The 120,973-nt window shown below is 47.3% G+C and overlaps 2 protein-coding genes and 1 long non-coding RNA gene across 7 annotated transcripts; 2 read left to right on the top strand and 1 right to left on the bottom strand.

Moving 5' to 3' along the window:
• Positions 1-1,109: 1,109 nt before the first annotated feature.
• LOC142363157 (uncharacterized) lies at positions 1,110-7,509 on the bottom strand. Of its 4 annotated transcripts, XR_012765543.1 has the most exons (4): positions 7,176-7,509; positions 7,004-7,032; positions 2,360-2,549; positions 1,110-1,329 (listed from the first exon to the last, which is right to left on the bottom strand). It is a non-coding gene; the product is annotated as an uncharacterized LOC142363157 (long non-coding RNA). The 4 variants fall into 4 exon arrangements; XR_012765541.1 differs by having other exon boundaries at positions 7,004-7,509; XR_012765542.1 differs by lacking the exon at positions 7,004-7,032.
• On the top strand, positions 6,712-68,231 carry BRWD3 (bromodomain and WD repeat domain containing 3). 2 transcript variants are annotated; one of them, XM_075435899.1, is made up of 40 exons: positions 6,712-6,908; positions 6,993-7,051; positions 7,235-7,264; positions 7,439-7,498; positions 15,910-16,060; positions 18,538-18,636; positions 25,388-25,548; positions 27,374-27,595; positions 29,417-29,517; positions 30,225-30,295; positions 31,448-31,548; positions 33,241-33,281; positions 37,436-37,540; positions 38,645-38,798; positions 39,333-39,467; positions 40,305-40,433; positions 40,844-41,069; positions 41,762-41,932; positions 43,741-43,924; positions 44,430-44,523; positions 45,166-45,315; positions 46,132-46,208; positions 47,204-47,381; positions 47,976-48,092; positions 48,537-48,644; positions 50,169-50,293; positions 50,527-50,609; positions 51,041-51,152; positions 51,496-51,557; positions 51,649-51,804; positions 52,497-52,617; positions 53,303-53,428; positions 53,518-53,596; positions 55,115-55,171; positions 55,685-55,825; positions 56,088-56,240; positions 58,947-59,110; positions 59,672-59,769; positions 60,299-60,451; positions 61,648-68,231. In XM_075435899.1, the coding sequence occupies exons 1-40, from the start codon at positions 6,875-6,877 to the stop codon at positions 62,427-62,429; spliced, it is 5,370 nt and encodes a 1,789-aa protein (XP_075292014.1). In that variant the 5' UTR covers positions 6,712-6,874; the 3' UTR covers positions 62,430-68,231. The 2 variants fall into 2 exon arrangements, with proteins under 2 accessions (XP_075292014.1, XP_075292013.1); XM_075435898.1 differs by having other exon boundaries at positions 60,293-60,451.
• Positions 68,232-70,480: 2,249 nt separating this feature from the next.
• On the top strand, positions 70,481-71,362 carry LOC142363089 (syntaxin-1B-like). The gene has a single exon (XM_075435263.1). It carries the CDS (start codon positions 70,481-70,483, stop codon positions 71,360-71,362), a length of 882 nt encoding a protein of 293 aa, XP_075291378.1.
• Positions 71,363-120,973: the final 49,611 nt, after the last annotated feature.

Genomic DNA, 120,973 nt, shown 5'->3' with positions numbered 1-120,973 from the left:
CTCAGCCACTTCCCTGGGCAGCCTGTTCCAGTGCTTTACAACCCTTTCAGTGAAGAAATTTTTCCTAATATCCAATGTAAACCTCCTCTGGTGCAGCTTGAGGCCATTTCCCCTTGTCCTATTGCCTGTTACTTGGGAGAAGGACAGATGTTATGGACCTATTGCCTGTTACTTGGGAGAAGGACAGATGTTATGGACCTATTGCCTGTTACTTGGGAGAAGGACAGATGTTATGGACATCAACAAATATAAAAAATATCTCACACCATTATTAAACTTTTTTATTTCAATAAAAGCAGCACTTTAAAAAAACTCTTGTGAACGCTGTGCGCTCCTTCACAAAAATAGCTAATATTTTTGTAAAACTGACAAACAGAATTAAAACATAGAGAAATCCTCACAACTTAACAGAGCAAGGGTATGGGATACACGGGGACACAATCCTATTTAAACGATATACTCAGCTGAGGGAGTTCCAGTAAAGCCCGCATGCCCAGCTATGCGGGCAGAGAGGTGATGAATTCCCAGTTGCAGTCAGGCACCGTCTGGGCGCTTCCAGAAGTCAAAAACGCAGGATCGGGCCCTAAAAAAACCCCCAATCATAAACCAAACATCACAGGATTATTTAAAAAAAATTCGCAAGCTTTGAAGTTGCTGCATTAGCCCCCCCCGACGCACCGGGCGGTATTTCTGGGGCGAGCCCCAGCCCGGCAGCAGCCGCGTCTCCCCGAAGGGCTGCGTTAGGCAGCTGGGCCAGGCTGGGGACAGGGGCTCAGTCCCAACCCGGCGGCTCCCAGCGACGCAGGCTCAGAATCAGGCCCTTAGGCAGCGATTGCAGTGCCAACAATAACAAAAACTACCTTGTTTCTTACAACTAGTAGTCATTTTGCTGCTTATAAAACCTTCAGGGCTGTAAGCCATCCAAGTATCATGCTGAAACCCAGTGATGCTGACTATATTTACTGGAATACGGACGTTATTCACCTGGTCCTTCTGCCTACAGAGCTATGAGCACACAGGTACACAGATCACCGTTGCCCATTTTCATATGCGTTTCATCCATATTGGAAATTTTGCATTTCTATGTAAAACAGAGACACGGATAAATGTTTACACAATACTCAGAGAGAATGAATTTATTCGAAAACCAGGCAAATAACGAGTTCCCACAACTGCGGCGGCGCTGTGCACACCGTCCAGCCCATCAGCAGCGAACACCGGCTAATGGCTGCCGTAAGAAATACGAGATATGGATCGCTCCACGGAGGAACAGCTGACACTGTTCCAGGCAGGTGGCATTTCAGGCTCTAGTGAATGGATTTTAAGATTCTGAAAAGGAAGAAACACCATATTTGCATCACACAGAACAAGTAATCTAGCAACTTTGACGAACTATTATGAGATAGAATTTAGAAACAAAGGAGAGTGGCGTCCTGACTATTTCTCAACAGCCTTTCCTACGGGATAGTGTTACACGCAGCTCCCGGGTATCGGGCACCATCTAGAGGGAAGACTGGTATGATGCAGCAGAGAAATTAATTAATCATTTTTTAAAAACAGCAAAAAACCTAGAGCAGATCTTGTATAATACCTAACAGCTATTTAATCATTCTTTAGTAGCTCTTATCAAGGGAGAAAACCGTATGAAGGAGCGGAAATTTGGAGCTCTGTCCCGCAAGACAGGATGCTGATTTGCACACGGGAGCTCTGCACGCAAGCAAACCCCGCGACTGTAATTATTGCTAATTATTTTGCACTTCCTATTTTTCTTTTTAGAATGAATAAGCTATGATACCAAAATTTAATTTTGAGGTTGCTGCATTTGGAGATCATCTTACCTTCACTTTTCAGCATCCATATTTGCTTACAACTGCACAGTACAAGGCACCAATTCCTAAACTCTTCCAAACAGCACTTATTTTTGTATCAGTTAAACCTTGGATTTAATTTCTGCAACAATTACTACCCTTGTTTACCACTTAGCTGCATATGAAAGGCCCAAGCTGAGCAGGATACACATAGAAACGTGCATGGAAAATACTAAAAAAAAAAGCTGAAAATACTTAACCTGCTCTGCTGTTTAAATCCAAATGGATTCAGACATGCGCATTCCCACCTACGCTTACGGAAAAGGACAGGTACAGTCCAGGCACAGCCCAGCACACCTGCACAATTCCACTCGAAACTTTCTTTTTTTTTTGATTTGCAATTGTACCTTTCTGTTCTTTTGATTTGCAACTGTACCTTTCTGTCTGGCTGTGAAAAACCGCAATCATGTTTTCATGCCGTGTTAAAGCACAAGTCAGAACTTGGCTCATCAGGAGAGCGTAATGATAAATAAAATGAGGGAGGCGTTTACCTGGTGTTACAAGCTGACTATGGGGAAGTTCATTTAATTTTGTAGTTGAACTAAACAGGAGTAAACTCTGCTGGCTTGTGTTTACTCTCAGCTACAGCGACAGGACGCGATGGACCATTTCGCAGAGGAGGTACAGGCTGCCGGCGGCCAAGGTACGAAAAGTGCCCCGAGTGCAGGCCCTGGTGCAGCCCTGCGTGAACCAGAAAGAGGGAAAAAGTTGAAAAATGGCTTATTGTTAAGTGCTGAGAGCTTTCTACGACGCCAAACAGGTGGAAGCAATGGGTATTCAAATACTACCACGAGAGCTGTCAGAACGGGGCTCTTCAGAGGGATAAAGCGCATCAGGTTAATCACATTTCCTTATTCTTAAAAGTGGTCTGGGTGTGCTAATGGTGTAAGGGCAGAAGAATGAGGCAGTTTTTCCGAGGGCTTTTTTCCACACAGATTTTTGCTCAGACTAACACGTGTACACAAAGGTGCTGTGCTGAGGAACCAGGGACTCAGCAGTAACCAGAGGTAGCAGCAAGAAGGTAGAAAGGCAGAACGAAGTGAGCCTATGGAAGTATGAAAAATGCATCCACACGCCTGAAACGAAAACCTCACGAACCAGCCTGGCCTGTGACCCGCCTCTATAACCTCAGCGAGACCTCTTTCAGGGCGGTATTTTCCAAGATGTTCTCCCGGTACGCGTCCAGCCCCTGTTCTCCCCCCTCTCGGGCTCTCTGCGGATCAGACGGGTTTCCACGCTCTGCACCCTGCCGTGCCGGGCGGGTTTCCACGCTCTGCACCCTGCCGTGCCGGGTGGCGTGGGGGAGAGGCGGGTAACCCGGCAAGGTCTGACAGGTTTGGCCACGGCACAACGGGATCAGTTCCACTCTGCGGGGCGGTCTGTGAGCACGCATTTATCTACAGGCTTCTACTCCCAGAATCCTTTAAAGGCTTTCATTTTTTGTATTTTTTTTTTTTAAAGAGCAGTATGGAAAGAAACTGTCACAGTCCAGCATCTCCCTTAAAGCGTCTCTGCTGCTGAATACCGCTGTTGTTCATCAGCGAAGATTACCACGCCAGTCAGCACCTTCTTCTTCGCTACTAAATGCTTACAAATATCTGAAGGGTGGGTGTCAGGAGGATGGGGCCAAGCTCTTTCCAGTGGTGCCCAGTGACAGGACAAGGGGCAACGGGCACAAACTGAAGCAGAGGAAGTTCCGTCTGAACATGAGGAAGAACTTCTTCCCTCTGAGGGCGATGGAGCCCTGGCCCAGGCTGCCCAGGGAGGCTGTGGAGTCTCCTTCTCTGGAGATATTCCAGACCCGCCTGGACAAGGTCCTCTACAGCCTACCGTAGGTGACCCTGCTTGGGCAGGGGGCTGGACTAGATGACCCACAGAGGGCCCTGCCAACCCCTACCATTCTGTGATTCTGTGACACTCAGTGCCACTGTTGCTGTTGGCATAACAGGGTTCTGATTTGGAGAAAGATGAATAAGCACAACCACAGAACCTTGCTTTCACTGGGAGATTTACTACCACCCCCAGCACGCTGCTTCTTGGATCAGAGGATCCTGGAAGAGATGAGTCACGGCTGCGTGTGGCTGCAGCTCGCCTGGAAACGGAGCTCCCGGGGAACGCCAGCGACGCTCCGGGACGGGCATTACTCACCGGGCAGATGACTCCTCAAGGGGAAAACCCGGGAGGAGCAGGAAGAGGTATCGATTGCAGTCCTTACAGCAGCCTTGGGGAGTCACTAAACGACAGGAAGCTGAGGTGCCAGGGCACCAGCAGCACGGGAAGAGGCTCGGGAGCCACCGCAGAGCAGCCAACCACAGCCGTGACCGCGCTGAAGGACTCTGGCCAAGCCACGCAGCGGCGGCGGCGGGCGCGACTCACGCTCCGCTCGTACCCGAGCTGGGCGCCGGATGCCGCAGTCTGCGTACCCGCACCCCGCAACGGGCGCAGAACGAATGGCCGGGTGCTGACGAACGCAATCCTCTCTCGGGGAGGCACGGATCCATCTGCGCTGCGCCGAGGGCGCGGTGGGGTCGTGTGTTTATAAGCGCTCAGGCAAACAGCCCGGGGCGAGGGTCCCTGTCGGAATGGCGCAGGAAGGACACATGCAGAGGGCAGATGAGTTTACTCTGGGAGCATTTTCCACCCAAGGCTTTCCACCTGAGCGCCTGTTCAGTTACTGCGGAACTTCCCATCGGCTCTAGATAGGCCCTAAGAAAATAACCCTGCCGTGGCGGCGCGGCTTCATGCGTTGCCACCCCCCCAAGCTCAAATACAAGCACACCGTGAGTAGAGAGGTTCACTCAGGCACCGACCAAAAGGCACCGAGGAAGGACACCATGCTCACAAAGAAATAAATCCGGTAGCTGTTAGCACCGCAACGCACCAGGACGCGGTGCTGCACAGTATTTATGGTGCCGTGTCTTCTCTTGACGCAGAATCCTATCTAGCTCAGAAAGACTGGCATGTACTTTCAGGGCATACTATAAAACATCACCCGTGTGTTTTTCTTTCCATTCCTGTCACGCATAAACAGACGAGCTTGCTGTTCTCCGTTCTGAAGACATGTGGGAGAAAGATTACCTCTAAAGGCAGTGACTATCAGCAAGCTCTCTTCCTAGCTGGTAATTTATCTCGAGAACTGCAGTTTCACGCTGTGCCTCTCATGGGAAGGACCCGTGCTGCAGCTGCAGAGGCTCCAGCGCAACGCCAGAAAAGTGGGAGAGTTGTTATTATCGGAAAGCCGCTAGAACTGCGGTCTGCAGCTTGGTGAGGCAGCACCTCGTGTCTCTGCCAGCGACGAGGTGATCAACGAACCTGCCTTAAAAAAGATTCCAAGAGCTGCACCTGGGAGAGACTTTTTTTTTTGTTAATATTTAAACTCTCATTAGCAGCTTGAGGACTTCAGAGAATGAAGACGAAACGAGGTCTATGCATTAATCCAAGTTCCTGGCACAAAATGAACAACTTCCACGGCTGTATTAAGGCGGATATAGGTGAATTATGCGGAGCAGCCGAACGTCAAGCGCCCGACTCCTTCTCCGGAGAGCTTCTGGCACTTGGTCACTGAGGGAGAAGAGGCTGCCAGCGGGAAGGACTGCATCCCGACAGTAACGGCAGGGACAACTCTGAGACAGCACTTCACAGAAAGCCTAGTCATGAGCAGATGCTGCAAACGCATGCAAAAATGAATTTATTCTTAATGTTTCAGCGGCATCGATTTACCATGATTCAGCTCGTGGTATTCAAAGCATGAAGATGAGTTGCCTTTTATCTTCCAGTTGTGACAGCGATTGTTACACTGCCAAGACTCGGGGAGTTCTAACACCAAATGCCAGGTATTTATGGTGGCAAAACACAATTTTACAGTGAAGAACACTGTCAATCCACTTCGTAAGTTTTAGCAGCTTATTGCTAAACTGAAATAAATCTCTGGAGCTGTGACAGGATGCTTCCCATGGAAAAAGATCTTTGTTTCCCTTCAGAGTATCTACCGGGCTTGATGCCGAAACCTTTTACCTTTGAAGGTGCCACATCAATCATATTTTAATTTCCTGGACGCTGAGAGCAAGTAATTTTAGCTTGGCTCCCGAAGGCCCCCCACTCCGTGCCCACGGCAGGGCAATGCCCCTCGGAGCATGGCACCGACCGTACCCACCAAGGCGAGGCCGTGCTGGCCACAGATCCTCTGAACACCCAGGCGCTTTTCCAGCCGCCCAGCACCCTGCAGCCACCGCTCAACACCTTCTCTTGGGCACCTCTGTCTGAGTTTACAGTGGATTAAACAACTTCATGGACGCAGCCAGAGAAAACGTTATTTTTCTGTGCCTCCAGCACATCACCACGCCCCTGCCCCACGTCCAGGGCCTCTCCCTACAGCCAGGCCTTCCCCAAGGCGAGCCGGTGAGGGCTGTCAGCTCCCCACCTCCCCACCCGCCCGACCAGAAACTCAAGATTCCCGAGTCCCTGTGTTTTGTTGTTTTGGTTGTTTTTTTTTTTGAAACCTAATTATTTTCCGGGTCTCCATTTCCCAGCCGCTACCGGGCAGAGGCCGCCTCGAGGCCCTGCAGCTCCGACGGCGGCCAAGCCGCGCTCTCCCCGCGGGACAGCGGGCCCGACCGGGGCTCTCCCCGCTCCCATCCCGCCGGGGATACCACCAGGCCCGAGCGCCGCCCAGCCCCCTCCGCCATCTCCTCACCCCGCCGCCGGCCGGAAGCCCCGCCCCCGCCCTTCCGGTCCCGGCGCTCCTTCCTCCGCCTCGCTGGGCGCCGCGCAGCGCCCCCGCGCGGCGGGAGGAGCGCCCCGCCCCGCGCTCGGCGGCCGCCTCCCGGGCCGGGCTGCCGGTGGGGCGAGCGGCGATGCCATGAGCCCGGGCGGGAGCCGGAGCGGGGCCAGCGCCGCGCACGGGCAGCGGGGCTGCTCCCTGGGGGCTCGGCCGCAGTGAGAGGCGGCCTCTCCCCGGGGGGCGCCACCCCGCCACCTCCCCTCCCCCTCGGGGCCTCCTGAGGAGGATGGCGGCGGCCGCCCCGACCCAGCTGGAAGCCGGTGGGTAGCGCTGGCGGCGGGGGCTGCCCTCCGCTCCCTCCCCGCCTTGTAACCGTGTCCCCTTCTCCCCCCGCCCCTCCGCAGAGCTCTACTACCTGATCGCCCGGTTCCTGCAGTCCGGACCCTGCAAGAAATCCGCCCAGGTGAGCGGGGAGCCGGGCCGGGCCGGGCCGGGCCGAGGGGGGGGGGGACGGGACGGGACGGACGCGGCCGGGGCCGGGAGGGCGGCGGGCGGGGGAGCCGCTGCGCTGCGGGCGCCGGACTCACGTCCTTTGTCTGTCTGTCTGTCTGTCCGTCCGTCCGTCCGTGTGTCCGCCTCGCCCCAGGTGCTGGTGGAGGAGCTGGAGGAGCACCAGGTAGGGAAGCCCTCGGGACGGGGACTGGGGGGAAGGGGGGCCCTTGCCCCGTCTCCCCCAGCCCGTCTCCTCACGGCTGGGGGGGGGCTGGCAGCGGCTTCCCGGGGCCGGCCGCGGTCTGACGGCCGCCTCCGTCCCCGTCCCCCCTCCCCTTCGCCCGTCTCCCTCCCGCAGCTGATCCCCCGGCGCCTGGACTGGCAGGGCAAGGAGCACCGCCGCAGCTTCGACGACCTGGTGAGCCGAGTTTCCCTCGCCGCTTCCCCAAGTTCCCCCCCCCCCCCCCCCCCTTCCGCCGCCGGGAGCCGCTCCCCGTCCCTGTGTCGTCCCCCCCCCCCCGGGCTCGTTCTCCTCGCCCCGCCGAGGCCGCGGGGAGCGCGGGAAGGGGAGGCCGGGCCGGGGGTCGCGGAGTTGGGGGAAAGGGGGGGGGGGGTGCTTGGTGCTGACCGCCTGCGCCGCGCTATTGTGGGGCCGGGAGGGTTATCTGAGGGCACGTACCCGGGGGCCGGCCCGGCCAATGGCGCCGCGCCTTACAAGCCGCGGAACGGGTGGTGGCGATGGTAGGCGGCGGCTGATTGGCTGCGGCGCGGCGGAGGAACTGGCGGGGAGGGCGGGATGGGGCGGGGGGCGCCGGTCCGTTCCCCCCCCGCCCGCCGCCGTCCTCACCCGGGGGGAAGGGGGGGGCGGCTTCCCTGCGGCCGTCAGGCCCGGCTTCTGCCAGCCCGGCGGCATCCCCCCCGGTGCCCCCGCCGCTGGGTGAGGCGGAGGTTTGACAGCCCCCCGGGGGGGGTTGGGGCGGCGGGCAGGCCCCGGCGGGGCGGGGGACGTGTGGCCGGGCAGAGCGGCGGGGCCGGCCCGGGGGGCCGCGGCCTGCGGCGGCGGCTGGGCCGGCTGGGCCTGCTCCGGCACAAAACAACAAAAAAACAAACAAGAAGGGATTTTTTACAATTTATTTTAGAAAATATAAGGCCGAAAGGCTTAAACGGCTGAGAAATAAGACGGGGCGGCTGCTTTGGCTGGGTACGAACGGGAGGCTCTGTCACTGGGGAAGGTGGGGACGGCCGTTCCCGCTCCCGCGGGGAGAACCGGGCCGGCGGACGCGCCCAGCGAGACCTCAGAGTCCTCGTGGTTTGTTTCCGAAGGGGGCAGGTGGCCTGGTTTCCATTCCCGGGGGCTCGGGGTAGAGCGTGGCGCCGGCTGGCGCTTTGCGGTTGGGATGCTGTGAACTTGCTGATGGCTTGTGTGATATCGATAGTGCGGCGTGTGTGCGATCGTCGCCGTCTCCTCACCTGGAAGGAGCGGGAAGTACGTCCTTGCCTTTCCCTTGCCCTTCCCGTCTCGCACAGCGCAGCAGCGATGTGGGGTTTTGGCGTGAGTGTTGCTCAGACGGCTTGGTAGCTTGCTCAAGAGTTGGTTTTCCACTTTAGCGGTGTTGTAGAAGCTCAGGTGCAGACGGGAGAGCTCCTTCTGTCGAGATGAGACGTTGGTACCTGCTGGCTTTCCCTTTCCAGAGTGTATTAAAAATTTAAGAGTCATGTTATGCTTCATCATACCTCTTGTGGATAATTCCCGGACTGTGTATTGAGTGAGCAGATATGGAGTAAGTACTGCATTCAATAAATTTTAATGCTGTACGGTCTTCCTCGAGAACCTGAAGCCTGACTCTAGGCAGTTTCAGGTTTAGCCTGCGACCGCACCCGGTACCGGAGAGGAATATTGACAGTGGGAGCATGAAGTCAGATTTCAGACACGCTGATTCTGCTTAGTCAGTTACGTTGACGTATACGCTTTTTCCTGTCCTGTGGGGCATGAATAGAAAAGCCTTCAAACTTTTTTTCTTGTGTATATTAGAAACCATATACTTTTCTTTAAAATTTCAGAAGCAGGAGACAAAACGTTGTAAAGTGAGGTTTGGAGTTAATGCGAAGTTGCTTCTCGCTGTATAAAATTATCAAAATTAAGTGTAAGATTTTTTTTTTCCCTCTGTCTTAAACTAATCAACAGTAATCAATCCTTTTAGATTGCCTTTTTATCTGGCATTATTTAACTGTTTAACATGATTCACAGTAAGGAACAGGACTATAAACAGATCATTACAGCGAGACAGGCTGCTGCTAGGGAGGATGAACTGAGCTTCTCTCTACTAACCCTGAGGCTGAAGCTCTTGCTGCTGAGGATGTCGAGGAAAGGCCTTTTTAGCGCTCATTGCTTGGGGTCTGATGTATTTGGAATTTGGACCTTGGGTCGCGTGTGATTGCATATTAACCTGAGCTACTCGACTTCAGGGCTAGCTAGATGTCTGAATGTCATGTTTAGCACAAAGCCAGGGTTGTGAAGAACACAAATAACTCTGACCTTCATTTTAATGATCTCAGTCACATAATGAGCAAAAAAAAAAAATAATTAGAGATGCTAGCAATTGGAGTTAAAGTTTCTTCTACCCGTTTCTCCTTTTCAAACGCTTACAGACAGAAAACCAAATTCAGTTGCAATCTCTGCCTGGTGTTGCAGCTACGCTGGCCAGGCAGGCCTGAGATAATTGAACCCAGTGAGAGTTTACAAACCCAGGGAAGTCTGGTTTGTTTGTTTGTTTGCCCAGTATTCTGCTTTGGCAGATCTTGGTGTGTTTCTTGTTCTAACTGCTGATGTTTCAGCTTCGTTTTCCACTCTCAGTTTGACTGTTCAGGTTAGCACTGGTGTTTTTCAGAAAATACGCCGGTACTCGTGCCGTGGAGTGTGTTGTTATTGCTCTTAGGGCTTTTGGAAATGATAAAGACATAACAACCAAATCGCCTGCAAGGTGGCTTTTATCTAGGGGATATGTACTCCCGCTTCGCTTGAGCTTTTAGTCAAGGTCTGAAAACTCTCTGTTCAGGTTTCTTTTTCTTTTTTTTTTTATTTGAACTTGGTCTTTTACTTTAAATGTCAGGTACCACAAGGCAGAAGAGTAATTTAAGACACGCTGACAAGAATCGTACCTAGCGAGCGCAGCCACGCAGCGAGTACTAGCTTACCTGCGTTCGTGTTCCCTTCGTCTTTTCTGCTGATTTCCACTTTGGAGTACTTTTTATGTGCAATGTCTGGCTGCCTGTCTAGGTAACAGTCCAGGTGTACTCCAAAGCGGTTTTTACTTTGTTATTGACTGCTGGTGGTCTGGGGACATGAAACATGTTGTAGAGGGGAGGGTCCTTGCCCTCCTGAAGAAGGCCTGAAGCACGTCAAAATTCCACGCAGTTAGGACTCCTATTTTAAATTAACCATAGCAGTTCACCGTGGAGTCAGCTGTTGTACAGACGAGTCAAGCTGAACCGACTCAGAATATCAGAAGAGTCTCTGGCAGGTTGCTGTTAGAAACTATCTGTGTTTATTCCTGATAAAGATAACTGGCTCTGGTCTGGTTTTCTGGAACTTTTTGACAGGCCACCTCTTCTGGCTCAGCCCGTTTTGTCTTTGTGCTGAAGAGGTGTATAATTTCAGGAAAAACAGAAAATCAGCTGTCGTTGGACAGCGTATTCAAGTGGGGAATTTGCATCCGTGAACGGCTGTGCTGGTGTGGAGCAGCTTATGGGATTTGGCTTTGCGTTCCTGCCTTGCCCATCCGCGTTGATTTAAAACCAGCTGCGAGTCCGAGGTGCTGTTATTTATAGATATTGCCAATCCCGGCATTAGCAGCGGAGAGGTGTTACGGTTTGTCACCTCAGGAAAATGTCATCCGGTAGCGTGGTCGTTCCAGCCCGTTCTCTCTGGGGAAACCGAGCGGATAATGGCTTTTTAAATTCGTGTGTATTTGCATACCGTTGACGTCTTGTGCGAGTCCACTATCTGAGCTTCCTTTTGCTGAGATTCCTTATTTGAGGTCTTGAGCAATTTCCTGATTGCTCAGCTGCCTTGGTCCTCTTGGTCTCCTCTGCTGCTTTTTGATACAGTTATCAGCTGATTCTTAATTGATTGTTATTTCGGCAAATGAGAGAAGCCTCGTACGTCTGACTGCCTAGAGGTGAGAAATCTGCTGCCCCTGCTTCACCACTGCCCGCCCGCCCGCCCAGGGGGGACCGGTCTGAAGGAGCCTTCGCAGGTCTGCGCTGCTGCCGGCACCGCTCCCGGTGTGCAGCTCTCGCCTCAAATTCAGTCTGTGCTCTGAAGCAACGTTGCGGTGGGCTTCCTGAAAGAGGTGTTTCGGACCTACCTGGTTCCCATCCCTGGGAAGACAGACATCTTCTCTACGAGCAGTAATCACAACGAGTCATTTTTTTGCAGGTTTGTTTCCTGTTTATTGAAACCTTCCTTGGAGGAGAAGTTGCCAGCAGTCACGCTGGGGGATTTTGTTTGTTTGTTTCTGGGATCAACAAGCTTCTTGCCTGTCTTCTTAGCTGCCGAGCGAGGACCCTTTCCTCGGTAGTCTTTGAGATTATGTGGTAATGCTTCCAACATCAGGAGCATAAACAGGTTTAGGGGTATGACTCTCCTCGCCCCGATGTGACTTCGCTAATAGTTCTTTACTTGCAGCCGCTTATCGCTGTAGCGACGTATTTGCATACCGGTTCAGGCAGTCACGACGGTGCGACATCCACCCACGGTTGTTTATGTAGGTTTTTTTAAAAGGATGGATTCCCTTTACCCAGTTCTTGAAAGTTTTTAGCTCTGTAACACCCGTGTGGTTACGATGATGCAGAACTCTTCCGTGGTGCTGTGGCGTTCTTGTGCTCTCACATCTTAACCTTTACAGGGTCCTTCACATCGTAAGGCAACAAAACATTGTTCTCTTTCGAATTTATCCCAGGGGGCAGAACTTGCTCTCACGTAGCAAGTTTTCAGCTCTTCTGCATTATTTTAACATGTGCTTTTAGGAGCTCTTGTTAAGCAGGTTTTTGGCCTGTATTACTTGTCTCTAATTTTTTCTGATTTTCTAACTGTTTTCTAAAGTATTTTCTAATATTCTGAAAATACTTTCTAATATATTTGAGGACATGATAATATTCTTGCCATTGTTTAATTTTGCCGTATGGGGTTTGGACTAGTGTACACCAAGAGGTGTGGCTACAACTGATGCTAAGCTTTGCCTTTTTCCCTGCTGCTATTAATGAAAATCTGGCTTGGGACACTGTTTTTCTCAGCTGTATGTTTGCAGCTTGATGTTTTGGAAAGATACTTAAAATCCATTTACAGCTATCTCACGCAGAGGTGAAAGGAAGGATTTTTGTTTCAAGTTCTTTTGGGAACCTGAAAATAGAATTGCTTGTTTTGCTCTGGGCTGCGGCTTAAGCATTTTATCTGGAAGTTATTATGGAAAAAAATCTGCAGGAGAATTCGCTGCTATTGCTGCCTGCCTCCGTAGCTGTTTGGTAATAACAACAGTGATAATACTCAGATTAAAGGTCACTTATTTGGGCTGTTCTGGCTTGTAGAAACATGAAAATGCGCAGGGAAAGGCGTGTGATGCAGCCTTTTTTCTGTAGTGTGGCACGGTTCTGGGTGCAGGTGGCAAAACTGGTGCGCAGGGTGTGTTGATAAAGTGAGTGGTCACTTTGAGATGTGCCTGGTCTGTGCGACGTGCTCTGCATTAAATGTCGCTTAGAGAAGTTTGCAGTCTAATAAAACTCTGCACTGAAATCTAGATGCTTCAGCAGCTCCCTCGTGCCGATTTAACTCTGGCTCCGCGGTGGATTTACTGACTTTCCTGGTCTGGGCAGCCATCGGGCAGATGTGTGGTATCCTGAGCCGCTTAGCGTCTGGACGTCGCAGGCGAGTCACCGCATCCCTCTGTCGTCTCTGAACGCTGGCCGCTCCGCACACGTGTTGGTGTTCGCCCCTTTTGCTATTCTGCATGCAGCCCAGTCCCTTTATTCTTTACGGAACCGAGTCCCTTTCCGTTCCCGAGTAGGTGCACGGAGTTGATCGGGACTGCTTGCTGAATGACTTGTGCTGTGTCTCCGCAGTAGGATGTCTGCTGCCAGGCTGGATTCAGCTCCTCTCTCTAGACGTAGCGTAGCGGCGATACGTCAGCACCGGCGTGCCTCTGGGTGAAACGCGAGGCGTTTCGCTGCATTACGCTAGGAGAACGGTTTGGGCTTTCTGTGAAGTTCTGTATTTCCAGAGAGAGAGGTATGGGTCGTGGGGTTTTTTTTTCCCTACCCTAGAAGTAGAATGTAAAATTCCACAGCTTCTGGATTGGTTACTCTCTTTCTTTTTAAGCTTTTAATCTTAAGCTTGATAAATTGCTAGGATTGGCAATTGCTGACTGAGAAGCGTGTTGCTAATTATCAGAGATGTAGAAAGGAATTTCATACTCGGATTGTATTAGATTGCGGGTTCTCTCTTTAGAATTGTCTTTGTTTCAGATCCTTTCAGATCCCTTACATACTGAAGGGAGGCCAGCGCAGGATGATACAATACTTTGTAGCATTAACACATCTGTAATATTTGAGGAATGAGCCAGAATGATAGGTAAATACAAAAAGTTCAGATAATTCTTTTATCTCGTGTTGCCTTCTGTTATATCATGTAAGTTACAATGAAAGACAATTCATGCCTGTGCACTGAACGTCGCTGGCTGCACGACCGAGAAGGTACCAATGCAGTTTTGGAACTCTGCGATTTTTGGGGGAGGAAAGTGAGAATGGCTGGAGGAACCGATCAGCGCAAGAGAGCGTTCATGGGGTCATTCCTTGGTGCTCACAGTATGAAAAGTCATGGAACAGGACCGTGTTCATGCAGCTGTCAAGTTTATCTTTCCTGCAGAGGGGTGATTCTTCTGTTTCCATCAAAAGCCCAGAGCTTTGGAGGAGCTCAGCTTTAATGTGGGCTGCAGCTCTTTAACGTGCAGGGACTGAAAGGATGTGTGGAGAAGCCTGTTTCTCTTCTGTAAGAGTTTCCATTCAGACGGGAAGAGTTTGGGTTGGGTTGAGTTAAATGGTAATTTGTATCTGTCCTTGGAAAAGCCTTTGGGTTTTTTTTTTTTTGGTGAAAATCTTGTTTGTGGGTTGGTGTCAGTCCTGCTTGTGCTGCGGGTGGCTGCGTTACGCAGCACATGACTCACTGCGTTGAGCCCCGCAGCACCACCGCCGTTGCCCAATTGGCATGAACGATTTCCCAACAACATGTAGTAATAATCTGTTTGATGACATAGGTCAGTGAACAATGTTTTGGCAGCAGGTCTGAGTGAAGCACTCACCTTTTCCTCCTTCCCGACGCGTGCCGCTCCCTCTGGTGTGCTGGGGCAGGAGATGGGCATGTCCTTGGGGGCTGGCTGGGCAGGATAGCTGGGCCTGTCTGATAGTGCTCTGCTGTTGAAAGAAGTGGTCCCGTTCCTTGCTTTCCACCAGCTCTGACGCTTCCCTGAATCGCAGTCAGCTTTGCTAAACCCGGCAGAAAACCTTTTCCTCCCCTGGTCGGGTGAGCACTCCCAGCCAGGGCAGCTGGAACAGCTCCCTCGGCGGTAGGCGAGCACCGCGGCTGAAGCAGAGTGGAGCTTGGTCGTGGTTTTAGCCGGACTGGGGAATCATTCCGGCGCACTGCAGCTCCACAAAAACTTGTCCTACCCCGCTGGGGGGGAACTGCGTGGGTGGTGAGCGCTCGCAGCCCTGTCACCGCTCTCGGCCTGTGACTGGGCGTGTTGGAAGGGGTCACGTCAGGGGAGAGGGGTGTGCGCGGGCACATGCATGCTATTATTTCTTTACAATGAGCGCTCTTCTGGCCCTTTCAGGTCAGCTTTAACATTATTTGGCGTTAGTTGGTGGGTTGGTAAAGCAGAAAAATGGTTTATGACAATCTCTTTCTTTGTAATATTGCAACAGATTCAAAAGTTGTAAATAGTTCTAATACGACTGGTTTTTCCGTCGTCAATCACAGGTACTTGAGAGCCGAGTGACCTGTTACTGTTGGTCTTTAAAAAGGAGATGGATGTGGCTCTATGGCCTGTGTTGAAGGAGCTAAATAAGCTCTGAAGTTGAGTTTTTGCTGGCAGCTAGTAAATGTTGTAGAAGTCAGGCAAGCGCAGGACATTCTGGGTAACAAGGCACAATTTATTTGCTGTTTGAACAGACTGTCAGAAAAACTATTGTGTCTCCCTAGAAAACAGTCTCTGTCGAAAGGGGAAAAAAGAGGAATGGTTTCTCGACATGACAAATTAGGAGCCTACACTTGTGGGTCTTAAAGATACCTGCTCCCAGCAGCTAGAAACCAGAGACTGGGTATTGCTTTTAGGGTCGCGTTTAGGGTTTTTAGGCTTTAGTACGTGTGCTTCTTACGGTGACGTGGGTGTCTGGCGAGGGTGTTTCAGCTAAGCAAGAAATGTGAAAAGAGTGAACTGAAGGGTAAAAGAGGCTGAAAAAAAAGTCCCCAGGCAGTAGTTTTGTCTGATCAGAGTACTGTGCTGGGAACTCGGAGTTTCGGGGCTTTTTGTGTGGCGTTAAGGGATATCCTAAATCACAGCTGCAGCTGCCACCACCTGGAATTTCTGGGCTGACTTTTTCAGCACTCCGTGTCACGTGAAAAGAGACGCCTTTGGTATAATTAATTTTGAGGGGGTTTTCAGGGGTTTTAGACTTGATTTCAGTAACTTTAACACTTGAACATGAACCAAAGAAAGAAATGCCTGTAGGAGCAAGAATAAAACACTTTTCAAACGTCTGCGTTATTTGTATGTTTAGGTGGCTGTCAATGCACACATCCCTCCGGATTATCTTCTTAGGATCTGTGAGAGGCTCGGACCCCTTTTGGACAAGGAGATCCCACAGAGTGTCCTAGGTGTGCAGACCTTGCTAGGTGTCGGGCGCCAGTCTCTATTAAGGGCAGCAAAAGGTAAGATTATTCTCAATTTATGTGCGATTGAATTTCATTTTCATGATCAAAACCCCTTTTGTTGCGATTCATGTTGTGGTATCTGTGCGTGTTTGCATGAACCCTGGTTTGTCTCCTGTGCTTGCCAGCTTTCTTGATGCAGTCTTGCTCAAGTGCAGTTATTGCTGGTCCTGTTACATACCTGTCTCTTTGGTTGAAAATGCCATGTTAAGCATCTCTCACTTGCTACAGCTGCCTGATCTTGTTACTTGCCTCCTCTGCCTCCCCTCCCCAGCACGTTGGACTGGTGTTTGTGTGAATGATGTGATGCACTGGGTTGGAGACTTGATCCATCTGAAAACCAGCCATTTTTTTCATACACATATACACATGCCTGCGTCTAAAATAACCCAGCAGTCTCTGGACTGTGCTGGGCTATTCTTCAGGCTGCTTTATTCCATCACTGGCTTCCCAGGCTGTGCAGGAGAAAGGTGTGTCCGCCTGAAGGGCAGGGCGGCATTTGGGGCAGCGTTTAGAGGGTTGGAGAAGGTGAGGCTGATTCTTCAGTGATAATTCCTGCTTGTCCTTGCTTAAAGTTAATTTGAACGAAAGCCCCATTTTTTTCATGAATAGAGCACCAGTCCTGTTCCTTTTGAAAAACTGCTCTGCTTGAGACGATGATCCGGAGAGCACAGTTTTGTGTTAAAACCGAACAGATCTGAGAGCCATCTGCCACTGAGAAGAGTGGTTCCGCCCTTCCCTCCTCACTCCGTGCCCCGACCACTGCTTCCCTGTAGGAGCCAGAACTTACTTGATCCTGTGATGTGCTGATTCAGAGAGCAAAAACATTGCGAAATTTGTTACTGCTGTTGTAGTGAATTAAATTAGCTCACGGAAGGATCAGAGTGCTGGAGGTGACACGGGCGGCAGGAGCGTCATGCCGGGAGAGGAGGAGGAGGAGGGATGGGCGAGCAGGACCTTCCTGTTCCAGTGGCGGTTGAGCGCTTAATTTACCGCATCCTGTGAAGTCACACTCGGATGCTAACAAGGACCGTCGCCTTCTGCTGATGCACTGGAGGTCACCTGGAGGGACGGGCTGTTTGCAAACACGCTGCCTCACGCAGAGTTGTGGGGCTGAGCCTGGTTTGGCCTATGCTTGGCTATAACTGGGTGGAGAATTGCAGGTTTGCAGGGAGGCCTGCAGAAGGGGATTTCTTCGTTTCGCATTCAGTTTGCATCCTAGAAGAAAACAGCAACAAAAAATGTAAAGAGAAAATAAACAGCTTTGTGCGGGGAAACGGAAGCTTCGTAGGCGAGTTAGGGGACAGAGGCTGGGGGAATCACTGACAGAGGCCGTGCTTCCTAAGCCACGTGATAAATTTATTGCAAAGAGATTTCTGCTAGGTTGACGGTGGGGTTTTGTCCCCTTCAGAAAAAGGTGCTGTGACACTGTGCCAGTTGGTGTGTAAACCACACTCGCTAATATGAAACAGCGTAGCTTTTTCAAAGTTGACACACAGAGATTTCCGCTCCCCCTAGTTGTGTCTCAGTATGAAGTTTCCATTTATCGTTGGTATTTATAGCTATTTTGGTCTATTTTAGAAAGTATGAGTGCTGTTTTTAATGTGTATCGTTGTAATACTCTGTGGTGCGGTCTGGGGTTTAATCAGAGGGTGCTCTCGGGAGTCTCTCCGCGTCACGTAAGCTTGCGCACTGCAGATCCGGAGATCTGAAGGGTGATACACAGCTCCACCAATCTGTGGCACTGTCCTGCTGTTTCGGGCCTTGTTCACCGTGGAAGCTCATTTCTCTCCTTCCAGATGGCCAGAAATGGAAGAAGTCCAGGTCTAATTTCTGAGGCACTCTGAACAGTCTCAGAAAAATCACTATTGTTCTAGAGAAAAGGCTCTCTGAGGCCAGTTGGCAGCAGATAGCTGGAGAATCTTCAAAGAAAACAGCCTTCAATTTAAAAACAATGTTTTTTGGGGGGTGGGGTGCAGAGGAGAATCTGAAAGGAGGGCATATTGCCATCAATTGCAGGAAAACAGATTTATTGGAAAAAACCCCTCACTTCTCCCACTTTCAGGGAGCAAATGTGTGCGTGTATGTGCGTTCTCAAACGTACAGTTCGTAAGAAGAGGTTCTGTATGCGTTGGGATTGCAGCAGGACTAAAACCATACCTGAGTTCAGTCCTGCCTCAGTACAGAGTGCACCCACTCTTTCATTCTCTTTTTCTTTCCATCAGTGTAGACTCCCTGCTCCCCGAAACGAAGCTAAAAGAAGCCGAGACCGTTTGCAGTCATACTGCTGAGGAACTAGAAAGCAGAGTTGCAATCTTCTTGAAGTGTTAGATCTCTGACAGACCTTTTAAAAAGACAAGTCCTATTTGGGGATGCTGGGAGTGGTGCTTGGTGCTCTTGATTCTGAGAAGAGCAGCTCAGTTGGACGGGGTTTGGCTGATCGTTTCACTAACCAGCTGTTAATCTCACCGGTACAGACTTCAGACATACGCTATGGAAAGGATCTGCATTTGCAGCTCTGCACAGAGGTCGGCCTCCCGAACTACCTGTGAATTATGGGAAACCGCCAAACGTGGGTGAGTGCTGAAACACACGGAACGTGGTTTTTTCTTCTCTTTTTGTTTTGTTCCAGCTGAAAGTTACGGACTGAAACACCACCGTGGGTTTGCATTAATGTCTTTTTTTGACTTTTCACCGTGAATTAGTCTAAACATGCTTTCTCACTGACAATAGAATAACCCTTTTGGTATTATTCAGACTTGGATCTTCCGACATGTGTGTACACATGTCAAAACATTGTGGCCACATTGAACAGCTTTGCACGTCAGCTTCCTGTTTGGAGGGCAACGTGCTGGAGTATTTTGTTATGATACACCTACGTAATATGTACGTGTGCTTGTAAGATTGAGTAGGCGTGGTCCCAGGAGCGCGTAGGCAATCTTTTCATTCAGGAATCTTAGCCAGAGCAAAGCGCCTGCCTCCCAGAGCACTTTTATTGACTCAGGAATTCACGTTAGCTCGATTATGACAGAAAACAGACTGCTTGCAACATCCTTCCTCAAAAAGGAGATAATCGCCCAAGCAGCGTTTGTGTTACTTTCAGTTGGCAGCACAGTTAGCTAAAGAACTTTAATTAGCCAGGTTTATAGCAAACAGATTCGATTCTTGCAGGCAGAGATGTACGTCCTGTCGGTCGTGTGCCTGTGTGTTTGTGCAAAGGCGCAGGCTTTGCCTGGTTTGTTAGGAGATGCGTTCCTCCCGTCCCTGCGGAGACGCAGGGGTGATGATGGCGGTCTGCTGTTTCTGCCACGTCTGTTCCTCTGTTTGTACTTCTGCACTTTCTCTCTCATTACTAAAAATGAATCTTTGTCATACACGAAGGTGACAAAGCCTGGGCTGTTTGTGGTTGAAAGCGATAGCATATGGGTCTTCTGTATGAAAAAAAAAAAAGGATATTTGCCTGAAACTAGTGCATAGGGAACTATTACATTAGTGCTTTTCCTGCTTTTGTCAGATCATTTATGAGTCATACTGTGGACATTAAAAAAGAAAACTGTTTTCATATATTAATATGGTTACTTCTTTATAGATCCATGTATTTATTCTTTTAGGCTGATTCTGCAGTTACTTTTTCACTAGCATTTGGGCTGATGGATTGCTGATAGGCAATAGATTTATTGCATGTGCTCAACTTCTACAGTTGTATTTCTATAAAGGCTCCTGGATCAACTCTTTCATAAGAGAAGAATCAGACCTGTTGGACTGGAACATATCTTTGGAATATGCAGTATTATTAACAAACCGTACTGGCAGATTGGACTTCAGCATTTGCCATGCTTTCATGACAAGGGTTCGTGCTGCTTGCTTGGCGACTGTTTAGTGACTTGGAGAACAGGATGGTTTCTTGGTTTTGGTGTTTTCCTACAACCTGTTACTTAAGAAATGCAAAGTTGTTATATGGAAAAGGGTCTTTTATAGCCAGGAATTAATTTTTATAAGTACTGGTTCCTGGAAGAATACAGTCCTCCTTGGCGTAGGTACATAAATGACTAGTAAGAGAGGCAAATGTATGTAAAGATTAAAATAAGAAGTTGACTACACTTAAGCTGTAGAGGAGGGAGGAGTTTGGTTTTGGGATTTCCCATTGTTAATCCTGAAGTGGAAGTCACAAAATTCTGCTGTGTGTATTTTTGCAAAATGGGTAGGCTTTTTTTCTGGTGAGTAGTGACAGCCACAGATGCTGCAGTGTGTGTGCGTCTGGTTTTAAAACATGAAATGAAGAAGTCTGCCCAACCTCTTTAACATTTCAGCATAATTGTGAATTCCCGTACTGTGCTGGCTTAGTCAGGCTGTGTTTTCTGGAATTACTTGCTGAAGTAGTTGGGCTGAAGTAAGAGACACCCATAATAATCTGTGTTCGTGAGGGAGATGAAATGATTGTGTAACTGCCTGTGTAGACAGGTAAATAAGGTGTAGCACTAGCAACGAAAAGTATTCTTGTATCGTTTCCCTTCCAGTGATAAAGGTTTAAGCTTGCCCCAAATGTGTGTTTTTCCGCTGCGAGAACGGGTTGCTTGTGGTTGCCCTCCCAGCTGGAAGAGTCGTAGCTGCCGTGGCTTGCTGTTCCATCTGGATAGGGCTGGGCTGGGAGCTTGGGATCTGTCATCCAAAATGAAGGGTCACGCACGGTGGAACTGGAGCAAGAAATCGGTGCTGCCTTTTCCCAGCGTGCTTGTGCGGATCTGGGAATCTTCTGGCTGCGGGAGTCTCCGAGAAGGTGCTGAGCCGTGGAAGTCGTTCTCGGGAACGTGGTGTTTGTGGGTTGAGTCGTGGAGGTCTGCGGGGATCTGCTGGGGGAGGAGAGGATGGGAAAATGCTGCCGTGGCTTTCGGCTGCTGACAGGGTAACGTGGTGGATGCGGTGAGGATGTCTCTTGGACCGCTGCTCTGCGGGTTTTGCAGCAGGGTTGCGTTTAGGGCTCTAGGGCTGTGTTTAGGGCTCCCTTTGTGCTCTTCCAGTCAGAAGACGGAAAGCTGGGTCGTGCAGTACCTCAGCGATGGGAATTACTCGCGTGTGATCAGCCTGCTTCGGAATACTGCTTCGATTTTGTCAGAGACTTTTTTTTTCCTGCAGGCAACTCAAAGCAGATTAGGAAGCAGGTTGTTTTCCCTCCTTAGTTGATTACTGGAGCTGTTTTATCCCGAGTGTGAAAAGCTGTGCGCGGATAACTGTTGGTAGTGAAAGCAACACCAAATTTGGAACCAGAAAGTTGGTAGCGTCGTCTCAGTGAGCGAGCAGTTCAGCTGGATGGAAATTTACAGGCAAGGTGATGCAGCTACCTGAGGCCTGCCAAGCAGCAGCGCTCCAAGGAGGGCAGCAAATCAGTGCTGCTTCTCTGCTGTGAAGCAGCTCCATGAGGTCAGCAGCTATGAAAGCTGGAATGCTTTGTTCTTCTGGTGGTTTTCCTGGCTCTAGCTGTCCCTGTGGCCACACATCCACGCTCGGAGAAGATATTTTGCCTGTGTGAGCCAACCGTGTTTGTTTCCCAGTGTTCTTACGAAATCCAGACCTGTGTTTCTTCCGCAGACTGCGAGCAGTACCCAGTCTTCGTGCTTGGTCAGGCCCCACGGTGAGGTTACTGCTTGCTCACCGCGTGTCCTGGCTACATGAAATGTGATGTCCTCAGTACGAAGTTAGAGTGCCGGTTTCAAAAGGTGAAATACTATGATGAGAAGTTAGCACCCTTAATATCAGAGAAGCTGTTTTTAACACAAGCATTTGTGCCAGTATTCTGTTTTCTATTACGACTTGCAAAAGATGGAGTGAGGCAAGGGTTGATAGGGAGAGGAAGAATTGGTTTGAAAACTGCTGCAGCTAGGTGACCGTGTCCACACTGAAATGGTTTAATTCCTTCCGAAGTTGTGACTTAATTTTGAAATTTATGATGTCTGATGATTGTTTTTTAAATTTGGTGTTCACTGGTGGGTCATTGTGGCAGGGTTTTGGTTTTATCCTTGCTAGGTGAGATTTCTTGCAAGGGTTTTTACATTTGTGCTGTTCTCTCTAGCGGAATGAACTGTGATTTAAGAATTACTGTTGTACAGCGTGCGTGACTCCCCGCTGCCCCCTCCACCCGTGCCTGTCCTCGCACTAAGGGCTGTAATTTTCCTGAAGGTGTGATCTTCAACGGCGAAAACCTGTGAGAAAGAAACAGAAACACGCGTGCGTTTTGCCCCGTCTCCCTCGGTTCGTGCCACAGGCTGTGGCTGGAGCAGGCGCTGGCGTGCGTCCGTCAGCCGGGGCTGGCTCACCGCTCTGCACTAGGGGACTAGATACGCTCACTTCTGGTGTGAAATAGCAGCAATACAGGTTTAACAGTTTTTTTTATTGTTGGGAAATAGTGAAGGGGGGTAGACTTGGCGGCTGTTACGCCCAGTGCGGCAGGAGTACAGACCCTAGTTAGGTTGCTAAAAGTTTTTAGGGCTACTATGCTGCTAATTCTCTGTGTGGGAATCGGGGGTTTTTTCATGCTTTTGGGCTTTATGAGTACACTAAGTTTGTTGTACTGAAGAAAGCAAACTTCACAGGGCTTTTTGTCCTGCGTGGGTAATTCTGTGTTTAGATATTGTGTATTAATATTCTCCCAAAAAATATGAGAACTGGAGTTGGGGATATTTGTTTTGTTTTGGGGCCGGGGTTTACTTTGCAGTTCCTTGGAAGGCAGGGATAGTTTGTGAAGTGCGGGAGGGCAGAGAGCTCAGTGACAGCTTTGTGTGTGTGGCAGGAGTTTCTGGTAGCTGTACCCTGCGCGTTGTCAGTGAGGATCAGGCGCGTGGAGTGTTTGTGCTTTTGTTCAGAGCTGCTGCTGCTTTGATAAAGGTGGTGCCTCCTCATTGCACAACAGTAGTTCTGTGTCTCTCTGAAACGCCTGATTGAAGCATTTCATAAGCAGTGCTTTTTAATTTTTAATTCTCCGTGGGAGACTGAGGAGTCTTGTCCCCATTGCGCAAATGGGGAAATAGACACGGAAAAAAATGAAATTACTTTCACATCCTCTGAAGCCGGACTGATTGCAAGTCTGGGTATCGACTGGAGAAGTTAGGTGCCGAGTGCCAGATGGGAGGTGGTGTGAGCTGGGTGCCTGGCTCTTCGTTGTTCCTTGTAGCACTTCCTTCGTGGGATTTACAGCAAACAGCAGTGGGGAATTTGCAGAAGGATTGCGTGGGCACACGGTAGTACACAGAAAGTATTGTGATTATTGGGAATGTTTTTGAAACACTAGTATACTTTTTCGATTCACACAGTTCTTTGTGTCATTAAAAAAATGTTCTAAGGCATTTGACATCGTTTAAAGGTAGATACGTTGTCATTACGTATTTAAATGATTTCAGCACTGAAAGGCACAGCAGAATTACCGTGTTGCTAAATGACTGCATCTCTGTGTTGGCATAACATTGTCCACAGCGTCGGGGAAAGGGAGGTGTGACGTTTTTAAGAACTTGTTTTCTAAGCTGCCATACTTAAATAGTGAATTAAATAACGTGTAGGCAAACCTGACAGTACCTTTGCACAGCATTGGTCGCTTTGGGATCTCTGTGCCCTCCTGTAAAAGCTGGGAAAAGGGGTTAAAGATTACGTTTTTACTTTGCTAGGGGAGACAGTTTCCATTTAACAGTTCCTGTATTATGTCAGGTATCAACTGAATAGTAGGTAGACAGTAAATGAATTTGGTTTAGTGTGTTTTGCTTTTTTAGTATTGCTGAATTTGTGTGTTTACATGAAAAACAAATATTGCTGGAAGATAATGTCACGGTGAGAGCCTGATGGCTTTTGCAAGCACCTACACCTTTTGTACAACATTTTTTCCTAGTTTATAGTGCTTCAATTGCATTGGGTGATTAAAAATGGTCCAAATGGTCCAAAAATACTTTCCGTACATCTGGAAACAATTTCTTTTTTCCCATTTGTGTCTCTGCTTGTGTATAAATGCTTCAGTCTTATAAATGTACAGAAGTGCGTTACGGGTTAGTAACTCTTGGAAAAGATGCTTCTTGACTTCTTGACCCCCCTAGTTTTGGGGGGTTTTTTTGTAACATATTCCAGAGTTGTTTTTTTGTGTAGATAGGTAATGATGTGATCATACAATTAAGAAGATGGGTCAAGTTGTTCACTGTACTTTTAAACTAAAGGACTGAAAGGCACTACAGAGCTGCACGCCGCTCCTGTGACGCCCTGCCTACTTCAATGTGCAGGAGACAAGATAAGGGGTTTTTCTGCAGGGAGCCTGCAATCGCAAGGGCTTGACAGAACCCACCAACACAGCAGTGTTAGGTCTTGAAGTGGCGCTGGAAAGTCTCAAAACTTGAAAATCAAAAGTTCGAGTGGTAGAAGTTAGGATAGGTAAAATGAAATGCTCCAAATTATCTCAAATTAGGCATCAAATAAAAGATTAGATTTAGGATCCTTTTGTATTCTACAGCCACAGTGATCTTCGTTTGATGATGTGTCCCAGGAAAGGCACAGACCTGCCTTTTTTCTCCTTTCCTTGTCTAGTGGAAAGATTCGTCGTTATCGGTGGTCAGACTGCTAACGGGGCTTTTTTTACATGAGGTTTTTCTGCAGTTAGATTTCAGGCTGTTCTTTTAAGGGCTCCTAGGTTTAACAATATGAAATAATTTTGTTGTTGCTGCAGTTTTCTCTTGTGCCTGCCGTTCTTTTGACGAGGGCTTTTTCTGTCGGTGCCTTGTATTTCTTATTCTTCAGTCACACTGTCATAGAAATGCAATGCTGTTGCTGCTGCTGCTTACAATGAGAGGGGTTTTGTGGGGAGCGTATGGAAGACCACTGACTGTGAAATATGATCTGGAACCCATTCCAAAGAAGGATTTTTATCACAAAAAAGGCTTTTAAAAGAAACTATTATTATATCCCAAGAATACATTTGTTGTAACTGTTATAAGGAAATGATATGTTACTAATATCAAGTTTTCTGAATCCACATAGAAAAAATGTATCCGTTGCCTGTTCATGAAATGAACACTTGGAATAACTGCTGGTTGTGATGGGAACTCTTTATTTTGCTTTAATTTTTGTAGAAGAAAGCAGGTGCAGGGTGTGGCGTGGTAGGTGTTGAAAGACTTCGTCAGGAGTGGGCTCTCTGTTACAAGACTGTACAGAATGTTCTGATAAGGTAGAAGCAGCTCAGATTTATAGATTATAATAGTAAAGCTGTTACCAAACGTGAGATTTGATTTAATATTTATTTGCTGTGAGCTCTGGACAAAATCCATGTCTTAGTTTTCTTTTTCTTTTGTTTTTCTCTCCCAGTAAACATAATTTCTGCCAGGCAATTAACTGGATGTGGACGTTTCAGCCACTTGTTCCCAACATCCACCTACCAACACATGAAAATGCATAAGAGGATTTTGGGACATCTATCTTCAGTTTATTGTATAGCCTTTGATCGCAGTGGGAGAAGAATTTTTACAGTAAGTTTAAAAATTGTACTTTTCTTGGAAGATTGCTTTGCTTGGTTTGATTTCTTTCTTTCCTGAGTCACTCATTGCCTCTCAGTTACCGAATGAGATGCAGACAGGACTTGCAGAAAAAGAAAGGAACAAAATTCTTGAAATGTATGGAAACCCCGTCTCTTTCTATGCTAATTTTCACTTTTCACTTGACTTAGTATTTTGAAATTGCTCACAGCTCCGGTAGACTGAAACTTAGTCAGCTCTTTGCTTCCCCATGTAGAACCTTACAGCAGGGATGTTCCGGTCCGGAGCTTGCAGCTCCCGCTTGAGACACGTGCTCGTTTTTCTTTCTTTATCGTCTTTCTTGCTGAATGCCACCTGCAGTATTCTGGGATTTGGAATTAATTTACATGCTGCTTGCTGGGTTAAATCTTAACACTTTCATTAAAACTACACTTTACCTTTTGATAACGTTGGAAATGCTGGCAATCCTCTCCTTACACTTCAAAAAAACTTGATGATAAGTAGACCACCTCATTACCTCACCTGCAATTTACTGCTCTACTAAATTTTCTTTCTAGAATTTGTAGTGTATCAATGAATACGTGAATATTATTGTAAGTTTTTCTCCAGAATACGTTAACATACATTTCTGTGATACAGCCCTTGCTTTTTGTTGAACATATTAAAAAATCAACAGATTTTTCAAATTAATAAGGCAGCTTTTAACAGTTAATGTTAATCCCCGTCTCATCTTTGCCCTCGTCTATTTATCACTAGGCGTTTAGAAACAGATTACCTGGCAGGCTAATTGTTGTCTTTGTGTGCTTGCTAGCTTCTGCACTCATTATAAATTGGTTAAATGGAGATGTTGTTAAGGTAATTACTCTGGGTCACTGTGAGGGTCTTTCCATTTTTGTTTCCACCATAAAGAAATCTTTCTTATCTGCTGTTATGAAGAGCTGAAAGTGATTTGTGTTCCAATTCAGCTGCAATTAATTAAATATAATTTAAAGACAAATGATGTTGACATTGCAGTTAGTTTAATTGTGTTATGTTTCGGAATATATAGTGGCAATCCTAGCCACTAGTGTCAGCATTTTTTGTAGTATCTGAATAGTGGAAAGGTCTGAACTGTCTAAAAATTCCTGGCAATATTGGGATTGAGTATGAAATCATGTAGCTGTAACTATGGGTAAAAATATTTGACAGTGATCTGCGTTGGATATGCTTTTGAATTGTGTCCTGTCCTGAACTGAATTCCCACTGGCGTAGTATTCTTTCGGTTGCACGTGGTGTTGCACGGTTTCTCTCTTTGAGTGGTCCAACTTTCCTCCGTTGGCAAAAACCGAACCTCACGGTGCAGCTGCCTTTCCGCTCCAGGAGCACGGCAGAGGCTCCGAGATCCCTCGGATGCTGAAGTGCTTTTTTGCCTTAGAGCTGAAGTCTTAATGATCACTTTGATTTTACTACTGCTTTGATCTGGCTCACACAGATAAATATGACCGTTGGTGGTATATAATTAAACACTTTATCTTCTGAAATTTACCTTAATTATTACTGAACTGTATGGAGAGGAGTTAAGTTAGCAGCGGTGGTCATATCTTAGCGTGAAACATAGGACAGTGGCTTCTGTTTTATAAATATCTAAATCCTTGGCCCCACGAGATGATCCCCAAACTCAGATGGTTGTGCCTCTGTGGAACCCCACAGAAGTTGTTCTGCTGGCAGGTTCATGGTGCGGTGGTGTTGTAGATGCTTGTTCCTCTACAGTGTACGCGTGTGTTATGTACACAGAACATACCATCTCATATAATCTTTGGACATTTTTGTGTGGCATTAGGGGTCAGATGATTGTTTGGTCAAAATCTGGGCTACAGATGACGGGCGTCTGCTCTCGACATTGCGAGGACACTCGGCTGAAATTTCTGACATGGCCGTGAACTACGAGAACACGCTGCTTGCTGCGGGCAGTTGTGACAAAGTAGTGCGAGTCTGGTGTCTGCGAACCTGTGCCCCGGTCGCAGTGCTGCAGGGCCATTCAGCTTCCATTACTTCCATACAGGTGAGGAACGACCTTTTTTTCTTAAACCCTGGAATTAAAACAGTAAGAAGAGATGTGGATTAGCAATCAGGGATAAAAATTATCTTTTCATCTGTGTTTGGTGTAGATTTGCCCCAGCTTGAGGGTGGTGTTCCCTGTCCATAGAGAATGTTTATTTTTCACAGGAATACTAAAAATCAGCTAAAAATCCTTACTCCACCTTTCTTATTTGCTCGTTATCTTGGCCTGTGCTGTGAGGAGCTGTTCTGGGTGTTGTAGCATCCGTAGGCGCTGCAGCAGCCACAGTACAGCACAGAGCAGAGCCTGCAGAGCGTCTGTGCTTGTGCCGTGCGGCTTCAGCTGGTGGCAAGCGCCCAGCGAGCGACAGCGGAGCAGGACAAAAAATGACTCAACTGCCAGCACTCGGTTCTCTGGCGGTGGCACAGTCAGTAATGGCTAGTAATTTGCAGTTTATTTGCTTTAAAAAAACCCCGCAACAGCCAGGCAGAAACCTCCAGCAACCGAAAATTCCCGGATCAGAAAGACAATCCCTGCTATCTGGCAGGTTATGCACGTAGAGGGGAGAACGAGTGGGGATGTCTGGCTCCGAATCCCTCTCCTCTGGAGCCTTGCTGCCTTTGATTCATCACGGTCTGCTCCAGCGTGCCGGGAGTCCCTGGGAGCCTCATTTCTCCCCCTCGTGCCTATGCTTCCAATTTCGTCTCATTTTAACTATGCCGCAAGTTAGTTACCATAAGGTGATTGTTTTGGAGATGTAGTTTGCAGCTTGGTTTTGTGTTATTTGTTTGTGTTTATATACATCACAGAATCACAGAATGGTCGGGGTTGGAAGGGACCTCTGTGGGTCACCCAGCCCAACCCCCTGCCCAAGCAGGGTCACCCAGAGCAGGCTGCACAGCACCGCGTCCAGGCGGGGCTGGAATATCTCCAGAGAAGGAGACTCCACAGCCCCTCTGGGCAGCCTGGGCCAGGGCTCCGTCACCCTCAGAGGGAAGAAGTTCTTCCTCGTGTTCAGCTGGAACTTCCCAGGCTTCAGTTTGTGCCCGTTGCCCCTTGTCCTGTCACTGGGAATCACTGGAAAGAGTCTGGCCCCGTCCTCCTGACCCCCACCCTGCAGATATTTATGGGCATTTCTAAGGTCCCCTCTCAGCCTTCTCTTCTCCAGGCTGAACAAGCCCAGCTCCCTCAGCCTCTCCTCATAGGAGAGATGCTCCAGTCCACAAGCATTTTGTAAAACTCTGGTAATTTAGAAAATAGTCGCGATCGGTCGTGGCTTTTCGAGGAAACAGCGTTGGATCCCATCATCAAAAATCAGGTAGCCAGAGGACTGAAGTTATTGCTGCAGTTATGAAATTAAAGCAAGAGGCTTTGGGATGAAAAGCTATCCGACTCCTTCGAGAGGCAGAGGAGAGGTTCGGGGTGGGCAGGGGTCCTGCTGTGCTTCTCTTCTTCGTTTGGCCTGGATGCAGGGATCATTTTTGTCTTTGTTACCATGTTTGATCCAATTCTGTCCTGGAAGGAAGTATTTCCTCATCTGCTTGTCCCATCAAAAGGGTCTAGGCTTGTTTCGTTTCTCCAATTTACTAACTTTTGTGTGGTAGAAACAAAGGCTTGCTGGTCAGAACATAGGTATTTTCCGTTCCTCAGCTTTGTTTTTGCGGAAGTTCAGATCCTGTGCTCATGCCCGGTGCGGCTCGCTCTGCTCACGGGGAGAAAGGCAATACGTTCGGGAAAAAATTCGTGTCAATGGCTGTTTGCAAGTTTCCAGCGTGTAGGGGGAGAAAGAAATTAGCTGGTTTAACTGTTACGACTTTTTTTTAGTTCTCTCCAGCAAGGAAAGGAACAACGCGATACCTCACTTCTACTGGTGCTGACGGAACAATCTGTTTCTGGCAGTGGCATGCGAACACCATGAAATTTAAGTAAGCCTCTTTAGATAATTATAAATATCTGAAATAAGGAACGAATTTGTTTTAAGGTTTAGCGTGGAGAGGAGCGCTGGGATAATTAAGTAAGGGCGTGTTCTTTCTCGGTGAACAAGTTTCTTGGGAGGTGTTCTCCCGCAGACGTGCTGGTGGCCCACTGTGCCCACGCCAGCGCGTGGGGCTTGCTTACGCGTGTTGTGGGGTCTGTGGCACTACAGCCCGGGGGGAGGCAGCCAGCAGGGCTGTTGTTTCTGGATTTTGTGCTTTGCAAGCCAGTGTTGTGGAAGAACTTTCAGCTTTTATGTTTAGGACTAAATCCTTGTGCAAAATACCCAGGCAGAAGAATTTCTTTGCTTTTAATCCGAAGAACGTACGTATGTAGAAACTTAAACCCATACTTAACAGGCAGTAAATGCTATTAGAATAATGACTTGCCAGGTTCTGTTTTAAATAGATTTGAATTGATGAGTATCATTATAAACAAAGTCTTTTCAATACATAAAGTGATGGTTTTCTTACTAGAAGAAGGAAGAAAATTACTAAAATCAAAAGTAAATTCTAGCAAATTTTGGTGAGAATTCAGAAATTAAGAGATATAGGATGGGTGTATTGACCTCAACCTGCAGAGCTGCAGTACACTGTTCTTGTTGAATGGCATTGGAATAAAGTAATGAAAAATAAAAACGTTGTGTCGTTGCATATAGGGATCGCCCTGTAAAGTTTGCAGAGAGGTCCCGGCCCGGTGTCCAGATATCTTGTTCGTCTTTCAGTTCCGGTACGTATGCATTGTCTGTCGGGTAGCTGAAGGTATTGTGTGAACTAGAATTCCTTTCCTGTCGGGACTGTTACCTCTTTTTAAATACAAATGGTATTAAACCCTTTTTCAGTTAATTATAGCCCTGTCAAATTGTGATTGTTTGAAATCTTCCATGCTAAGCATCTGCCTCAAGCTGCTGCTTCTCTCTTTTTTTTTTTTGTAATTCAGGCTAAAATGTCTTGGCCACTTCCAAGGAAGACTATGCTTTCAGTCTCTTGTTTTGCACATTAGAGATTTTTCTTTGTAATGTGCTTTTAAGGTGTTACCCTGTAAAGTTTTGGAGTGAAAAGTTCTTGAAATCTGGCGGACAGGTGGCCCCCGTTCAGAGGTTACACTTTTGCTAATCCTTCAAATTTGACTAAGTTCTAGGAAGGGCAATGCAATGTGTTGGAAAAGATCAGCTTAACTGACATCCTTTGCTGCAGCTTCGAATTCTCAAAAATAGCGATGTTTACAAGCCAAATTATGTAATTTCTCATTCATTTTTGCAAGCTGAAATTGAGAGCTATTCTAGAGCCATGTGAGTCTTGCCCACGTTCCTTTTTTAAAACGAGAAATCCTGAAATTACTAAAGCCGTGAACGGCACAGTAGTGCCTTTTTTGTGCAAAATTGGCAGTAGAACAAACATTACAAGAAAGTAGCTTAATCACTGACTCCCAGTTCAGCTGTAATTTCTCTGATGTGCTTCAAATAGATGTTGAAGATGGATTTAAAGATTTTGTTTGATATTTGCCAGTGAGGATATTAAACTGTTCCCTGTCTAATTTTCCTGCGTCGGCTGGCGGAGAGCGCTGTGGTAATTTCTGAGGGAAAGCAGAGCAGTTTGTTGGATGAATGTTGTAACTTGCAATCTTCCCTTCCTTTGGTCGGAAGGGTTTGGAGCTGGAGAATGTTGTAGAGCTCATGGTTGTGGCGAAGCTGGTGCGGTCTGAGAAGGTACAGCTCAAAGTAGAAGTTGTCAGAGTTAATTTCTCTGTTCAGGACATTTGTTTTGATGACACTGAAATTTTCTGTTTAAAACTAGTTTGCTGCTTTGACCATAAAGCAGTAATTAAAATTAGTTGTTCCTTGGATGGCCTTTGTCTCACAGAGAACGCTGTCTCTCTTAGGTGGCATGTTCATTGCAACGGGTAGTACTGACCACGTGATAAGAATTTATTATTTGGGCTCGGAATCTCCGGAGAAAATGGCGGAGTTAGAGTCTCATACGGTAAGAGACAACTGGAAAGAAATCTTCTTTTTCCCCTCGCTTTACCTTATTTCAGGAACTTAGGTTTTGTACATCCTATTTGGCTTGTTCTCTGTCTTTCAAATTTAGTTGGCTCTCAACACTGGGGTATTTAAGTGCCTGGAAATTTGAGGTGCAGTTATTTTTAAATTCCTCTGAGGCAGGAGATGCGTGCAGAACATGCTTTATGGATTTCATTCCCCCAGGAAACTGAGGCACGAGGTGATTTTCCCATATTCTTAAAGAAAGTCTGTGTTGGAATGAGGAATTAAAGCAGTTTTCATGCACAATGTCATTTTTCCTATTAAATTTACTGTTGAGCATTTGACTTTATTTGTGGACACCAATCCACAGAACAAGAAAAAACAAAGTCATTCTGGTTTTAGGGTGTGCAGTCAAACTTTACATCGTGATGGCAATTTCATTTAGAAAAGAAAGCTTAAGAGCATCCTTTCTCAGGTAGTGCAGAAGGGTTCTCATAAAAATTCAAATGATTTTAAATATCTGTACCATGACTTTCAATGTTAGTTTTCAAGTTTGAGTCTTGAGAGCTTTTATTCAAACCATTGAGCGTCTCAGTTTTAATGAAAGCCCATAAAGAAGCGTCACTAAACCAGTATCAAATCTTTCTTCATTTCTTGGTCGTTACCGAGAGCAGGTGGTGATTGCATTATTTGCTATATGTATGGTAAACAATATATCAGAAGAGCAAGCTTATAGCAGTGCTGATAGGGCTGTCACTTGCGAGGAGTTGGGAGCATTTATCTTTGAGCCTTAATAGCCTGGCTCCCACCTTAACAAGATTTTATGGGTTAAGGCTGAGGTCTAAATTGATTCACTGAGCTTCAAGGGCAGTCGTGGGTCTCACATTTGAGTCTCAGAGCTCCAAGCCAACAAACCCAACAAGTATTTTGCTCACAAAAGCAAAACTGTTTTCTATATTCAGCAGTTCAGGTTTGGAGTAAATTGTCATTCCTTTAATTTTTTGGAGCGTGCTCTTCTGAATACAACTGACTGCTGTCAGCCTGCCCTTGAAACAGTCCCCAACTGGACACTTGGTTATCGGGAACTAGAGACGTCAGCGGGAGTGAAGATAACAAGTGCCCGTAGCCAACACAAGTATTTAGCAAAATAAAAAAAAGGGGCAAACCGTGTCTAAAAGCTAGCATTTGTTTCTCCACGACTTAAAAGTGGAAATGAAGCCAAGGTTTGCATTTTTTGGATGAAAGGTTTTGATGCGCTTTAATGCTAGGTCTACAAATTGCAAACCTGCTGTCATCCATTCTTCGGTTAAGGCGTTCTTTCTCCGCCTTGCCGAGTGCTGTAGCTACGAGGCCTCGTGAGCTCCCACCGTTCGTTATCGCTGTTAAGGCTGCGGCGTGTGAAGGGTGCAGGGTCTCCCCGAAAGCCGGCCCCAGCGTGCTCCGGCAGAGCTGAGCTGCTTCTGGAGCAACGCGAAGCCGTAGCCTCTCTGCAGTGTCTAACACAGTGTGTCTGGGGAAGTTTTAACCTCAAGTGGCACTGCTCCCTGCTTGAATTTGTCAGACAGTATGGTGTAGGAGATGTATGGGAAGGTGCAATTAGTTAAAGAGGAGCTCATCATTACGGTCTTTTCGGAGGAGTGTTTCAGCCTACAAATCACTTACTGCTGTTTTTTTCCTCCCTTCTGTTTAGGACAAAGTGGTTGCCGTCCAGTTCTGTAACAATGGTGACAGGTGAGTGGCTGTCCTGGGATTTTGACATGACAAGTGTGGTATTTAATTTTCCAAATCACTTTTCAGAGAAAATTTGGTGCGACAGGAAGACCGTTCATGGGCTCTTGTTAATCTTAGACCAATTGTTTGAAGTAGATTGCAAGGTGTGTGCCATATCCACAGACTTGGACCTGCTCTCCTCTGCCGTAACAACAGGAACGTTCTGTAGCTGTGCTTTTGTTTTGGGTGTTTTTAAACTGAGCAAATTGGAAACCAAATTTTGTATCCTTTCTGTGCAAGTGTCTTACTTCACAGGTAGCCTTGTTAAGTACAGAAAGGGTTACTTCTGGAGTAAGAGCATTAGAGTAAATGTAGTTCCAAGCAACAGTTAGAACTGTTACAGATACGCAGACAGTCAAGTAATTCTGCAAGGAGCTCTGGTCTGGTCTTCACTGAAGGAGCCTTTCTTGCAAGGTGCTTTTACATGGTAAAATGGCAATAACACCTGAGTGTATTTGTTGTTTATAATGGGATCAGGAATTTGGTTTCTCGATTTCTTTTCTTTGTTACTTTTTCTTAACTAGAATATCAGGTTACATATAGGGGGGAAAAAAAAAGCTTGTTGGCTTTATCATTTCAGTCCTGTTAGAGCAAGTTGAAAAATAGCTACATATACATAGTTACTTATCTGTGTGGTGCTTGTCTGAGTTGGTGACTTCTGGGCATCCTTTTTTCTGGAGCTGCAGGAAGCGGAGGGGTGGCACGGTGACCGTACCGCTCGTCTGCATGCCGGGGCTGATGGCCAAGGGGAGGCCGAGTGACAGTAGCACTGCAGGTAGCTGCTGCATTCAAAAGAGTTACGTTTCCCTTGTTTCTGTGCTGGGGCACAGAGGAGGAAGCTGCTTTACCTCTTGATCAACTGCTCTCGCTGTGTCCTCTCTGTAGTAAGCAGTACAGGGATGTGACACTGGCTTCCAAAGACGTATGCTCGTGGATGAGCATCTGAGCAGTGTCATCTGCCCCGACCGAAAGGGTGTACCAACTCAGTGCAGTCATTGTGAAAAGAAGATAAACATGAAAGGGGAAATAAAACTTGGTGTGTTGTCGGAAATGAGATGGGAGGAAATCAAGGAACTGATGGTGTCTAAATGCTGAGTGTCGTGCGTAAGGAAAACGAGGAGCTGTAGAGCTGCCTTGTACCTTGGAGGGGTTTTTTCCCATTACGTCACTGTGCTCTTATTTGTGATCCAAATGACGATCATGTTGAAGCCGATAGTGTTATTGATAGATTATGTATATGTTGGGGTTTTTTTTGTTAAAATTTACTTCTCTTGCATATGTTTTCTGTATCTTTTATACCAGCTGGGGACCAAGGAAGCAGCCAGTGATTAGCATATTTTGAAAACATTTTCTGAATAATATGACATTGCTGATATGTTGCTGAAACTTAAGGCCATCCACCCTGTACTGTCTGTCTGATTTAATTCTGTGGTGAATGATTTCTTCTGCAGGCCCTCTCTGGGCACACTGAATAAGCAAGTTGTCTCTTCTGGTGCTCAGAGTTCTGAAAAACATGGGAAGAGTGTTTGTTTTCATACACACGCTCACAGTTCCCAAGAGCTCAACTTCTGTCATGTTCTACAGTGATAAAAGTGGTACGATGAATAACCAAGCCCTCATCCCTCATCTTGTGGGGTTTTTTTTTTTTAACTCTTGAAGTAAGAGAAAACCCCACCCCAAAACCCCAATTTATTTCCCAGGGGGAATAAGCAAAGAACAGCTCTTCAGTGGGATGTAAAGGTGCGGTTGATCCTCACATCCCACATTTGGATCCAGTCTATTTAGTAGATAGAATTCCCTTGCTTAATTTGTCTGCATTTGAGGGTAAAACTTTCCTTTACATAGGTTCTTCTCATTGCAGTTGTTTGGCTTTTCACAAGGATTTCCATGGTTTGTGTAATACTTTGGTCGTGTCCTACCCTACTTTTGTGGTGTCTCCTTGCAAGCCCCTATCTTTAGCCTTCACCGAGTCACCGGTGTGTCGGGATAGCTGAACGTCACCAAGCGTGATATTCAAAGGGTGAATCTTAACATTTCCTGGAGCGAAGGCTGTGTGAGCCTGTGTTCGTTTGTGTGACTCTCGAGGAGCCACAGTACTTCCTGTCGCTGGTTTCTGGCCCTGAGGATACGGGACAGTTGCTCTACACGCCCGTCGCGTTCTCTCTGAGCTCGCACTCCTCGGCTGCTGCCACCTCTCCAGAACCGGTCACAGAGGCACAGTCTTAAAAACTGTGGGTCTCGATCAGTTCATTGGGCTGCTTTATTCTTCGTAATAGTTTACTTACCTCTGACGACGTACCTGGCAAATGCGTGAATTTCTAGGCAAACAGGTGAATGCCCAGTTAATTAGTTTAGATGATAACAGTAATCCCGTGGTCTTAAAACTTATGAAGTGAACCATTCCAACCTGCAGAGCCCTCTGTTTTTGAAACTCTGCAAAGTCAGGATGCCGTCTCTTACGTCGCAATTAAAGTCAGGATGCTCATGATAAAACACGTAAAGGTGCCTGCGTGTCGAACTTCTGCAGCACGGCTGTGGTGGGGAGCGGCCTGGCCAGCTTTGATCAGCGTCTCCACGTAAAAGCTTTTGGGCCCACTTTTGCTCATATTCCTTATTTCGCTTGGCAGGAGGGTTAAGGGATGTGGGCAAGAGGAGCCTGCCAAGCAAAGCTGTGGCTTTGCCAGTGGAACTGCACCTGCAGTCGGAGGTCTTGGTGGTGTAAATGTGTGTGGGAACGTACCGGTAGGATTGTACCGACGGTTCCTGCTGAGCAGCGTGAGAGCACGGCCTCCCGGGGGGTGTCGGGGCGCGGGGTCGCTGAGAACTCCGCTCGTGTGCTGCAGTGATGCTTCTGGTGGAAAAGCCATAGCTTCCTTTTTATTTCAATGTGAAGAAGTAAAAATAAAAATAAAATGAACGTCACAAGCATTTTTAAACCCTTTTTAATCATGATGAAAAAAATTAGATCAGGGAAACTGAAAAGGTGAAACAATGACTTATTAAAATAGAATTGAATAGGCTTGCCTTTTGACAGTAATTCAGTATATAAATGGAATCTGCTTTTAAAGGTGTTGGCCGTCCTGTGAAAAGGTATTACTTTTGAGGAGCTTTTTTTTTAAATTTCTCAAGAACAATGGTTTCTGTGACACTGGCAGCCAAAGCACGACGATGTAGTTCAGTGCATTTGCTGGATGCTTGAATTTTTTAAACAAGGGGGAGCTTAAAAATGAAAATACTCATGTTCAGGTTCACAGGCAGGGCTACCTACCTGCGTTCAGCTTGGGCATTTCTCTTCTCTGTCTTCACCCTCTCCCTGAGTTAATGTATTATAATTTATGCCAGACTCCTGGCATGCCATTTCTTTTTCTTTGCTGCCACTATGAACTGCTCAAGGGATTTGCTGATGTCATTAGAAAGGGAATGTGCAGCTTGTATGAATTACGACATTGAAGTCATTCCAAGGCCATCTGCTAGCTGTAGCCAAATGTAATTAATGTGGTGGAATACAGACTCTTTTGTGCCGTACAATATCTGATATGAAAATTGTAACCTCGCTGTCTTTTAATTACATTCCCTAGATCAGAGATACACAAACAATATAAAGAAGAAGTGCTGAAAAAAGATGAAATACCTCTCGCTTCTGTGCTGGTGTGAGCGGGCGTGCTCGTGGCTTGCCGGCGTTTTGTAGCTGCCGGTTTCCTGTGGCAGTGGTTCGTGGGTATTTTAGGAGCTGTTAAACAGGCCTATGTGTGGGCATATCTAGAGCAGGACAAGTGCATATAGACAAGGATACACTTCCAAATATATATATATACATATATGTATACTTGTGTACAGGTGCACACATGCATGGTGGTTGCAGAGCAACATAAAAGCAAGCGCTTGTCGCAACCTTTCCTAAGGTGGATGGCAGCCCTCTGCCGAGCTCCTGAATATTCTTGCCACAGGATTTAGCATGCCCACACTGTTGCTGAGGTTGGAAAACTCCGTAGCAGAGCTACTGAAGAGCAAGAAAATGCAGCCCTGTGATGGGCATGTGGGTATTAGACCAAAAGCAGCGGTAACTTATCCTTATTCGGAATTTCATGACTTTTTTTTTTCTTTTTTTTCCTCAGCTTAAGATTTGTCAGTGGAAGCAGAGATGGAACAGCAAGAATATGGCACTATCAGCAGCAAGACTGGAAGAGTGTGGTCCTGGATATGGCTACTAAAATGACAGGGTAAACCAAACCAAACCAGAACACACTGCATAGCCACATGCGTGCAAAACAAAATCTTCCATCATATTGAAAACTATTTATTTACTGCCATTCTGAGTTAATTTCAGTGCGTGTTCTTTGTCTGCTGAAAATGCCACGGCTCTAGCTGCTAAGTTACACAGTTAATTAGCCCCCAAAAGATAATATTAATACGTTAGTAGTTCCCTACTGTAATGGTTGGGAAATATTTTGTTTTTTACGTGTGAAGTAAGACTGTCAAATAGAGTTCATCTCATGGAAAGATACTATAGCAGAACCTCGTTGACCGTATGCTGACCTACAAGTTTCTTGAAAAATGTCTGAAACAACTGTTGGTTTCTGTCATCTCTCAGCCAAGTTCAGAGTAGCAGCTGCCACAATGAGTGTCCTCAGGTCGTTACTGTTTATTTTATGTTATATGCTCAGCTATGTAATACGTAATCTCCAGATGGCTTCTTAACATTGTATTTTTGCGTAAGTTTTCAAGTAAGAGATGAAATATGGTGATTTGGTTCTTGGGTTCAGTTAGGGTTTCCAGTTTTTCTTTCTGAGATCCTCAGGTGACTTCCTGAAGTGGCCTTGTAATAGAATATGCACAATACCAAAAAGCAGAAATGGAGAAATCCATTAGGCATTTTGCTTTGCAGAATTCTTTATATTTCATATGGTTACATTTTTAATAAGGTAGCTGTCAAAGTATGATTTGAATTTATTTAGCAGTTCTTGCTCAAGATAGAGTTTACTCGTGTTGATGACTGATAAGAATAATGCCTTGGAGCAAAAAACTTAATAGAACTGAATTGCTTGAAAGAAAGAATTGGGGTAGGCGAGGATCATCGCTTCAGAAGAACAGAAGTGAGACTTTTGCTTTTGAAGGAAATAAAACTCTTTAAATCTTAGTGGTACTGAATATTTCCTGCATCTGTTTTTCACTGCTGCGGAAGCCATCCTTCGTTCTCCTGTATTAGCCAGCAGTCACAGTGGTGGCAGCCATGCTCTCCCTAATTTCATACTTACTTATTGCTGTTTAGTGTTTCTGCATGTAGTTACTGGTTTATTTCTTCTTTAAATTATGAATTTCCTTAGAAACAATGTAGCATCTGGGGAGGACAAGGTGACTAAACTGAAGGTTACTATGGTGGCTTGGGACAGATACGATGCCACTGTCATCACCGCAGTCAACAATTTCCTTCTCAAAGTGTGGAACTCGTCCACGGGGCAGCTTCTGCATAGCTTATCTGTGAGTAAAATTCAAGTGGGTAATCCCAAATTGTTACGGTTCAACTCTGAAATTGATCTGAGGCTAAGCTGCATCATCGTTCCCCCTGACGAGGAGTGGTTTGCCCTGAAGCGTGCCACCCGTCCGACGCTTCTTGGGAGGGGTTGTGTGTCATGGGGAAAGGAGCTGGTGACCCCAGTGCTGCCAGGCCCTGGTGACCGCTGCCTGGCAAGGCAGCCCTTCGGAGGCCACCGTTCCTGCCCAGATCAGAGGGCTACAGCCATCCTCACTGCTGATTTCTCCTTCCTCCCCATCCCTCTTCATCTCAGCTGTGCTGAGCTACAGCCTGAGGCACTTACGAAGTGGGCAGTGACAATGCCAAGCCTCTGACAGAAATGGTGATGAAGTACAGACCCAGTTCTAGTCCAAGATCCAGTAAATTGAGCTGTCATGGGTGACTGCCTGAACTGAAAAGTCCTCACACGAAATACTGGCATGTTTGAAGGCATTACGTGGAGAAACATCTCTTGCTTTTCCACCCTGCTTTCATTGCAGGGTCACGATGATGAAGTTTTTGTTCTGGAGGCCCATCCGTTTGACCAAAGGATTGTGCTTTCGGCGGGTCACGATGGAAATATTTTTGTTTGGGATATAGACAAAGGAACAAAAATTCGCAATTATTTTAACATGGTAAGAATGATCAGGGAAGGGTTTGGGGGGGGGGTTTTGCAGGTTTGTGTAACACTGATCTTGAGGCAAAAGCAGATTTCATGATATACCTATTGTGACCAGTGTTACAAGAGGATTAGGGGAAAACTCCTACATATTAAACAGAAAACTCTGAACCCTTCAGTAAGCAACACCCAAGTATGTTTTTGCATATTGTAAGGGTAGCAGCAAGTCTTCCCTGGGATCTGCTACATCTGAATATTATTTGTGCAGATGGGTATGGCTATACCATGCAAAAGATCGCTCTACCTTGGGAGTCACTACAATGAAAACCAGTAAGCCTGACCATTCTGGCACAGTGCTGGGGTCTGGGAAACACCGTGCTTGGCGCTGCGCCGCATTTTGCTTAACGCGCCCGGTGCCAGGTCTGTTGGTTTGGTTCCAGCGCTGAGCGAACGCGGCTGTACTGCGTCAGGACCTGCGCTGGCCTCCTGGCACCTGGGGCTGTGAAACCTGCTTGGACGGAGCCAGGACGCGTCTCAGAGCTTTGGTGCAGGCTTGCCCTGTGTCTGCCGTTAACGTGAAGTGTAGACTTGTAGGTGGTTGTTTCACAACGTACATCAAAAGCTGCACTGAAGTTTCAGGACAAAGAGAAAATGCAAGGTGTTGACTTCATCATTCAGTGAAAGTTTAATTATTAAAGTGGAAAAAAAAAAAGGTGTAAATCCATCTTGAGTGAGGTGCAGATTTACACAGAATTAGGGTTAAATACTTGATGGAGCGCAGGTGAAATTTTTGTACAAACGCTCTTCTAGAGAAGGCGTGATTGTGAAGGGACTGCGCTGTGCTTGTGTGCAGATTGAGGGCCAAGGCCACGGAGCTGTTTTTGATTGCAAGTTCTCACCAGATGGACAGCATTTTGCCTGCACAGACTCTCACGGACATCTGCTACTATTTGGTTTTGGATGCAATAAATATTATGAAAAGGTGGGTTGAATGGATTTTAAACTCTTTTGCGTCTTGATCTGATTTTGTCTTAGAAGTATTTGTGTTACAGTTTATTCCCTCGCCCTGCCCCAAACAAAGTAGTAATTAGATCATGAAGCGGTTGCTGTTTACCTAAATCAAAAAGATTTAGACAAGAGAATCTCTATAGACAGGGGAACAAAGCATTAACTTCTGTCTCTTCGCCTCTGTTGGCATATTTTACCATTGAATTTTTGCATCAGGCCTTGATAATAAACCGCATTTGTGGTCGGAATCTGTTCTCTGTCATAACATTTCTTCTGCTGATCTGCAGTGTAGGAGTTGTGGTTTATGGGTATGGGAGCCATTCCAAAGCAGCAAGACAGCTGCAAATGATCGTTGATTTATTTACTAAATTGCTTTTCTTGCAGATTCCAGATCAGATGTTCTTTCATACGGATTACCGACCACTGATCCGTGATGCAAATAACTACGTGTTGGATGAACAGACTCAACAGGCTCCACATCTTATGCCTCCTCCGTTCCTGGTGGATGTTGATGGAAATCCTCATCCCACCAGATTCCAGCGGCTGGTACCAGGGAGGGAAAATTGCAAGGATGAACAACTTATTCCTCAGCTGGGATATGTAGCTAACGGTACGCTGTCTAAAACTCGTGCATAATACACGTATTGCACAGTAATGAGCACCAACTCGGTGGGGTGGTACTAGGAGGATTGATTTGTTTCAGTTGCCTTCTGTCATCAGTGATTTAAATTCAGTGTAGAGGTAGGAGAGGAGATGGGTTGGCTTTATGGTGTAAAGAAAGTGTAGGGAATCAGCTTGACTGGAGACAAGACAAGGAGACGGCAGTATTCCAAGATCTGTGGACTTCTACCAGGTGTATGGCAGCACGCTTGAAGAATTGTCCCATAAACCTCAGTGTAACTATGTGTATGAGTAAGGAAGCAGGAAGGTAAAGAAGACGTTGAAAAAATAGCTTTTGTTTCTTACAACACATTTCTTTTCATGTAGATAATAAATTTTTGCAAAACCCTGATCTCCACAAGAGGTCTTCCATTATTACCTACCAAAGCGTAGTTTCTTTTTCCTGTTTCTAAAGGTTTGGGTTTAGATTTTACGTGCAGTCTGTAATTTTAGGCTTTTGTTGTAACTTCTCTTTTAAACTTTACCTCCATTTATTACATGAGAGCAGAAGGCCAGCTGGTGATCAGATGTTTTGCAGAGCAGACAAATAATTGTGCAGTTTTGTATTTGAGTGTTTCTTTGGTGTTTAGTAAAACAGACATGAATAATTTTATAAGCAGTTGTGGCTTTGTTCTTGTCAAGGTGATGGTGAAGTGGTCGAACAAGTCATCGGACAGCAAACTAATGACCAGGATGAGAGCATCCTTGATGGAATGATCAGAGAACTACAGAGGGAGCAAGATCTGAGACTAATTAATGAAGGAGAAACTCTTCCAAACCCTCCACTCAACAGATCCCACTCTGTTAATGGAAGTACGTGTCCTTTGTTACCTCCGTCGTTTCTTTTCCTGAAGCACGGTGAGGTACTGCTCAGAGTGTGTTAGTGTGGGTTCCAGGACGGAGTCTTTGAGGACGCTTTTCTCTCTTGTTCTCATACACGTTGTTAACCTGTGTGGAGTAGCTGCATGTTCTGCTGATGCTAGCAGAGGAATTAAGTCTAAGGTGCAGCTGAGGGCACACAAGGGTCTAACCAGGCTGTACCTGATTACCTAGAACTATTAGGCTGTAAGTGTATCTGTTACAAACCTTTCCTAAAAAATGAAGTTCCCTGTATTGTCTTGATGTCACTTAGTGACTGCAGAGATGATACTTTGTAACTGCATAATGTCAAGATAACAGCATGTAATTAGCGAATGTCAATGACATGCAATGTTGTGACAGACTAATGGCTTCCTGTTGCAAGATAAATGCGAAGGCTGAGCATCAGTGTTTATAAAATAAACATGTCTGCTCTGTCTCAGTGTTTCCTTGGGAAGCCTGAGATTATTCTCCTGGTAAGTGTTCTGCTACTGTGATTCTTTTTTTTTTCATACACAAAGCGATTAAAAATTTAAACCAAACTCAATCAGACGTGGACAGCTGACTGTGAGGCAGCTGACGGAGTGCGGTTGGTCTAGCAGAGCAGGTGCTGCGGACTTGTGCTGCAAGTCGTCCTGAGCTTTTGAAGGATTTACACCCACTAATAAATTAGTTCTAGGTTAAATGACTGATTACACATTTGAATTAGATTTCCTGGCAAAGCTCATTAGGATTGCTAGATTTGGAATTGCTTGCCTTCAGATTGAAGAATGAATAGGAAAAATATTAGGGGAAAATGCTGAAAATACACTTTTGCTTTGGTCTGAGTTGATATTGTCAAGAAGGTGGCCTGGAAGCCAGCTTCAACTCACAAGAAGTCTTTTCTGCTGCTTCCGACAGGTTGATGTGTTGTGCAATCCCTGTTCTCAATTTTATTTGTATGTTCCCGTAGTTGTGTGAAAGGCAATTTCCAGATACGAGTAGTATGGAAAGTAAAGTAGTTACCTTACAGAACTTGCACTGAGCAGTGACTTTGCTCCATGAACTGCCCATTTGCGTGAGTTAACTGGAGTATGGTTAAAGTACCTGATATTTAAATAGCCAAATATTTTTGTATAGGTTTGCACAACTGTGAATGCAGTTTATTCATGCGTTAACCAGCTTTAAGCACGTGGAAATTGTGTTGGTGCATTCCCAAGCGATGAGAGAAGTTAAGGCAGTGGTGTAGGTGCTTCTGACATTTTCAGCCTATTTGTGTCACTTTGCTACCTAAAGTGTCTGTTTTCTCCCGGGTACGAAGCCGTGCGTTGTGGTGCCACCTGACGCAACGCCCAGAGCGGGAGCGGTGCCTGCGGCGCAGCAGAGACGCGTTCCAAACACAGCGCAAATGGAGCTGCCACAGAAACCTTACACCTGGCAGCAGGATTTAGGATGCGTGATCTCAGAGCCTTTGAACAGTTGACAAGATTTTGATTTGGTGGTCACTAAAGTGCCTTGGAAACTGTTCTCATAGATTATTTCCTTTGCTTGCCTCAGATGTCTCCAAGATGTAGGAAGCCACAATGATGTTACAGTAGCATGCGCATCTCCAGTAGTCGAAGGCCAAGACACAAAAATGTTCATCTGAAGCAAAAGGCAAAGCCACTTAACAGAGAATGTGTTGTTTATTGCCAAAAAAGAATCTCCATGCAGTCCTTCAGCTCTAAATTCTAGATTTTATTGATGGTTTATAGAAGTGAAGAAAAATCTTTTTTCTTCCTTAGCTCTTCGAAGTCCGGGTTTGGATGTTGCATCTCCACCAAACGTTGGTCTCCGGAGAAGCGGTCAGATTGAAGGGGTCCGGCAAATGCATCACAACGCTCCCCGAAGTCAGATGGCGACAGAGAGGGATCTCATGGCGTGGAGCAGGAGAGTAGTGGTGAACGAGCTTCCTCCAGGCATCAGCAAGTAAGGCGCGAAGTGAGACGGGAGAAAAAGATGAAATTGTATAATGTTTAACGATCCTTCCATATACCTGTTGCCAGTTTTAAAGAATGATTTTTCAGAAGTGTGTTGGCTTTTTTTTGTTTGTTTGCTTTGAAAGACAGGAATTAGGATTAGAGTGGTAGCCTCTGCTGGAGAGTTGAGAATAGTAATCCCTTCTCTTCGCAATTGAATCTTTCTTCGGTAGTTCACATATCGCTTTCTTCCTGAAGCTTTATTTAAAAAAACCATGAAAGTAATTTTAATACGTTTCAATTTTCTTGAAAATAATTATGCATGCTCAACTAATAAGTTTGCTTCCTTAACTTGTGATTCCAAGCGTGAAGTGTGTGTGGATGCTGCTAGGAGGACTTGTGCACAGATTTCTTATAGCAAGGGTACCAGAAGTATTTTAGTGTGTATATTAATGAGGCTGTCAAGTTACATGATGATGAATCGAATGAAATGGATGTTTCCTATGTGTAATTAGGGTCCAGGAAGAATGTCGAGCTGCCAAAGGTGAAATCGAAATCAATTTATACACTGTCGAAAAGAAGAGAAAGCCATCCCACACCTTACAACGGGTGAGTTAATTCACTGGAAGAGAGAACCCGGGTGTGAAGCAGGTCTGAGCACCGAGTGAAAAAAGACAAGCAAAAGACCAATTTTATTAAATGATTTAGGAGATCAATAGCACTAACAATTTCTCTGGCTCTCTGTCTTCCTGCTGTAACTGTGATGTAACTGTAATTTGCCTGTCCTTATAGTCTAGTGTGGAGATAGTGTCTATCCGTAAGGCTTCGGTAGGGGGAAGATGCTGGGAGAGGGAGAGAGCAGAGCCACAGTGGCTGTTCAGTTTGACTTGTGGAAACTAGGAGAAATATCAGAGGTGCCACACTTTTTTAAGTGGCTAGCTTTTATCTGATCTGGAGACTGCAGGTATTTCTTAGAAAAACTTCTGTTTCTCTATAACTTCCTTCCTAAAGACTGCTACTTTAAAAAGTGCAATGGATATTGAACCAAAAAACCCCACCTGCGTGTGAAATGAAATGAACAACTGCAAGTGTGGAAAAGATATCTTCCGAGTTCTAATTCTAGATTTCCTAGCTGTCATTTGTAAATGCGATACAATATGCAGTCACTTTTATGAGGCACCTCTTAACTATGTCATTCCATATTAAATCTCTAATCTTCTTCTTTTTCTCCCTCCTGTCCTGTGATAAAAGAACGATTACCAGCCAGGAAGCGGAAGGTCTTTGAGGAGAAACCAGCGCAAACGCCAGCACGCCTACCAAACGCGCTCCACCATAGAACACAGTCAGCAAGGAGCAAGTCAAAACGCGCGTGCACGGGAAGAATCAGACAGCTCCTCAGAGGTCCGGTGCATCAGGCGGTTCTTTCCATAGGTTCCCTGTTCCAGATAGCGTGGTTTGACAGCAGATGTGCTGAGAGCACTGTTACTGTTAGGGCTCTGAGTTTCTCCACCTAGGAAGAAACACTCCCCACTGAGTCATTTGGACTGGTGGTGTCAGTGTAGTTCGTTGAGCTTGGAGAGAGAAACATCGTTTACCTCCATGCCAGGACAGTATTCAAAACTAGCTTAAAACAGGTTGTGGGTTTGTGGAATACTGAAACATTTTCAAGTAAACTTAACTGGGTTGCGTTAAACCACTTGCTGTGTTGGGATTTCAGACTGCACAGGTATCCTGGGTCACAGAGCTTTGATTTCATGTGCGTCTGTAGAGTGCTGTTGAGAGAGATTGAGTATCGGTATTAATCATTGATGTTGGCAAGGGAAGAACTTAAAATATACCAGATTAAATATAACTTGTTCTCATTAAGGAAGCGTGCAAAGTAAGAAGAGACTGAGCATTGTCACTTTGTAAATGCATTGAACGTACAGAATAGCGACAGAGCTGGCTGCTTGACACTAAAATTTATTAATCCGACGCTTAAATAAGAACTCATTCTATGTTTCTGATACCATTAAAATTCACACCGCTTTCTATAGAAATTATATAAGCATAGAGTATAACATTGATTAAGATACAGAAAGAAATTGTGGACTGACTTTAAGCTAAAGCAGTCCTTAAAGCGTTCCTCGGGTCAGACCGGTCGTGCCACTTGCTTGCAGACACAAACGGTGCGCTTCAAACTTGGCCCCAAAGTGAAACCTTTTGTTTGCAACGCAGGAAGATGAGACCGTTGGCACAAGTGACGCATCTATGGATGATCCTGTGGCAGCGTGGCAAAGCGAAAGCAGTTCCAGGTAGCTTTACTGCTCTCTTCGTTGTTAACTCTAGTTAATTAGGTAATTGAAGTAAGACAGTTGGTATTGTGATGCTGTGACTACAGGCCAGTGCAGATTTCTTACACCTTGTGACAGATGGAAACAAAGTGTTTAGGACACCTCGATAGTTTACAGTGGTAACCAATAAAATTTGTGGAATCTGTGAACAGGCAAACATTTTTGTGTATTTCAGTGACTAAGTAATTGCAGAACTTTTTACAACAGTATTTAACAGAAAACCAGAGTGAAAAATTCTTAATTTTGAAGACTGACTTCCCGCCCCCAATTCTTCATGAAGGATTTTATTTTGTATTTTTTGTGGGCTTTTTTTTTCAAAGTGAAGAGCAATTTTGAAAGACCATTTGTAAGAAAGTGTTGTCTGTAATTAAGAACTGCTTGAAAAAATCAGTGCCAGTTAGTCATATGCAATAGAAATATCGATAGAAGTGTATACATATCTTCCGTCCACACTTCGGTCTTTCCTGTTTCTCCTGTGGTCAGTAGGTGTTTGTGTACAATTTCTACAGTCTCTTTTCTTTTTTTTAATGTCACGCTTTTATGGCTGGAAGGGCCATGAGCTCATATAAATACTGTATATGTTGGTTGGATATTAAAAGAAGTCTGAACTGTATTTTTAAAAGAATGCTCTGGCTTTCTAAATTTTTCAGGCATTTTGTGCAGTCAGTGCTTATGAAGTCAGTCCATGAATCAGTAGAGATAATTAGTATGAAAATGGTTTATCAGCCATAACTGTAGTTTTACTGTGGGTTTGCAGTTGATAAAATAATTTGCTGAGATACACAAACTAGATAGCATTTAGGTTTTCTTTAAATTCACATGGGAATGAACTTTTGTGGTAATCCTGATATCTGTTCCACATAGCCAGAAGAACAGGTTGAACGTTTGGACCTTTCACTCCATAGTGTGAAAACTGAAGTGCTGTTTTCTTTCTTACAACTTTTTATTACCTACAGTGATTCATCAAGTGAATACTCTGACTGGACGGCAGATGCCGGGATTAACCTCCAGCCTCCAAAGAGACAAACCAGGCAGGCAGCTCGGAAAATCTGTAGCAGTTCTGAAGATGAAAATATGAAGGGAACAAAAGGACTGGAGCCAAAACGAAGGAAACTTAAACAGCCTAGAAAAAAGGTCAGCAATTTTATTTTTTTGTGGGTCTTTTTGACTTCATGAATATGCATTTTTTTGCAGTGGTTGTTTTCAAAGTAAAATTTTTCACAAACAAATACACAGTAACAGAGAACCTGTAGCTAGCACGAGAATTGTAATACCAGAGTAATTTTGTTTTGGCCCTACGGTAACATAGATGTGCTCCCATTTTCATACAGGTAGTTCTCCATTACCGGTGGGATGTTTTCTCCTAGACTGATGCTCTTCATTGCAGTTAGATTTACTCCAAGTGGTTTGGGTGTAAAATTATAGGGCATCTGCATCGTATCTACATTGTCAGATTTCTTTTCCCTGGTCTTTTTTAAAGACGACATTTAGAATATTTCTAAGGAAAGAAATATATAATCTCTTTATTTATGAGCGTTTTAGTTTTCCACTATATTGATAACAAACGTGTCTGTTACTTAGCTGAGGTTTTTTGGAAAGTTGGCATCCCAGCGTTTGCGTTGCCCTTACATCTGGTTATCCCTAGTAAGTGCTGTGTGATAGTTCTGCTTGTATGCTCTGCCAGTGTAATTACAGCTTGTACTCTAATTTTAATGTAATATATTTAAGAAACCAAGTGGACTGCTTTCGATGGAAGGTGAACCCAGTGAAGAATGGCTTGCCCCGCAGTGGATCTTGGACACTATACCCCGCCGCTCGCCTTTTGTCCCACAAATGGGAGACGAGGTAACGAGCGTATTGATTCTGAAATTCCCACCTAGGCTGATGAACATGTCTTGGTCAGGGCTATTAAATCTAGCAATATTTGCAGTGAATCGTGCTCAAGATAGGATGAGTTGTGATAACTTTTTTTCCCCCAGAAACCAGTTGCTCACAGATAGCTGTCCTGTCTCTTTTCATGCACATGTAGGTTATATGTCGCAGGAAGGATTGGTCGTGTGCCTTCAGACAACCCTGCACACTTCTTAATGATCTCAAGTGTGAAAGCACCTAGCAGGTGCCACTTTGGGGGCTGATAGAAACATTTTTCAGGAGAAGGGTGCTTTATAATGAAATAAAGAAGTGTGCTGTATGTTCCAAAAAGGGTGATGCCGGACGTGTTTGTAGAAACAAACAGGAAGAGAACTATCAGTAAAATAAAATAATCTTTTCTTTTAATTTTCTTTTAAGATCATATACTTTAGGCAAGGCCATGAAGCTTATGTGCGGGCAGTAAGGAAGGCAAAAATTTACAGTATTAACATGCAAAAGCAACCATGGAACAAAATGGAACTCAGGGTAAGTTAAGCAATTACTTCAGAGAGCCGAATGCCTCTGTAACGTTAAATTGACATTAAAAACCAGTATGAAAAATATGAAGAAAGCATTACTTTAAATGTTAATATCAAAATTAAAATTGTAAATCTTAACATCAGTGTTTTCATTAACGCAAAGCCTTTACTTCTGTTCAGTTCCTGATAATAGGAAGCCAGGAGGATATTAAAGAAACTTTAGTGTGGGATTCTTGCCCGATAGGTTAAAAAATGTAGAATATTATATTAAAAAAAAGTCAGAGAGAGAGTAGTTAAGCACTGGAACAGGTTGTCTAGAGAGAGCATGGAACCTCCATCCCTGAAAACTTCTCAAAGCTTGTCAGGGCCAGCTCTGAGTGGTTTGATCTACCTTTGGTGTTAGCCCTGCCATAAGCAGGAGTTTGGACCTGGTGATTCTCAGGGATCACTTCCAACCCGAATTATTTGACAGCTCTGGTTTGTTGTTTTTTTTTTTTTTTAACACTAATCCATGCAGAACCCACCACTCAAAAGCTGCACTCCACACACTCTGCAGTGACCTGAACATCTAGGTTCTGCTGGTTGTTTGAAATGCTGTGGTAAGAAGACATCATGGCATAAAGACCTAACTGTATGCACAAGCTCTGTTAAGCAGTGGATCTAGCTAGGGATGTAATTGTATATGTCCTTAAATTCTTGGAAGGATAAGATGCTATCTTGCAACATATTTTTGCAAAGTAAAAGTATTATGGATTGCTTGGGTAGATTCTAGGTTTACATAATTCTGTTGATTTTTCTTACAATTTTTCTGTGAACCACTGAGTCCTGTAATACTTAATCCATAGTGTTGCCATATTTTTTTTTTGCTTTACTCGGATTTCATATCAAGAGAAGAGCGCATATATGTGTGAATATTCATATATATGCATGCCAGTCATTCAGTTAATGAAAATAATTGCTTTACTGGAAAAATACCCGGTTACTAGTCCAAAGTATGCAGTGATTCCAGCTGTAATCATCAAAGGCATCATCAGTCTGTAAGGCACAGGAAACAGCGTTTCACTTAGGATGGAGATCTTACCACTGGCTGAAGTCTGACAGGATGTGAACATAAAGACTATTGTTGAATTTCCACTTTAAGAGGAAGAATTTCCTTTTATTTCCCCTGAATGTTGCTGTGCAAGGGTGAGAGGCCCTGTGTTTGGTCAGGTGTAACCTTCGGTGCCGTCAGCGTGGTTAAAACCAGAGAGGGTATGTTCCTTAGAACCTCATTACAGAAGTTAAATAATTTGTGGGTATCCTGTTCACAAATCTACCAAGGAAATTAGCATGTTATATCTTTTTCGTTTCTTCTTTTTAAGATGACTGTGATTGATTTTCAGTATTTAGAAAAGAAAACTTTATGGGTGTAGTTACCTGGGCTGTAGAGTGGAAACAATTTGGTTTTTATTAATATATTTGATACTTTAACATAAATGTTTTTGTTTTTAGCAACTTAAAATAATACTGTTCCGTGCTTATTGATAAACAGGAACAAGAATTTGTGAAGACTGTAGGAATTAAATATGAAGTGGGGCCTCCTACGCTCTGCTGCTTGAAGCTTGCATTCCTAGATCCCATCACAGGCAAAATGACAGGAGAATCATTTTCCATAAAGTAAGTAACTGAAATGCTGATGACATTCTTCAAGAGATTTTCTTGCAGTCGAGAAGCTTCACCCCCCTCCTTTCTTTTTTCTCTTGCAAGGCATGATGATGGCATTAATTAATTAGTTATTACGCCAAACTTGAAAACAAAATGCATGAGATGTTGTGTTTGGAGACTGTCTGCATTGTACGTGTGGAACTATGTGGGTAATAGAAGCAATTTTTTTTGTCTGTTTTGTGAAGGTACCATGATATGCCAGATGTTATTGACTTCCTTGTGCTGCATCAGTTTTATAATGAAGCCAAAGAAAGGAACTGGCAAATAGGTGACTACTCTTTTTTACACTTTCATACTTGTTGCAACACTTCTCCAGCTGTTTAACAGAATACAGCGTCTGTGTTACATGAGGTAAAGGACTGTACCACACATGATATTGTAGCAATCATGGGGAACTTTATTTGATGTTTGCTACAATTCCTGCAGCAGAAAATAAAGAGGAATGAGAGAAACTGTTACAAGGCCTGTGATAACAGAGGAATGTCCTGTTGTAGTGTAATCTGAGGATTGAAGGCAGCTGTGACTAATTAACCAGAGATGTGAAAGCCTTTTCTTTAGGGGAAAGGCTTGAATTCCTGTAGTGCAAAGTGTAATAATTGAAGTAGTGCATTTTTGAAAGATGAAGCTGATTCTATAAAAAGAATTATTTAACAATTATTTACATTGTTCTTTTGCTGAATGCAATCTTTTTCTGTCTAGGGGATAGATTTCGCAGCATAATAGATGACGCTTGGTGGTTTGGAACTGTGGAGAGTCAGCAGCCTTTCCAGGCAGAATATCCTGATAGTTCCTTCCAGTGCTACTGTGTTCAGTGAGTATTTACATCGCTGTGAGGTGTCACACCTGTTCACAGGCTCTGGGTCTCCTAGATATTTGCACACAAATGTGTACATCAAGAACTAGGAACCTTTTTCCTATTTAAATAGGTAATCGGCCACTTTGTTTTTATTTATTTCGTTGTGAACTTATTCATAAATCAATGCATTTAGTGTAAACAGCAGTGCAGTGAATATATAGGAGACACGAGAAAAACAAGGAGTTGGAATGTAGCTAGTGACATGTCTTGTTTCTAAAAGGCATGACCTTTTGGTAGAGAAAAGGTTTGTCGTTGTATTCAGCTCTAACTTATGCATTTGAATGTATTTTTTTAATAGCTGGGACAACAACGAGAGAGAGAGGATGAGTCCGTGGGACATGGAACCAATTCCAGAAGGAAGTAAGTGTGTGTTCAGTTCATGTCTGTATACAAAGTAAAGAGTTTTTTTGCTACTGCTAGTACTTACTGTTGTTGAATTCTTCATATTTAGCTGCTTATCCAGAGGAGGTTGGTGCTGGAGTGCCTGTGACTCCAGACGAGCTGACAGCTCTTCTGTACAAACCCCAGGAAGGAGAATGGGGGGCCCATTCCAGAGATGAAGAATGTGAACGAGTGATCCGGGGGATTGAGCAACTCCTTTCCCTTGGTATGTTTGGAGAGAAAACGTGGAAGGATGAAGAATGTCAGCATGGTGGCACATGACTAAGAAGCAGATAGGGTGGTGTGTTGGCAGTTGGTGTGGACTGTGTGAAATGTGCTCAACTAAGTAATTGAAAAGAGCCTTTTAAATTTCATATGGTGTCTTTTCCAGTTTTACTCCCTTTTTTCTGGGGTTTAACCTGCTTACTTTCAAGTTAATGAGGATCCTCAGTGGGTCATACCTAAATATGAATGAGCAAAATATTGAGTTAAACCTCTCAAAAAACAACCAACAAGTCCTCACCAACAAACAAGTTGTAACTAGTTTGTAGCAGTTTAACAGCATGCTATGATTTAAATTCTGTCCTTTATTTATACACAGGACACGTCTGTATTCTTAGTTTATGTTGCTGGTTGTAGTATTCCTGATGTAAATGCATATGCCATGTTGCTTTGCAGCCATACAGTTGGCTGCTGGCATGCAAATCTCAGATGCAATACTTAAATAAAAAGTGCTTTTTCAAGACTAGTTAACAGATGGTACAAGAGAAAGAATCCTACTGTTTGGGTAATGCCGTATCTAGCTGTATTGCTTTTACTGAATTCTTAGAAAGAAAACACATTATAGGGAATCTCGTTACTGCTTTCTTTCTGATACCTTCTGGGGCATCTACATTATTTTGATCTTTTGTCTTTCAGACATTTCTAATCCCTTTGCTGTTCCAGTGGACCTTAGTGCCTATCCCATGTATTGCACTGTTGTTGCTTATCCAACTGACCTCACCACTATCAGGAGGAGACTTGAAAACAGGTTTTATAGGTCAGTTGGGTTTTTATTTGTTCGTAATCTACATTTACTATGTCCTTGCTGAGGACAGGATGTTTAGCTGAAAAGTACGTAATGCCACTTCAGCAATATGTTTCTTCGATGAGCCAACAGCATACGACCAGATTCTGCTTGGCCGTCGGCAAAGTGAGTCTTGCTGAATAATAATTTCTTTTGGCTGCATCGTTAAGGCAAAAGCTGGTCTTTCTGGATCTGGAGAGTATTTTTTGTCTAACATACTGAGCCTTACTTGCTTGTACTGCAGTTGCCAGAAGTGAGTAAAAGAGTGCTCTAAACTGGAAATCTCAGTTTTTCCAGTTAACCTGGGGATAGATAATGTCCTGCCCCCCCCCCCCCCCCCCCCGCCAGGTACCACTTTATCTCCAGGGCTTTCTCTAAGTGGGAACAGCCAGCAGTCTCCTTCAGTAGGTTCGTTTCCTCTTTCCACTCCATCCGTTGGTGGCTTGAAGCGGGACACCTTTCCTCCACAAAGCCTTCGCAGTCTGGCACACTGGGGCAGTCGGCAGCACGTGAACAGAAACCGCTTACCTTGGTCTCTGGCAGCCTGCCTCTCCTGCATCTGAACTACCCCGTTCCCTTCTGTACTGAGTAATCCTGAACTCAGAAGGCTAATAACGTACACCTTCCTGTCCATCCCTTTCCTTTTTTTTTTTCCCAGGAGAATCTCTGCCCTGATGTGGGAGGTACGATACATTGAACATAATGCCAGGACTTTCAACGAGCCAGACAGTCCCATAGTCAAAGCAGCCAAAATTGTAACAGATGTCTTACTTCGCTTCATTGGGTAGGCGTGTTTTTCACTTTACAGACCTGACATCTGGAGTTTCTGAGATATTTGATTACGTATTTCTGGGTTTTGTTATTGTCCTGCAGGGATCAGAGTTGTACTGATATATTAGAAATATATAACAAGGTGAAAGCAGAAGACCTAAGCAGTACTGATGAAGAGGAGGTAAGACCCTTAAGCCTGATCGTCAGAACCTCTTGCCTTTTTAAATTCAGCACCTGGGAGATCAGTGTTGAGTTTTTATGTTCTGGGCAGTTGCACTGGGTTGTTGAGATGAGGTCACTTGAGTTGCTCACCTGGGGCAATAAGCTCCCTTAAGTAAGTAAAAACAATTCTTGGAACTGCATATCTTTCATCTTCTCTCAGTACATGATGTTTTGTGTGAGGAAGTGTCAGGAAGGAAGGGGAGTAGGAGTGGGGGCTATTATTCACTCTGCTGAACCAGAAGGACAAGAGCTCTCCTATTGTCAGGGAGGCAGCAGAGCTGGTTTTCTTACGTCATTCTGTGTCGTTTCCTGTTAGTAGTACCATGGGGTGAAGCAACAGGTAGAAACCAGGTTAGATACCACTTCCTTGAACGTTTTCTCTCTTCTTGCACCCTCTCCTTACAAGCAGTTTGTAAACAGTTGGAAATGTGCTGTAGTTTCTGTTGCACAGAGGTAGCCTCTAATAGCCAAAGTCACTACATGAGCTAGTGTAAGATTTAGTGAGGGGGTCTCTGCCCACCTCCCTTCCCCAAGGCATACTCCATGTTGCAGTTTTGAAATATTAAACCTGATGCCACTTGAACACTTTTATGCTTATGGCTGGTGCTGTTGTCTTGGATTTGAGTTGAAACTTAAAATCTATACTACAATGTCATAATTTCATTACTGTTATAAAACTGAAGATACAATAACGGCATCTATTTTCACAGACTACTAAAAGAGTATTTTGAAGAAAATGAGGGATTTCCATGACTTAAATAGCAGACCCTCCTTTCCCAACTCCACCTTCTAGTGCCAGTTGTGAATCTCATCTGTTCCATGTCAAGCAGTGATCACAAGTGTCCAAAATCGCTGGCGTAGCGCCTGCCTTTCCCTCCAGCCTTCCAAAGAGCGCGTCTCAGTTTATGACTTGTTTCAAAAGAAGAAAGAAATTATTTTCAGGTTCTGTGTAGGAACTTTCAAGCAACCGCTTCTCCTCTCAAAATTAGTTATTTTTGATTAGTGGTAGAAAGCTGCGTACAAAGGAGGTTTTGTTCTAATTTCTAAATTCAGATTCTGAAAATAATATTCCATACACTTTATGTAAGTAAGGCGCTACATGAAACCTGGATAAACTTAGTACAGATGCTCAGGGCATGAACACTGAGGCAGGGGAGTACAGGTCTGCAAGACTGGGACTTAGCAGAGTCTTAAGGACTGAAAATAAACCATTCATATTTCTCACGTGTTTATATGTAATTTCTATGGAAGCAAATTTGGAAAAGAGATGAAACAGCTTATCCACCTATTTTTTTTTTTTTTTAAAGTTATGTCAGTTCTAGTTTAAAGCTAGTTTCTGTTTTGCTTGAACCATGCACTGCACTGGAGTAGTTTAAAATTGCATTTGTTGTTGTTGGCTGTTTGGTGTTCAACCCCTTTTCCATGGCTGCGGGCGCGTACGGGCGTACATGTGTGTGATCGTTACCGTTGCCTTTAGGTGGCAGAAGTAGACGTAGATTCAGACGCTCCAGGAACTTCCTCTGGAAAAAGACGAGTGAGTAAACCTTTCTGCTTGGTCTAGTGCGCGAAGGGAGATGGAGCAGGTACTGCAACACTCGATTAGGTCTGGAGTGGTTTAGATTTGCCATCGCCTGTAGTCTGTGGGAATTCAGTTGCACGTGTGGGTAAGTGTTGGCAGACTTAGGGAAGTCACTGTGTAGGAAAATCTACTTAAATGCTGAAGATTCTTTTTTTTTCTATTTAATTTGATTTGAAAGATTCAATCTTCAATCAGAATTGGTTGAAAGCTGACAAAACCACCAAGCCTGGATCTGAAATATTGCGTACCCCTCACGAGTTTCAGTGGTTTTGTGCTGCCAGCAACGGCGTGTTCTGCAGTTTGTGCACCGCCTGTTGTTGTGCCCTCAGCTATGCTTTAATCAAACTGCGAGTCTGTTTTTAACGGTGGAAATCTGCTCTGAATCATAGCGCTAGTAAATGAGTAGGAACTTAGAGTGAAAAATCTGAATGTTCTGAAAAACGATGAAATACATCTGTTTCCCTGCAGGTAAGACGACGAATAAAAAGACAGCCCATGAAAGCAAGTCCTGATGCTTGGAAGGAGCAATGCAAGCAGTTGTTAAACCTGATTTATGAGAGAGAGGACTCGGAGCCGTTTAGACAGCCGGTTGATCTCTTCTCCTATCCTGTAAGTGCAAATGCCGTATTCAAAATCACAAAAGCCTGTTGTTCATCCTTTGGCAAAACATCCGTGCTGGGCATGTTTCTAACCTCTCCCTCTCTGAGCTGGAGTGCACCATGTTCTGTGCACGGATGCTTGCAGAGGATTATCTGCAGCGACTCTCCAGAAGAAATAATTACTTGAGAGCCACTGTTGTGGATAAACACTTAGGTATTTTTATTGCTGTAGGATTTGACAGCCTTTATTATTTTCTTGCATATTCTCCCAGGATTATCGAGATATTGTAGACACTCCTATGGACTTCAGCACTGTGAAAGAAACCTTGGAAGCAGAAAACTACACTAGTCCCTTGGAATTCTACAAAGATATTCGTTTAATATTCTGCAACTCTAAAGCTTACACTCCTAATAAAAAGTCTCGAGTAAGTAAGAAATTTTAATCCTTTCCTTACAAAGACCCTGGCCCTACATGAATACAGTGCGTGAAATAAGGTCTATATCTGGAGAGCAAAGAACTGCTTTGTGAAATAAAAACAAGTAGCATATGTCAGTTCTGGGACCTATGGTTATAAATATGCTTTGTTCTGCTCGCGCAGATCACTTCTGAATTTCATTTTCATCTGAACTTTATGAACTTAAAGCTTCTGAGAAATTGTATGGTTACTGTTTGAATATTTGTAGCAGAAAACTGATCACCGGTTGCTTTTATTTTTCAATAATTTATTTCTGGAAACAAGGCTACCAGCTTCATAACTCCATATAGAAATAGTAGGATCTTTTTTAAATCTACTGTTAATGCAAGTATTATGCAATATTTTTACTGACAGCATTATGATACTTAATTTTTTGTCTAGTTTATTTAGTGTGCTTGGCAAGACTTTCGCACAGCGTTGGCTGTGTTTATCAGGTGCTAATCTTGCTTTTTCTGCATGCGGGAATAGGGAGTCTACTTAGGCAGAAAAAAATGTATTGGACTGGAGCCCTAAACAGGATATGGCAAGAGGGAAAGGGGAGATCAAAATATTAGAATGTAGATATTTTTATGAGCTAGGTAAAATGACGAAGAAGTGTACGACTGATCAGGTAAGTGTGGCTGTGTCTGCCACGTGTTCCTGGGCGGTACATTGCCTGCCAGCTTTTCCTAAGCTGCTGAATGGTCAAATGATTTTAAAATCTTCGCACATTTTGATAATATGTTGTTCAGAAGTTAGCGGGGGGACACAGATACAGTTTTGACTTACCACTGTTAATGCAAAATAGAATTCCAATGGTTGATGTCTTGCTGAAAGTAGAAAGAATTTTGGCTGTATTTCCAGACACTAAAGAGAATTGCTGTTGTAATGACATTATAATTATAAGGAAAAGATGCATGTTAAATAAGTTGTGACAAAATCTCATCACTGAGACACATTATTTAGCACAGATAATAATGCTGGTTGCAAAGTTGCCTAATATTTCTATGTAGAGATAGGAGCACTTATAAACTATTAAGATATGCGTGCTATTTGGGATCTGACTGCGATACTATTACTTAATGTGCAATAATGCATAGAATTTAATATTTCTGTAAAATTTTGATGTGGCATCTAAGGTGGTGTGACAGAGGATTTTATTATGCTAGGTGCTGTCAAGCAGGAGAAAGAGCAGAGTGTGGAGGGAGGAAGCAGGACGCTGTGTGGTGTTACTCGTCACTTGGGCAGGAGTCTTAGCTCACCAGTGGAATAACTACTACTGTGTTTTGCGTGAGCAGGACGGTGAGAGTAAGCTTGGAGCAGGATGGTGCTGTGGGAGAGGGGAACTCCAGCCGCGTGTTAGTGAGCATGAGAGAAAGCAGAAAGTTGCTGAAGGCAGATTGAACTCTTGGTGTTCAATAAAAGCTGAAAGGTGGGCTGTGGGTAGGCTCTGGAGGGAAGGATCTGTAACTTTTGCTCACTTTGTTAGAAAGGCAGTCTGTAGAGGACTGCAAGAAGACAGGTGATTTGAGGGTGTTTCTGTGTGCTTGGTGTCAGAGTGAACTTGGTGAGTTATTTGCCCTGCATGCTCCCTGGGAACTGCCCTGCATATTAAGAACTGAACAGCTTCGGAGTCAACTCCCAAATTAGCTTAATGGAGTGGCCCATCAACACCCATTTGCTTAAACACTGTGAAGTGCCTCGGTGAGGTGACCCGTGCTGGAGGGCTGGGGCACTCAGCTGGGCCTTCTGCCGCTGCGGGTTTGGCTGCTGCCAAACGCGTGCCGACGTCCTGAGGTTTCCCAGCCCATTTTACCATCTCCGCAACGGCATCCTGATGGGGGCAAGAAGGGCAGGGTGCTCCATACCAGAGCAAAAGAAAGAGACGTTGCTAAAATACAGGGTCTGGGCAAAAATGCGGTTATATGAACGTAAAGAAAACTCCATGTCGAAGAGATGTTATATTCAGACAGACTGCAGGGAATGGGGAGAGGTCTGAGGGTAAGGTGAGGATAACATCTTCTTGATGGTGTGGACGCAATTTTCAGAAGACTGGATGCAGCAGAAGGGTGTGGGTATGAGGAAGGAATCAACAACTTTGCTTTATTTATGCTGAGTTTGAAATATGAGTTTGTCAGAACTCCAACACATCCAAGATAAAATCTTGAACTGAAGTCAGTACAGTCTGAAATACTGGAATACTGGCTTACAGAAATCAGGAATGAGGACATTTTAGTTGGCTTCTGTGTGCAGCTCTATAGGGGTGATGTAAGGACTCGTCACTAGGGAATTAAAGCAAAAAACAAATGTGAGGGGACAGCAAAGTTCAATAGTTTTTTCCCTGGGTACTTTAAGTTACCTTATGGCATGCTTCCATGCCTTAAGGAGATTAAAAAAGGAGGCTATATTTCAGTAATCTAGATATCCATTTTCCTGTAACTCTGTAAATATTTAGCACTGTAAGTAATTAAATCCTTTTATGAAAACACTTTTGTTGCAAGGTGTGTGTACCGTGGAGGGAAATTATCCATAAAGAACTTCGTAGTTGAACATCACCCTGATTTTTTCTTTCATGCTACAAAGTCTGGGCATCTTTGCGATGATTTTTTTTTTTTCTTTTGCTGATCTTCTAGTTATTCAATTTCTAATAACTATGACCATGCTTTCTCACTCCAGATCTACAGCATGACACTTCGACTATCTGCCTTATTTGAAAATCATATGAAAAACATAATCTCCGAGTACAAGTCAGCAATGCAATGTCAGAAGAGGAAGAGGCCCCGGTACCGAAAACGGCTAAGAAGCAGTAGCAGTTCGCCATCCACTAGCAGGGCGTCTAGGTAAGGCAGCGGTCGTGAGACGGGCTGTCGGTCTCGTTTGGATGGCAGTGGTAGACAGGCCTTCGTGAATAAGCAGTCTGTAACAGTATTGCTCGTTTCCTGATGCGGTTGCTCTTTCGGGTGATAAAATCATGAGCTCAAATTCCGTGCTCCATTGGTACTTTGTGCATAATTCTGGTAAGCGAAAGACTATATAATTAGAAGTATTCCTTCTGGAGAAAATGGAGGAGCATGATTCTTTCTGCCTTTGTTTAGTAACTGTTGAAAAAGTGTTGTATAATACTGTTCTGACTTCTATATGACACATTGTCTGAGTAAACTGTGTGTTTGCTTTAACAGGCAAGATAACATTTTGTTCTTGCAAACTCTCATGCCTTTATCAAACAGAATGATATGGTCATTATTTTTAGTATTACTGCTCCTGGGCAAGCACTGGGAAGAGATCGACTGTGTTACGCATTTCCTGCAAACAACCAAGGCACTTTGCAGGGGAAACTGGTTTTGTGTTTGAGTCTTTTGGTACTAACAGTTTCATCTCTTTGGGATATTTTGTGTCTTCAGCCCAAAAGGGAAACAGAAGCAAATGAAGATTCAACCTAAACCCAACCAGAATACCTCACTGCCTTTGACTAGGACAAATTCTTCAGTTTCATCTCACGGTGAGGAGGAATTTTCTAAAACGCATCCTTTCTTTTGCAGCACCTTGTGTGTGCAGAGTGATGAAAAAGCTGAAGGATATTTAGTGTTCAGTTTAAACTTTTATTCATGAGACACACACAAAACCCACCTGTTGAAAGAGCAAGTAGCAAGGTCGTGTAAATACGTTGTCTGTGGACTGGGTTAGCTGAACCTGGCCCTCCAGCTGTTGGCAAGTTACTGGTAAGGGTCAGAGAGCAGGGAACCTGTGTCTGTCCTTGGTAAGAATAAATTTGGTGACAAGAGCCTGGACTGCCTGTATGCGGGCTGCTCTCATACAGCGTCAGGAATACGGTAAGCTTGCGCTGGGTTACACTGCGGAGGAAGCGGTCTCTTCATGACTGCAGAGGCCGCGTGGTGAGATTAACCTCCTGCCTTGGGCTGTTAACTCAGGGGGTACAAAACTTCCCCAAAACGCCTTGCGTTACAACCCTGTAAATAGAGGATAAAAGTTACGCTGTCACATTAGCGGTGTCCTGTCTGAAGTTTCAGATACAGCAGAAGAACCTCTGGGTTCAGCCACTGGCGAAGAGATGGAAGGCCAGCCATCTTCCTCAGGCTCGAATGCACAGAACCGAAGTGGGAATGCCATTGATCCAGGGAAAAGTAGACCAGTCAGGAGTAAATCTACACCAGTGAAACAAGGTGAGAAATAATAAATGTTCTGTTCTTTGAATGAGTAGTTTCACCAGAAATGAAAGGCATTACTTCTGTCTGATGCTCACGACATTGTTGCCCGAGTCTAGCATTATACTATATCTCCAAACCATACTAAAGAATTGAATTTACCTTACCTCTTACGGTTCTGTGGTCACTTGGCAGAAGTGTGGCATGCACATCATGCCACATGCACTCCAGTGAAGTCCTTTAAAATTTCTCCAGATGCAAAAGCTTGATTGCTGTTAAATTTCTTGAGAATTACAGTTCCTTCAGGAGTACAAAAAGGCAAACCAAACCAAAAGAATTCCCACCCCAAAACCTTGTCCTTTCATTAATCAAGTTGAAACCAAAGATGAAAAAAAGTTTTTAAAAAATTTAAATATTTTTATCATAATCAAGGCTAAGTTGTTGTCGTTAGAAAGGAAGCACTGTTTGAAAACTGGTACTTTGTCTCTGGGACATGTTAATCAGACTTTCCACTGAGGTAGGCGTCGAATGAGCACTGGTCGAAACCCTGAAGCCTTTCTCAACTCCGTGCTACTGTGCTGTAGCAGTGCTGTGTGATGCAGGTGAGCTTTTCATGTCCCATGTTAAAAAAGATATTCAGTCTTCACTGTCAGATTTGTAACTCTGCAAGCAATGTAGCATTGTGGGTCCCAAGCCAGCAGGATGCTTTATGTATTTTTAAGTTAAGGTGTTCAGCAATCCTAGCGAGCTTCCCCGGGTTCTTTACTGTCTTGAAATTGTGTTCCCTGCACTAAGCCATTTGAGAACGTGCATTTGATAGGGAATAAATACTGCTTGCAGAGTGTTATTTCAATGTAGGTAGGTTTGAAATTGATTTTAGGGTGCCAAGGCAGAAAAAACTCTAGGCAGGATGTTAGGTGTCTGTGTCTAACCTAGTCACTCTGGGTTCCTTTTATGGACTGGATCTTCACTGAACTCTTAGTCAAGAGAGCTTGCAGTCCTCGCTTCCAGATAAGATGAACTACATTTACTTTGTCTGATAAATTTTCCCCTTAGAGCACCTGTTTGTCTCCACAGCACATAAAGGTCACCTGTGGTGAGTAGCTCGGGGCTGGAGCATCCTCAGAGGCAGGCGTGGGCAATCCTGCTGCTTGTGTCCTGTTCGGCTCAGGCGTGACGGTGGTAACCGACAGCGTTGTTTTGTGTTTGCGTAGATCACTCTCCTGATGGACCACTTACAAACGGGGATGGCAGAGAACCTCGGACCGGAGTCAAGAGGAAGTTACTAAGCGCATCGGAAGATGAGCGTCTGGAGGAGGCCGAGGAAGAGGAAAAGAAGAGAGAGTTAAAGGAAAAATCTGGTTTGTCTTCCTCAGAAAGTGGGGAGTCGGGATCCAGTTCAAGTTCTGAAAGCAGAAGCGGCTCCGATTCAGACTCTGAATCAACGTCTAGAACAGATCAGGATTACATTGACGGAGACCATGACTACAGCAAAGTTGTGCAATCCAAAAAACCCAAACGAAAAATCAAACGGAAAATCACCGGTGGGAAGCGGAATTGGCAGGGCCGAGGGACAGGGAGGAGGGGTAGATGGGGGAGGTGGGGGAGATGGAGCAGGGGGGGACGAGGCGGTAGAGGCGGAAGAGGCTGCGGCAGAGGAAGAGGTGGCGGCAGGGGAGGAAGAAGAGGCCGAGGAGGCCGAGGAGCCTCGCGAGGAGCCACCAGAGCGAAACGCGCCCGAATTACGGATGATGAATTTGAAAACCTGTTTGGAGGACAATTTGGTGAAAGCGTGTTTGGAGGGCGATTCAGCAGACCGCCTCGGATCAGAACGAGGAACGAGGGCAGGAGAACCGTCTTGTACAACGACGATTCTGATAATGACAATTTTGTGCACACCGAGGATCCTTTGAACCTTGGTACTTCCAGGTCAGGCAGGGTGCGGAAAATGACAGAAAAAGCCAGGGTCAGCCATCTCATGGGATGGAATTATTGACAGATAAAAAACCTTTTGGAACAATTTTAAAAGAACTTCAATGGCCTTCTACTGCAGGGATTTTACCAGAAAAATCTACCAAGCAAGTTGTGCGGGGACTCCACTCACGTTTCACAGTGGTGCTTTTCCATTCTGTCAGTTTGCGTTTGTTTCCACACTTCAGATCGCCACACTTCATTGGTCAAAGCAAGCCTTATTCATTAGGCCTTAAATTGCAGAAATTCTTCCCCACGCACTACAGGTTCATCACATTAAAGAGGCTTCCAGCTTCTCGATACGAACGTGACGTTTGGAGTCACGACGGTGACTTCTCTCCCTTGTTTTGTTTTTGTATTATAGAAATAGCACCTTCTTACAGAGTTTTTATGTGGTCTCTGCCATAAATCCTTATACACAGTAATAATTATAACTTTTGCACAATACACCAATCCTAAAGGCAGCTATAAAATGTTTACAGTTTCTATATTGTAAGAAGGATCTGGATTATTTTAATCTTCCCAGGCCAAACGTTCATGAATTGTGCTGAACTGAAGTATGTCTATACTACAGTTAGGGGGGTCCTGATGTGCTTTCTATCGGTTCTTTATTCGTGTAAAAAGTGACAAAGGGTTGGTGCCTTGTAAATATGTAGCAAACCTTTGATGTGGTGTGTCCTATGTGTGCATTAACTTTATTAAAAAGAGAATACTTGAGAAGTATGAATATCTAGACAAAAGGTGCCAAATGCAAAAGTTACTTGCATCTATTTTCTTTTTCTCCTCTCATATTTTTATAGTATTAATAGAGATTGTGCAGCTAAGGGGTAACTTCAACATTTGAAAGGTTCCTCCTCTTCAAAGCATAACGTGATTTTTAATAGTAGCTCAGCTACCTCTATTTACAACTACTGGAAACTTAAAAGAAAATAGATGCTATTATTCCGTACGTGTTGAAGAAGAGGCAAGAAGGAGCGTGGAGGGATGGAATTGCTCGCGAAGCTGTAGACTAACCAGATCTTCCTGACGTTGGCACGGCAAAAAGAAAGCGAAGCAGTTGTCAGCGTTGTCGGCAGCGCCGTGTTTTCAGCAGGCGGGGATTTGTCTGCGCAGCTCGGCCGACCGCCTCCCGCGCGGTTCTGCTGCCCCTGGCTCGGAGCAGATCTCTGCTTGGTGTCCTCTGCCCCGGGGAGGTGACGAGGGAGCTGGACGGAGCTCCAGCGCCGGGGCTCACGTCCTCCAGACGGACTCTTGGATCGCAAGCTTCCAGAAGAGGGTTCGTGTTGCACTGTGCTCTTCTTATCCCGACAAATGCTAACTTGAAAACAGGAACGGCTTTGGTAGCGACAGTACAGTACGCGACGGCGCGTGTGGTCTTGCTCCTCGGTGAACAGAAGGTGTTCGGCGTGGGCTGAGCCGGGACGAGCGGCCTCTTCCATCGCGGGGTCTGGCTGGAATGCGGATGGGACTTCAGCTGTCTCCCGTTGCCTGAACCGATCTGGCAGCTCTGGCCTGGTCAAGAGAGTGAGTGAGATTGCGCAGAGAGAACAAACGAAAACAGAGACGAGAAAGTTTTGGTGGAGTTTTTCAAGATTTTTTTTTTTTTTTTTTAAGCTTTCATCCAATATCCTTCAGTTCTTCTGTGCACAGCTTGGTCAATAATTCTGGAAAACCTCAGGCAGCAAAGAGTGACCCATGTATATTCTCAGATGCAGAAGGAATTTAATTTTTGACTTTCTATATTAAGCACTAGCTATTTTATCTCGCTTTCCAAAAATTCTAGTTAGGCGCAAAATGACTTGAAAAAATGCAGAGGTTTAGTTTTGTGACGGAGGGAGAGTATATCCTAAATTGCTCAGAGCATTAAGATGAGTTTATGGTACAGTACAAAAATCACACTTTTAATTTTGTAAGGAATGTTTTGAGTCGGCCGTTACCCATTCCTGGACTTGATTCAGTTGTGTTTTGATGGGGGGGAAAAAAAAACACAAAGTGCAGAGGCTCTCCTAGTTCTGCGTTGGGCTTTAAAATATAAACACCTGTCCTGTCATCTCTCTCATATATATGTATATATATACACGCATATATATTTATAAGAAATGTATTATTTCTTTGACTGATCGGTCCTTCTACATATGGTAACCAGGAATAGCATGTATGCCTCAGTCCATAGTCGGAGTCACACCCCTCGTAGACCAGTCCCGTTGCGCTGATGTAAACACTATGGGTTCTGTTCTAAAGCCTGAAAACCTTGAAATGCAAAAGAAATGCTTTTCATATATTTCTGACTGGCCGAAGATCCACTTACTTATTTATTTTGTGTAGGGGTTGGGGAGAGATAAAGCGCGTGGATTCCAGAGAAATCATTTTATAAGTTTGTGTATTTTAGCAGCAATTAGAATAATATTAAATATGTTCTTAAATGTATCTTTTCTATGTAATGAAGTACTGTGAAGATAACGGTGAAGCATCACTTTGCTGTGGCGTAAGTATTAATCAAATGCGTTACCTGACGAAGAGCTAGACAGCAGGGTGTGCTAGACAACAGAACTATTGCTTATTGTAAAAAAAAACAAAAAACAAAGCTTTTTTTGTGCATGAGAACCTTTTGTAAGCATGGAAGAAATAACTTGGTTTTAGAGATGTTATTTTTACTTGGTTTTGTATCGGGATTCTTCCTCTGAGTTGGGCAGTTGATTTCTCATAGCTTCATTCTGTGGAATAATTCTAATTCCGTAGTAACTTGGACACTTTCTCTCAGAACCCAGATCCTATCAGGAGCCACTTACGGTCATGGGAGACTTAGGATCAACCCAGCAGGTGGAGCAGAAGCAGTAAAATGATCTCAGCCTTGTACCGTCTCGCTCCCCGGTCCCAAAGCTGGTGCTCAGGCAGCGTCTGGCGAGGCTGCCGAGCCCCTGGCAGGCTGTGCTGCCCGGCGTGGGGCAGAGCCGGGACCGCGCTCCCTCTCCTTCCACCCGTATCAAAAAAACTCTGAAATTCTGCCCGAGAAAAGGATTTGAAGGTCTGATCGTGTATCAGATTCCTGAGGGCTAGCCGGGTGCGTGGGCAGGCCAGGGTTCCTCTGCTGCTGTAGGATGAATTCGAGGGCGTTGGGAGACGCCTCGGGAAGCGGGGCTCGCGCCCCAGCGCCTTCGCCCGCCGCAGCGCCCGCGCCCCGCGATGCCGACGGGGCTGAAGGGCCCGCGTGCGTCGTCGCTCTCGGAGTTCTCCCGGCCGCAGCCCTGCCGCCTGCAGCACTGCCGTTTCTTCCCGGCCCGGGGCGTGAGCAGCGGAGCTCGGTTTGCGGTAGCGATGTGCTGCCGGCTCGCTTCAGCCCAAACTTCGCCTGCTCGGTGTTTCCTCTGTCGCCTTTTTGTTTCTCTCTTTGCCGCGCTCTGCCTCTCTTCTTCGGCTTCCCTGTATTGCCCCCGTAGGTTGCTTAGGATGCTGTTTGGAAACTTCTAAGATCTTGATGAATTTTATTTCAGCTAGACTAGAAGGTTTGGTTCTACCCCTCTTTTTCCCCAAGACTTTCCATATTTTTAGTCTCTGCCTTACTTTGTTCACTAGCAATGTTCGGAGGTGGATTTGGCAAAGATGGAAAGTTTGAGGGCTGGCGTCTTGGCTGCTCTGCGCCGACAGCTCAACGCGTCCGGCCCGGCTGCGGGGAGGCACGGGACAGGGCTGCTCCCATCCCTTAGCGCGCCCGCTCCCCGCCTGCTGCCTTCCTCCTCTCCTCGCTTGCTGTCTCAACTGTGGCAGACGGAACCCTTGCAGAAGTCGCGTGCTTCCAGGCTCACCAGATTTCTGTTGTCAATAACCCATGGAACTTGTACGTTGAGGCTCGCGCTTGATGGGTCTGGGCAGCTCCATCACTCCTCTCTTCTCTTCCCATCACTCCTTCCTCCGTGAAGTAACCAGAGCCACCCCCTTTAGCCCAGTCGACCCCACCCTGTGGATGAATAAGCTAAATATAGTCACGAAGAAATAATCTGTGGAGGGGGTTTTGGCTGCTTGACATTTTGCGTCCTGTTGCGTATTTTGTTTTTCCCTGGGCGCTTTCTTCAACGTACACCGCGGCCGCCGCTCCCGTGCCGAAGCGGAAAGGCTGTGCAGTGCCTAGAGCGCTGGGAAGAGCTGACACCGGGTGCGTGGTCGAGAGAGTCCTCAAGTAATCTAAAGAAATGGGGAAAGACCAAATATAATGTGTTGCTTTTGACAATGTTTGGAGGCTCTCTTGGCCGCAAAAAGCAAGGTGGACCATGGCCAGCGTTTGCAAAGGCTGCTCCTGGGCGTCTCTGGGTGCTTCAGTCAACTGCTCAAAATCACGCGGTATTAATGTCAGAAAATCAGTTTCAATCACTAATTTTTGGTAAGGACTTGATGCGTATTTCGTCTTGAATCCGAGCGGCGAGCGACAGGGAGAACCGAGTAGCTGTAGGGGTAGGGATGTCTTGGCAGCCCTGGCTTGGGGGGTCCCGCTGTCGTCGGTCTGCGTCCCGCGTTTGGTGGTTTAAACGTGTGTCTGCGTGTTTACATTTCTGGGTTTTATTTTTCTTTGTAAAACCATCGTGCAGAGTTCTGTAAAATGCTAATTATTTATGTGCTAGACTGAAGGAGCAGTTAACAATCCAAGGAGAAATCTCTATTTAGTCCCGTAGGGAGCTGTCATTGTGTTCTTACATGTATTATAGAACATTACCGCGCATGCGCCATAGATCATTTTCAAATATTCGTGTATCAGAGGTTTACACATTGAAGAAAAAACAAACCTCCTTTATGTACAGTAAGTAACAGCCTGCAAAATTTAGTCTCAAAGTTGTCTTTTTTAGCATTAGCAATGCAGAGACCTGTTGGAAGCTTGTACATTTTTAATACGTCATGTTCAGCCCACAGCAAATGTATGCAACTGCGCGATGAATCCCTGAAAAATCCGATTTCCAGTGGAATTGCTGTCACAGCCTTAACTCTAGCGTTATAAAAATGGTGCTTAAATACGTTTCTGTGCATGGATGTGGGTACCCGATCAGAGCGGGTGAGAATTCCAAGTCAAAGCGAGCAGCGTAGCGCGTTAGCACTGCTGCGAGATAACCGCAGCCACGGCTGGGAACGGGCAGGCGTGTGAATAGGTGGGAAATCCCGAGACCCTCGGACAACGACGAGCGGTTTCGCAGCTGTCGGTGTTCGGAACGGGCAAGCCCCGCGTCTCTTCGCGAGGCGGGGGTCCGGCGGCGGCGGTCGCAGGAGGGGCTGGCGGTGCCGCCCGCCTCGCTGGCGGCTGCGGGTGGAAGCCAAAGCTGCGGTCGCTCTTCCTCGAAACGCCGCCCCGGCGAGCGGCAGCGGCTCGGGGCGCAGTCGGAGATCAAAGTCTGGGGGTGATTTTTCCGTAGAAATACTAACACGGGCTCTTCGTTCCTCCATGACTCGTTAGAGCAGCCTTCATTTCGAAATACCAGTTGGCGTCGGAGCGGTGAACTCCACGTGCTTTAGGCTCTACAGTTCAGCTTCTGGATGATTTAAAATACACAAAAATGCACAAAACTATGAGAATTATGTCTGCTTTCTATATTGGTTATTATTTTTTTTTTTTTCAGGTGATATTTATGCCCATATCTTCACATCCGCTATCTCAGGTCCCTTTAAATGAATACTGCAGGGATTTTGATGCCACTCGTTGGCAGACCAAATGTAATATTTATATGCAATGAGCTGTTAGTTTTTGTATTGTACAAATGTAAATTTGTAAAGATTTTTTTCTAGAGTTTTTTTGAAGTCACTTATGTAATCTAGGATGTTTCATTTTCCAGCTGTGGGATTGTCTTAATAAAAAAAAAAAAAAGAAGATAAACTCTTACTTTGGTTTTGCATTACTTACTGAACAGTTTAGACATTAAAAAAGACAAAAAAAAGTTTTACATTGAGTTTTCAACATAAAAGAAAATCACTTTTTGATTCAACTGGGTCATTTTATACTTATAAAAATGGTAACTTTTATAAACTGGATATAGGAACTTTTATAAGCTGTGCAGATCGCGAGCAGCGTGGGATGGAGACGGTCGCCTCGGCCGCAGGCAGGCGCGAGGCCTCGCTGTCGCCCGAGTCGTCATCCGAGCCGGCGCCAAAATTCCGTTTTCAGGGGCCGAAGGAGGGGAACAGCTTTAGCAGGCGTTGGGGTGATGGGTGGGCAGCCAGGCTTGCTGATCTTAGAGATCTTCTCCAACCTTAATGATGCTACGATTTCAGTGCCGCTGCGGGACACGGGAGATTCAACTCGGGGCGAAGCTTGTGCCTGGTTTTAAGGGGTATTTAATGCAAAACAAAAAACCGCTCCTGTTCCATCGCTGTTCTTGCCCCCTTGTTAATTAGTGGTGATAATACTGTTTAAACAGGGTTTTCCTTACCCAAGCGGTGCCTGCGGCGGGGCCTCGGCTGGGGCTGCTCTCGCCCGCAAGCGCTCACCCTGTGAGGTTGACCCCGTGCGAGCGGGGAGGGCTTGGGGACGGCTGCGGGGCTGCGTCTCCCGCCCGCGCTGCACGACGGCGTCGGAGCCGTCCCGTCCCGTCGGGCACGGGCAGCTCAGTGCTCAGACCCAGCTGGTGCGCGGGGAGGGAGAGCCTGGCGGGGCTCTCGCGGTGCGGTGTTTTGGCTTTCCCCCTCTTTAGTCCCTCGACATATTTGACATTTCATTTTATTGTGCTGATTTGGAACGGGCCAAATGGAAATTCAGATGCGAATCAGTATCTTCTGTGTAACCCAACGCTCGTACTCCAGGCCCCAGGAACAGAAGGGCTTTTTCTTTTTTTTTTTTTTCCTTCGCCTTGTTGGGTACAGAGAACAAAATTAAACTTGTCTTGTGCAGATGCTAAAGCCCCCCTGCTAAGTACATCCCTCAAGTGGCGTTAGCGAGACGAAATTACGCTCTGCAGAGCTGCTGTACCTGCAGCAAACCGCCCTGCGCTGGCACTCCTGCAGGTGTTGTGTCATAGCTGTTCTATCAAACGCTTGATACCAGCATATGTTTAGGGGGTATGTGATAATACATGCTATAAAATATATGATATAAAATATCAGTGTGGCAGGGAGCAATGCAATTATCCTTTCAGCGCACTTGGGAAATGCATTTTGTAGAAGTATTTGGTTTTTAGCAGTAATTTTTGCACGTGTTTTGGAATTCAATTGTGATTTTTCTGCATTCCAGCAGTGTGTGGACTAAAGACCTGCAGGACAGCGGTGTCATGCCAGCGCTGCTTTCCAGCCTGGGAGACCCCGACGCACCCTCCTGCATCCCCCCATCAGCCGCTCACGCGATGCTTCACGTCTGCAGGGCGATGTCGGGGGGTCGCGGGGCACTGTCCGGCTCTCGGGGGCTCCAGGGGAGAGGGGGAGCCCACCTTTGCCTTCATCTCCTCTTTTCTGGAGATATTCAAGCCCCAGCTGGACGCGGTGCTGTGCAGCCTGCTCTGGGTGACCCTGCTTGGACAGGGGGTTGGACTGGGGGACCCACAGAGGTCCCTGCCAACCCCTCCCATGCTGGGATTCTGTGGTTCAATTCGAAACAGGCACCGAAAGGGGATGGTTTGCCCGTTGGTTGCCGTGTCCGCTTCGAAGCTGCTTTCCGAGGCTCGGTGAGAGGTCTGACGAGGACGGCAGCGGACGTTGTTTCTTCCTTCGAAGGCGTTCGAAGGCCGTTTTTGGGGTGCGGGACGGAGGTTCCGCCGCGCAGCTGGGCAGCCCCTTCCCCTGCCCCCCAGCAGCCGGGACTTCTGGGGCTGCTTTGTTCCTCGGTGCATAAAAGCCCTTTGTCCTCAAGGCCGGCGGAGGATCGGGTGCTGAGCCAGGAGAGCCTCTCCCGTGACGCAGACGCCGGCGGTGCTGGCAGCCCTCCCGCTCTGCCTCCGGCCGAAGCCCCGCTCCGCTCGCCGCGGTGGGGTCCGACGCGGCGGCTGACGTAGGGTGGCCTGCCCTCCTCCATCAATATTTGCTCGGGCGCCAGGAGGGAAAGCTGGAAGAGCTCCCGCTGACGCAGGGAGCCCCGGCCCCGACGTCCCGCCCGTCCCGCGCGTGGTGCCGAGCATGAGGGACCGTCTGGCCGAGCTGCGGCAGCGAGCCGCGGCCGAGGGGGACCCGCACGATGACCCCTCGTGCTTCGACAACCCGGCTTTCGGCGGGGACGACGCCAGCCCCGTCGGCCGGGCGCTGGCCGAGGCGGCCGAGCTCTGGCGGGCGCTGGACGGGCTGGAGCAGCTCTCCGAGAGCATCGCCCGGACGCAGGAGACCGTGCTGTGCTGCACCTCCGCGGACAGCGTCGCCCGGGAGAAGCGAGGCCTCGGCGCTGCCCGAGCCGCCTTCGCCCGCGACGCCGCGGCCCTGCAGCCCCAGCTCGGCGCCCTGCCCGCGGCGACGGAGGGGAGCCCAGCGCGAGCGGGGCCGCGCGTCCGCCAGACCCAGCTGTGGCTGCTGCTGCGGCGGTACCGCGCCGTCCTCGCCCGCCACTACGCCCGCGAGAGCCGCTACCGGCAGCGGCTGAAGGAGCAGATCGAGAGGCGGGCGGAGCTGGCGGGCATCGAGTTGGGGGACGAGGACGTGGACCGGCTGGCGGAGACCCCCACGGCCCCCCGCATCGTGGGCCGGGAGCTGGAGGAGCCGAAGGGCGAGCGGCAGCTGGCCCTGGCCCAGGCGCGCCAGCGGCAGCTCCTCGACCTGGAAGCGCAGATGGCGGAGCTGCGCGGGCTGTTCCTGCAGCTGGAGGGGCTGCTGGCCGAGCAGCACGGGGCCGCCGACAGCGTCGAGCGCTACGTCCTGCGCACCCTCGACTACGTCTCCCAGACCGGCGGCGAGCTGAAGAAAGCCTTCGCCTACCGGCGGCCGTCGCGGCTCTCGGCCCTGCTGACGGCTGCGCTCAGCCTCTGCGCCTGCTGCGCCTGCCTGCCGCGCCTCGGCCGCGCCGTCCCCTGAGACCGCGCCGCGCCGGGGCGGCTTTACCGCAGCTCTCGTGGATTTCCCGCCCTGTGCCTGCGCAAGAAGTGCTGTCGTTAGGGGCTGCTGATGTCTTGCACACCTTGCACGGCGATGCAGGGACCATGAACACCTTGCACGGCATCATGGCTACCACGCAAACCTTGTATGATGGCACAAGGACCATGAACGCCTCGCACGGCAGCACGGGGACCACGCAAACCTTGTATGATGGCACAAGGACCATGAACACCTGGCACAGCATCATGGGGACCACGCAAACCTTGTATGATGGCACAAGGACCATGAATACGTTGCACGGCAGCATGAGGACAATGCAAACCTTGTATGGTGGCACAAGGACCATGAACACCTGGCACAGCATCATGGGGACCATGCAAACCTTGTATGATGGCACAAGGACCATGAATATGTTGCACGGCAGCATGAAGACCACGCAAACCTTGTATGATGGCACAAGGACCATGAATATGTTGCACGGCAGCATGAGGACCACGCAAACCTTGTATGGTGGCACAAGGACCATGAACATCTCGCATGGCAGCATGGGGACCACGCAAACCTTGTATGGTGGCACAAGGACCATGAACACCTTGCGCGGCAGCACGGGGGCCACACACATCTTCCATGGTGGCGTGGGGACCATGCACGCCTTGCACCATGGCACAGGGACCATGAACACCTTTCACGGCAGCACAGGGGCCACACACATCTTGCACGGTGGCGTGGGGACCATGCACGCCTTGCACCATGGCACAGGGACCAAGAACACCTTGCACGGCAGCACAGGGACCATACGCATCTTGCACGGCAGCGTGGGGACCTCACAAACTTTGTACAAAGGCACAAGGACCAAGAAAACCTTGCATGGCAGCACGGGGACCACACCAACCTTGCATGATGGACCATGCACACCTTGCACAGTGTCACAGGGACCGCGCATGTCTTGCATGGTGGTGTGGGGACCATGCACGCCTTGCGTGGTGGCATGAGGACCACACTTGCACTGCAGGTCAGGCACACGGAACACTGCAGCACCCAACAAGGAAAAGCACTTTTAATGCCATGAAACCTAACTTGAAGACATAAATGTTTCTCTTTTTTTCATTTATTTAAAGGAGAGAAGAAAAAAATCCTGTGGAAGTTCCTGGCACACTTGCTACTGTCGCTGTGGAGCAGCGTGAGGACTCCCCACCACTTCTGACTCTTTATTCTCCCCACTTTCTCCAATTTCTACTCCCTGGGAATTTTTTGTGTGCATTAATGTCGCGTTTTCGCCGTTGTTTGTACGCAGGTGGTCGGGTTTGGGACGGGTGGCTGTGCCCCGGCATGGCCCACCCCGTGGTGTGATGCCAGGAGGGTTCGTGCGATCGATGCAGTGTTGGGAGGACAGCAGGAGATGGGCTCGCCTCAACCTGCACGTGGCCAAACCTGGCAATACCACACCTGCGCTGGAAGCTCGGTGTGACCAGTCCCTGTCATACCACCTGAATGTCCCAAAGCCTCTCCAACTAGAGACACGGCAGCGGAACCAGGGCCTGGTGAAGTTTCCCTGGAACCCTCCGTGGAAGGTCCCGTTGTGCCCTGGCAGTTTCTGCGCTCAGGTCTCTGCTGTCTCGGTCACCCTTAGGTTTATTTTTGTCTTCTGGCTGAGCCTGAATAAATCAATCCCTCAATAACCTCTGGAGCGTGGATGGGCAAGTTATTTCTTCACAGCAGTTAGCCCGAATTTATTAAAGAGCAGAAACAGAATGAGATCTTGGTGCATCTATTGGGTTAAATTCTTATGGCTCTGGAAAACTCAATTTTCAGGCTGAGGAGTGCACCTCTTTTCCCTATATGGCTGTTTTCTGTTGACCTGGAAGACCCTCAGCATCAGGAATGTCCATCCTTGCGAGAGCAGTGACGCCCTGGAGAGCTGGGCTGAGCCGTCTCCGATCCTACCTGCTTTTCCTTTCTTTTTCTGTTTGTGAGGTCTAAATGAATATTACTTTTTCATTTAAAACTGGATGAATGGAAATTACTTCTTTATTTCATTTTAAAAAACCCACAACTTTTCATCTGAGAGAAGAAGTGGTCTTTTTTTCTATAGAAAATTAACTGCAATGGATGGCAAGCACAGTGAGGGTTTGTGGTTTTAAGCATCTGAATTTGGTGGTTTTTTCTTCCCTGGAATTTTTAGGAAGCAGAAGTCGAACAGCACCGCTGCCGCGGGAGTGCGGTGTACGGGCGATGGAAGGATGCAGCGGGGACAGCCCCACATCCCGGGATGCTTTCACTGCCCAGGCACCCCATGAGCTGCGTCCCCACATCCCCAACACGTCATCCCCGAGCAGTGGTAGGAAACCCACCAAAACTGGGGTGTTTTGTGGCTGGACCATAATTCTGGTGTTCCTCCGTGGTGCTGAGGCCGGGGATGTGGTTGGCTCGGGGCTGAGCTGCCGTAACCCTCTACTCAGCTCCTCCTCTACTCTGCCTTGGGGAGGCCCCAGCTGGAGTACTGTGTCCAGTTCTGGGCTTCCCAGTTCAAGAAAGATGAGGAGCTACTGGAGAGAGTCCAGCACAGGGCTACAAGGATGGTGAGGGGACTGGAGCATCTCTCCTACGAGGAGAGGCTGAGGGAGCTGGGCTTGTTCAGCCTGGAGAAGAGAAGGCTGCGAGGGGACCTTCGAAATGCCCATAAATATCTGCAGGGTGGGTGTCAGGAGGATGGGGCCAGACTCTTTCCAGTGGTGCCCAGCGCCAGGACAAGGGGCAACGGGCACAAACTGAAGCCTGGGAAGCTCCAGCTGAACCCGAGGAAGAACTTCTTCCCTCTGAGGGTGCCGGAGCCCTGGCCCAGGCTGCCCAGGGAGGCTGTGGTGTCTCCTTCTCTGGAGATATTCCAGCCCCGCCTGGACGCGGTGCTGTGCAGCCTGCTCTGGGTGACCCTGCTTGGGCAGGGGGTTGGGCTGGGTGACCCACAGAGGGCCCTTCCAACCCCTGACCATTCTGTGATTCTGTGATTCTGTAACCGTGCCGGGGACAGCAGGCTCCGAGCGGTGGGGAAGGAGGGGAACCCCGCGAAGGGAAGCAAACAGAACGCTGCGGAGCGGCTCGTGAAGTGAGGACGGGCTCTGCGGGCGCTGAAGGAGGCCAGAGATCACGTTTGATGCTACAAACGAGATGCAGTTGTGTAATTAAAGACAATACGGAAATTCAAGCGCACAAGGGGAGCACATGCAAGCCGAATCGTGCCGAGGTTGGGCTCGGCGTCCTGAACCACGTTTGATGGGACAAAAATGAGAGTAACGGTTTTGTCAGTAAAGCTTCAAGGAGAAGCAGCCTTTCTTCTGGGCTCGTTTCTCTCCCGTTTGCCCAGCCGCCGCAGAGGAGGTTTCCCAAAGTGGCGATGGAATCAACGCAGCGAGCAGAAGGACGGGCTTCATTCGCCCTTGCGGTGCTACGGCACGGTGCCGCGCTGGGTCCTGCTCCTGACCAGGCTCTCCAGCATGGGGTGGGGATCGCCTGCCCCGTCCCATCTCACCATGGGGAACACCCTCTACATCTGAGATGAAGGTCCTCTACAACCTACTCTAGGTGACCCTGCTTCGGCAGGAGGGTTGGGCTAGATGACCCACAGAGGTCCCTTCCAACCCCTACCATTCTGTGATTCTCTGTGATTCTGTGAAAAACCTCACATTTTATATGTGGAGATGATCAAGCAGCTCCTTGGGAAGCACTGAGGACTATTTACAGACTCCCAGGACACAGAGAGAAGGGGGAAAAAAGCCCTCAGCGAGGCAGGGGAGGTGGCAGACCCAGATGCAGCATGACTTCCATTTCACCACGCTTTACGCAACGCCAGCACGGCCCCGTGCAAACAACATCTCTGCAGAGCCCCGGGGGAAACCCGGCTGAGCCCTGGCCTCGGTCACGGGGCGGCATCCAGCGCCGGCAGCCCTGCAGAACCGGCCGAGCTGCTCAGTAAATGATTATCCATAAAGCGCAGGGGGGGGGGGGGGAAAACAAAACCCCGTTGTTATTGTCCGTGCTTTCAGCCAGGGCGTCTTCACGGGGGTTTTCGTGGAGCAGAACCTCCTCCGGAGCCCAGCGCCCAGGCGATGGCTCCGTTGCTGGTGGGGCTGCAGCTTTACCTGCTGGCAGCAGCTGCTGGTGGCACGCTCTTTCCTGCGTGCAGGATTAAGGAGAAAACGTCCCTGATTTGTGTCACGAGGACAGGTGAGGGGTTACAGAAGTAGGAGAAAGAGAGGAGAAACTTTGCGCCTCGGGGCAGATCTTTGCACCGATGGCTGCAGCGGTTTATGAGACTTTGAGTTCATTTATTGGGTTTTTTTTCTGATGCTTGGTTGCTTTTCATTAGATATTGGCCTCAGATGGAGACTGATTACGGTATAGCAAAGTAATTAACGATATTGCAATGTGGGCACGAACGTTGCACAGGATGGGAAAGTTTCTCTTCTCTTCTGAGTAGAGGTTGGGACTTCATTTGGAGCACGTTTGCTTTATGAATATCCCTGGAGATGACGAAGCCAAGGTGGAGGACCTGCTTTAATGATGCAAAGAATATACATGAGAGGGCTGTTTTAATTACTTCCCAAATGAGCATCAGAAATTTAAGAAGTTCATATTTAAGGGGAAAAGGAAGAGAAAGCCAAACGTGTCAAGTTAAACTCAGGCTACCCAAGCCCCTTAGCTCTGTTCTGTAGCGACGTGCTCAGAATGAGATTCGTTAAAAGAGGACCCTCTTAGTAAAATACATTAAAAGCAGCTGGCTTAGAAGTATGAAGCCTTAACAGCTGTGCTGGCAGCACGCACGAGTTTTCACTTGTAAAGTCTTGCAGTTGAAGAAATGCCACTGAAAATACATTTTTCTGAAGAGTATGAAATCTTTTCCTGACATTTAGACAAGCAAATAACTCCAGAACAGTTTAATCAACCTATAGTACTTTGTTTTTTTTTAAAGCACAGTAGGTTATTACATCTTAACGGGCTGTCGTTCCTGCTCGGGGACCCCGGGAGGACTCGTGCATTGCAGTTCAAAGACTGAATTTTCATCCCTTCAACGCTGCTGATTTTTCATGTCACAACAAATACCCCCTGGAGAGAATCACTTCTTGTAAATGCAACTTTAAAAGCCTCCCAGACATTAAATCGGAGCTGAGTTCCCCGAGATCTGTTCAATTTGCAGCATCTGTTTGGCCAAACCTCTGGACATACACGTTTATTGGCAGAAGTGGAGGGGAAGGCAGTGTCAGTGTTTAGGACTGTCATTCCATTTTGGTGTACTCCAGTTGGTCTTGAATAACACACCCTGGCACTACAGCAAGGAAAAAGTCTTAATTCAAAATATTTAGATTTTTTAATTCAAGATGAGAGATTTAATTAAGTATATCTTCATTTCCCTCAAACTATTCCCATTGAAAACCGCCACCCAATATTTCCATTGCCAGAAATTTTCCAAACAGTGGCTTTTTTTGTTCAAAAAAGGCTTTGTATACCAAATCATACTTGGTGTTTTTACTCTGAGTATACTTCATATCAAATCAGAAATTCATTCTTCTGTGTGGGCTACGAAGTTATTGCAATGCTTCAAAACACTTTTTACGTTTCATTCACCAGTACAAAAATGTGTCAGCAGTTTAACTTAACTTGATTTGTTTTCCCCCAGTTTCTCCTGCATTTTCCAGTGAATCAACAACTCTATTCGTAGAGCTCATCAAATATCTGCTGCTGCCGCCCGCCTTCTGTGAAAAATGTGGAGATACGGCTCGCAAGCCTTGCTGCAGGAGTGGGGAGTGCTGCCAGGAAATTCAGAGGAGCCACTTCTTGTCTTGCTAGCGGCAGGTTGGAAGCTCCGTCCTCAGTTTCCATTGCCAAATCGGGCTCGTTTCAGAGTTGTTTTGGTGTCTGCTCAACGGGATGTCTTTGGCGTCCCAGCAGCCTGATGCGTGCGGACAGGGTGGAGCAGGCTGCATCTCAATTTTAGATCCTTTTTAAGGGTATTTCTCTAACAGGCATGAAATAATTTGTGTCTTCCAGTGCTAAAATACTGCTATTGGATTTCCCTGGCAGGGAGGAAGTTTGATCTCCATGCCTCTTCCTGCAGTCAACTCATGCAAAATCTACCAGAAGTAATTTAGAACGAAGCAGTTCATGGTTTTTCACAGGGGTCCCTTTCTTAGAAAATTCGGTTGTTTGGTTTGCTGACCTGCACCTCTCAGCACGAGGAGCTTCTGTGAAGTTTTCTCCAGCGCTGCCTTCTAGCAGGTCTTCAAAGATGCGTTGCTACGACTTGGCGGTGCAGAGGGAAGCACTGCGTGTGTCAGCGTTTCGGACCCAGGTTTGAGGGAATAAGCCAGGCCTTGCACAAACTTGACCAACACCGAGCAGTGTGCTTGCAGAGAACAGCAAATTTGACAAGACTTACGGAAAGGGAGGTACCAAACTCCTGCCGAGGCGCTGTCTGGCCGAGGGCTATGTCCTCGACGGGAAATGGGGAAAGGAGAAACACAGCAGCCAACAACGCTCATTGAGAGACTCCAGCTGCGGGGTCAAGTTTAAATGGGGGCTGGAGGAGAGAGGATGAAGAGTTCAGCAAAGCTGGGAGCTGAGGGTGCCGCTTGTTTTTTATTCTCGCTCCAGTTTGGGGGTGAAAGCCCTGTCTGAGTCCTGAAAGATGTCAGCCCTGGGCATCCCTGCAGGCACACGGAGTTATCCCACAGGTGGTAGCAGCCCTCTGCCTCTTCCCGTTGAGTCCAAAATAATTGTATTTTTTTGTGATTTTCTTTGCATTCAGTATCTTTTCTGGTTTCTTTTTTTATTATTATTATTAGCAATGAGCCCCTTCCCGTTCACTCGGTACAATTGCACCGGCAGAGCCCAAGCAGCTTTGCATAAGATGCACAATGAGCTGCTGCAAGAGGAGTCATGGAATTATCGTCCTGTGAGTGCTAAATTCAGGTGCCAGGCTGGGAAAAGACGGACTTCTGGAGAGCAGAGTCCTCATGGGTCCTTCTGATGCAATGAAGCCCTGAAACCGGGGGAGCTTTGCCACGCTCTGTAAGCCCAGGCTGGGGGAGATGGTACCCATGCGGGGCCGGGAATGGGGGACCTGAGGGCTGAGCCTGGGTCCACCCGGAGCCAGGAGGTCTGCTGAGCTCTGGGCCCAGCCTGCCCACCCAAATGTGCCCATCTCCACGGCTCGGATATGGTTGTTCCCCAGGGGAAAGGCTTGGTGCTTCCTGAGCTCCCCGATAAATCCATTTATTACCTATTACAAAATCAGAATAGGAGCATTTTTCTTCATTCCTGTTTTTTCTTTCATGTTGAACATTTCCTTGCATTTTGTGTGCCGATCTTGGCATGCAAAGCACATTTTTTCATCATTTGCTTGAGTGAGGCTGTGGCAAGGACGTACATTTTAATAATTCCTAGGGGAAAAAAATCTCCACAACTCTGCTGACATAAACGATGAACTGAAATCTTTTACGTTGATCACTAATGAACACACAATTTTCGCTTACTTTCCTACACTGTCTTGAAATGGCTGTGTCGACGATTAATTTTAAGCAGTAAAAACAAGTCTTGAATCTACAGCAAGACTTATTTTCAGTTTAAGGTAAGGCGAAACTCTGAAGTCTCGTATTAACAATGAGTAGGCTGACTAGTTTGTTTTTTTTAATACCGAGGGCAGTGACTTCTGTTCAAATTACTCAATCCATGCTTCTCATAGGAATGCGTACATTTAAAATTCTGCATTTTGCTGTTCTTCACCTAATAGAGCGCTGCCTACGCTTATGAGAACGTTGCTCCCACAGGCGAGAACGCAAGGCAGAAATACGCACACGAACAGCCGGTTCCAATCCTTCTGCTTCTTCGTAAAATCAGGGGAGCAAGTCAAACCTGGGATGTTGATGGGGCGATGCAGTGGTGGGGCCATGCAGAAGCCAAGGAGGACCAGGTACTTGCACCAGCGCAGCCCTGCTTGGCGAGGCTGGATCAGACCACTGCGTGAACTGCCTGATGAGCAGCCCAGGCTGGAAAGTCCGGTTCACCAGAGCTTGAAGCCTTGTTTGCACAAATCTTTTTGGTTTTCCAAGCAGAGACCTAAGAAGTTCTTCCGTGGGGCGGATCTATGATCTCTGCTGGGCTGGGAGGGCAAAGGACTCGTGATGGGAGAGAGAGAAAAGGGATTCGTGACAATTTATTATATTCACAGCTCTCCCATCATGCCACTTCTGAATGGAAATGACGGACGCGCGCCGCGGTCTGCCAGGATCTCACATTAGCATCGGGTGATGAGATGAGTAGATAATAGCGTCTCCGGGGATGATTTGCTTCTTAACTGCTATTTCTAAAGCTTCAAGACAGATCCAGAGGACAGTTTGATATTGTCACCAGCAATTTGCATTACTGAAGCTCGTGGAGGCTCGGGAGTGAGTCACGCCGGGTGGCGGGACAGTGACCACGGCGTGACCTACGCACGATGACAATGCTGTGGCTTTTCTTTGAAACGGGGCACAGAGCTGCCTTTGCTGCCCGGGGAGCGCACAATGTTAACCAAGGCTTTAAATGGCCCCGAAATTAAAGCTTTGGTGCAATCCTAACTTCACGGGTAGTTTTTGACTTGGCTTTTCACCCCAAAGTAACCCCTCTGGGCTTCGTCGTTTGGATCCATGTCTGGTTCTCTGAAAATGGGCTTTGCTTTCATAGTTTTGCCAATCCATGTGCAGCCCGGGTAGCCAATTGCTGCAAAATATCCATTAATAATGGAAGTCTTAAATAAAGCCTTTCACTCACTCTGAATATGTAATTCTTCAGGTTGCATGAACGGTGAGAGGGAAAATACTGACTATGAATTTTCTGTAGATAATTGTGTTCCCGTTCCCTGACGTTTGATAATTCATTGCAGAAGTGTTTGGGCAGCTAACCCGGAACCCCTGTGTCCCGTCCCAGCGTGCGGATGCTTCTTGCCAGAGCAAGGCAGTGGCAAGCACCATCTCTTTAGTGCAGCTGCATCCCTCATACCCCTGAGACGGCCTCAGCCCGTGGCATGGGCTGCGTGCGTGAGGCTCCCAGCTCAGGGGGACGCGGTTCCGCTCCCTCCTCTGGGACCAGGCCCCCGCTGCCTTTCAGCCTACTGGAAATTACCCTTTCTAAGCTATCTCCCCATTTCTGCCTGGGTTCCTTGCCTGCTCTGAGCAGAATCCAGATTCAGCGCTTCACTGCTGGCTTATTTCTCCTTGAAACCTTCCCCGGCTTCGCTCGTTACTGTTTGTGCTGCGTTTTGTCTTTGACGGGTATAAATCAAGCGCAGACAAAGCAGAGTTAACGTCACGGTCCTCAGCTGGACCCCTGATGATTTGCCGTTGTAACACAGTGCAAAACAGTGTTGAAAAGAATTCCTGTTTATTCACCATACGCCACACGCTGGGGCGGTGCGAGGAGAAGGGGGTTTGGTGCCCAGCGCGACGCCCCGAGCCCCTCGAGCCCGCGATGTTTGCTGGGGGAGCTGCCTCACGTTGGCTGCTTTTTGGGGTTAATCACAGGATTTGAGCTGCTTTCTGTCTGAGCTTTTTTTAGAAGTGTGTAGGTATGGCTTGCAGCTCATCCTTAAAGATTTCCGTCCATTAAATACGTATTTTTCTATGTTGTTTTATAATGCAGAATAAGCTGTTTCCATAGGTTATGGGAAAACGGGTTCGCAGGAGCGTGAGCGTGGGAAATAGGATCGGCAGAAGCTGAAAAAGGACACCAAGTGCCATGGGGGCTTTCACTGCAAGGGATCGCCAGCAGCTTTAAAAGCATGTTTTATTTACGGGGAGGAGGCTAACAAGGTACAGCAGACCCTGGACAGACTGAAACCTTCCCCTCTGCTCTGCCCCATCTGCAGTTCTGTGTCCAGTGCTGGGCTCCCCAGTTCAAGAAAGATGAGGAGCTGCTGGAGAGAGTCCAGCGCAGGGCTACAAGGATGGTGAGGGGACTGGAGCATCTCTCCTACGAGGAGAGGCTGAGGGAGCTGGGCTTGTTCAGCCTGGAGAAGAGAAGGCTGCGAGGGGACCTTAGAAATGCCCATAAATATCTGCAGGGTGGGGGTCAGGAGGACAGGGCCAGACTCTTTCCAGTGGTGCCCAGCACCAGGACAAGGGGCAACGGGCACAAACTGAAGCCTGGGAAGTTCCAGCTGAACCCGAGGAAGAACTTCTTCCTTCTGGGGGTGACGGGGCCCTGGAACAGGCTGCCCAGGGAGGCTGTGGAGTCTCCTTCTCTGGAGATATTCCAGCCCCGCCTGGCCGCGGTGCTGTGCAGCCTGCTGTGGGTGACCCTGCTTGGGCAGGGGTTGGACTGGGTGACCCACAGAGGTCCCTTCCAACCCCTGACACACTGTGATTCTGTGAAAAGGAGGTCCTGCTGAGCACAGACATTGAAATCCAAGTACCAGAACAACTCGCTCCTGACGTTGGTGTTTTATCAGTGAGAGTAAACAGGAAAGCGGCTGGAGCTGACAGGTACAAACGATTTACACCACAGAGAGCCATTCCCCGTCTCGGGCAGAGGCTGGGTATTCTGGTGCCTTAAAATAGATCCAGGCGACGGCGTGAGTCACTGCAGCCGCTGGGCAGGGGAGCAGCGACCAGCCAGCGGGATGGGAGAAGACTGCCTGGTACTGGGCTGCTCGGAAACTCGCCGTCTTTTTTCTTTCCCTGTTACTGGATTTAGCTACGCTGCTTTACCTACAGGCATTTCCTAAGGAAGACAGATCACAGAATCACAGAGTGTTCGGGGTTGGCATAGGAATAAATAAAATTTTCTGGTAATATTTTCAGATCCTAATGTAATGTGAAATAACATAGTTCTGTTGACTTCTTCGCTATGTATGCTGCTTTGAAACTGTAACAAATTATATTTAAAAAAAAAAAATCCCCCCTAAAAATGTCGACTGTAAGTCCCCTCTGAGCTGCGGTACAAATCTACAATATCTGCTGTACCGGTGTGTGAGACAGGAGTGTTTCAGGCCATGCCGAGGTCCAGGTGACCCGGGGTGGGGATGCAGGAGTTCTGCCGCAGCAGGTATTCGAGGCACGTGGCTCGCCGTCCTCGGCCGCAGGGAAGAGCCTTGCTCCCGAATTCCAGTTTACACCCCACTCGAGTGACTTCTTCTTGCTACCAGCGTCTCTTTACAGCTGTGCAATGTATAAAAGAAAACACGCCTGGAGCCACTGCAAGCTCTTTTTTATGCCTTGATGTTTTTCCCCATCTCTTTGGGTGCGTTGCCTTTCTGGCGGGGGCTGACTCCCATGCTGGCAGCGGGTGGGAGCTGTCAGACCTGCCCTGTACGGCGCGGAGGGGCTGTCAGCATCGCTCTGACAGCTCAGCGTGGTTTTTCGGCCTGAGCCACAGGTAGTCTGGTTGCACAGAATAATTACCAGCTACTTAACCTCGGTATTAAAAACCACATTGAAGTGACGAGGGCACCGAAGTAGTATTTGTTCAAAGCAGAGAATAGTTAAAACTGACTGGGACAAAATGAGTTTGATCAAGATTTGTGTGGACTTTCTTTCATCCCTGGCACATTCAGATGTGAGCAGGGTGTTGCAGGTTTTTTTATTAGGAGAGTCTTTTATTTTTGCTCTTACAGATGTGCACATGAGCATTCCTTGTCAAAACACATCTGTTCAGAGAGCCCACTGGATCTGGAGACCTCAGGCTTTTTTCTATCTCCTTCTCGATCTCTGTGGTCACTCTATTATTTCAGAAAGGAAAAATCTGGAAATTTGCTTAGGTAGCTGCATTATTGTCCCCTGATAAAGAAAGAAAGAGTAGCTTGTGGGTGTCGATACGAATTCCTGGGACTCTGTCACCCCTTTTGCAGAGCCAACATGCAGCAAGGGGTGCGCACGGCTTTCGCTTGCCCTTGCGGTGTTGCCCGAGCGGCAGAAGGCTGTGATGCGGGAGCGCTGCCTGCAGCGAGACCCGCTCCTCGGCCCGCTCGACCCTCGGCCGGCGGCCAGCGTGGTCATCAGCAGAGCGAGCTGTCCCCTGCTGCCAGCAGGAATTGATTCATCCTGACTCATACCCGCGTGTCCTGTCTGCGGGGAGGATCACAACAGCCAGGCGGTCGGCGGCAGAGGCAGTGTGCCCTCCCTCGAGGGGGTACGGTCCCCGCTTCATTCGCTGAGCGCGACCGACGTGTTCGTGCCCCGTATCACCCCCCGACCTCGGCGCGTGGGCAGGGCAGAGCTCAGCGTCTGCGTTTCCAAACGCTCTGCGGATGTGCCCGCCAGCTGTGCGCACGGCCCGGTGAGACGCGGGCGTTTGCCCGGAACACGGAGCTGCGGTGGCAGCTGATGGAGATGCTGGAGTTGACTTTAAGTGCTCGTCCCGACACGTAACGTAAACTCGCCTTTTGTTGACTCTCTCTAGGGTCTGGGCACAGAATCACAGAATCACAGAATAGTAGGGGTTGGAAGGGACCTCTGTGGGTCATCTAGTCCAACCCTCCTGCCGAAGCAGGGTCACCCAGAGCAGGCTGCACAGGACCTTGTCCAGGCGGGTCTGGAATATCTCCAGAGAAGGAGACTCCACAGCCTCCCTGGGCAGTCTGTTCCAGGGCTCCGTCACCCTCAGAGGGAAGAAGTTCTTCCTCATGTTCAGACGGAACTTCCTGTGCCTCAGTTTGTGCCCATTGCCCCTTGTCCTGTCACTGGGCACCACTGAAAAGAGCTTGGCCCCATCCTCCTGACACCCACCCTGCAGATATTTGTAGGCATTTCTAAGGTCCCCTCGCAGCCTTCTCTTCTTCAGGCTGAACAAGCCCAGTTCCCTCAACCTCTCCTCCTAGTGGAGATGCTCCAGTCCCCTCACCATTCTTGTAGCCCTCCGCTGGACTCTCTCCAGTAGCTCTTCATCTTTCTTGAACTGGGGAGCCCAGCACTGGACACAGTACTCCAGATGAGGCCTCACCAGGGCAGTGTAGAGGGGAAGGAGAACCTCCCTCGTCCTGCTGGCCACGCTCTTCTTGATGCACCCCAGGATCCCATTGGCTTTCCTGGCAGCCAGGGCACACTGCTGGCTCATGGTTAACCTGTCGTCCACCAGGATGCCCAGGTCCCTCTCCGCAGAGCTGCTCTCCAGCAGGTCCACCCCAAGCCTGGGCAGGAGCGGCAAGCATCCTTCCGTCCTCCCCATCCAAGTCAGCCTTTCCCTACACAAAGGAAGGCGCGGGTGCAAGGTGGGGTCTCCTCAGGGGTGGGTGTCACCGCTCGGTGCCCATCTTCCCCATGGTGAGGCCCGGGTCCATGATCTGTCACCATGGTCCATGGCCTGGCCACAAGACTGGAAGCCGTTAATCCGGGTTTTCTTATTTTAGCAGTTTGTCTCCATGCAGCGTATGGAAACGTACCCTGATGTGAGTTCTTCAGGACTGAGTGTCTCCAAAGCAGGCACATCTTGGACTGTTTGCCGTTGTGACTCCTTGGTTTGCTCCAACGGCTGCTTCACACAGTGTGCTTTTGAATTTGGGCTGCAAAACGATGAAGAACGTTCCTTGGTCTTCTCTGTTGAAAAGTCCAGGGCCATTTCCATGTCCTCATTTTGACTTAGAACATACGCAATTTTTTCCCTTCAAAAAAAGCTAATGGGTCAAGGTGAACTTTATTGTAACAAATACACTTTAGAGTCATTTTTACCTCGCAATTTTAATGACACGAAGCCATTTGTAATGAGAGGCAAGGCGATTTTACAGCTGAAGTATGCTGCCTGGACTGGAGGATTCTGTCTCTGAGAGGTGCCCTGTGGCATTTGCATTTTATGGGAACAGGAGGTAGCCTCGCTGTCCTCAGGAAAGTCCCAGTGGTTTTTATTCTTCACAAAATCTGGGCAAGTGAATGCCATCATTTCCCTTATATTCCTCAACAGAGAATCCTATTTCCAACACATTTGGGCAGCAATAAACCTGGGACCCGTAGAAAGCTTTGGAGGCACCGGCTGATGGCTAGTGAACTTCTGTTGGTGGCTGTCAGATGAAATCGTGGGTAGAAAGCAACAAAACAGGAGCAGTCAATATCGTAAAGCGTGATTATTGACCTACATCGTTCCGTGGGCCACAAAGAACACTCTTTACTTGTGTTTCATTTCTGACAGGCAGTTATCAGCTTGTGAGATGTGAATCAAACATGAAGTTGGAAAACTGGAAGAGTGGTTTCCAAAAGCAATCCTCTTTCTCCTCTCGTGTGTGCTTGGATGACACGGTGTAGAGCTCAGCAAAGCCAGGTCCTTAGACCTTCACTGCCTTTTTACCTTCAAGCTACATTCTTCAGAAGGTGGATATTTCTGCATTTAAGTCTGATGTTGTGCAAATGGGAAGAGAAATAATCATGTCAGTGCCTCTCTGAGGGACAAAGATGACCTGTCAGTGAGGCCAGCAGGTCGGAAGGCTTTCCATGGCGTTCCGCACTAGGACGGCATAACCGTGAAGTGAAAAGACTGTTCTGCTTCCTGTTTTACACTCAGCTCAACTCTGAAAGGGCTACTTTTTAAATCATTTACCCATTTCTTTGTGTGGAGCCTGCCAGGCTTCAGAATAACTGAATTGTGGAGAACTAAAACTAAAAAAGTGGAGAATATTAAGAACAGAGGAGCAGGGAAGATAAACAATCTTGATAGCACTGTACATATGCTGCTTGTTCTGTGCTGGAACGGGAACATTCAGGCACTTGTTCCAAAAGAAGCAATTAGCACTTTTAAATAGCTATATTATGCAGTCAAAAAAAAAAAAAAATGCTGTGTTTACTGCGGTTGGGAATGTATTAGGTTTATTCACTATAACAAAATGGATTTTGTTTAAGACAGGGAGCAGATAAAAGACTCGAAAACCCAACTTCTGTTGAAAGTTAGTGAATATATAAATCTGAGTGAAGCAGGAAACTAGATTGGTTGAGGTGGACAGCAGGTATTTGTAAGTTTGCTACAGAAGTTTCCATAGTTTTTTTAAAGTTTCCATAGTTCTTGCCTGAGTATCCTCAGAGTTGAAATGCTTCCAGACGTACTATTTCAATACATTGCACCCGTCCTCATTGCATGGGCAGTGGACATGTTGTAAGTATAGATGCACCTCCTACTACAACCATACATAGTCTATAATCACACGTAGTCAATGGGTATGACACAGCGTTTGTGACTCCCAGACAACATCTGAGAAAGCTCCCTCATGAGATGAAGGTCAAGGAGAAGATATGAATGGTTAAGGTAACATGCAGGTATTAAGCGTGGCCTGAAATACGGTTGAACATAATCAGAACACAAGTGAAAATTCAGCACAGTGCTTCACCCCTCCGTCACCGAAGGTCTCGCCTGGAGGAGGGCCAAAGCCGCAGAACGCTGTACTTGCTCTTCTAGCCAAACAAGCCTGATGAATAGAAACGTGGCAAGCTGACCTCCCAGAAGCTTCTTCCTCAAAGCGCGTTGAGTCAGCCAGAGCAGGGAGGGCCCCTAGGCATCTCTGCTGCTCTTGCATCAGGCCCTGGGGAGCTGCATGGTCCTCTGGACTCGGCCTTCACCCACCCTGGCAGATGGATGTCCTCAGAAACAGTAGGATCCACTCTGTTTTTCTGCTGGCTTCCCACTTACACCGTAAACTCCAGCACCGTGAACATCCCCCTGTAGATGCTTCTTACCTACCCTCTTTTCTCGCCGTCTTCCCTACTTGCGTCCTGCTTTGTCTTTGCTCACCTTCAATTTCTTTTCCAGTAATGTCTTTCTCTGCTTTACAATTTTTCCTAATGTAAGGTTGTTCTCCATTGAAAACTCTGTAGCAGAGACAAACGAAGAAGCACATGCACCAAAGTAGCTTACACCATGCCTCTCTCTGATCAGTTTGCTGTATCCACGTACTTTTTAGCTTCTTCCACACTTCCTCTGTTTGTTTTTGAAGGCAAGGAGTAGTTTCAGGCTTGGTTCTTTTTCCTGTAAATGTCCTCAGGCAGAAACTCATTCTGCACGTCTGGAAAGTGCCCATCTCATCAAGCTGCCAGTTTTGAATGGACCATTGGAATACCCTTACAACCCAGATAATAACAGGCAACACAATCATCTGGTCATCGTAAGTAAATTAACCTTGGCTTTCTAAAGCCTAAAGCTCCAACCTGCAATTAGAGTTAAGTGGCCAGGCCACTTCAGCACCCCACATCTGCAATGCAGATGGGATTTGGTAGATTATAACCATCAGCAGCCTACAAAGACCATGGTATCTATAACTGGCACACTTAGCAATGGTTTTGATTCAACCTTATTAATGACAGCAGTGGCAGGAAATCTAAATCATAGCAACATTGATCGGAAGGGGCCTGTGGGGCTCATCCAGTCCAGCATCCTGGTGGGTGCAGGGCTACAGCCAGCGCCAGCTCAGGTCAGCTGGGGCTTCACTAAGCCAGCCTGGACAAGCTTCAGGGATGGAGGCTTCACAGTCTCTGGGGAAGCCACCCCGCTGGGGGTCTGAGAGACAGGTTTCTACTAAAAGTTTGGTGGATATTGGGAAAATTGAAGTGCAGGCTGGCTGGAGCCCGGGGCTTGAGACTTTTCCTCTATTTTTGTTCCATTTTCTTGTATTTGGACTAGTTACAGTTTAAAAAATGTAAATAGCGAGTCGAGCAGATGTGCTTCAGTATCGTGCGCAGGAGAGAAATAACGTTTTTTTTTCCTTTTGTCTCAGAATTGTTGAAAAAGCATTTGAAGGAGCTGTTGAAATAGGCACACCATATATATACCGCCGTACGAGAAAGCACGCCCGCTCGCTTGTGCTGTCACAGAATAGAGTTAAAAAGAAATAAATCTTATTTCCATACTGAGTCATTGCTTGCACTTTGTTTAGCGACTGTTGAATCGAATTTCGTTTCAGCTGGTTGTGAAGCAGGGACAGGTGCAGAACATCATCTTTTTGTTTCTGCTGCAGATGCAAGCAGGGGAGAGAGCGATGTGTTTCTCGTCCATAAAGCAGCAACAGAATAATGTTAAATTAAGATTAAAACATTTCTGATGAATAAAGGCAGAAGCACAAAGTTCCAGGAAGAAAAAATGTTCCACAAGAAAACCAAAGTTTTCAAACTTGCAAAATATGAATTTGTTACAAAACCAGACATTTATAATTTATTTTAATGTTTTCGTGACTTATGTGCAAACTGACAGCAGTCAGTAGGGAAAGGACAGGTTTTTCTTCCAGCGCCATTTATGCCCCTTGATCAATCGACTCGGGCAGCTGAATGCAACTGCGAGAGCAGGGGAGGCTTTGAAGAAGCTCCAGCTACGTGTGCTGTTTTCTCAGCGGTGACATGGACACAGAGACAGCCCTGGACTTTGAGCTCTGCTCTGCAGATCTGGTCCTGCAGCCGAGCAGAGGGCAGATGGGGCAAGCGTGGCCAGCCGCGATGTGCGGATTCCCACTCTGGGATGCTAGCGTGGTTCCAGCAGCCATACCTCCCCTCCCAGGCTGGAGGAGCAGAAGAGGGACCTTAGAAATGCCTACAAATATCTGCAGGGTGGGCGTCAGGAGGACGGGGCCAGACTCTTTCCAGTGGTGCCCAGCGACAGGACAAGGGGCAACGGGCACAAACTGAAGCAGAGGAAGCTCCAGCTGAACCCGAGGAAGAACTTCTTCCCTCTGAGGGTGACGGAGCCCTGGCCCAGGCTGCCCAGGGAGGCTGTGGAGTCTCCTTCTCTGGAGATATTCCAGACCCACCTGGACGCGGTGCTGTGCAGCCTGCTGTGGGTGACCCTGCTTGGGCAGGGGGTTGGGCTGGGTGACCCACAGAGGTCCCTGCCAACCCTGACCATTCTGTGATTCTGTGATTCTGTGATTCTGTGAAGGTGGATGCTGCTGCCGCCCCACTCCCAGTACAGCCACCTGTGGTGACTTCCATGAGGTTGCTCAGCCCAGCACGTCTCTGTGCCAGGACCTGCAGCATGAACATCAAAAGCTCTTTGTAATTAATGGCTATGCAATAATGAGCAATCCCTGTCCTCTCCTCCCCAGTCCCCATCCAGGCAGGAACCAGAAAAGCCGGTGGGACCTCTTCTTGCAGCCACCAGCAAAGCTGGGGGTTCCCGGATACGTGGGAGGTGTTATGCAAAGCTACAGACCTTGGTGCTAGCACTGTGCCCAGCTCACAGCGGGGTGGTACCCTCTGACCCAACACCTTGGGCCATGGCTATCACAGACGTTTCTCACCATATCTCCCATTTCTAGACATAAGGGAGTTGGGCAGGAGCTAGTTTTCTCCTTCCATGAATTTTTTAAAGGTCTTGAAATGTTCCTGACCCATATCAGGAAGTTCAAAAAGTTCAGTTTCATTCAAGTGGTTTCATCACAATCTGGTATTGCACGTGTATGTTCTTGCTAAATGTGTTCTCAGTTGATTTTAGGGGGTTTTTATGCTTTAAATGGCTACTTCTCATTTAGAAAAGGCTAAAAGAAGTGGCTTCAGCAGTTTCAAAATGCTGTCTTGAGACAAGCAACTTAAGAGAAAAAAAAAACCACTGTGAAAGATTTGATTAACTGATAAAAAATTTTTAAAACTCGTGAGCAAATCTAAAATTGGCAAAGCTGGAACACACTTTTCACTCTTCTGCACTGAAGACTCCTCCTGGGTTTGGGGGCAGCCAGTTTTGGGGCAGGCAGATGTACAAGCGCAGGCTTCGGAGAGAAGGAAAACGCAAGCGGTGGTTTCTGGTGGGCTCCATCCCAGGGTGCACATTCTGCCTTAATTCACCCGGCCGGGGATAAACCGTGAGCTGTAATTTCACTCCGCTTCATCGCTTTTTCAGCTGGCGACACGCAGTGTCCCAGAATTGCTCTCCCATGTGGTGACAACACATGCAGCCACTTAGCCTCTTGGCAACGCCAAGGATGCTGATGAGACTCCTCCAGCCCATCTGCCGTGTGGGTACCAAGGACGAACGTCTCCACCGGTGATGACACAAGGTATCATTTACGTGTGGATTCACACGTGCTCCTCCTGGAGCAGCCACGGCAGATGGACCGCTCCAGAAAGCTACAAATCCCTCACTTAGACACCTCCTGAGTTGAAGAATGGGCAGCAACAGTTTGGCCAAGGGATGCTGGAGGAGATGCAGGCTGGAGCCGTGCCTTGTCCTGGCTCAGCTTGGCCACAGGTATGCCCATGCCAGTGGACAGCCCCATGTTCCTGCCCTGCAAATGGCAAAGAAAACCTGGCCAAAAATGAAGATGCATTTTGGAGGAGAAAAAGTGCCAGGCAAGAGGAAGGAACTGAGGGACAAGGTGGATGGTTTGCAGGGAGGCTGCATGCTCTGGCATGCAAGGTACAAGAGAATGACGGGGCTGAAGTCCTGGTTCGTGAATTCAGCCTGCGCCATCCCCGTGCAGACCTGCCACAGCGACCAGGCAGTGTCGGGGCCAGCCTGGTCAGCTGGCTGGCTGGAGAACGACCTGCAGATTGTCATCGCCCAACATGTCTTAAAACCATGGCTGCGACTGCAACTACTTCTGCTTTTTCCGCGTGCACCTTTGCTAGTTGCCTCAGCGGTTTAATCTAGAGCGAGGCAGGAAATTGTTGGAAGTTGTTGTGGTATCACAGAATCATAGAATCATAGAATGGTTTGGGTTGGAAAGGACCTTGAAGATCATCTGGTTCCAACCCCCCTGCCATGAGCAGGGACACCTTCCACTAGACCAGGCTGTTATCCAGCGCCATCCAACCTGGCCTTGAACACTGCCAGGGAGGGGCAGCCACAGCTTCTCTGGGCAACCTGTTCCAGTGTTTCACCACCCTCACGGTGAAGAATATCCTGAAAATACAGGCGAAATGTCAGTCTCGACTTCTTGTGCGCTGAAAACCTTCGTGCGTTTCCTCCCAACTCTGGTTTCCCCGCACCACGCAGCCTTGGTTGTGCAGAGCGGGGCTTTCTGCCGTCGCCTTGCACGCTTGCCGGAGCCCAGCCGCCGCCGACACCCTTCCTCACCCGACAGCAGCGGGTGCAAGCAAGAGGGAATCGGGAATGCCCCCCTTCCATTAATTAACACCCAGACTGGAGCGATTTCAGTGTATAATTAACCTGGGAGTGAAGGCGTCAGAGGCTGAACCCCGTCTCTCTCCTGCCTGCTGACGGCCACGTTTCAGCGCACAGACGAGAGCTGAGCCTCCCGCTCAGCTTCACCCCAGGCTGGATTCTTTCCGCCATCCTTCAGTGTAATTAAAGTATTTTATGCATAGTAATTGTTGCGCTAATTAAATGCTGCTGTTTATTATTAAATAACGAAACTCATGAGCATACGCTGTGCAGCCGAGATGCTCGCAGCTGGGCACCGGTGCCTGGCTGTGCCGGACTCTTCCCAGGTAACCTGCGAATTCCCTGCTCCGAAACTGGATGATCTCCACTTTTTTCCAGTTTGGGCTCAGGGTATTAAAGCATTTTTACTTGTTTGGTGTTTTAAATTGAGAACATTTTAATAGACTGTGCAGCGAAACATCCATATGCATGCTGTTTTGGGTCACTTTAGATCCCTTTATAGCGTTCCATAGGCACTAGAAAAATCTCATATCGAGCACATTCCCGAGGGGAACATTTTTGCATTTGCACAAAGCTAAATTGACTACAAGCGTGCAGCCAGTACTATGACAAATTGAAGCTTGTTATTTTGCTTGTGCATCGTATAACAATGTTTTTACAAAAGCTGTACAGTCGTTACACGATAGTTTTCAAATTTCCTGAGCTAAGCCGAGCAGCAGGGTATTAAAGATTCATATATGTTGAAATATTCAGAGTATAAAGTCTTAACACAAACCCAGCGCTAGTTTAAAACATTCCAGCCACTGGGCCAAGGTAGAAGCTGGGAAAATAACACGAGGAAGTGCTGAAAAGCCAACTTGTTTTTACCACTCTGTTGCACATCACGCTGGTGAATCAGAAAGTCCTGTTTACTCCTCATTTCATGTAATTTATTATCAGAGGGGCCAGCTGGGACCACTGCGGCTAAAGGATTGTCAGCATTTCCATCACCAGCGCTTTATAGCTCAGCCATAAACATTTACTCAAAATTGTGATGGTCCAAGTCTTCGCTTAGGAAGAATTTTTTTCCCCAAAAACTTTATTTTAAAGTGATTTAGGAACCATTAATGTTTAGGGAGGCAAAAGGAAAATAAAACAGTTGGTTTTGGTGGTGGTAGGCATTTTTTTACACCCATCAGAAGCAGGGTCGCCGCCAATAGCAAAGCAAAATGTGGCAAAAACATGTTTTTTGCAGTAGGTTTTTTTCTGGACAGCCTGGGCACTGGGGCTTCTACTTCTGCAGAGAACAAACCCAGGGCAGGGGCTGAGCCGGGGTTTGCACCACACACAGTGTTTCCCTTCACGTTAAAGCTGGAAACCAGCCATGATATAGTGCCCTGAGGCTGCACTGAAAGAGAGAAAACCGAGAACGAGGAAAATTGGAGAAAATGCCCTTTTTCTGAAATCCGTCACTGAATACAACAGAATAATTTTATTTAGAAAATGGCAGATAATTTCCACGTTGGAAAGCATTTTGCTCAGGCAGTTTGCGAGCAAGGAGACAATGCGCACAATTCACACCACAGCCAAAGAAAACACACGTTTGAAAGAAAAGAGAGTTTCAGAGCCTCTGCTCGATGATGCTGATGCTTCCTTAACTCAACATCCAGCCTCCGAGCACTGAAACGGATCCCTGCGACGCATTGTGCCGCGCGCTGAATCAATAGGGTAAAGCTTTCCCATTCATTTGGGACTCTGAGATTAAATGAAGCTTATTTTTTCCCTTCAAAACCACCTTTCATCTTTCTTCTGTGGCATCAGAGAGGAAGGAGCTCCCTGCGACCTGTTATATTTGAAATTATTTCCTATTTGATAGAGTACCAATAGGTGTGGAGACATATTCGGTGTTGATCTCCTCCCATTGTGAGCACGGGGAGGAGGACCAGAGGTTTGACCCTGCTCTCCTGTTTTCTTCCCACTACAGGAGCCCATCACAGCCCATTAAATGAGATTAGAGGCCAACTCAAAGCGCACAACTGGTTCCTCTTGCTAACAACAGCCTGGATATTAGCAGGAAATAGTTTTGCTCTTCCCTTACCAAGCAATCGAGGTCTTAGGGTCGCCTTTGTCGGGCGAATGTTCAGGATGTCCCTTACACGACGCTGACATTAGCAGACAAACACCAGGATGCCCAGGCAAAGCCCATCTTCTAGCACTGCCTGAGACGTTGCTAAGAAAATAAAAATGAAAATGGGCGTTCTGCCTTGCAGGGCAGGAGAAAAGGTGTGAACTGAGCCAGGTAGCAGCGGGGCTGCCGGGAGGGACACGGGGCTGTAGCACCCCAGGGTTCCGCATCACGGGCTGCGGCACATCCAGGCGAGCTCGAACAGCACACGAGACTGAAGGAAATCCCTGGCATGGCTTCCACGCCGCCAAGAGGGCTCAAACCCTCCCCAGAGGAAGGACGGAGACCGCCGATGCTTCCATCACTTCACCGGGGAGAAGGTGACGAATTACCTGCCGGGTGGGTAATCCATCTGTGTACTTCCAGTCACGGATTAGAATGAATTACAGACCGTGTACACAATATATTGTCATAGAAGTACCTTCCGCCCGGCTCGTAGCTGCAGCGACCCACCAGAAATTTAGAATTCTGAGCAGATTTTTGGAAAGACTGGGGAGGGGAGTTGTGCTGCAGAATAAAATTGATATCTTATTTAAAATAGGCTTTCCAGGGGCTTTACTTCTACGCTAACTATGTGTGAGTGCGCTGTGCCGCTGAACTGTGTGGGTTTTACTCTTTCTTTAAATAAAAAACTAACAAAAATAAGAACCTATAAAGTTAGCGGGTTGTAATGACTCCGTTGTCTCTGGAGAGAGGCAGTTAACTCTGAAGCATTTTTATTACCTATAGCTGCAAAACACTTTTCTGCTCGCAAAAATGGCTACATTTTAGTTTGGTAGCATATGATGGAGTATTGCAATTATTTGAAATATAGGTTGATATTCTGTATGTTCATGTACAAATCAAAAGGCAGAAATATACGTCAAAACTGAAACAGAGCCTTTTTGCTTACACAGCACAGAAGCAGCCTCCATTGCCACAGACACTCTAACAGTCCTGAAGGAGCTGATCTCTTCTCGTAATGTGTTTTTTGCAAGACTTGGCAAAAAACACGAATTTTTAAAAGGTTTTCCTTTATCCATACATCACAGTCCGGCGCCCTGTAAAACCTAAGCTGCGTGCTCTGAGCCGTTAGACTTTGGGAGCTGATGATGCACCAAGATAAAGCAAACATCTGAATATACAGAAGAAATATCAGCTAGACAAACACGGGAGTCGGGATTGCCTTTGCTGGTATTGTGACGGGTCTCCAGAGAGGGCAGGGAATCGGGGAGCTTTCACAGGAAGGTTTGGGAAAGGTTTACTGCAGAGTTCTTGTGCTGGCAACCTCCTTTGCCTCAGTACTGCTTTACCATTTTACAGCACACAGTGAATCTACATGAATGCGTTATTTCCACCACTGTTTCCCCCAGGAACTGACAAGAAACTTAATTATTTTTGTTTTATTGAAGCTCACAGGAAATACGTTGCTTTCAGCAGCCAAGGCCGTACATCTTGATGCAAAAAGCAAGCTCTGCTCTCAGATGTGGGGCCGGCACTCTGGTCTGGTTCTCCACCGTGTTCCTGGTTGGTCTTACTCCTTCATTCATGAAGAACAGGCTGAAGAAGCATTGTTTTGTAGCAACACCTCGAAAATTGGAAACAGGAATGTTAAATTCTGCAGTGGGATTTTATTGCCTGGTATTAATCTGCTTTCAAGCCCCGGGTTCCAAATGCGTGTGCAGATCCACGCATCCATCCTGGTCCTGGAGCCAGTAGGCGTGCGTCCGACCTGCGACCTCCCGCTGACGTCTGCTCCGTTTATCACCATCAGCAGGGATGCTCCTCTGCCCGTCGAGTTTCTTGGTACACTGCTGGACCAAAGCAGATATTACAGGGAATATTTCAGGATGGTGAAGCCATGGCCCTGGTGGCTCAGGAGAAGCAATGAGGACACTGTTAATTGGGGCATTCCCAATTAGAGGTTCTCAGGGTCAGCAAAGCAGCGTGGCAATGAGGAAAGAGAGGGAATAGGCTGAAATTGCAGAGCAGGCACTCGGCAATAATCCTCTGAAGTAATTCTTACCCTGACAGCAGTCAGGGATGCCGTGCTGAAAAAACAGCAGTAGATGGCACCAATTTTTCCATAAGGATTATGGGCAGGGATGGGACAGTCTAGTGACATAACAGCATTAATTGGATCATCTTTCAGAGGCAGGGAAAAACGTGTAAAGAGAAAAAAAGATGCAGCTTATAAAGTTGGTTTATAAATAATTACCGTTTACATGCTTTAAATAGTCTTGTCTCAGAAGAACAAGGCTCGAGGTTGCAGCCTCATCCCTCCACCGCCGTTCACTGCGATGCTGCGAGAGCATCGACACTGCAACGGGCTCCACAGCTGAGATGGAGCGAGAAGTGCCACCACGGACAGTTAAACAAAAAAGTAACGCCAGTACCCATGTTGGGAAATTCTTGGGAAAGTCTCGATGCAGGCAGGCTGGCTCCTCCCGCACACAGAGCTCATTTCGCATCCTGCCAGGGTGGAATTTCTCCTGCTCCATCCCATCCGTCATGATTTTGTCACTGTAAACTCAGAAGGAGTTAGGTTACTTCTGAATCGATCCCCAATTAATTACCTCTGCTGAACATTGTACAAAGGACCAATTTTTTATCTCACTCTCTGCCCACGCGACTGATAGGCTGGTAATGGAAATCTTTGCCTCCAGGCAGTGTATTTCAGTAACGACGGCAGACGAGTCTTCTGCTGCCCATAAAACTCAGAGAAACTCAAAGATATTGCTTGCGTTTTCCCATATTCTTTTTTTTTTATAGATGTCTGCATCCAATCAATCATAGCAGATGTCTTCTCTAAGCTCCTTGTATATTTTTTAAAGGCCTGATTGGTGAACCTCCTTAAGGAAGCAACGGGAACATGACTGTAAACTGGCAGTTAGGGGGAAGCAACACTCACTTATGATTTTTTAATAAATTCTATGAAACATTATGAGCCGTATTGCTGAAACCTGCTTATTTGTCTTGCACTGAGAGCTCATCAGAAGCACTTATATTGCTAAATTGACCAGCAAGCCACATTTATTGGAGTAATTTAAAAAGAAAAATATCAAGTGACTTATAAAATGCAGATGCTTGGTCAGAGGCTTTTTACATTTGTTAGGTTTTCATCTTCCTGCCACTGAAATGACAGTTAAACCCAACAATTTTAATGCAGCAAACCATAAGCCTGTGGCTTCTATGCTTATAGCAGACAGAACCGATCGGTCAGAAGCCTGAAACATATGGTACTATGAGGGATAAAACTAGGACTCGGTCACCACTGAGCCCCTGGAGAAGGAAGGGTCGAGGAGCAGCCTGGTCCTCCATGTGTCTCCCCAAGGGTCTCGTCCTGCAACCAGCAGGACTTTTCCGCCAAGTGAAAGGAAATAAAATCACCCGTAAGATGGAGAATCTTGTCCCTCGCCCGCTTTTCTGAGTCTGCTACTGAGAAAGCTAATTATTCTGAATATCAGGGTACCAAGAGAGCAGACCAGGGTGCAGCTTCAAGGCTGGGCATTCCAGGAGGCATCCCAGTGAAAACTGAAGACCGACTGGTATGACTGGTCCCGGCTTGCGGTTGTTCCCCCGAGGCTGTTTCATGCCCTAGGTGGAGGAATAAATAGTTAGAGAAACTGATACAGGCTCAATTACAGTCCTATTATTTATTTTCTGGGGCCTCTTAACCTCCCTTGATTCAACGAAGCCTGCGTAGAATACAGACACTGCCACCAGCTTAGAAGGATTGTGAGGCTTAATTAAAGCTTTGAAATGCTCGGATAAAAGACATTGAAGAGCAAACCACTAATGAAAGTTAGATTATTTAAGGGTTACTGAACACATCCTGGTCTGGAAGATCAGCTGAAACTTGAGACTCCCATGAAAGAAAAGGAGGTTTTGCGAGCTGTTGGAAATCAGTGCTGCAGACAACGCAGCTGCGCCCTGGTCTTCACCCAGAGCTTGAGCTGGGAGGAAGACGGCAAAAATTCACACCACCAGCATCAGTTGTGGTCTGTCGGTTGTGGCCTCTGAAGTCGGGACCAGACTTCAGATACTGCATTATGGGCATTCTCAGCTGAAAGAAAAATGAGTCTGTGTTGTCTGTACTGGAACATCCTTTTGAGGAGTGGAGATAACAGCCTTTGAGCCATAGAAAAATATATGCTGGGATGAATGACTTCCAGATGTCAAAGGGGGACTGTGTTTCTGGATGCCGCGCAGCAGCTAGCTTGAAACGTAAAGCCTGGCCCAACTCAGCATGTACTCAATTAAACTTTCCTTAATGCAATCAGCAAGAGGTGAAAAATAACATCAATGGAATGGAAATCCATCTAAGGAAAATGTTCACCATGGCTACAGGACTAGCTGTGCAATGCCCCCCTGCGCTAGGGGGTCATTAGCAGGTGAGGTGGTCTTTCACAGAAGCATCTCCCCGCACTTGTCTTTGCGAGGTGGCTCTAAAGAGGACTCGTGAAGCTGCGTCCCTGGCTGGCACTGCCGCCGAATGCTGGAGAAAGGTGGAGTATTTCATCTTGACCAGGGAGGCAAAGGCTTTCCTGAGAGCTGGAGAATAGGCGTCCTCCAACGTGCTACAACAAACCTCCTCAGGACTTTTGAAAGTTAGAGTCTGTGAAATAATGTTTCCCTGAATATAAACCCTAGCATTAACTTTACAGGAGTCCTTTCTTTTTCATGGAGAGACGGAATATATCTCATTGCAAAGCATCTTCTTTCAAAAGCATCTCTTCAACCCCAGTTCAAGGACTATCAAACAAGGAGCCCAATTACATACATGACTTTACCACCGATCAAGACAAAGATGGCTATAAAAATAAAAATTCCAAAAAAAGACCTTTGGGTCAGGAAAGAGTAAAAAAAACCTCAACAGACCAAAGCCAAACAAAAGGCCAAACCACCAAAATCATTCTCTGTGCAGAGACAATCGATAATATTTGGTCCTGGCTCGATGTCAGGATGAAGTGGATTTGGTGGAACTGGAGGAGGGATGTGACCCCTTGAAACCAGCATCTGGAACTGGTGCTGGGCTGCCACGGGCTGCGGTGCTGGGCTGAAATGAAGCATCATCCCACCTTGCAAGGGTCTGTGCAGACAAGGCAGAGAAACCGTCGCAGCAAAGAGGAGTTTGAACATTATTTTTGGTTGCCATTTCCACTCCGAAACCTGGATTTGGAAGCGTGAAGAGTTACGAACAAAGGGAAATTATGCTTGATAACTAGGGATGTAGATTAATAGAGTTTTATTGTAGTGCTTTTTTAAATACTGCTGGCTTATCGAAAGAAATGTAGCTGTAGAAAAAAAATATCTGTGTAGTAGAAGGCTGTCGGTTGTGGCATGTAGAGACTTTTATCAATTGGTGGATCGAAGGCGTTTTCGCTGGAGAACAAGCTATTCTCACCACGCTGGGGACGTGCCCAGAGGGTTGGCTGCGTTTCAGCGACAGAAGAGCGTGTTCAGGTTTGCTCCTTCCTCCTGTCTCAGCAGAGCTCGGCAGCCTCAGCCTTTCCCGGGACTCGGTTATCCTCCTTGCTCATAAATAATTGAGTCGTAGAGAACAGACAGAATTTGCAGACGTATTCATATAGAGGCAGGTATTCTCCACTGGAAAAAACAGTTTAATTACACTTCCATTTTATTATTTGATCTCTTTTCTGTTTATGGTGTAAATAAGGAAGGTTGGGATTTTGGAACAGACTCCCCAAAACCTCAGTTAAAAAGCCATTACTTTCGAAACAATGTTTGTGAATTAGGAGCTCCAGAAACGCGGTTATTTTGCTCAGCTGCTATAAATACTTTATGAAAATGTCTGCTCTGTCAGACAGGATATGAATTTGCTGAGTGTTGAACAGAGCTGCAGAAATGCAGAAAGATTCACAAACCAGACCGTAGGCTTCGTTCAAGGGAGTCTTCCTCGTGATTTTTTCAGTTAATGGTATGCTTCGTGGACATCAGAATATTTGTGTCTTCCTTTGACGAAAAAGCCGGTTTAAAGCATAGCTTGATGGTGTTATTCAAACAGATTCGGCTTTCAAAGCTGGCAATTAGGAGCTCGGGATTTTGGTAAAGGCGTCACATCCCGACTACTGAAATATTCAGCGCTTTGTGCTCGCACCGGGGTTTGTCTCGCTCGCTGAGGAGTCCACGCTGGACGTCAGCTCTGCAGCTCACCCCGGATGCCTTGCGACGTGGTCGTGAGCAGCTCGCGGGTCACCAGCACCGGGCGCCCAGGGGACATCTTTTTTCCACGTGTCCCTCACCGAGTAAAAAATCAAGTCATCTAGAAACGGAAACTGAAAGAAGCAGTGCTTCAGGTCGGGTGGCCTTCAGATTATTGTGTCATCTTCACGCCCTGTGGGTGTACGGGGTCACTTGGCCCCGCGCCGCTATGGGGTGGGCACCTTCTCCACCCCTGCGGCTGAAGCCAGGGCTCGTGCCCGGGCTGCTGAGCCACGCATGCCCGGGCCTCTTATCTGCTATGCTGCTATTTTAAATGGTACGTGAGATTTTGAGTCGTATTCTAGCTATCTTGGGTCTTTCAAAGGTGCTTATTTTTATAGCAGCCAAGTGCAGCGAGTCCTAAACCCGTGCGTGTGGTGTGTAGCACAACACATGCGTATTCCAGTTAAACCCTGAATGCCATTTGTTTACTAAGACTCAGCAATAGCTATATCTGATTTTAACTTGCCTAATTTTTTCCCTTAACAAAGCATGATTTATTTGAATGGATCCTGCAATCCACTACTCAGGGCAGCGTATCTCTGCAGTCGTTTGGACTGTTCTGTGTCTTGCTGCACTTACAATTTTTTAAAGGAAAATGAGGTCTTCCACACGTATTAGCATAATTTCTTGTGATAGTGACTGTGCTAAAGTCATGGACTAATGCCGTTTGCAAATCAGAGTATTTTTCAGGGTGATTACTTCCTTCTGGGGAGATATGCAAATACAGTCTTCTTATTATTCAAATATCTTCGGAATTATCAGTGGAAAATTATTTTGTGATTGTTCCCAAATCGTTGTACAAGGCACTTGTACACTGCCTGCATATTAAGAATAGTTATTCATAACAATAAGTCAACTCAACAAAGGTCAGACAATATAAATAATACTACCGGATTCACGCAAACGTAATTCATTAAGGATAACGTCTGTCTAGTAGTAGAAAAACACTGAAGTAGCTGCTTTGCCATCGTTAATTTCTTTAACATAAACATTGTCTACAGTTTTGTGATATTTTATGTATAGTCTGTGTAATACAGGTCCAAGGAGATGCCGAGTATTGACTGGGATATTTTAAGGTCAAGCCCTGGCTTTTATGGAGCACCAGGGGTTGAAAGGCGATGAAGCACAAGCCCTCAGCTCTCTGGCACCGCTAAAACTGGCAGCCTATGGTGATCCAGGGTCCAGAAAAGGAAGGTGCCCTCTTTGTACCGTGTCTCTGGCCTGACCATCGTTCAGTGGGTGCTTTTAACATATCCCAGAAAGCACAGGACAATCTGAAGCCAAACCCGGCAGCCCAGAAACAAGGCAAGCTCCCAGAGAGCAGAACTGGAGCGTGAGTAAAACAGGAGCTGAGCTGAAGCGATGGTTCTTCCAAGGGTGCTCCTGCACTAACACAGAGAGCCAAGAGCTGGAGAGGCTTTTGGATGAGAGGACAACGTGCTTCTTGAAGAACCATAGCATACAGCTGGTTGAACAGTGGTATCTGATGACAAGATGACACAGTTAGTGTGAGATGAAGCATGCCCATGGGAAGTATTCTCAATGTGTTCCACAGTATGCAGCTAAATAAAGTAAACCATGACATCGTAAAGGTATTTTCAACGATTGCCACCACTTTGCCACGTGGACAAAGCCAGCCCTGTAGCAAGTGTGAGCCGGGGAGACTTTAAAGCGTGGTCCATCTCCTCTCACTTCACACAGCCCACGAGCGACCGGTGCCCGCAGGGGATTTCCCTGTGCGGCAGCACTCCTGCTTCCCCATTTCACAACGCAAGATCTGCTTGTGCCTGGAAGTTCCCATCTGAGTAGCAAGAAAAAGCAGGTTTATTGTTGACTTGGCAAGACCCCCGTAAAATTCAGCTGGAGGTGTATCCTGCTTCGGTAAGGCAGCTCACCCCCTTGGGCATATCTCTTGTAGGATGGACACTCCCAGGTACAACTGAAGAGTAAGATCTTTATTGCTGCAGACAGGGTGAAAGATGGAGAGATAAACAGGGAGAGAGAAGTAGTCATTATAGGCTGAGCAGAAGAGAAAGAAATATTATTAGTGGCTCGAATGACCTGTCTGCCCAGGGCATTGGAAGTCCAGCAAAATAAACACTCAGCCAAGGAGATGTGAGTAAATAGATAATGTAAAATTTGTGTTCCTTCAGTTTCTTTATATTTAATGAATGTAGTGATTGGACTTCGCAAACAGGTTGCCTCGAACACTGTGTTCAGCAAAAGACGTCAGCTGAGCTGCCTTGGAAAAAACAGGTTGCAAAGCCTGACCTGCTTCAAGACTGCAAAAGCTCTTCTTCCTTGCAGACCAGCAGGACACGTGGCTTTCATACGAAATTTTACAGGACAAAAGAAAGTTCTTCCTTTAAATGCATTGTTACAGCGGTAAAACGGAGAAGCCACCAAAAGCCAAGCTCTGGTTAAAACCCCCAAGAAACTGTGCCCCGTGTTATTGCTGTAAGCACACAGCATTTGAGCTGCTGGAGGAAAAGAGCTCCAGTTTCACAGCGCAGCTGTTGGAGCATCCAGGAAGGCCCATGGGACGGTCTCTGCCCGTTGTTCGGCACACGCGAGCATCCCGCTGGATCACAGGTTCGCCGTGCAGAGCCGGTGGCTGCTGGTGGCACAGGGTCTGCAGCACCAGCTCAGCCCCGGGGAGCTCTGCCTCGCTGCTCCTGACCCTCCCTATGCTTTTTGGTTTGCTTTTCTATTTTTGTTTTCTGACGTGGCCAACTTGCTGGGGTTTTTTGGAAGGTAAATTGTATTTTCACACTGAAATGGCAAGTGCTCTGCATGGCAAAGCTTGGTGGAAGGAGCGTGGTACCCTCCATTTGGACTTTTCCATGCACCCATAATGAATCCCTCCTGCCTTTGCACGGCTCCTTTGCCTGTTTGTGAACTAATTAAGCCTTTAGCATTACCCAGGGAGCCCCAAAGTGGAGGTTCCTCATCCTGCTCTGCATTATCAGGCTGCAGCCAGCAGCAAGCAGAGCTGAGGTGGCCCTGGTGCAGGTGGCTGGAGGTGGCGTGGGGACCGGAGCATCACCATCCCGCTTCTCCTGGGCACAGACCCGAGTAAAACACCTTGAGCTGGCTGGGAAAGACGATGCCAGAGGGAGACGGGTGCATTAGGGAGGTACTTGGGGGTAGAAGGGGGGGAAACACGTTTCTCAGAGACAAATGCCAGCTCCTTTCCCAGTGTTTCATATGTGGTTGAGAAATTATCTCCACACATTTGTCTAATTAACCTACAGGCGTGTGAAAGCCGTGTTGTTTTGTCAGTGGAGGAGCTGTAAGGTGTTATTATCGGAGCTGTAAAACTTAACATCAGACTATTGTATCCCAGTCAGCACAAAGCCTCTTCCTCTCAATGGCAGCCAAAAAAAAAAGAGCATCAAGCCCCAGACAGCAGAGCTGGTGCCAGCAGTGCCCACGGGCTCCCTGCCAGGCGCTGCTGACTCAGCGCCATGCCCGACACGCCGTACCCATGTTCCTGAGAGCTCCCACCCGAGTGCCGAGGCATCTATCATGCAAGACTTGGCTTTGCTTCCCTGGATGGTTTCCAGCCTGCGTCTGCTGTCCACTGACGTCGTTCGGGAGTACCAGGGCTTTCAGGAGATGCTGTACCCTTGTAAAGGCAGCCCACGCTCCGGTCAATGCAATTCTAGTCACCTTTTAGCATTTCTGTGATTCAGCAGAGCAGAACTTTGGCCAGTCTCTGGCAGCCCAGCAAATATCCCTTCCCGCAGGTATTCCCATCAGTCAAACCGGTTGGACATCTTGAAAGCTCTTTGGAGCTGCTCAGGATAGGGAACAGCTATCACCGACCAAGGGACAGCTTAGGCAGGAGGAGGGTGCGTGTCCAACGTGGCCATTTCCATAATGAAGCACCACTAAATTGCAACAGGTTCATCATGGAGAACAGGGGAATTCTGCAAATAATTCACCACAGAATATGGGAATGTGTTAGTAATCAAATAATTGGTTAGGAGTAGTCTACCCAGTAATTTGTGGGCCACACTCTGGAGCCTTACTCCTGCTGAGACAACCTTTAGTCACAGGAGTAACTGATGGCCCGTGCAGGGAGGTCAGTCTGTGCAAGGGGACAGCACGAAGGAGCCACAGCCTGGGCTGGGCCGGTGCCAGCTCCAGAACTGCCCAAACCACGGGAACTTTTCAGTCCAGTCCCACGATTTGGCTTCCTACCGTTTGTGTTTTCTTCTACAAAACAGTAAGGAGAATCCTGAATCTCTGATCATCACGGTTAGGCAAAAAATTTCAAGTCTGTTTTAGGAAAGATTCCCGCCCCCCCCCCCTTTTTTTTTTTTTTTTAACACTACTTTCTTCTCAGGTGTGGCAAGACCCTGCTGGAAACCATCAGCTTCATCACTCAGCCAGCCCATCCTCTGAGAAGGGGAGCCAGGCGGGTGCCCAGCATCCCGCTCTGGTCACCATGACAACATGATTGCACAGGACAGCGAAATTAAAATCCTTCGGAAACCTCTGGAGCTCGAGAGGATTCTAAATAATTATCACCCCGGACTTCTTCTGTCTCCAGGGGCAACTGCGAAGGACCACGGTGACGCGGGCTCTGATGTCAGCTCAGAGCCCCAGCGAACCCACCGTAGGAATTCGCCGTCCGCGGCGCGGCTGCCGGCTCCTGGCCACGTCCCGGTGCCACCGGTGTCACGCGGTGAATGGCGATGAGCAGAGGAAAGGCTCGCTCCGCGTTAGGACCCGAAGTGCTAATGAGTGTTAACGGCTCGTAAAAGAGCCTGCGCTCCTGCATATTAATAACGCACCCGAAGCAGCGAGGAGTGATTGTGCAGCAGAAATAATAATTGCAATATTTAACGGGCAACAAATAGATCAGCTAATGTGAAAGTGCACTTCATTTGCACGGCGTAATTTTGCTTTTTCCCCTTTGCATGGGCCGTGAGCAAACACGGGACGATGGGGAAAATGAGGAGTTTGCAAGTATTAGTGCCCTGGATGTTTAGCTGTTAATGGATGTTTGGCTGCCAAGAAAGCCAATGGGATCCTGGAGTGCATCAAGAAGAGTGTGGCCAGCAGGACGAGGGAGGTTCTCCTTCCCCTCTACACTGCCCTGGTGAGGCCTCATCTGGAGTACTGTGTCCAGTTCTGGGCTCCCCAGTTCAAGAAAGATGAAGAGCTACTGGAGAGAGTCCAGCGGAGGGCTACGAGGATGATGAGGGGACTGGAGCATCTCCCCTACGAGGAGAGGTTGAGGGAACTGGGCTTGTTCAGCCTGAAGAAGAGAAGGCTGCGAGGGGACCTTATAAATGCCTACAAATATCTGCAGGGTGGGTGTCAGGAGGATGGGGCCAAGCTCTTTTCAGTGGTGCCCAGTGACAGGACAAGGGGCAATGGGCACAAACTGAGGCACAGGAAGTTCCGTCTGAACAGGAGGAAGAACTTCTTCCCTCTGAGGGTGACGGAGCACTGGAACAGGCTGCCCAGGGAGGTTGTGGAGTCTCCTTCTCTGGAGATATTCAAGACCCACCTGGACAAGGTCCTGTGCAGCCTGCTGTGGGTGACCCTGCTTCGGCAGGGGGGTTGGACTAGATGACCCACAGAGGTCCCTTCCAACCCCTACTATTCTGTGATTCTGTGATTTGAAATGGCTTTTCCTTGGGCAGCGGCACAAAGCGAACGCTGGACTGGGCGCCTGATTTGCCCCAATGGCTCCAGGTGTTCTTTATGCTCGGTCCTTTCTGCTCTCATCTGCGGAGTGGCCCTGCCCCACTGCCCGTGGAACGACGCACCGGGCGCTGCGGGGCGGCACGCGGGAGCTTTCTCTTCTGCACTGGGCGTTTTGTTCCGTCTAATTCCGTCAGATTAATCAGAACGACGGTCGCAAGTGGAAGGTCTTTCTGCAGCGGTTTTGAGCATCACTAATTTATACAACTTCTCACACAGGTTATTTGTGTAATGAGGTCAGGCAGTGTTTCGGAGTCACCGCAGCTATCCCAGGTGACAGCAGCCACATTTCAGGGGTGCGCTGATGCCTCCAGAGAGACAGAGTCCTCCTGACCCGACTGAGCCAGGACGGTGCCCTCAGCCCTCACGCCTTGCTGTTGGATGGGGCCGGTGCGCGTCTTCACTGCCGACGCGGCAGCGCTGGGCTTAGGAGGTGAACTTGGGGTACGTTACAGCTTAGCTTCCAGCAAGGAGAAAGAGGCAAAGACCAGAAAAATCAGGGGAGCAGAGGAGAAAGAGGCAAAGACCAGAAAAATCAGGGAGCAGAGGAGAAAGAGGCAAAGACCAGAAAAATCAGGGGAGCAGAGGAGAAAGAGGCAAAGACCAGAAAAATCAGGGGAGCAGAGGAGAAAGAGGCAAAGACCAGAAAAATCAGGGGAGCAGAGGAGAAAGAGGCAAAGACCAGAAAAATCAGGGGAGCAGAGACGTTCATGAGAACCCCAGACCTGGGCAGAGAGCATTTCGGCCCCTGGAGCTGATTCCTTGCCCAGCCTACGCTGAAGGGTTTCAGCATCTCCTCCAGCATCAGCTCCATTTTATTTATTTTTTTTTTTTCTCTCTTTTTTATTTTTTCCTGTGAGCAAGCAAAAAAGGTTGCTCCCTGCCCACTTCATAACGCTCAGCTGGGAAATCCCAAGGATGCGGAGCAGAAATAATTGGATATAAAATGACAAGGTGGCATTATTACCTATTACAGACTTTGTGCTGAATCAATACATGTCAGAAAGCATTTTGCAGTGCGGAGCTATCAGTAAAGAAACTTCTCCATGGTATTCCTCTAAGTTCAGTGGGGTTTTTTTCTCCTTTCACATAGACTGCGTGCATCAAAGGAGCCCACCCCTCCCAGACCACCAGCCGCAGGAGCTCCAGGAAAGAGCAGTCTGTTAAAGGTGATACAACCCTGCCCTGCTCAGATTTACTCCGCTTAACCAGGCTGTGAGGCACTCAGCCAGCTTTTTCTCGCCGCAGAAGTGCAAGACGAAAGCTGTGAAGTTTTCCGCTGCACCTCTCAGATGAGCAGGGGCGTTCATCAGCGGTATTTTAAACCCCCCGTGACGTGGATAATCCGGGAAAACCCTGCTGTTTGTGCCCAGATCCCCTCTCCTCGGTAAAATTCCACCCCGATTAACGAACAGCTTTACTTCAAACAGCGTTCTTCCTCTGAACTCATCTCCACAATGCCGTTTTGCCCCTAAGCCCTCAATTCAGCGAGGCGGGGGAGCGGGTGGGTAGGAAGAGCCCCACAGAACCGCGTGCACGCTCGGGACACACTCAGCACGCCGGTCCCATCCTGCCGAGCACCAGCAGACCCCCTGAGAAATCACTCAAGGTGGGTGTCCCCCAGTACCCCCCTCGGCCGAACGCTGCATCAAAGCAGGAGAAGCTGTTTTAATTATTGTTTGACGGACCAAGGCACGGCTCCAACAGCGCGGGCGCACATGGACAAAGCCGATAAACCGGCCGAGCAGGCATCGGTGCTGCTGCACGGCTCTCCAAACCTTTCCTCTCCTGCTCGTAGTGTTCATGCCACTGAGACGCACCTTCCTGCTCCTGAACAACCCTCACCTTACAACCTGGAGTAGAGCCAGCCCAGTTTCACTACTCAGAGCTTCGACAGAGGCTGCCTGCAGTCAGGGGAGAGGGGTCTGGCCTCAGCGCATCTCATTACCAGCAGATAATAAAACACAACAATCCTATCAATGCTACAGAAATATTATAAGAAATAAACTTTATATAGTGCTAGGTATTACATCAAACATAACCTCACCTCCTGCGAGCAAAGGTCCCTCGACTGGTGCAGGCAGGAGGGAGGGCAGGATGCCTGGTGCTGTAGCTGAGCACCCAGTATGTTGTTCAGCAGGTACAGGTGACAAATAGCCTGACTGCTAATTAAAAGCTGATGATGTTCTGCAAGAAATTGGTATCAGGTGTTCTGGGTAAATAAAAGGAGAGGCAGGGCTGGTGCCTGGCTTCAGAGGGCTGGGGAGAGGGCAGGAGGGGTGGCTGAGTGTAGCTGCTAGGCAGTTGGCTCTGTGGGTAGATCTTTGTCTTCTATTTTAAGAATATCATATTTATTTTGTTAGAGTTTGCTTGTGTCTTGGGTGTGACATTGTCTCCTGGCTGGTACCACAGGCAGATGTCCTTTTCTTTTTCCTCTGGGATTCTCTTATTTGAACAGATCTAAACACTCTCTGGTGTTTCTGTCTTCCTGAAAAAAAAACCCCAAAAAATCAGGAAAAGCCTTTGATACCTTAAAAAAAGGTGGCTGTGCTTAATGCTCGCCCCTGGCTGGGGCTGTTTTGCACCCCAAGGTGGGAGCAGGGGAGAAACCCTCTGTCCCAGCACTACGCTTGCATCTGGGCTGGTGGAAACACCTCTGTGCTCCGGGTGAGGTTAAAAACTGCATTTCTGCCCTAAACGAACAAATAATCCTCCTTCATAGGATGCAAAACCGAATCCAGCTCTAAAGCCTCTGAGTAGTCGCAGTCCCCAATGCCTGGGCAAGGAAACTTTTTTAGGGGCAGTGGTGGGGGAGCTAAACCAGGGGGGCTCTGGGGCACGGGACAAACAGCAAATTTCCCCCCAAGCCATCCCTGGCCGGCAGAGGTGATAGCAGGGGCCATCGCATCCCCCTTGGCAGCTCCTGTTTTCAGTGCCGTCATCCAGTTCTGGGCTCCCCAGTTCCAGAAAGATGAGGAGCTACTGGAGAGAGTCCAGTGGAGGGCTGTGAGGATGATGAGGGGACTGGAGCATCTCTCCTACGAGGAGAGGCTGAGGGAGCTGGGCTTGTTCAGCCTGGAGAAGAGAAGGCTGAGAGGGGACCTTAGAAATGCCCATAAATATCTGCAGGGTGGGGGTCAGGAGGACGGGGCCAGACTCTTTCCAGCGGTGCCCAGCGACAGGACAAGGGGCAACGGGCACAAACTGAAGCAGAGGAAGCTCCAGCTGAACCCGAGGAAGAACTTCTTCCCTCTGAGGGTGACGGAGCCCTGGCCCAGGCTGCCCAGGGAGGCTGTGGAGTCTCCTTCTCTGGAGATATTCCAGCCCCGCCTGGACGTGGTGCTGTGCAGCCTGCTCTGGGTGACCCTGCTTGGGCAGGGGGTTGGACTGGGGGGTCCACAGAGGGCCCTTCCAACCCCAAACATTCTGTGATTCTGTGATCCGTGGGGCTGCCACTCGCAGAGATGCAGCTGCTCTGGGCAGGTCCCATGTCCCCCAAAATTCACTGTTTCTGGCAAAAGCAGCCAGAATTTTGGAAACGCTCTGGCTGCTGCAGACCCTTGGTTATGATTCACTGGTGGGCGGGTGGTTATCTCTATTTTCCTGCTTGGGTGATGGCAGAAGTGTGGCAGATCTGAGGTGTTCTGGGGTGGAGGATACCCTGTGAGTGGAGTCTGTCGTGAGCACCTGAGGTGGGTCTGGATAACCCCCCCAGAGAAAGAGCAAAGTGAGTACAAAGTGGTGTGCATGTGTGCTTGGTGGCCACGCGTGCGTGGCACCATGTCCATGCTCCGAGGCAGCTCCTGGGAGTTTTCCCTCTGCCTCCAGCCGGAGCAGGCAGCTATGACTCGGCGAGAAAGCACGCAGCTCTGCTGCTTCCCATTGAGTTTCTTAAATTGCACCATTTATTGCGATGGCTCTGCTTCGCTGTTACTCCCCTGTAACAGAAGTCCACTGTATTCATGTTTTTTCCTCCTCAGTACAAATAATTTTTTATATGGTGAGTGTAAGACTTTCTTTTATAAACATTGTGTGTTATCCCAGCTATAAAAAAGTTTGTACACTTTCATGTTCCTTAAAACATGCAGCAATGGGGCGAAAAAAGGGAAAATAAGGGGAAAAGTGGGGACTGGGAAAAGTCACGCTGATATTCATAGCACAGGTATGTGCAAGGCAGGGTTTAGCTGCGAGGAGAACCAAGTAGGAACTAAATTCGGAGACAGATGAGGGGTGGTGTGGCAGAGACGTCCTGGGTGCCGTTCCGCAACCCCTACCTGCGTGTGTTGCTTCCCCCATCACATCTGAGTGCCAAAACAGTCCCTGGAATAACATGCGGAGTCAACGAGGACGCGTGTACCTGCCACCGCCAAGAGCAGTCGCCTGCCAGCCTGACCCGGCGTGACGTGATGTCCCAAGGTATCAACAAGTTATCTCGCGCAGCGTTTTACTTCACGTAGTTATTTGTCATTCAAATGTTTAATGCCTGCTCGCGTGATTTGCGCAGCAGTGTTACATGGCTGTGTTCATTTATCCGTGACATTCCAAGGAAGCCAACAGAGCTTTTGAACAAGTCCCCGAGCAGCATCCTCGATGCCGGCATTCTAGTTTTTTCCCATTCGGAGTGCATTTGTATACACCTCACAGAGCTGGGAAGGGCATTGCATTTTGAGCTCGTTTTAGGAGAAATCTCCTCTTCTCTATCACCCGGCTACTGTAGGTGCATATTTCTTTTATTCAAGGACCAGCTGCACCAGGCTGAGCAGAAGCTGCCATGGGAAGGGAACAGCCAGACCACACCGTGCCTCAGATGGTGCCGTAGCTGTGGGTGCTCACAGGATTTCTCCTCCAGGCTTGGCATGATTTAATTTGCCCTTTCTGAGGGGCCATGGGAAAGGTACAGCCCTCAGCAGCAGCCATGCACGTGTTTCAATCATGAACGTGATACGAGCCCCTCTGCTTCCCATCCCTAAACGTAATCCTTGTTGAGACTTAAAATGGATAATTGACTGGAACTAGCAAAGTTCCTCTGCTGAAAAACAAGCTGCGAGATCTAAATCAGTGATATATAATTCCCCATCTTTATCTCAACGAGATGGTTCTCTCAGGAGAGGGGACGTAGCCAGGGCGTGGGTATGAATGCTGTGACGCTGCCAAACCTTGGGCACACGGCTGGCTCGCGTTCAGCCGGCTGCCAGCCAGCACCCCCGGGTCCTCTCCTGCCGGGCAGCGTCAAGCCGGCCGAGTTCCTCCCGTGCTTTAAGCAAAAGCAGGCTCGAGGTCGTCTTTCCACGCATTGATGCCATGTGCCGTTAGCATATACGTGCCCGTCCTCGCCTGGCCCCGTAACAGATCAAGAAAAGGTGGAGCAGATTTTATTTGTAATTTCAGATGCCTTTATGCAATAAATTAACTAAATACTCCATTATACTGACCTAAACAGAAACCAGCGATCATTGCTTGCCTTTGAGTCTGGGAGCATGAAGTTATTTGCTTTTAAAATTCAGTGCTGGCTTGTGGTTTTCTTGTCCCCGAGGTGACTTAGCACCCCAAATATTTACCGACTCACGGATGACAAGGTGGGAAAGGCCAGCTTCATTTATTATAGCCGAAATCCCCAGGCAATATGCACGGTGGGCTGCTCTGTTGCCATTTAAATATTTATATAGAGCTATCGGCTGCTTGACCCGTTTCCTTCTCTCTACTCAATCTATCCTCCTTGCTAAATGAAGGTGGCTTCTTCCTCTGCTGTTGTGATTTAGAGCCAAATCCAACAGCTTGCTCTCATTTGGGGGGGGCATTGTATTTTGCCAGAAATAATCCTCTGGTTATGAACTCTTGTATTGGCATTCCCACAAGTGTTGCCTTTCTGGAGTGAGAGCCCACGCTCCTTGCCTCTTCGCTGCCTCCCTGGAATAGCCCTTTTGGGATGCCTGCATGGGAAGAGAAAAACTGGAATATTCTGTATTTCTTAGCCTTCATTATATTTTAATGGATTTTTTATAGCTTTCCTGCAAGGTTTTGAGTTGTCTTTTACACTTTCCCTCTGTCATTTTTCACGTCCGTCTGCAGGAACCAGACACATTCTGCAGCCTTTACCCCTGCTCCACCCGCGGTCGTTTTTCATGCAGCTCCTCAAACTGATTGACGGATCTTTCCAATGCAGGGGCATTAATCTCTTGGCAGGATCTGAGTTAATGTCTCCACAACAAACCCATAATAAACCTTCTCCGTCTCTAAGGAGAGCTTGCCATACATGTTTTGTTTCTTTTATATCCTCCATTATATATATCACATCGGATCCTCACACCTTGGCAGGAAGGTGGGTATTTATTTTCCGGTGACGATGCCCGGCTGCTCCGGAGGCAGGTTTCTTCCCACAGTCTGTTGCCACCAGCTCTTGTCATGTGCTGCCTCCCACTCCCACAAAACCCGTCGGCGTGGACGTTCACGCAAGAGCACACGTCTCTCCTCTTCCTCACCACGAAGCCGCGAGCTGCGCCTGGACGGGTGCGCTGGGGCGGGCGCTTTCACCCCTCTGCACAGCCTGCTCCGGCCGCGCCGTCCCCACCTCCTCGAGTGTTTTCCACTGCGTCGAGATCCAATGGCCGGTGACTCATCAGGTCAAGTTTTCATTAATTCAGTGGAAAAATGTGCTCAGCTCTGTCTGCGTGGGTTTAGAAAGCCTTCTGGACTTCTGTGGCTGTTCTTTGGGCTTTTTGTTACAGTTTGCTTTACTTCTCAAGTAAAATATTTTTGGTTTCTGATTCAAAATGCAACCAAGAAAAAAATAATTATTTTCAGACTGTTTTCAATGCATTTGATTTAAAAAAAAAAAAAAAAGGAAAAAAAGGAACAGTTTTATTTCAGGAGACTCACCTTCCCATGCTGCCCTGGCTCACAGGCGAGGCTTTCCCGTCTGCTCCTCCGTGGCTCCAGCCAAGCGGGCAGCTCGCCCTGACCTCACCGGGAACCGTGCACCGCCTCCGGCTGGGCCTCCGAGGTGGACCTGCCTCTCCAGAGGCTATTGGTTGGTGTTTCTTTGGATGTGGACTCAACACAGCTCTTCACAGCCACTTACAGCTCCTCCACGTGGGATGTGAAGGTTTGAGGAAGACTCACCAGCAACCATGGAAGAGCTCCCCACAGGCGGGGAGAAATAGTTTGGATTTGCAGGGATAAAGGCTTCTGGGTCCTAATAAAAAGATACAACTAGGGCTGCTTTTGGACAACAAGCTTTGCTGAGTAGTGCAACTCAGGACACGGAGTTAAAAATTGTATTTTGCCAAGCAGGAGCTAGTAACCAAGAGGGCTTGAGGTAACGATGGCTCTGAGAACAGACTCCTGGTTGTACTGAATTTTCTGTGGATGGTGAGGGGAGTGACTGAGAATTAATGGCAGCAAAATACTGACAGTCCATTAATGGCTCTATGGCACAACAGCCGGTGTAAAAGGCACATCACCGTTCCCCAGCGTTACAAATTTCAGCTCTCTTGAGTTCTGGTCTCTCCTTGCTCAGCTGGGTCTCCACGGAGCTGCCTGCCCTGAGCCATAGCACTGCCCCGTGCAGGGGTTGGCCACCACCTCCTCCCCTGCCCAAGGGGACACTGGAAGCATCTTCAGCACTTTTGGGGTTGAACCTGGGCTTTTGACCCAGGGGAGCACTGGGACACCCCGAAGGTGTTGGCTCGGTGATGCTCCTGGGAGTGTTTTAGCACCCCAGCACCAAGAGTGAGCTGGATTTTGAGTATCATTTTCCTAGCTTGGCAGAGGTCTCTAGCCTGGAAATCATAAGAAACTTGGTAAGTGCACACACCTATGCTCATTACACAGCCATTAGCTAAAACCAGCCACTTTGTAACCTTCATAACTGGACTTTGGGAAGAAGCAGCAACGCAGACCTGTAATCAAAGTGCATTGCGCTGCACTAACTCAGCTACGTCATGATCAGAGGAAACAGTTCTATTTTATTAATTTTGCAGAAAAGTATGGTAGCCTCTGCCTAATGAATACTAATAGAAGCTTTACAGCTCATTTACCAAACACGTACAATTAAAGGACAATGAGAGGCATTACTTACAGAGCACATTCGAGCATTACCGAAATATCCCATTTGTTTATTGCAATAATTGCAAAATAAAATACATTGATTGCTCCGTATTTATAAATTCAAGAGCTATTTGGGTCTGCGTGCACACTTCCTAATGTGTAATCAAGGTTATAAAAGGAACAAGCATCTTCATGTAAAATGCAAGGAAAACTCTAAAACTGCATGAAATTTGAGAAATAAGACATGGTGAGTCAGTCATTTACTCATGTTCTCTCCCGCCGAAGTACACGGGTGATGATGCAAACAGGACGTGGGAGGATTTGCGGGTATTTATGAGCAGGTGCTCTTCAGCTGGAGTCAATTTTGAAAGAATCCACACCTCGGGGCAGAGTCTGCCCGGGGGATTGTGGTGGGCAGCCAGAGATGCTTCTGCAAAGTGTCTTTGGATTTCTACCACCCTCAGGGAAAAATTTATCTTCTAGCAGGTTTGTTTTCAGTCTTTTAATGCACCTAAGAAAGGTGCTGGCCGGGCTGCATCCGTGCCAGCGTCACTCTGGGTCGCTGTGGGCACGGCACTGAGCGGCACACGGAGACATATGACAAACTGGTTCTGCTGGCGTGCTGGAGACCTTCAGCCCTACCTTCCCCTGAGGTCTTCCTTACGGGAACCTGGGGGAAGAGCCCAAACCACGCTGAATGGGGTGACACTGCCCAACCTCCCCTCCCACTGGCTTTCCCAGGACTGGGGCAGAAGGGGACAGAACAGGTAGAGGACCAAGTGCCTTCAAGCCCAAAGCTTGCAATAAAAGGTTTCCAGTCAAGAGCCACCTGCTTCCTTTTATTTGCAGGCTTGAGTCATTTTGACATTGTTTCATCTACAAACAGATATATCGTTTTGCCAATTTTTTTTTGCTTTAGACCAAGAAACAGCTGCAGCACAGAGCAGTTAGAGCAACCTCGAGGACGTCATTGGTTGTAAAGGGGTGTCAGAGGCGTGTGCGTGGCTGGATCTGGGGACGTCCCATGAGGCATGACAGGTGACGAGCAGGGGAGATAAATATGAGCATCACCAGAAAAGTGAAAAATCCCACTGCATTTAAACCACGGAGCTGAACCCCTAATCCCCAGAAGAACAATCCAAAATTACACTATTTGTCTTCTGCTGAAAAACATCCACCAGGCACTTGAATTTATTCCTGGGGCTTTGGGCTCATCTCCATGACATCCATCTCCCTGCCACCAGCTGACCGTCGCTCTGTGGGTGGATCAGCCTCTCAAAACGCACGTCATCACCCTAAAACCACTGCCAGGTGCTGCCGGGCCGTGGTGACAGCATCTCTGTGAAATAGCTGGATCTTGATGAACAGCCTGAGACCCACCAGCCCATTCATAATGGCTGCTCCTGGGCAAAATGGCTTGAGAAGTCTGCAGAGCCAATGTGTGCAGCCTGCAGGACAGGGATTTAACCACTTAGTATTTTTTTTTTCTTCCAAGGATCATTTATTAGCTCATTACAGAGCTGTTTGCTTCTCACTCAGAAACCAAAGCCAACTTTCTTCATGTGCGTCTGCAGTTATAATGCCATTAAACTTTGTGAAAGCCCATCAGCAATGATTTGGCCCCAGGTATGTGCAACTGAGGAGGAAGCATATGTGGCATTTTCTTGCTCGCCTGTGGTCCTCAGGAACCTGGCAGGCTCTTCTTGCAGCGTGGCCTGGCTGGACATGGCTTTTGGACATGGTCACATCCCCCATGGAGCCAGAGGCTTGTGCCAGGTGATGAACAGTTTGGACATCCACAAAAATCTCCTCCGAGCTGTCCTGAAATCTTAAAAGGCTGATCAATGTCGCTGGGACCGATCAGGAAGTCCTCAGTAAATGGAGAGGAAAGCTTTTGCTTGCTCCCTTTTTTTTTTTTTTTCATTTAATGAATTATTTTGCTTCTGTAGATTTTGAGATGGGAGCACTGTTGGGAAACGAGAGGCTGAAGTACCGCACATAGGGACGGCAGCGTGAAATGTTTCGGGGCAGCAAGTTTACAACATTCGGCCAAATTGATGAGTGGTTTCTTGTCCCCTAAATGGTATTTTTTAGCAAATGCAGAACTTAGATTAGCCAGCAAACCTGCCCCGGACAAGTGCCAGAAAGCTGTGACACCTCTACCGTGGTCCTGCCGCATCTTGTGCACATCGCCACCGAGGCACAGAGCCGGGTCATTCCCATGGTAACGTTGCCAGCGCTGGACCAGGGAAGGTATATGCCAGTTGTTAAGTGGTACTGACACTAATGATATAATTAGCTGTGTTAAAAGTCATGTCTGGTAGCATCTACTTTGTTTCCAGGGTGACTAAAACACCGTAAATAATGATGTCCAGCAGTGTTTCCACAGAGCCGCTGTCCCCAGCAGGAGCAGGGCAGAGGGTCCTTCTTCACGGTCAACGAGCAAGGGATGGACATGGTAAAAGAAGTTTCCATTCTGCCTCCTGAGCTGACAAAGCCAAGATTGCCGAGTCTCACCCTGACAAGCAGAGCAGCTCCAGGCTGGGATCCTTCTTCCGTGGCTTTCCACAGGTAGGTGGTATGTAAATACATCAAGAGTTTGGTCACCAGGAACTCATGAGCAGGAGCCCAAACCTCAGTTCTTGCCTCCAGCCCCCCCCCTGAAGCTGACAGGGAGGAGAGGGAGATTCTCCAGTGAAAACCACAGATTTGTCAAAATGGGAAAGAACGCGGTTTTAACCCAGTTCAGCCAAAGGTTTCTGGTGGAGAACCACTTCTTTGTCAGCTCACCGCACGGGCAGGGGAGCTCAGACATCCAGATCAAGGGGTATCATTGACTCACCACATGTCGCACAGGTCCCCTGGTCCCTATGGGGAAATCCTTGTGGGTCCCCACCTCCTCACACCTTTGCCATGCACTCACCCTGGCTGTCGTCTATCTTCCCAGCTGTAGTTTTCATTTTAAATTGCAGATTTATTTCAGAAGTATGGAGTTTATCATGGATCTGATATCCTGGTGGTCCTTGTCTGGGGGATACCTCTACTTTAAACAAGCCAAGGTTTGGGAAGGAATCTGTCCAAAGCAAAAAAAACAGCTCATGCGTGCCATGTTTCCAAGGGGTTGTGGTTTGCAATTTCAATTATTTCAGCTTTCTGCCGAAGCAAAGGGCTCAGTTCAGTCCAGCTGCTCCACTGCCTTCATTCATGGTGCACACTTCAGTTTCAGGCTGATTAAACGCACATCCCCCTTCTCATTTTAACAGCCGAGCAAACCAGTTCGTGTAAGGGGGTAAAAGCAGGCGACTGCCGGCCACGAGCTGCGGCAGCTGGGGTCGAGTCGTGGCCCCGGTGCTTGCACGAGGCTGAGCTGCTGGAGGGGTCATCAGCGTGGGCTCTAACGACCAGCCCGGAGGAGCCTTCGAACGGGAAGTGGGGAGAAGAGAGGAGGAGGAGAACACGCATTTTTAAATGAAGAGCAATCTCGTAATCTTCCATTCAGGTTAAATCAGAAGCAGAAAGCCACATGCACAAGGCTGATCCAACCCCCATCAATATCAGAGGGTTTCTAATGACTTCCAGTGGCTCTAAAATTGGCTTTTAAAGCGTCTAAGATGCAACCGTGCCTGAAAAAAAAACCCCAAAGCATCTATCTTTACTGTTCTCTCCTTTACTCCAGTATTCTTACCTACTTTTTATTAAGCTCCACAACTTCATACTGTAAAACCACAGTCGATCGCTGTTAGCATGAACTGCACCAAACCCATAGATGCAGAGTTTCCAGCTCTGCCGCCATCGCTTCTCCTTTCAAAGCACACGTGTATGCAGAGGAGGGGGTTACTGCCCCGGGTCAGGGGGTGGACACGCAGGGCAGAGCCAGGAAGGACTATTCCACTGGTTCTAAGCGACCTGAGAGCCCTTTGGACTGATAGCCAGCCCTCCACAAGGGTGGGAAGACCTGATGCTGTTAAAGCAAACAAAGCTCAACTGCTAATAAAATCTGTAATATTTATCAAGCAGGCGTTAAGGGAAACGCTGTGTCCTCCAAACCAATTTCTCTGCACCTTTTTAACTCCGAAGTTGTTCGCCAGGAGAACCGCTGCCTTGGCGAACGCAACAGCCGAGACAGTCCGGTAGCTACCCCGAGGTGGAATTTCAGTGGATGTATTTTGATTTTCACACGGTCATTGCACAAATTCTCCGTCCATCAGTGAAGGAAGGCAGAGAAGTGCACAATTATTTCATAAGGGGTGAATAACGCAATAATAACAATTGAAAATAACCCCATGACTTGGGTATTCGCACAACAATGAGGAAATCATTCAACCCATCACATCTCAGGTCCAGCAGCGGCCACGTCTATGCGCAGCGCAGACATCCCTTTGCCCAGACCACAGCGCGAGCCCCGAAGCAGAGCCCCCTCCCTGATGGACCCAGCTGCCACAGTAAAATTTCATTAGCAACCTTTTGTAAAATAAAATTATTTTCCTTTTGTTGTTTAACACGAACGTGTATTGACTACTACACCGTTACGCAAACCCAAGTCACCATGAAAGCCAAAATATCCTTAGGTGGTTTGCATTCCCCTATTTACCATCACTAACGGGAGAGGCTGACGAGTTTTTTGTATTTCCCAAACACTGCACTGTATTTCGCGTGACAGTGTCCCTGCAAAACCCTCCAGATGAGGTGTTGGCCCAGATGTATGCATTGGACGTGTAGGAGGGAGATTTTCTGACACCCTGCTCGGTGTTGGAAGCCATAAGGCCATCCCAGCACAAAAGGGGAGGTAAAAGAGGGAGAAAAAGCAGGGGAAAAAAAGAAAGCACAAGAAAACAAGCAAACGAGAAGCTCACAAAGAATATTTTTAATTTAAAATTCTTCAAAGCAAGTTTTATTCAAGAGAAATCACTTGGGTTTTAAACCTGAAGAACAAAACTGCTTCAAATTTTAAAATATTTTTTGTGTTATTACAGTTCTGATTTATAATCTAACTTAATAACCTTGCTGACTCCAAGGGGAGCCCAACTTGTACCTAAAACATGCTTCTCCCACAGGTTTTCATTAGTTTTTGTGCTACGACCTGTTTTCTTGTTATGACCATGGAAACAAATGTTTCCTTTTCAGTTCAGAGGAGCACATACGCCCGCAGCCGGCTGTGTCTCTGTGGGCGGCCTCCGTGGAAGCCGCAGGAAGCACACGCCTGGCCGGCGCCGGGGACGTAAAGCCTTCTGACGCTCTTGTTTCCTAGAATCAGAGTGGAGAAATTCATTGACTGAATTATTTAATGAAAGGACTAATTGATGCAATAAATGACTTCGGCTTTAGTATCAGACCAGCTGTGCTTGTCCCACTCTATGAAATTCGACAAGTACGATGCTGTTTCTTACGGTTGTCTTTCTGCCTCGTGATTGAAAACAGGACTGAATGTTTGGGCTGGAACTTACAGCTTAATCAGCTTCTAAAGAAGCTCAAGGAGTTGTTTGCACTTCAGGATGAGAAGTTCACAGCTCTTTCTTCTGACCTGATGGGGTGTATAAGCCATCCAAGGCAGGTAATGAATCCAGATTCTTGATTGGAAAATTTCATTACCTGGGCACTACCAGGGATAAGTAGGCAGCACGATAAAAAGAGATATATGTCCACATCCCTTCTTATCCTTTAGGCAAAACTACGAGCTGCAGTTTCTCTGGAAAATGTCAGGAGCCGATACAGCGCTCGAGGAAGAAACTGCTGGCATAAATGGTGAGAGCACCGTGGGGTTGCATCAATGTCGTGAGCCGAGACTTGTCGTGCTCCCAACACTGCCTCTCCTCCGCGGGGAAAATGGGATGGCGAAGCCGGCACCGGGCAGCTACCGAGGATGCTGAAATGCCGCCGGATTTTTGTGCGCAGAAATACAGGAACATATGGGCAGCATCATGTTCCCGTCTAATCCGGAAAGCAAAACAGAACGAGTGCGAAATCAATTCGTATCAACAACAGGATGAGAATATTTGCGGGAAAGCAAAATATAGGATGGGGAAAGAGAGGCTCGTGTTGGAGGGCAGGCCTTGGGAGGGAGCACGGCTGCATCTCCGTGGGGCTTGCTCTGCTGTCTGTATTCACACACACCCAGCATGCATGGAAAATATAAGAAAAAATTACATTAACCGGCGAACATAAAAACATCCGCTTGCCCATAAACATATATGCACGTGATTTGGATCCAGTTCTCTGGAGGACTTTTTTTTTTTAACTTTTATTTTGTAATACATAGCTGAGTGAGCAGCCTTCGAGTGTATTTATTACGGTATCGAATTGCTTTCCATGGTAACTAATTGTGATTTCAGAAACACAGGTTCCGCAACGGTACAAGATGAAATGGAGCTGAATATGGAAGCAGCTGGTAAGAAGAAAATCACTTGCTTATGAAATAGTATTTCATGATGGAGACTGATGGAGCAGAAAAAGTGGGAGGATGACAGGGACTAGACAACAAGACAGCGCCCCGTTACCTTCATGGGTGTCCTTAGATTTTGAATTCCTCAGGAAAGTGTCCGGTGAATAGTTAAGGAAAGGAAAACCCCCAGCATGGGCTGCCTTCCTACTTCCCCACCCACCCTTTTATTGAGAGGCAGACTATTAAAAATCTGGCTGTACAAAAGAAAAGCAATGGTCAGGAAATGAAATTATGATTACATGGTTATTACTGGTTAAAGAAATGGGAAGGCTTTTACAAAAATTTATCCATTTCACTATGAAAAACAAGTGAAAGAGCATGTTTGGAGCAATGTCCTCAGCTGCCAAGGCACAGCAACCCCGGCTGCTTTTCCTCCCCATTTCCACCAACTGGCAGCATCTTTGCCGTACGCAAACCGCAGGTGGCTAAAAGGCAATAAACACCCAAATCAGGAATTTCTGAGCTCTCATACGGGGCTAAAACCTCCGGCACGTTCCTCCCCCTCCTCTGTAAGGCACCAGAGGGCCCATAGGACCTAACAGTGTATTGACACCCCCAGGAAGAAAGAACAATATCGTCGTCTTGTTTTTAAAAAATACACTGGAAGGAATAAGCTGTAGCTTAAAACCTAGCCCATGAAACAAAAAAACCCAACCAACCAACAAAAAGCCCAACCCCAAATGCCAAAACCCCAAAAAATCCAAGTAAGCCAGCAGAAGTCTAACCGCTGAATGTGGTTCTGTCGCTCAGCTGAAAACTCAGAGCTTGTAGGAGTCTTTCTGATCTTGGCCCAATGGCAATGGCCGTGCTCATACTCGACAGAAATTCTACAGCCTGGATAATTACATGTGTAGATTTATGGGAATGTGCGTTCAGCACAGGTAAAATGTATTTTTAGGCACATGTAAAGTCAAATCATTTGTCAAGTTAAGCATTCATTTTATTTACCTAGTAGACAGTAATGTTTTTA

Source organism: Opisthocomus hoazin, chromosome 14 (assembly GCF_030867145.1).
Source record: "Opisthocomus hoazin isolate bOpiHoa1 chromosome 14, bOpiHoa1.hap1, whole genome shotgun sequence".
Lineage (NCBI taxonomy): Eukaryota > Metazoa > Chordata > Aves > Opisthocomiformes > Opisthocomidae > Opisthocomus > Opisthocomus hoazin.
This window is presented reverse-complemented; position numbering and strand designations above follow the sequence as displayed.

What these genes read in the sequence shown, in the direction of transcription:
- BRWD3 (XM_075435898.1), top strand. Translation starts at nt 6,875, where the DNA reads ATGGCGGCGGCCGCCCCGACCCAGCTGGAAGCCG. An exon ending in CTTCCATTACTTCCATACAG is followed by an intron (nt 27,596 to 29,416) that starts GTGAGGAACGAC and finishes ACTTTTTTTTAG; the next exon opens with TTCTCTCCAGCAAGGAAAGG. An exon ending in GCGAACACCATGAAATTTAA is followed by an intron (nt 29,518 to 30,224) that starts GTAAGCCTCTTT and finishes CGTTGCATATAG; the next exon opens with GGATCGCCCTGTAAAGTTTG.
- LOC142363089 (XM_075435263.1), top strand. Translation starts at nt 70,481, where the DNA reads ATGAGGGACCGTCTGGCCGAGCTGCGGCAGCGAGCCGCGGCCGAGGGG.